At 39.4% G+C, this 144,179-nt stretch overlaps 1 protein-coding gene across 1 annotated transcript; it reads left to right on the forward strand.

The window, feature by feature from the left end:
* The first annotated feature begins 35,453 nt into the window (after positions 1-35,453).
* On the forward strand, positions 35,454-110,593 carry LOC127430676 (PDZ and LIM domain protein 4-like). The gene is made up of 7 exons (XM_051680628.1): positions 35,454-35,582; positions 50,803-50,954; positions 69,876-69,957; positions 75,607-75,806; positions 77,235-77,392; positions 92,300-92,453; positions 106,247-110,593. Exons 1-7 carry the CDS (start codon positions 35,490-35,492, stop codon positions 106,449-106,451), a joined length of 1,044 nt encoding a protein of 347 aa, XP_051536588.1. The 5' UTR covers positions 35,454-35,489; the 3' UTR covers positions 106,452-110,593.
* Positions 110,594-144,179: the final 33,586 nt, after the last annotated feature.

Below are 144,179 nucleotides of genomic sequence, written 5' to 3' on the forward strand. Positions count from 1 at the left end.
AGGAAACCAGGCACCGCTCATCACCTGGCCAATACCATCCCTACAGTGAAGCATGGTAGTGGCAGCATCATGCTGTGAGGATGTTTTTCAGCGGCAGGAACTGGGAGACTAGTCAGGATCGAGGAAAAGATGAATGCAGCAATTTACAGAGACATCCTTGATGAAAACCTGCTCCAGAGCGCTCTGGACCTCAGACTGGGGCGAAGGTTCATCTTCCAACAGGACAACGATCCTAAGCACACAGCCAAGATAACAAAGGAGTGGCTACGGGACAACTCTGTGAATGTCCTTGAGTGGCCCAGCCAGAGCCCAGACTTGAACCCAACTGAACATCTCTTGAGAGATCTGAAAATGTCTGTGCACCGACACTCCCCATCCAACCTGATGGAGCTTGAGAGGTCCTGCAAAGAAGAATGGGAGAAACTGCCCAAAAATAGGTGTGCCAAGCTTGTAGCATCATACTCAAAAAGACTTGAGGCTGTAATTGGTGCCAAAGGTGCTTCAACAAAGTATTGAGCAAAGGCTGTGAATACTTATGTACATGTGTTTTTTTTTTTTTTTTCGTTTTCTATTTTTAATACATTTGCAAAGATTTCAAACAAACTTCTTTCACATTGTCATTATGGGGTATTGTTTGTAGAATTTTGAGGAAAATAATGAATTTAATCCATTTTGGAATAAGGCTGTAACATAACAAAATGTGGAAAAAGTGAAGTGCTGTGAATACTTTCCGGATGCACTGTATCTCTTTCTAACACTTTCAATAATTCCTCTGTCTTCTGGAATGTCTTTCTGTTAAGTATACAAAATCTTAAATTATTTTTCCCCTAAGGATGGCAATAGTAATTTTCCTATGGGTGTTAATAATTGCAGTTTTGGGTTTATAAGTAAAATAAGTTTCTGTGGTAAACATTACTTGAAGATACTTGGATGTTTGTTTCTACTACATACATTTTTAAAAACACTGTGGCTTCAAAATTTATATTTTATGTTTGACTGTGTGTCATTTATGCTATAGAGCAAAACGTCCTAGTATCTTCAAGTGATGTTCACCACTGACCATTTTTTACTCATAAATTGGAAAACCTTTATGTAAAAACCTATAGGAAACTCCAGAGGTAACCAATGGTGAATTAGCCTTCAAAATGACATCATGGCTTAAGAGCTCTTCATCCACCTTTTTCCTGAATGCAGAAGGGTTCCCCGATTCATAACGCAAGCCTGTTTTCAATTTCCGGTCTTCAGTGTTTTCACTCGCATTGATCGTTTATGTTCTTAGTGGATAATGTGATATTTTGTATATTAAATTTGTAAAAATTGTCAAAAAAACATGTTGCTCCCTAGTGGTGAAACTTAAGCGTGTTTTTTTTTTTTTTGTTGACAGTGCCTCACCTGAGTGGGTGGATGACATGAAGTGATGGCCCTTGGTTAGTTACATTGACATAATTAACTACTTTGAGTTTTATTGACAGCCAACGACAGCAAAAAGTTGAGCCTGAACTCATTTTGACTCCAACTACTCCAACTGATGGTTGTTGTTCTGGTATTATCTGGTATTATTATCATGCCGTTCCAAATGACCAATATGTCTAAGCCGTACACCTTTTAACTATCCGAAGCTCTCACTCTGGAAGGTAAACCCTTCAAAGAGGTTATGGCACAGGGATAAGCAATTTGCACTGTCCGCACTGCCCCTTCAGTGGCTGAAGCTGGAATTAAAGTCGTGAGCATGCACAGTCCTGTGACAAAAAATTTATTCAGCTTATTTATTGGAATAGATGTGACATGAAAGGCATCGTGTGCCCTGTTTTTGTGAACATTTGAGAAGTGATTACATAAACATAGTCCTAACACTAAGCCAAACCTCAAACCCAGACCCCAAACCCTGCCTTGTCTTTGCTATTGCTATCACAATGTCTCTAACCAATCTATAGAAACCTCACAGAAGAGTACAAAGCATTTGAATAAATGTGATGGCATTAAATATATGGAAGCATTGTCATATTATAAAAATAATAAAATAAACTGATGAATTCCATGAATTAAATATTCGATGAACCTTTATGAAAAGATTCATAAAGATTTGTAGGCCTAAAGTTCTTCATATACAAGAGGCTTAGCGTTTATATGCTGTGCATACATTAGTATTGTACCTTTCAGTGTCTATCCAAACGTGCTAAATGTGTAGAGACACACTTTATGTACAAATACTAACAAGATGAAACTGATATTTGAGGAAGACAATGCTATATAATTTCAGAAAGAGAGCTGTAACATGCAGGGACAATTGTGAAAAACGACTTCCTGCATGTGTTTAAGTCATCAGCAGTCAGTGTTTGCAGACATGGAAATTCTTCAAAGTGCAGTTTAGAGGGAAATAAAGATCCCTGATCCTCTGCACATTTAATTCCAACGCAAAGTTGACAATTTAAGCCCAAATTCATGTTTCATAAACCTCTGGCCCTGCATAACAGATCTCCCACTCATACAGTCTTGCATGCATGCTAATATAAACAATAAAGTTTAACATTTATTAGCTAACCTGGACTTGTATTAAACAAATAGAGCAGAACGGCTAATCCTCTTTGTATGGTACTGCACACCCAGCTAACAATATCTGGTTACCAGAACAGACATTCTAAGATTCTCTTTTGCTTAGCCAAAACTTTTTTTTTTTTTATAAAATAGGATGTTCCCCAATGTTCTCCAAACCTCTATATTATGATATCCTTTTTGCAACCCTGCAGTGCATCAATAATCAATCTACAACCAATATCTTGTTCTGATCCATTGTTTAATTATTATGTCCTGAATAGAGTAGGATATAATAAATAAAAAACTCCCACTCAATCATCAGACCAAAGGAAAATGCCAGAAAGGCACAATAACTTCAAAGGTATGAACTTGACCCTGGCCAAGTTGCTTTCCTAAATAGGTGACTGTGGCCTTGTCAAACTCACATTTCACTAGGTTTAAAGTAAGCGAAAATTCTTTGAGGCGGTCAAACACAGGGTTTTTAGATGAACAGACCAATCAGAAGAATATACCACAATGTCAACTAAATAAGCCTGACAGCTGGAAATGCCAGCCAAGACTTTATTCATTAAACATTGAAGCATTGCTGGGATGTGTCCCAAACCGAAAGCCATAACTATATACTGGAGGAGGTTATCAGGTGTGACAAAGGCGAAGATCTCAGCTGCACACGGGGTCAGAGGTACTTGCTAAAAGCCCTTAAGTAGGTCAAGCTTGGAAACGAAAATGGCAGATCCCACCTTGTCTACACAATCCTCCATGCGGGGCAACGGAAATGAGTCAGGCTTCATTACTGTATTTACCTTTCTATAGTCTGTGCAGAAATGAGCTGTCCCAATGCTCTTCGGAACAATGAGGCAGGGGGAGCTCCACGCACTGGAGCTCGGGACAGCTAAACCATTCTGAAGCAAATATGCCAACTCAGACTGCATTACTGTATGTTTACATGGACTTACCTGAGATGTGTGTTGCTTGATCAGTGGATGGTCACCTACATCGATATCGACATCGAAAATAGAGTTGGAAATAACTGAATAAGCTGAGTGATATCACTTCGAGGACCTTCAGACAAATATGACAAATGATATTCCAAGTCGTTAAGGATTTCAAAATTCAGCAATCGAACACCAGCGACAGGAACACGGCGTATGTTTAAACCATCTTCTTTCGGATAATATGAAGCAGGCAACACAGCGGAAAGAGCAGTAGGGACAATAGAGCTTTTTGACAATTTGCTCTCATCTCACAAGATATACGGTTTTAACATGTTGACATGACATGTGTGAGTTTTCCTTTTTCGGCTGGGCGAATGAATGACGTAATCTGTTTCACTAAGTTTAACACCAATTGCGTGTGGGCCAGAAAACCTAGCTTGTAGGGCTGAACCAAGAACAGGGAGTAGGACCAGTTCCATGTCACCTCAACTAAAAGAACAAGAAACAGCCTGTGTGTGTGGACGTCAATGAAGCACGAGTTAGATTGCAGACACGACGCAAACGTTCGCTAAGCGAACTAACATAGTCCGACACATTGGTGGCCTCCACAAGTTTTTTCAGATATTATCAGTTCCTCTTTTAATAGTTTCAAAGGGCCTCTCATGGCGTGCCCAAAAACTAAGTCAGCAGTGCTAAATACCAGAGACTCCTGGGTAGTCTCATGTATCGCAAACAAAAGCAAAGTTAAACCCTCACCCCAGTCCTTTTCTGACTCTGTACCATGTGAATGCATCACTGACTTCAATGTCTGGTGGAATCTCTCTAACGTTCCCTGCGACTCTGGGTGATATGCACTAGAGACTTCATGTTTGATGTTTAACTGTGCCAGTTCAAATAACCAGGACATAAAATGTGTTCCTCGATCAGTTTGCACAACCCTTGGCAACCTGAACATAGAAAAGAACTTACTTATAACTTGCACAAGTGCTTTGGTTTTCAGCGTGCGCAAAGGCACAGCTTCCGGAAAACACATTAGTACAAATCATTGTTAACACATATTTATGTCTGGAGTTAGTTCTCGGCAACGGTCCCACACTATCTAAAATAATACGCTCGAATGGCTCACCTATGACAGGAATAGGTCGGAGAGGAGTGGGAGGAATTACCAAATTTGGTTTACCTACATTATGACACGACCAACATTGTTTCACCACGTCTGATTTTAAACCGGGCCAAAAAAGTTACGTAGGATACGATGGCATGTCTTATTAATCAGAGTTGTGCAAAATTCAGAATTTCAAAACTAACTCACTTTCAATTCATGAGTTGGAATTTGAAATGAACTGGCCACGTCTACAGTAAGTTTTTTAATTTAACATTTCTCTAAAATAAAAAAAATAAAATAAAAAATAAAGCTAAAATTAACACAGCCATCAAAATAGATTTTTTATTTTTCTGTACAGCAATAGAAATGGTCCACCACATTGTTTGCAATAACTTAATGAAAATTTATTAAAAATGTGAATCTATTGATTGTTTAATATAACGAGCAAATTAGAGCATTCTGGGAAAAGAAGTGTTCTTCCACCATGGTCCATAAAATAAAATGTATTAAATATAGTGAAATAAATGAAATACAAATTTCTATATGTGGCATTTCAAACATTATTACATTTTATTATATTTATTATTGATTACTAAAACTGTAAAAAGTGATGTGTTTGTACATTGATTTTTTTTTTAAAAGTTGAATTAATGTACTTTAACTGAACTTCAACTTTTATTAACTGAAATTAAAATGTAAACCTGGCATGACTTTTACATAATAGTTTTACATATAAAATTTTTAAGGTTTTAAACTGTTCAATATTCTGAGCATCTCAAGATCTCATCTCAACATTTCTATAAACATATATTTCATGGAGAGTGATGTGCTTGCTGTCTTAAACCAATAATATCACGTTTTTAGTCATCACATGAACACTTAGGAGAAAAAAAAACATATAAAGTATGTTAAAATGCCATGCACAGACCTAGACACTGATCTAAGATTATTTACCTGATATAATAATTTTTTTTACACCGTAATGTTTCTGGAAATACCCCATTTGTTATGCATGTGATAATATTTTAACATGTTTCAATTATATACAGAAATATCAAATGTATTATTAAAAACAAACTTCAAAACAGTCATATGAATTTCTTTGAATTCCATTCCATTTTAATTCTACTTCCTTAAATTCAAATTCGAATTGCAATTCTACATCCTTTTGGCTACCTCAGATCAAATTCAGGTATTGAACTGGAATTGAATTGGCATTCCTTGTTCAATTCTGAATGGTGCACAACCCTGTTATTAATACCTAAATGACCTGAAAAACTGTCATCTTGAGCTAAAGTCAGCACCTGAACATGAAACTGAGTGGGTACCACTACCTGATATACAACGTCATCTTCACACTCAGAAACGGCGGATGTCCATTTCCGCATAAGCATCTCATTCTCCCAAAAGGAAGCTACAGGTCTTTTAAACAAACTTTCCAATAAACGTGACTGTACTCAAGTAGTGACTCACACAGGAAACACAAAAGAAAATTACAAAATTGGCACTACAGAGTTTTGTGGTTTAGAAAGCGAAAACCGGAAACCAGATCAGACTGAAGATTCACATGGTGCAGTGGAGCTCTTACTATGCCTAATTCAATACTTTGAACCAGTACATCTGAACAACAAAATGTGTTTTCCATAAACGGTAAAATACTGCCATGTACGAATGATTGGGTCGCACCAGTTATCTTGAAGAATGCGAACGGAGACTTGGTTTTCCTCTTGGCCGGTACTTGTGTAACATCCGTTCCCTGATGGTGGGAACGAGATGTTGTGTCGATGTAGTGACACTAGGGGTCACTCTTGGGAGCCCGAGACACCTCTGATCTTTGATAAAAGGCCAATGAAATTGGCGAGTGGTATTTGCATGCCACTCCCCCAGACATACGGGTATAAAAGGAGCTGGTATGCAACCACTCATTCAGGTTTTATGCTGAGGAGCCGATATAAGGTCCGGCCATTTCAGCGGGTAGTTCAGCGTTGTGGCAGGAGGGACACAAAGTCTTGTTCCCTCCATCAGGGAATGGAGGTTACACAAGTAACCATGACGTTCCCTATCTGTCACTCACTCAACGTTGTGTTGATGTAGTGACACTAGGGGTCCCTATAAGAAATGCCACAATTGGCTGAACTGTGTTACGTGAACTGGCAGTGTGTGGTGGGCAGACTACTGTGTACCTCATAGCCAGCACACCAGGTCGACACGTAACCTCCCCCAACATAGTTATGAGTGTCGAACGGCCCTTTGGGGACAAGTCGACTACCCAAAAGATAGAAACAGGCTAACCCAGTCGTGGCCTGTTTCCCCTTCTTTTTTTCCACTCCCTAAAAAATAAGGGGGATTATCCGACTGGGCCGCCAGGTTTAGTTGGGGGGTGTCCCTCCCAAGGGGAAGACACCACGGAGACCACACCTTGCCCAAAGAGAGGGGGGGGGGGATATTTAAGTGGAAAAATATGTCACAACCTTTCCAACCTTGTGGAGAGTCTTCAAGGTAGATCCTACCCAGCGGGGGAGGAGTTACTGCAAACATGGAGACTGGGGCAGAGGGGCTCTGCCCAAGGAAGACACAGTTTGCCAACAGGGAAACGAATTAGCGGAATATATATATCGCATGGGGTTAGCCTTACAGGGAACTGCCACATGCGGGGCACCTACCCCAGAACAGGACTCTTAGTTAGCACGTGTACTGGGCCGGCAGCGAGTCTCTCCGAAAACTCGACTGCCACAGGGCTCAGAGGATGTCAACCAGGGAACAAAGTTTGTGAACACTACTGGGAATTAATGGTGCACATCTTCAGCTCAAAAGGAGGTGGAAGGTGCTATGTGCAAGCGATACACCCGGCCGGCTATCCTGGGCTTATCCGCCTGTATTGCGTGCTACTACCTGGGATGAAACTGGTTCCCAGAGGTTGTAGAACCTTGCAAAGGTGTTGGGTGTTGCCCAGCCTGCTGCTCTGCAAATGTCTGTTAGAGAGGCACCCCTGGCCAGGGCCCAGGAGGCCGCTACACCCCTGGTAGAATGGGCTCGTAGCCCTACCGGGGGTGGCATGTCATGGGCGTGATATGCCATAGTTATGGCGTCAATGAGACAGTGGGCGATCCTCTGCTTGGAGACAGCGCTTCCTTTCCGCTGTGCACCAAAGCAGACAAAGAGCTGCTCAGAGATCCTAAAGCTCTGTGTGCGATCCAAATAGATGCGTAAAGCGCGCACCGGACACAGCAACGACAGGGCTGGGTCTGCCTCCTCCTGGGGCAGCGCTTGCAGGTTCACCACCTGGTCCCTAAAAGGGGTCATGGGAACTTTGGGCACATAGCCCAGTCGGGGTCTCAGGATCACGTGAGAGTAGCCTGGACCGAACTCCAGGCATGTTTCGCTGACAGAGAACGCTTGCAGGTCTCCTACCCTCTTGATGGAAGTGAGCGCAGTCAGGAGGGCAGTCTTCAAGGAGAGTGCCTTAAGCTCAGCTGACTGCAAAGGCTCAAAGGGGGCTCTCTGTAGACCCCTAAGAACTACAGAGAGGTCCGATGAGGGAACGAGGCGCGGTCTGGGGGGATTCAGCCTCCTGGCACCCCTTAGGAACCTGATGATCAGGTCGTGCTTCCCTAAGGACTTACCGTCGACTGTGTCGTGGTGTGCTGCTATGGCGGCAAAAAAAACCTTCAAGGTGGAAAGGGACAGCCTCCCTTCCAACCTCTCCTGCAGGAAGGAAAGCACTGATGTGACTGCGCATCTCTGGTGGTCTTCCCGTCGGGAAGAACACCACTTATCGAACAGACGCCACTTAAAGGCATACAGGCGCCTCATATAGGGGGCCCTAGCCTGAGTGATCTTGTCTACCACCTGCTCCTCATCCTCCCTGACCTTGCACAGGGTCTGTGCAAGTAGGCTTACTGGGGGAAATGCATATTTGCACATGCCAGGGGGCCAGCTTTGTGCCAGCGCGTTTATGCCAAAGGGGGCCTCGGTCAGGGCGTACCAGAGCGGGTAGTGGGGAGGATTCTTGCGAGGTGAACAGGTGCACCTGTGCCTGTCCGAATCGACTCCAAATCAGCTGGACCACCTGAGGGTGGAGTCTCCACTCTCCCCTGAGGGTAACCTGTCATGACAGCACGTCCACTGTAGTGTTGAGGTTGCCCGGGATGTGAGTGGCTCACAGCGACTTGAAGTGCTGCTGACTCCAGTGGAGGAGACGGCGGGCAAGTTGTGACATACAACGAGAGCGCAGACCGCCTTGGCGGTTGACATATGCTACCGTTGCCGTGTTGTCTGTCTGAACTAACACGTGCTTGCCCTGGATCAAAGGCAAAAACCTCCGCAGGGCGAGCAGAATTGCCAGCAACTCAAGGCAGTTGATGTGCCAATGCAGTCGCAGGCCCGTCCACAATCCGGCGGCTGTGTGCCCATTGCAAACAGCGCCCCAGCCCATTTTGGAGGCATCCGTTGTGACCACGACGTGCCTGGAGACCAGTTCTAGGGGAACACCTGCCCGTTGAAACAAGAGGTCGGTCCAAGGGCTGAAAAGACATGATAGACCGGCGTGATGGCCACGCGATGTGTCCCGCGGTGCCATACCCATCTCGGGACTCGAGTCTGAAGCCAGTGCTGAAGCGGTCTCATATGCATCAACCCGAGCGGGGTGGCCACCGCTGAGGATGCCATATGCCCCAGGATCCTCTGAAAATGTTTCAGTGGAACCGTTGTTTTCTGTTTGAACGCCTTCAAACAGACCAACACTGACTGTCAAAGAGACTGAGTCCAACTCCAAACCGAGAAAAGAGATGCTCTGAACCGGGAGGAGCTTGCTCTTTTCCCAGTTGACCCAAAGCCCTAGTCAGCTGAGGTGTGAGAGCATCAAGTCCCTGTGTGCGCACAACATGTCCTGAGAGTGAGCTAAGATTAGCCAGTCGTCGAGATAGTTGAGAATGTGAATGCCCACCTCCCTTAGCGGGGCAAGGGCTGCCTCTGCGACCTTCGTGAAGATGCGAGGAGACAGGGACAGGACCCTCGAATGCAAACCTCAGGAAGGGTCTGTGTCGAGGATGGATCGAGACGTGGAAGTACGTGTCCTTCAGGTCTACCGCCCCGAACCAATATTGATGCCGGACGCTCGCCAGAATGCGTTTTTGCATCCGCATCTTGAACAGGAGTCTGTGTAAAGCCCGGTTCAGTACTCGCAGGTCCAAGATTGGCCGCAACCCACCACCTTTTTCCGGTACGATGAAGTAGGGGCTGTAAAACCCCTTCTTCATCTCAGCCAGAGGGACAGGTTCTATCGCGCCCTTCAGTAGGAGGGTAGCGATCTCCGCGCAAGGTAGCAACGTTTTCGTCCTTCACCAAGGTGAAGTGGACACCGCTGAACCTGGGTGGACGCCTGGCGAACTGAATCACGTAGCCGAGTCGGACGGTCCGGACCAGCCATCGCGACGGATTGGAAAGTGCAAGCCACGTGTCCAAGTTCCGTGCAAGGGGGCAAAAGGGACAACGTAGTCGGACGTTGGGGCCTCGCAGCGGGGCGGAGCTTGAGGTGCCACACCATTTCGTGGCCGTGCTGAGTCTAAGGACATCGAAGCACTTACCTGGCTCCTTGTGACCACCCCCGGAACAGCCTTGGATGGGGGAGGAAGAGGCCTGTCCACGTGACCCATGGAGACTGTCACATCGGGGCGGATTTGTGCCACAGCTGGGTGCTCAGGGGCAGGAGACCGCCGCTGGAGTGCCAAACCTGCCAAATAGAGTGGTAGACGGTGGTCGTGATGACGGCCATGCACACCGGATATGTGACCCAGGGAACAAGGAAACTGCTCTTGCTGAACTCTTGAGTACTGCAGCCACTTGGGCATGCAGCGCAATTAAATGCAAAGGTAACAAAAAGATGGAGAGGTCTGCTTACCAGCTCCAGAGCAGCGGGTTTCGTCGTCCCTGGGTCACCCGTCTCAAGGGCGCTTTGAAGCCTTTCACGGGTTCTGGGTGACCGCGAGACGGGTGGCGTCTGCTTCCTGCGGTGGGCTCCACGCCGGGGTTGGGCCGAAGGGGCGGGCTGCGGCGGAGCCGGTGCAGTCACCGCAGGGGGACGCCCTTGGTGACGAGTAGACGGGGTGCGGGATCTTGAGCCACGGCGGGGCAGGATATGCCAGATAGCCTCCGTCTACTGCTCCACTGTCGAGAACTGCTGGGCAAAGTCCTTGACGGTGTCACCGAATAGGCCAGCCTGGGAGATGGGGGCAGCAAGGAATCGTGTCCTGTCGGCCTCACCCATCTCGACCAGGTTGAGCCAAAGGTGGCGCTCCTTGACCACTAATGCGGACATTGTCTGCCCGAGAGACCGCGCCGTGACCTCCGTCGCTCGGAGAGCGAGGTCGGTCGCCGAGCGCAGTTCCTGCATCAATCCCGGGGCAGAACTACCCTCGTGCAGTTCCTTTAGCACCTTGGCAGACTTGCAGGAGAGCCATGGTGTGCAGGGCGGAGGCGGCTTGTCCGGCGGCACCGTAGGCCTTGGCCGTCAGAGACGACGTAAACCTACAGGCCTTGGACGGGGGCTTTGGGCACCTGCGCCAGGTGGCGGCGCTCTGTGACTTTTATTGAATAGAAAAAAAGATGCAATGAAAGTGAATGATGACTGAGGCTAACAATCTGCCTAGCATCTCCTTTTGTCTTCCATAAAAGAAATAAAATCATACGGATTTGGAATAGCACAAGGGTGAGTAAAGATGACACATTTGTCAATTTATAGTTTTAATATCTTCTGCGTTTTTGCTTGATATTTCTTATTTTACTTTTATATATCCCTGCATCTGAGGATATTTAGGTATTTTCTCTGTAAAATAAGACAAAAATAGGCCTACTGATTAAGAAAAATTATTTTTGCAGTGCAGTTTTCTGCGCATGGCAAAATGCCGTGTTTGAAATGACGTAAAAGTGTAACTCAGGACGATTTTGGAACGTGGGAGCTATAGAAACATAAGGACATCATTTTTAAATGTGGTATATAGCTGACTGCTAAGGAAGTGACTGGAGGTATATTGTGTGGAAGTCATTATTATGGGAAAGGACCGCATCATTCAGTTACAACTTGTAATGCTACAGCAGCCTCTGCATACCCGGGGGATTTTCAAAATAAGGCCAATGTTTTAAAGTAGCGAATAACACAAATATTACACTTTAAAGAACATTTCAAATCAAATCAAATCACTTTTATTGTCACACAGCCATATACACAAGTGCAATAGTGTGTGAAATTCTTGGGTGCAGTTCCGATCAACATAGCAGTCGTGACAGTGATGAGACATATACCAATTTACAATAACATCAAATTAACACAACACAATTTAAAGTCTAATATACACATAATTACACTCAACAATATACAAATAATAACATACACTGTACAGTATACAATACACACAATATAGATACACATTATTCAATAAAAAAAGTATATATAGTATATATAGAATGTACAGTAGATTGTATTGTACTGTACTGACATTCAGGCTGTCGGTTGATAGTAAGTTGTTAAGAGAGAATATAATATAATAATAATATCATTTATGACAGTCCGGTGTGAGATATAAGAGTAAGAGTAATAAAGTGCAGTGCTGATGTATTTTGATCGTGGGAGATCAAGAGTTCAAAAGTCTGATTGCTTGGGGGAAGAAGCTGTCATGGAGTCGGCTGGTGCGGGTCCTGATGCTGCGATACCACCTGCCTGATGGTAGCAGTGAGAACAGCCCATGGCTCAGGTGGCTGGAGTCTCTGATGATCCTCCGAGCTTTTTTCACACACCACCTGGTATATATGTCCTGGAGGATCGCACCACCCTTTGCAGTGCTTTGTGGTTGTGGGCTGTACTATTGCCGTACCAGGCGGAGATGCAGCCAGTCAGGATGCTCACTACAGTGCAGGTGTAGAACCGTGTGAGGATGTGGCGGTTCATTCCAAACTTCCTCAGCCGTCTGAGCAAAAAGCCATTTTGAAGCAATTAACCCTTTTAATTGTGAGTAAATGCCCCAGTATGCATATACTTATAGTATACACTTCAAATGAATCATATAGCATGATGTTTGCGTTCACGTTTCCTGCAAAGTAACATAGATAAGTGTTTCTCCACTGTGGGTTGTGCCCCAAACATAGGTAGCAGGTTTGTTCTGATAGGGTTGCGGACAGCAGGAAGAAAAATATGCCAACTCATGCCAAGTTAGGAAAGCAAATAAATATGCTTAACTTTTAAAGGAGAAACTGCCCATTCTCATGATAAGTCATGCGAATAACAAGCTTTCTTATAATTTTAACCCCAAAGTTTAACCCCAAACCTAAACCTAAACCTAACCATAAAGTGTAATCCCTTACCCAAACCCTAAACCTAAACCATGATTTCAATAGAGAAGTAACTTTAGTGTACCACGGAAGAAAGAAAACATTTGGGTTTGGAACAAGATGAGGGAAGCATATAACAGGTTATTGAAATACACTATATTGCCAAAAGTATTCGCTCATCTGCCTTTAGACGCATATGAACTTAAGTGACATCCCATTCTTAATCCATAGGGTTTAATATGACGTCGGCCCACCCTTTGCAGCTATAACAGCTTCAACTCTTCTGGTAAGGCTTTCCACAAGGTTTAGGAGTGTGTTTATGGGAATCTTTGACCATTCTTCCAGAAGCGCATTTGTGAGGTCAGACACTGATGTTGGACGAGAAGGCCTGGCTCGCAGTCTTCGCTCTAATTCATCCCAAAGGTGCTCTATCAGGTTGAGGTCAGGACTCTGTGCAGGCCAGTCAAGTTCTTCCACACCAAACTCGCTCATCCATGTCTTTATGGACCTTGCTTTGTGCACTGGTGCGCAGTCATGTTGGAACAGGAAGGGGCCATCCCCAAACTGTTCCCACAAAGTTGGGAGCATGGAATTGTCCAAAATCTCTTGGTATGCTGAAGCATTCAGAGTTCCTTTCACTGGAACTAAGGGGCCAAGCCCAGCTCCTGAAAAACAACCCCACACCATAATCCCCCCTCCACCAAACTTCACAGTTGGCACAATGCAGTCAGACAAGTACCGTTCTCCTGGCAACCGCCAAACCCAGACTCGTCCATCAGATTGCCAGATGGAGAAGCGTGATTCGTCACTCCAGAGAACGCGTCTCCACTGCTCTAGAGTCCAGTGGTGGCGTGCTTTACACCACTGCATCTGACGCTTTGCATTGCACTTGGTGATGTATGGCTTGGATGCAGCTGCTCGGCCATGGAAACCCATTCCATGAAGCTCTCTACGCACTGTTCTTGAGCTAATCTGAAGGCCACATGAACTTTGGAGGTCTGTAGCGATTGACTCTGCAGAAAGTTGGCGACCTCTGCGCACTATGCGCCTCAGCATCCGCTGACCCCGCTCTGTCATTTTACGTGGCCTACCACTTCGTGGCTGAGTTGCTGTCATTCCCAATCGCTTCCACTTTGTTATAATACCACTGACAGTTGACTGTGGAATATTTAGTAGCAAGGAAATTTCACGACTGGACTTGTTGCACAGGTGGCATCCTATCACAGTGCCACGCTGGAATTCAATGAGCTCCTGAGAGCGGCCCATTCTTTCACAAATGTTTGTAGAAGCAGTCTGCATGCCTAGGTGCTTCATTTTATACACCTGTGGCCATGGAAGTGATTGGAACACCTGAATTCAATTATTTGGATGGGTGAGCGAATACTTTTGGCAATATAGTGTATATCTAACATTTGTATTGCATAAATAAATATGGAATGACTAACCAAATTTATTCACAGACATTTCCTTTCTTAAGATAAAGCATTGGATAAGAGGCTAGATTAAATATGATGCCTGTATTGTATCGATTGGAAATTGTTTGTTGATTGGTTGGTCTCTCAGGGACCAACCAAGAAAATCATTTGTTGGGTGGCAAGGGGGTGGCTTGAAGGCTATGAGGGGTGACAACACCAAAGTCAGCACACATGCATACATAGCTCTGGATTAAGATTCCTAGCTTCATTGCAACAAGTACTAGTTAATTTATTGAAGTCTCTATCAAAATAAAAATGCCCATTAATTTGTGAAAGTTGTATTACCACAGAGAGGCCACAAAGTAATCATTTTGCTACTTTTGCTAACATTAAAATGCATTTTTTGCATTCTTACATAACATTAAAAATAAATAAGGAAATATCAATCAAGACATTGTCTATTAAAACACATCAATAGATTATAAATTTTCCATAGCTTGACCTGTGCTAGTTATCACTTTTTAGTCTTTTATAGTCACTTTTTCTCAATTATATATTTGTATAGCCAAATACTGTACATCGAAGTCGAAAAAAGCAATTCAATATTTTCTCCGTTATTGCCAAGGGAAAAGAATGAAGTTCACTAAACACACATTCACCTTTTATCCACAAGGGGTTAGTTGTCACAATGGAACCTGCCATTACACCAGTGGTATAGGATTCATGAGAACGTTGAACTACATACAACCACTGCAAAAGAAAACACACTTTTGTGTAACTAGACTTTTAACTCCTTAAAGTCACTAAATTAAAGCTCTTGTGTTAACTACCCCATGTGACAATTAGCCCGTCTCCTTATATCAGAATAATCACGCTTCAATAATTATATCCTTTTACAAAAATAATTTAAATAATTCACATATACAGCTTGCAGTCTAAAGTCAATGAATAAATTACTGCTCACATCAATGGGGTAGATGCTGTAAAAGGCAGAAATTCAGGACAAAAATAGAAACAAACTGCGATTAATAATGACTGGTTATGTGAAGCAGGAGTGTAAAACTCAATTAAAATTGAGGGCCGGATTGGACTGAAAGTCGCCTAATGCAGGGTGAATTGTTCTGATTTGTTAAACCTTGATGTACCCAATAAATAGAGAGTGCATGCACAGAACATGTTATTCTAGAGATAAAGTCCTTTATCACCTTTGTAATAAGTCATCTGAAAGTGAACATAACACAAAGGGCTAAAATAAAAATACACTGCACAGATAAGTGTAATTACAGGTCAACTCCGACATCGAGCTGTATATGAATCCATCATATCTACTAATCATTCAGTGAAGACTTGGAAACAACTGAAAAATTCACATTTACCTCTATTTTTTCATGTATCTGTCAATGTTGTCATTATTATCATGGTTGAGGAAAAATAAATTGGGTTCCTTGTGAGAATGTCACTCACATTCAGTTTCTGATAAATAAAAAAACATGGGTATATGCGACACCGTGAGTGCCGAAAGCTGCATGGGGCGGGTGTGTTGGAACTAAAAACACGGGACTGTATAGAGAAAAGAACCCCCCCCCCCACCCCCCAAAATCAGCAATTCGCAATTGGCCATATTTACTGTATAAGCAACTTCATGAAAAAAAAGCCCAAAGTCACTAATGAGGAGCAAACTTGGCAACTATGCATGTCAGATGCAGAATCACTGTGTGCATGCGCTGAAGTTGCCGAGCATGCGATTGGCCGCAGCTGTATTGAATCATGCAATTGGCTGCAGCTATAATGAATTACACAATTGGCCACAGCTGTTCTGAATCACGCGACTGGCCGCAGCTGTACTGAATCACGTGATTGGCCGCAGCTGTAATGAATCATGTGATTGGCCGCAGCTGTACTGAATCACGTGATTGGCTGCAGCTGTACTGAATCACATGATTGGCCGCAGCTGTACTGAATCACGTGATTGGCCGCAGCTGTAATGAATCTCGCGATTGGCCACAGCTGTAATGAATCATGTGATTGGCTGCAGCTGTACTGAATCACGTGATTGGCCGCAGCTGTAATGAATCACGCGATTGGCCACAGCTGTACTGAATCACGGGATTGGCCGCAGCTGTACTGAATCACATGATTGGCCACAGCTGTAATGAATCACGCGATTGGCCACAGCTGTACTGAATCACGTGATTGGCCGCAGCTGTACTGAATCACATGATTGGCCGCAGCTGTAATGAATCACATGATTGGCCACAGCTGTAATAAATCACGCGATTGGCCGCAGCTGTAATGAATCATGCAGTTGGCCACAGCTGTACTGAATTATGAGAACTTTGAACTACATACAAAACCACTGCAAAAGAAAACACACTTCTGTATAACTAGACTTTTAACTCCTTAAAATTACTAAATTAAGCCCTTGTGATAACTTCCCCATGTGACAATTAGCCCCTGTCTCCCTATATCAAAATAATCATGCTTCAGTAATTATATTCTTTTACAAAAATAATAAAAATAATTCAAATATACAACTTGCAATCTAAAGTCAATGAATAGATCACTGTTCACATCATTGGGGTAGATGCTGGAAAAGGCAGAAACACAGGACAAAAAGAGAAGCAAACTGTGTGATTAATGATGACAGCTTATGTGACGCAGGAGTGTAAAACTCATTTGAGGGCCGGATTGGACTGAAAGTCGCCTATTGCAGGGTGAATTGTTTTGATTTGTTAAACCTTGATGTACCCAATAAATGGAGAGTGCATGCACAGAACACGTTATTCTAGAAATAAAGTCCTTTGTAATAAGTCATCTGAAAGCAAACATAACACGATTGGCAGCAGCTGTACTGAATCACGTGACTGGCCACAGCTGTACTGAATCACGCGATTGGCCGCAGCTGTAATGAATCACGCGATTGGCCGCAGCTGTAATGAATCACACGATTGGCCGCAACTGTACTGAATCACGTAATTGGCCAAAGCTGTACTGAATCATGCAACTGGCCGCAGCTGTAATGAATTACACGATTGGCCGCAGCTGTACTGAATCATGCATTTGGCCGCAGCTGTAATGAATCATGAGAGTAAAGGACCACTGTACTGTTGTCATTTTTGCTTTCGGTTAGAGTTAAGACAGTTCGACATAAATAAATTCTTACATTATGTCAGCATCAACTGTAATATACTTACATTATATTTTATACTTTGGGATACTAAATGCTGGTGTGGCAGATGGGGTGGCAATGCTTTTTCTTATGGTGGCACTTGCCACCCTATGCGATCTCAGTAGATCTACACATGCTCTGGGAATAAAAGTCGTACATTTTCATATGAGCCAAGTCGTAAGATGTCTTCTGATTTCACCATCTCATATGAATGATTATGAGTTGTCATGAGACTATGTTGTTTGTGTAGTGAATTGCTGGCTGCCAAGAGCATAAAACCATCAAAAATAAATGTTAAAAGGAGACATTAAGAAACCAAACACTCAATAATTTTACTTTTGTACGATTAAGAATGTTAGTGCTGTTTCTGTTCGCCATTTGAATTTTGGTTCCAGTTTTGGTTTGGTTTTGTGCCAAAGCAAAACTTACTTGAGATCCACTGGTGTAGGGAATTGTTCTAATCTAACAAGATACTTTAAGCTAATCCTGTCCAAATAAACCATAGAACAGGCCAATAAACAGCACAAACTCCAGGAAAACAAACAAAACCCTTGACATGGGCTTCACAATGGCCACAGTGGGGAAGAATGATGATTTAATGGTCCTCACACAACAATATACAAATCTAAGGGTTCTTTCCAGTTTCTTTGCCTTAAAGGCCTTTATCTTTTTGACTTATTGACATCTTGTAATAGCGCCATGATTTATGCACGTACAGTTTATTCCTCTTTAGCAAATAAACCCAAAGTGCTTGAACAAAAACGAACTGAGTGAAAGTTTTATTTATACCACATGTATTTATTTTTCAGCAAAGTCTGTTTTTCTTTCTCAAGGTTTCTGCGCTAAATTCTTCTGTATTTGTGTGCTTCTAGTGCTCAATCAGACTCAAACTCACTTATTTCCAAAAGTGTGGGCTTGTTCAGTGAACCAGGATTCTATCCCCCTTGTAATTATAAATGTTTTGACTTTCAGTAGTTAAAGAGGCACAGAATAGTCTTTTTAAGATAAACATGCACATTCTTTATTTTTTGTGTTAGCACAATAAATGCAAATGAAAAACAAACGAAACCAAAATAATCCTTACTCTGAAAGCATGATCTCAAAACAAAACTTTTATTATTATTATTATTGTTATGAATCAGTTAGGTCCCTTTTTGAAAAGTAGTGAATATGAGTTTTTATATATTTCCACTGTCTAAACTGCAGAGTAGAAACTGAACCATGATGTACGATTTAAGCTAACATGATGCAGAAATGTTTTTCCTCCAAAAACAATCTTGCCCACAATTTAAGAGACAATATAACATTTATAGGTGCACTCAGTAATATTTTATCTGGCTCATTCTCGTCCTATCGGTCCCAGTAATACTTGTGGTTTTGGACTCTATAGTGACATCTGTCATCCGGGATACTGGAAGTTTGTTTACTAAGTGCTGCTGCTTTACACTGAATATGTTTGTTTTTCTTCTGTTATGTTACTTTTAGTCTGTGTTTTTATCTGTCTCATAATACAAACATCCCTATAATAGACGTTATTGTATTCAATCCGAATGAATTTTCATGCACTGTTGCACGCTGGACTGTGACTGTGCAACTGTGGCTCGCGAGATCTTTGCCCCGGCTGAACACTGCCTTGAGCTCGCCAGAGATTCTTTTAATTATTGAGATAACAACCTCCGCGCTTCTGTCATAGGAGAGAGCGTAACGGTCAACTAGCATGTTAAGTAACCATTTGCGGATACCATACAAATGAATGGGGAGAGCTGTATACTGACACTTATCTGTCGCAAATTTGTCAGTCTTCTCTTATGAAACAGCAATTTTACTGTAGTAAACAAGTTGAAGACTAGCGGACAGGCGGTCTATTCATTAGGTGATGAACTAATTCCTCAAGAAAGCAGTTTATTCAGCACACTAAAGCATCTCCTCCATAGACATCCATTCAAAAAGAATGGCCTCTTGTCTCCTCCTCTCCTTTATACTGTTGACTTGGGCTCTGCTGTTATAATGTATATTTGTGTAACTTACTTCCAGTATCAAAAACAGCCATTAAAACGTGAGCAAGATCAGCTGAAATCAAAGTCTTCATACAAATGAAATAAGCGTGTAAAACTTAACTTAATGCTATGTGAGCTCCCAACTCCACCCGCTTGTTTCTCCTTACCACAACCACTCGTTTAGTCCTTGTTTAGTCCTCATTATGTTAATTGGTGTCACCTGTTCCTTATGTGCTTTCCCTCTATATATTGTGCCTTCATCCCACGTTGTCAGATCATTTTGTTAGTCATTGTGTCTAGTCATTTCGTGTTTGATCAGTCAGTGTAGTACTTTTGCTGCCTTGTTGATTTTTTCTTGTTTTGTTGTGTTTTTCCCTCGTAAGAGTGTTATGTTTTTGGTTTGATCTTTTGTTAATATATTCATTGTTTTGCATTCTTGCACTTGGGTCCTCTCTCTTATTTCATGACATAATGATCTGATCCAAACTGGACTCAGCAGGAATGAGTTTTTTGTCTTTTGAACCCCGTTCCCCTGCGCTGCGTAGAGCTTCGCAGACCATGAGGCTCTTCGGTCTCATCAGGGGGACAAGTCATTAAGGAGGAATGTGCTGGAATATCTGGTGTTGTCCTCGGGCCTAAATTTCAGTGAGACTTGCCTGATAGATCTTTTTACGTTAGGTCTGGTGGAACCCATCAGGTCCTGTATTCCAGATAGGGGTGAGGGGGAGAGTCTATCAGAGACCATTAACCTGGCTTTTAAGTGGGATGAATTCATCTCAGCCTGTGTCTCAAAGGACTCCCTCTCTTCACCCCAGCCCAAGGACACTGATACCTCCTCACTGGCAGTGAATGCCACGGGCGCTCTTCCTGCTACTATGAGGAGGAGGAAGAGATGGAGCCTGCTGTCCAAGTCCGCAGATGATTGCTAGGAGGAGAGCATCCGAGTTGGCTGCAGCTCCCCAGGAGGAGTCTGAGTCTGCGGCAGCTCACCAGGCGACCACCAACAACCCATCCATCTTGCCAGCAGCGGCCAAGTCTGACCCTTCGCCATCGGCTGTCGAGTCTGACCAGTCCCCTGTGGCCGCCGAATCATTCCCTTTCCCAGCGGCCATCAAAGACCCTGCCCTCACCCCGGCTGTGTTGCCCTCATTCTGGTCTGGGTCTCCCACCGCATTACCCTTGCCTCTCCGGGTCCTCCGCACACGACACCTGGTCTGCCTTGGTCTCCGGGTTCTCCTTCAGCTCCACCAACTCAAAAATACATCTATCTTTTACATAGCACAAGGCTCAAATTTGAAATGGGACATGATGACTTGTTTTCATTACTTAATTTGATTAGGCCTATTTATACTGCATTTAACATATTTTGGGAGTTTCCTATGAAGTTCAGTGAGACTTATTGAATTTTATTAGTATTTTAAGGGCTGTCGATTTAACGCGTTAATTCAGTGCGATTAATTATATAAAAAATGATGTGTTCAAAAAATAACACAATTAATCATGTCCCCGGACCGTAATAAGGAATATTTCTTCCATCTGAGCAATTCAAGCTTAAAGTACCACCTGTTTTCTCCAGGGCGAAATTCAGCTGTTTGGGCAATGCGCTTATACAGAGAACAAACCACACTCACCAACAACAGACAGCACAAAATGAGAACACGTTCTTGCATTCAAACACAGCTTGATGCAGTGCAAATTCGAATGCAGGGACATCAAGATGTGTTTTTCTATGTTTCAAACTATGTTTAACTTGACACAGTGACCTAAAAACGATATATTTATGGCGTGACACAACTGAGACGCTCCAAAAGCATCTGATGCAGGTGTACATTGACGCGTCCTTAGACAAGCCCTCATAATAACTATCAAAATATCTATCTCTGACTGATTGACAAATTAAAATGGATTGCTGTGAACTGTAGGCCAATGATTGGCTTATGATCAAATATATGGAAATAAACAAAATGTTGAATACTAAAGCCACTTTTTGAATTTTTGGTAACACTTTACAATAAGGTTCCATTCGTTAATATTAGTTAATGCATTAGGTATCATGAACAAACAATTAACATTATATTGTTTACAGCATTCATTATTCTTTGTTAATATTAGTTAATAAAAATACAATTGTCTTGTTGGTTGTTAGTTCATGTTAGTTCATAATGCATTAACTAATGTTCACAAACACAACATTTGATTTGAAAAATGGGTTGAATATTTTGAAGTATATGTCGAAATTAACATATTACGTATTTTTTTATCTATGCTGGGAGTATATAAATCTTTTTCAAATTAATTTATTGTGATACGGTGATGCGAGGAGGAAAACAGAATGAATATTATAAACTCAAAAGACACTGCAGCCTGAGTAGCCGAATCACTTGGAAAAAGATTATAAATAATTTCTATGTATATTATATTGTGAATAGTTGGAAAACAGACCATACAGAAGAGCTAAGAAACATTATTTGAGACAAATGTGTACTAAAGAAATAGTTGCAAACCTGTTGCGGAAGTAACTTTACCCTGTGGTGACGTAGTTTCTGATGGCAGTGCCCATGAGGGGGTGACCCGGTCCACGTAAAATTAAACAGCTTTTATTGTGTTTCTGATATGACTGGAGTCCTCATCTTATGTGAGTGTACATCATTTTCAACATATTTTTAAAAATGCTATTCATGTCTTTGTTTAAAAGACATGATTTTTAGTTATCAGAAACTTAGTGCACCTTTGAATAAGAATGTGTGCACGCTGAATCTCTTGAACAGCTACACTATATGTGTAATAGATGGTTAGCATTGTGCTATAAGCAGAGCAAACATAATTTGGCAGATGTCCCAATATTTAATGCAATGTAGGTATGAATAGACTCTCAAGCTTGTGTCTGAAATTGTAAAACAAATAATCTAGACCTATTTAACAGTAGGCTATTGTGTTTTTTCCAAACTGCTATTCAATTTATAACATTTTGTTTTGATTATTTATTTATTTTATTAATAGTAGTAATTGTAATAATTGTAAAAAACAAAACAAAATACAAAACAAAAAAATTTATATTTAAACATTTTAATAATTAAAATTTAAGTGTTCATAATTCATAAACATAAACTAGGACATCTGTCAACTACAAAAGAATTGCCCACAGTATGCCACCATTGACCAAACACAATCAAGAGTTCCAGAGAGTCATGTAATTAGCCAAATTAGTTTGAGGGTATTTTAACTTTCACATCCTCTGTCCAATTTGGCAGTGTAGTGGTCCATTCACTCAATTTTCTATTTAGGGCCCAAGCACTGAAAGTGTGAGGCCCTATTTTTCTCCTAATGATGATGATGATGATGATGATGATGATGATTATCATTATTATTATTATTATTATTATTAGGGCCCAAGTACTGAAAATAAGGAGACCCAATTGTTCTTCTAAGGATTATTATTATTAGGGGCCAAGCACTGAAAGTGCGGATTGTTCATCTATCGTGCAGGAGGGACTCTGTAGCAATCCCTTGAAAATGGGCATGAAAGGGGGCTCTGTAGCACCCCCATTTTCACCTACAATCACCAAAATTGGTACATATATTGTTCCCATCAAGACGAACAACATTCATACTTACAGTTATTAGCCTGTCCAACAGGAATTTGACATTTTGGATTTTCTGAAAATCATGGGCTCTGAACTTTTAAATACTCCTCCTAGGGAATTCATGTGACTGGTACCAAATTTGTACAACATCATGCCAAGACATTGTAGATGCGAAATTACGAATGGATTTTTGATATTTTGAACGGTGTCACCATGGCGAAGCAATACATTTATGGCGAAAAATAGGAAAAAGGAAGTGCCTTATATCTTCTGTGTGCACTGTGTGATTTAGATCAAAATTGAGATATATGTTTAGTCTTGGGGGCTAATCACATGGATGTGACTATTTTGGATCAAGGTCATAGCGCCAACACCTGGCAGCAGGAAGTGTGGCCCTTAAAACGGACTTTAAAATAGTCCTCTTATATTTACCCAAATTGCTTCATAATTGTTTATAATAATGTCAAATGCCAAATGCATGTGTCCACCTTGCATTGTTTTCTGAAAGCCACCGCGTGAAAATGGACCCATGGTGCTTGGGCTCATCATCGCTGCTTGCAGCTATATTTTAATTTTTATTTCTCTGAATGCTTGTCTGTGTCTTTCACCACATCATCTCACATACAGTATAGTAAGCACATGGCACAACATTTTTACTTATTTGGTGTTAGTATGTATATGTGCATGGTTGCAGTAGAAAATGCAACATAAAAGAGGATTCTGTGTTGTTAATTGTGCTGCAACCTTTGCGCAATACATGTCAGATACAGGGTGAGGTTTGAAATCACCAAGTATTAACAAGTATTGACTTCAACAATTGAGAAAACCTTGTCTTCGGCTTTATAGAACAGTTGTAAGCTGTCCATTGTGAAGCTGAATGCCTGTGCAAAGTAACATGCTTTTAAATGTCCTGTTCTGGGAATGGAACAATTATCTGACTACAAATATTGGGTGTGGTGTAATAAAATAAATTATTATTATCATTATTATTATAATGACTATAGCTTTTGAAATATTTTGTGTGAACTTGTAATGTTTGGCAATACTTTATTCTGCAGTATCAGTGTTGCACATATTACATGATACTGTTATTATTATAGTAATAACAATAACAGTAAGTACTTGCATCTCTTCAAAATAATTACAAAGAACATGTTCTTATTTAATTACTTAGGTACGTATCATTTACTACACTGTAGCATGAACACTGAAAAAAAGTGTAAATACCACTGTAAAAAAAAAGTCCACACTATCCTTAGTTTAACAAAATATGCATGTTTTCATGTAAAACATGAAACATTTTTGTTTTGTTTTGTTTTAAACTCTCTGAGCTATAGTGGTTACTAGGAGAATCACTCTAGAATAGAATTTCCATTTTGCATAAGAGTTAAAAGAACAACAATTTCCATTTTATGGATATTGTTAATGCTATTTAGAACAGGGGGGAATTGAGCACCCATGAAGTGATGTTATTAATGGTTTAAATGTAGTGTTACTCCAAAGATGGGTTGCTGATGGTGCCTCTGCAACATTTCCAAAAAACGAAAATTCTTGCTCACTCTTTGTCATTTTTACAGCGAAGAACTTGAGTTGTTTTTTGCAAAGACATGTTTTAAGTGAACATGCGAGCCACTGTAAACGAGCTTTTCTCGTAGCTCTCATGAACGCGCAACTGACATCACTGAAGATTTTCATTGAAAAATTACTTATTTTATAAAAAACCTTTCATATGTCTTCCGAAGACTTGGAATATGATGCATTAGTTGCATGGACTACTTCTATGATACTTCTGGGTACTTTTTAAAGCTTTAAATTGAGTTTTTATTGAAGGTAACATTTTGCAGGATGAGAATTATAAAATGCATTACTGTTAAGAAGTATACAGTATGTGATGGTTTTACTCGGTAACCACTATGCATGTGCGAAAAAAAAACATTTGACAGTTAAACACATTAACCCAAAGCATAAATAATTACATTTTATATCTATAAATGTAAAATGCATTTTAATTTGATCGTTCGTTTACCCATTCCTGACAATACAAAACAACATCTGAAAAAGTTTGGTCTCTGTGCCTGAAAGGGTAAAAGTTTTTAGTTAATGTTATAAAACAGAAACCTTGGTCTGTCAGGTGACCTGAAACAAGAGTCAGGGTTTGCAAGTATTCATGGGTGTTCTAGTTAATCTTAAACCTTTGATTTATACAGTCAAACATCCTCTTTTTCCCATGCCAGAATCCCCTCTTTTACATATATTTATATGCCCTTGCTGATACCTTTTTATATTACGTGTGTTTTTTTTTTCTTTTCTTATTTAATTACATAGTAGTTATACAATGTTCTTATTGTGTACATACAGTTGTTAAGCAAAACTTGCAAGATTCACACTTGCAGCTACCGAGTTTGGAGTACAGGTAATGTAAGGGTTAAGTTAGGTTCAACAGTGTAATAACAGATGTAATTACATGCAGGTAATTTGAATGTTAGTACAATGTATCAACACATATACACAATTAGAACATTGTATTAAATGTTTAGTATTTTTCAATGTAAGTATTTGGTAGTTGAAGCTAAAGTGTGTCATTTCTGTGGCACTAACACCACCATACGGGAATTGCAAAAATAAGCATTCGTTTTCAGACAGCTTTATAAACACACCCCTCCGTCTTTTGTTGATGAACAAACATACAGCCCCGCCCCCAACTGATGCCATTGGTTATGTCAGTGTTGTTGTGCCGAGCTGGACGGGTCGCTCAAAATAAACAGAGGGATTTTTAGAGCGCCACAGAGACTCAGTGTTTACAGTTATTGAGAAAATTGACCTACAAATGGCCTCCTTATAGTTGTCCTTGCATATTAAGCTGGGATAGGAGAAAGTATTTTAACACAGAAAAAGTTACACACTTCAGCTTTAAAGACTTTTCTATGGCAGTCTTTGTGCCCTACTTGACAGCATGTCAAATTTTGTTGGACAGTAATGTGAAGCTGCTGACACTGTCAGAACTGTGGCAGGAATCAAATAGCTGAAGTCAGGGGAAATTTAAAATGCTGTCATCATGAAGCAGTAATTATTACATAGCTGGAAAATAGTAACAATAGGATCAACCATTGAAATGCCCATGGCTGTTTGTCAGAGAGCCTTATATTATTATTTGCTTTCCATCTGTGACTCAGTTCAACACTTTTTTGAACACTCAACACTATTAAGTACTTATAACTGGGCCATCTGTCACACATGAGTTTGCCAAATCTTTTGTTGAACCAAACTATGCAAGGTGCAGAGAAATATGATATCCAGACTACAATAAATACAGGTTAACTTGCAGCTATTTGCTTGCCACACTGTGTTTTGTATGGTGAATTATTGGCTGAATTATTGGTCGAGACATTTTTAAAAACAATATTAATACATTTCATTATTTGATTGATATCAAATCAACTGAATTTGATTTTATACAAAAAAAAAAAAAAAAAAAAAAAAAAAGTGGTATTTTGTTGGATCACCACTTGATGTCTAATTTTAAATCTGGGTTCTTAATAAAAAATAAATACATAAATAAAAAAAACAATTGAGAACTATTGTTTTAAGAGATCCTACACTTGACATTTTCTTATTCTTAACCAACATGATCAGATGGGATGTTGGCATGTTTTTCTCAGAGATTTCCGGTACCCTAAGATCAGCCACATTATGCCGAATCACCAACAAACGGTATCTCCTTCAGACATTTTTGCTTCGGCTCCACTGTGTTTACCTCCCCCTGTGGCACGACCAGAAACACATTGCCTCATCAGCGTTGGAGACTTGGGTTCAGATCCCGCTTTAAAACCAAGAAGTGATCGCGTTTGCATAATCAGTTACGAGCGTGATTCTGAGTGTTTTCCCTCTAACATTATATTTTTACTCCACTGATGGTTAGGTTTGGGGTTTGGGTTGGGGGGTACAGTTTATAAAATATGCATTCCTCTCCACAGTATCACTGTCTGTACAGCTGAAAACAACTCGCTTCATAACTTTTTTTTTTTTGCGCCCCTCTGTGGACATTACACCCTGAAAATGGAGCTCACATGCAACACCCAACAACAACACTTACCACTTTGGCCACTGAGGGCAGTATTTTGAATTTTGGTAATCACAGACCTATTTTAGCTAAAGAAAAGTCAACCTACTGTTTGCGATTTTACTGCGAGATCAGTGTGCCATTACTGACCTATATAAGTTGATGCACATATTATATAATGTATAGGTTTATGGGTAAATGATCTGCATTTATATAGCAACTTTTTTAACCTTAGCAGTTCTACAAAGCACTTTACACTGTGTCTCAGTCACCCATTCACACTCACACACCAATGACAGCAGAGCTGCCATGCAAGGTGCTAACCTGCCATTGAGAGCAACTTGGGGTTCAGTGTCTTGCCCAAGGACACTTCAGCATGTGGAGTCATGGGGGCCAGGAATCAAACCGCTAACCCTGTGATTAGTGGATAACCTGCTCTACCACCTGAGCCATAGCTGCCCATGTAATGTAATGTACAGGTAACACTTTACATTAATGTTTTCTGTGTTAAGGGTTTATAAAAGGTATTTAGAAATGCATTATAAATCATTGATATGTGGAAATTACAACATTCAAATCAAAACCAAATTGGAGACATTTAATGCAATACCTTCCAACTAGTGAACCATTTCTCCTCACATGTTATAAATGCTTAACCCTCCTGTTATATTTGGTTCAATTTTGACCCAATTAAGAGTTCAAAACGGTGAAAAACTTGACTACATTTCTTGAAGAAAATGTGAGTGGTGCTTGCCATAGCAAAACTCGTCCCCACAATGTACCACCAATTGGGTGTTCTGGGTGGTTGCTAGTGTGTTGCTAGGTGGCTGCTAGGTGGTTGCTTGGATGTTCTTGGCGGTCGCTAATGCATTGCTAGGTTGTTGCTAGGCAGTTGCTAGGGTGATTTTGGTGGTTGCTATGGCATTGCTAGGCGGTTGCTAGGTTGTTCTGGGTGGTTACTTTGGCATTGATAGGTGGTTGCTAGGCAGTTGCTAGGATTTTCTGGGTGTCTGCTAAGGCATCGCTATAGGCAGTTGCTTGGGGGTTGCTAGGGTGTGCTGGGTTGTCACTAGGGTGTTGCTAGGTCATTGCTAGGTTATTGTTAGTGTGTTCTGGCTGGTCACTTGGGCGTTGCTAAGTGGTTGCGAGGGTGTTCTGGGGGGTCGCTAGTACGTTGCTAGGTGGTTGCTATGCGGATGCTTGGGTGTTCTGGGTGATTACTAGGGCATTGCTTGGTGATTGCTAGGCATTGCTAGGGTGTTCTGGGTGGTAACGCAGATGTCACTAATAAGGTTAAATTGCAATTAGTGTCTGTGTATAACTAGTCAATGAGTTTGTTAGCTCTCATGTGGATGCACTGAGCAGGTTAGATACTGAGCCATGGGGAGCAGAAAAGAACTGTCAAAAGACCTGTGTAACAAGGTAATTTAATTTTATAAAGATGGAAAAGGATATAAAAAGATATCCAAAGCCTTGAAAATGCCAGTCAGTACTGTTCAATCACTTATTAAGAAGTGGAAAATTCAGGGATCTCTTGATACCAAGTCAAGGTCAGGTAGACCAAGAAAGATTTCAACCAAAACTGCCAGAAGAATTGTTCGGGATACAAAGAAAAACCCACAGGAAACCTCAGGAGAAATACAGGCTGCTCTGGAAAAAGACGGTGGTTGTTTCAAGGAGCACAATACGACGATACTTGAACAAAAATTAGCTGCATGGTCGAGTTGCCAGAAAGAAGCCTTTACTGTGCCAATGCCACAAAAAAGCCCAATTACAATATGCCCGACAACACCTTGACACGCCTCACAGCTTCTGGCACACTGTAATTTGGAGTGACGAGACCAAAATAGAGCTTTATGGTCACAACCATAAGCGCTATGTTTGGAGAGGGGTCAACAAGGCCTATAGTGAAAAGAATACCATCCCCACTGTGAAGCATGGTGGTGGCTCACTGATGTTTTGGGGGTGTGTGAGCTCTAAAGGCATGGGAAATCTTGTAAAAACTGATGGCAAGATGAATGCAGCATGTTATCAGAAAATACTGGCAGACAATTTGCATTCTTCTGCGTGAAAGCTGCGTATGGGACGCTCTTGGACTTTCCAGCATGACAATGACCCTAAGCACAAGGCCAAGTTGACCCTCCAGTTGTTACAGCAGAAAAAAGTGAAGGTTCTGGAGTGGCCATCACAGTCTCCTGACCTTAATATCATCGAGCCACTCTGGGGAGATCTCAAACGTGTGGTTCATGCAAGACGACCAAAGACTTTGCATGACCTGGAGGCATTTTACCAAGACGAATGGGCAGCTATACCACTGCAAGACTTTGAGGCCTCATAGACAACTATTACAAAAGACTGCACGCTGTCATTGATGCTAAAGGGGGCAATACACAATATTAAGAACTAAGGGTATGCAGACTTTTGAACAGGGGTCATTTCATTTTTTTCTTTGTTGCCATGTTTTGTTTTATGATTGTTTCATTCTGTTATAACCTACAGTTGAATATGAATCCCATAAGAAATAAAAGAAATGTGTTTTGCCTGCTCACTCATGTTTTCTTTAAAAATGGTACATATATTACCAATTTTCCAAGGGTATGCAAACTTTTGAGCACAACTGTGTATAGTTTTAACAGTGGTATTTGTAACAAGACCATGGGAAGCACATGGAAGTATGGATTAGATGTAACATGATTTCTATAAAAAAAACCTATGACATTTTTGTAATTATAAACAGCAGGCCTACCCTAAACACATTTTTAAAAATAAATACAAAATATCAACATTTATAAGTTATAACAAAAATGTATGATATTCCCTTACTCCCCTAATGTAGCCTATTACACATTTTATAGCTGAAGTAGTGGTATGATAATATTCATTATGAATCTATTTCTGGCTTGTACAGTTAGTGATACTATAGTAAATTCAGGGGTGGTAATGTGTGAAATGTCTTCTAATTTATGGCTGTGCATGTTACAGTGTTTTCTCTTGTTCACCTTGTCAGTGCATAGAGGTTTGCACCACAGAATTCTATGCCGAATTCAATGGTTCTTGCATTGCTGTAATGATCATCGGTGTGTGGAGCCAGATTTCTGCCAAAAGCAAATAAACAAATAGAATGTTTTGCAAACAAACACAATCCGCATCTCAAAGGAAAACTCGACTCTCAAAAAAACAGAAAGCAATTTGCAAATACAAAGGGCATTTTGTGGGAAAATGAAGAGTAGTTGTCCTGTACCACTGGCTTAACAAACAAATGCTCTGTGTTTTACAAATATATAAAATGTATTTCATATGAGCCTACATCATATTTCATAAATAAATACAATCTATTCTACAAATTCTACAGCATTGTTGAACAAATGCAAAATCTGATGTGAACAAATACATACCACTTGTGAGTCACGTGACTTTTGGCACAATTTTCTCAACCACAGTCCTGATTTTCTCACAAATGGGCTGAGCCACGTCCTTTTTTAAAAAGTAGATGGCACAGTGCTGCCATATGCTTTCATTCAGTTGTGTCGTTACTACATATTATATGGTAAAAACAATTTATATTCTAGTAAAAATTAGATCCTTTCTGGTAATAACAAAATGTAATGAATAACAATATTTTCGAGAAAAAATTATATTTTATCCTTATTTTAATTTTTTTCTGATCAGGTAAAAACGAGACATTTTCTACTAATAACAAGATCAAAATTACCTACAGGAATAGTGTTTGTAGTTATCATTGCATAGTTAGTTTAACTGATCTATTTATACTTTATCCTCACTTTTAACCGTAAAGAAATTTGAATAGCTTTATGCCTAAGGCTGTTTCCCGGTAACGTTGCAATTTATAAACATTGCAAGTGGAATGTATTTGTTCATATCAGATTTTGTATTTGTTCGACAATCCTGTAGAATTTGTAGATTGTATTTATTTGTGAAATATGATGAAATATGAAACAACTGTTACTGTGGAGGTGAGGGCGTGGTTGAGCGCCTGTCTGGGGAGAGAGAAAGCGGTAAGGACATCTACCTGAGATGAATTGCTACTAATTACTGTTTCTATGTGCACAGTAAGATTCAGGGGAGATACAAGATGGCCCAGCCCGATCAGGGGTGGCTTGTGGAGTGTCGGGTCCCGGATCAATGTCCCCACCTCCATCATCGGGCATTGTTCGCGGACGTGACAAGACTCCCTGCAACTCCAACAGACCGGCCCGGACCTCACACCCACACTAGTGGCGGCAGCTTCCCCCACCTGAGAGGAAGAATGTGTAGAGCCGGGGGAGAGAGAAACAGGAGGGTTAATAGACCACCAAGGCCAGGGCACTGGTCTGGGGGGATTGTTGATCTGTTTCTGGGGGAACGGGTTAGGTCAGAAGAAAGGAGGGGAAGGGGCAGGGGAGGGGTAGAGATCACAGAGAGAGAGAGAGCGGGGCACGCCGGCCCTCAGGTACGCCGTTAAATGGTCCTCCGCCAACTGTACTGCTTCATCCAGCGACGCCAGATGGTGGCACTGGATCCACTCTGCCGATCCTTTCGGTAATTGGGAGATTAATTGCTCCAGCACCACGAGATTGATCACCCACCGCCGGCAGGCCTCACGGAGCTGTTGAGCAAAGGCAAACGGGCGACCGACTTTGCTCAGCGTCATGGATTGGACTCCTCTGGACTGTGGCTGACCCGCTGCAGGATGGCTTTCTTCAGTTTGGGGTACCTCAGGAGGTTGTTGACCGGGAGCTGTTATGCCACTAGTTGGGCCTCCCCGGTCAGCAGCTGTAAGAGGTGGACTGCCCATTGCACCCGCGGCCATTCCAGAGCTTGAAGAGCTCCAGAAAAGCCTCTGGTTCGTCTTGCGCCCCAAACTTCGTGAGCAACACATGGGGGTTGGCTGTTGCCGGGGTCACGGCGTGCGCCCCCTCCTGAGGCACCAGGCTCCGCAATGCGTATCGGTCCTCCTCTTGGCCTCGAAGAAGCGCCTCGAAGAGCTGTTTCTGCTCTGCCCGCAGATCCATGAGGGCCTGTTGTGGAGCCCGGTGGATGCTGGCGAGAGTTTGGAAGACTTCCTGCAGCAGCAAAGATGACTCCATAGCAGCGTACCTTCCTCCATATCCCGGGTTTCACCACCAGTGTAAAAAAGTTTCATATTTGGTTCAAAGGAGGAAGCGGGAGCCGGTTTTCACAGTCCACGTGAGTCAGAGTTTTATTAACAAAATAATAAAAAACGCTTTGCAGCTTCACACTCAAAACCAAAAGTCTGCTTTGCAGCATAAATCAAAACACTCTCAATAACAGACACGCAGTCTCTGGTCCTCTCTATCTGTAGGCTGGGCCGTCTTTTATCTCCCCCGAATCTCACTGTGCACATAGAAACAGTAATTAGTAACAATTCATCTCAGGTGGATGTTCTTACCGCTTTCTCTCTCTCCAGACAGGCGCTCAACCACGCCCTCACCTCCACAGTTAAGTATGTAACTGCAGTTCTATGTGTTCTGGATGATCGCCAGAGGCAGTGCTTCACACTGAATATTATCTCTCTTCACTCATGCTCAGGTCGAGTCTAATATAAACAAATTAACCTTGTGACCCAGGATGACACAGGGTCCTCCCCTATTTGACCCCGTGACTTCCAGCAAACTGTCCCTACAGAATCTTCTCGCCCAGACTCCGAGTGACAGAGAACTCTGGCGGTCATCCAGAACTCATAGAACCACAGTTACATATGTAACTCTCATTCTATTTTGTTCTTACTGACTGCCAGAGGCAGTGCTTCACAGTGGATGACTCATGACAACAAGGTCATGAGGAGGCATGCTTAGCCCTAAGAGGAAGCTGAAGGCCCCAATAGGACGGCCGTTTCAATAGCGCCCGGGGCAGCCACATTATAATATCTGGAGAACGTATCTGTAGATGACCAATTAGCTGCTGCACAAATATCACTTAGAGGGACGCCCCTCAGTGCTGTCCAAGACATGGAGATAGCTCTAGTCACCTCTAGTCATCTTACACCAGTTGGCATCGAATGGTTGCTGATCTTATAAGCCTGGGTGATTACCTCCATCACCCAGTGCGACAACCTCTGCTTCATAAGAGGCTGACCCTTTTTTGACCCACTGTGGCAGAGGAAGAGTTGGTCTGATTGCCGCAAGCTTTCTGTGGCCCTTAAGTAGCCACGAAGGGCTCACACTGGGCATAATAGTTTGATTTGACTGCTCTCCTGTGTCTTTGACATAGGAGGATTAAACACTGTCAGCTCGATTGCCTGGTTCCCAAATAAGGTCGGGGAGGAATGTTGGGTTGGGCAACAATGTCACTACTGCAGGCACGTGCACACATAGACATCAAAGGGGGCTTGAGCACCTGGGGTGCTTTTTTTTTTGCTTTTTTTTATGTAAATAAATGAATATATCTATCTATCTATCTATCTATCTATCTCTCTCTCTCTCTCTCTCTCTCTCTCTATATATATATATATATATATATCTATCTATAGATATATATATATATATATATATATATATATATATATATATATATATTCCTGTTTGCACACAGCTTCCCTGTCAAACAAATATATTTATTGAATAAAAAATCGAAATATCAGGTTGGGAGATGAAACTTTGTCGAGTTCCGATGCCCTCTCTCCCTCACTCTCTCCCTCTCTCTCTCCCTCACTCTCTCCCTCTCTCTCTCTCTCTCTCTCTCTCTCCGCATCTCTATGCAGCAGTGCAGCACACTTCAGCACATCAGACACACAGACAGGCAGAAAGGCAGGCAGCAGCCCCTCCCAGCTCCTTATCCCAGTTGTGTTTTTCATGGCTTGTGTGGAGGTGAATGGTGATGAACAAAAGACTAAGCTACCAGTGCCTCGACTTTACAGCTAATTAGCCAAAAGTCAAAAGAAAAATATAGTTAACTTTTGTCTTGCTAACATGCATGACTCATGAGCTACTAGCTAATGTAATAAGTTAGCTAAAGTTTAGCTAAGGCAATAATTCATGGCCATCCAGGCTAATGTACTGTACTTAATGGAGACACTACAGGTGAATACAGTAAAATTTGTGTCTAAAAACGTCATCACATATTGATATGCAAATGAGGCGTTAACTAATTAAATGTGCTAATTTGCACACATTTGCATACAAGGCACTGCAGGTGAATAGGATAAACAAAATAACTAAAGCATATCACCACAGAAATTCCCCAGTTAATGACTTACATCAAGAGTCTTTTCCCCTGAAATGTTATGTTTAAATATGCAGATAATCAAGTATAGAACATTGAATGGCAGTGGTAGATCTGCGGCAACTGCTATTAATCATCGTGGATGTGGAGGATGCGTCAAACAGCGATACAACACCTGAACATCCTCGGCTGTACCTGTAAGGGCTTTTCGTAATGAAGAAGGACAATTGCTTGATCATGTCATGTGAGTTTAGCATGCTCAAGTCAGTCGAGATATCAGCATTAATTCTTCCTCTAATTTTAAGAAACAAGATACATTTCATCCCAGCAAACACAGTACGTTCTGACAACGTCGCTAGTTAGTCGTCCTTTCGTCAGCGTGACATTACTTTCTGACAAGGTTGTGACAATGTCTTGGTAAAGTTACATTTTTAAATATCTTGGCTGACGTTCCAGAGACGTCGTGACCATGTCCTGAGGTGAATACTAAAGAAGACCATGGTCTCTGTGTGAACTGATTATTTTGTAGAAATCTGTTGAGTATGAAACAATTGCGTGAGTGTGAGGGAATTAAAATGAACTGGTAAGGAAGTCAGAGTTGGACCCCATGTCATCCTGGGTTACGAGGTGACTTTGTTGATATTAGACTCCACCTGAGCTTGAGCGAAGAGAGACAATATCCACCGTGAAGCACTAAGAAACGTCAGTAAGAACGAAATAGAACACATTTTTTATATTTGTAAAACACATCACATTTGTTTGTTAAGCCAAGTGGTACAGGACAACTACTCTTCGTTTTCTCTCAAATGGCCCTTTGTATTTGCCAGTCGCTTTCTGATTGTTTGAGAGTTCAGTTTTCCTTTGCAAAGCGGATTGTGTTTGATTGCAAAACGTTCTATTTGTTTGTTCACTTTTGGCAGAAATCTGGCTCCATAGCGATGCGCGTTTGAGAGCTCGAGAGCGGTCTGCGAGTGTTTTTTGTGTGTGTGTGTGTGTGTGTGTGTGGATGGTGTTGAATGCCTTGTGAATGGTTGTCATGGCACATTGGCCCTCCCTCTGCACTCGTGTGAGTTCAGCTCCTCCTCTCTTCAGCACTAGAGTATTATTTAAAGAGTGAATGAAGAGAGCACAGACCTTCTCTTCTCTGGAGCTGCTGTGTCTCAGTTGGATACCGTTGAATCGACTATGTCTCACACTGTGACTCTCAGCGGTCCTTCGCCGTGGGGTTTTCGGCTGGTGGGTGGACGGGACTTCAGCTCACCACTCACCATCTCCAGAGTACGTCTTTTATTCTTCTTTTTCTACTCAATGATAAACTTAATAGTTTGGCTGTGAATGCGCGTCTATAACCGGTGGCGATGTGTTTTTGTAACGGTTTGATATGAAAGTTTTGGGGTACATCAATAAAGTTAGAAGTAAGGTTTAGTTGGAACCGTTGCAACCTGCAACGAAAAAACGGTGCGTAGAATATCAATTCTCCATCTACAGTGGACGACGCGACGTGAGCGCGCCCATTCTCATCACACCGCAAGTTTACACAGTTCAACTGTTTGTTAAATGGGAACGTCAGTTTTGTCTTGTCGGTTTTCTGACAGGGTCTTTGCTTTTAAGCCAAATTATGACCGTAGTTAAAAAAAATAAATAAATAATAAAAAAAAAAAATAAAAAAAATAAAATAACATTGACTCAGATGTTCTCCTTAAATTCCTTAAGAGAAATGAGACAGTAGTTTAGGAGTATAGTGATATATAAAATTAAATAATTTGGTCTCGTGAGAATGTGAGATTTTATTTTTGGGTTGAGTTGATATTGAAATCTCTGACTTTTGATTGCAGTCTGATATCTTGAAACCGTATTGCTCTTTTAAAACTCCAAAGGAGACACATGTGAGATTTATTTATTTATCCAGGAGAAACTTTTGAGAAACAAGAGACAAGCAAAATTCTCAGTTTTGCTCTCCATTTAATCACATAGCTGTCTAGGAGAAACAATTTGAGATATTAGGTATTTTCCTTACCACTGACATTGACACCAATACTTCAGTGAATGAAAAGCTGAATCATGCTTGACAAACCCTATCATTTACTTCGTGTTTGCGGTCAGCAAATGTCTAGAGCGGAAGAAATCTTATTCTGCTGTCCTCCACTTACAGAAAAGCTGCAACTGTTCCCACCTATTAAAGGAAAACATTTATGCTGTTATTTTTTCTGTGGAACCCAAACTGAGCATTTTGAAGAATCTATACACAGAGCTTTTCCATGCAAGTTAACCCTGAAATGCATGGGAATTGCACTCCATATGCATGTATATCTATCACAAATAAATCTACAAATTGCCCAGATAGTGTAACATTTTCTAAATATTTTTAAGACAATTAGGAATACAATAAAATATATTTTGATGTTTTATTTTTCATATATCAAAGAGATAATGCAACAAATCAGGACAAATCTAGAACATGATTCATTACTTTCACACTGAAATTTCATGAGATGCAACTGGCTGTCACACACATTGAACTACACATTAAACATAAGATACACATGTGTATTTTCTCAGGCACTTATTGAGTCTAAATAGATGCATCATTTCAGTAGTACACCCAAACAGTAATAACCATATCATACTGTTCATGAATGCAAGTGAATGGTGACCAGACTTTGAAGCTCAAAAAAGCACATAAAGGCAGCAGAAAAGTAATCCATAAGACTCTAGTAGTTAAATCCATTACTTCAGAAGCGATATGATAGGTGTAGGTGAGAAACAGATCTATATTTAAGTCCTATTTAACTGTAAATCTACACTTTCACATTCAGCCACCTACTGGTCAAAGGTGCAGATTGATAGTGAAAAAGGACTTAAATATTGATCTGTTTCTCACCGTCACCTATCATATCGCTTCTGAACATATGGATTTAACTACTGGAATCTTATGGATTACTTCTATGCTGCCTTTACGTCCTTTTCTGACCTTTTGAGTTCTGGTCACCATTCACTTGCATTGTATGGACCTACAGAGCTGAAATATTCTTCTAAAAATCTTCATTTGTGTTCTGCAGAAGAAAGAAAGTCATACACATCTGGGATGGCATGAGGGTGAGTAAATCATGAGAGAACCTTCATTTTTGGGTGAACTATCCCTTTAAGCCATTATAAAAAAATATCTTGCAATTTTGCATTTTTTATTACACCATAAGAGATAGATTGAGCACACAGGTTTTTTTTTGACTACATAGGTTTGAAAGTCCTCTACAAATGCAATTATCCTTGCCAGAGAAACAAACTTGCCGGTGAATCAATATTAGTCTACTTTTGATGTTGTGCAGGCCAGAGAACCATCTGTAACTTGTAAAGGCAGCAGTTTGATCAAACTGAAAGCTGGTGAAAGGCTCATCAGCACTATGAACTGCAGTGTAAAGCTAGTGAAGTGAAGCCACCGCAGTACATCTCAGCTTTGGACATTTTCCATTCACATCCTATGAAGAATTCCATCTGGCACTGTGGATAGAGTTCCCTCAGTGAATGCCGAGATTACTGGGTCAGCCACAGGTTTTGTTAGGGAAAGTGTCTATTATGGTCGCAGATGTTAAAGCTGTCCAATGCCAAAATGACAATTTTTCCCTAATCAAATGTATCATTGGTCACAAACCTCTGAACGAAATGGGGTTAACAGTTTAAACACAACTTAAGATGCAATTTTAGTAAGCTGCAGGTAATATGGGGACTTTGGATATGTTACAAAACCTAGTGAGCAATCTGCAAAGCAGCATTTTCTTTAAAGGCATATTTAAAATATTGCCTTTTTATACTGCCTTCTAATCTCATTTTAGCCAAATTTAAGGCAGTGTCACATGTATCCTTCATGGAGAGAGCAAAACCACACTAAAGAAAAAGGTTTAAAAATGTACTTCATGTGTTAACATCTAAATGATCTGGTTTGATTCAAGTCAAAAATATTATTTAACGTCACTGAGTCAACCTGAATACATTAGGTTACACCATCAAATCTACAGTAATTTTGAGGGTAAGATCAGGCAGAAATAGTTAAAGAAATTATAGGATACCACTTTTTAAGTTTCATGAAAATAAAAATAAAAATTGTCCAAAATGGTGGATGAAGCCAGTGACATTTTTAATGTAACTCATTCAATTCTGAATTTTATTAAAAAAAAAAAATAAAAAAAAAAATAAAAAAAGATTTTTGGAATAAGCTGATTTTGGTAGTTAGAACACTCAATGTTTCTCAATCCTTTAATAGTTTAATCCTATACATTGAGCCCGTTTACATGCACACCAGTCTGCTGATAACTCCCAAAAAGTCAGTACGGGGGGATTTCTCCATGAAGTACACTATCATCTCCACTGTTTTGAGCATGTTCAGCTCAAGGTTTTTGTGACTGCATCAGACAGCCAGCTGATCAATCTACCGTCTGTATGCAGACTCGTCACCATCGCAGATGAGGCCGATGACTGTGGTGTCATCTGCAAACTTTAGGAGCTTGACAGTGGGGTCTTTTGTAGTGCAGTCATTCATGTACAGGGAGAAGAGCAGTGGAGAGAGACCGCATCCCTGAGGAGCACCAGTGCTAATAGAGAGGGTCCCGGATGTGAGTATCCCCAGTTTCACTAGATGCTGCCTATCTGTCAGAAAGCTGGTGATCCATCGACCGATTGGGGTGGGCATGGAGATCTGGGTCAGTTTGGTTGAGAGAAGACCAGGCATGATGGTATTCAAGGCTGAACTGAAGTCCACACATAGGATCCTTGCATAAGTCCCAGGTCTGTTGAGGTGTTGCAGGATATAATGCAGTCCCATATTGGCAGCATCATCCACAGACCTGTTTGCTCAGTAAGCAAACTGATGGGGGTCCAGTGATCTATTGAAGATCTGTGTGAAGATGGGGGCCAATTGGTCAGTGCAGACTTTCAGACAGGCAGGTGAAACACCATCTGGGCCTGAAGCTTTCCTAGTCTTTTGTTTCCGAAAAACCCGGCACACATCCTCCTCACAGATCATAAGTGCAGATTGAGTAGCAGGAGGGGGGGAGGAGGAGGTGGGTTCCAGGAGGTGTTGGTGTGTGTGTGAAGTGTAGATCAGAGCGGGGGAAGGGTGTGAGACTGGGCTTTTCAAACCTGCAGTAAAACACATTCAGTTCATCAGCCATTAGTTGATTCTCTACAGAGCGAGGGGGAGGTGTCTTGTACTTGGTGATGCTTTTTAGGCCTTTCCACACAGATGCAGGATCGTTGGTTGAAAATTGTTTTTTCAGCTTTTCAGAGTAGCTTCTTTTTGCCACTCTGATTTCCTTAATGAGTGTGTTCCTGGCGTGGTTGTACAGTGTTTTATCCCCACCCCTGTAAGCATCCTTTTGGCATGATGAAGCTGTCTGAGTTTTCCTGTAAACCATGGTTTATCTTTATTGAATGAGAAAAATGTCCTAGTAGGGATGCACATAACCTCACAGAAACTGATATATGATGTCACAGTATCTTTGAGCTCATCCAGGTCTGTGGCTGCAGCCTCAAAAACACTCCAATCAGTGGACTGTTTACATGACGTGAACTAATCACATTATTCTCTGCTTCCTTGAAGAGGCGTGTTGTGCACACATTGGATAAGCTGGTAAGAACGCCAGTTAAGGTGTCTACATGCAATGCGAAATCATTGTAATGGGCGAAAATCGACCCGTGTTGATCGGTTAATTCTTACGCCATTTATGACCTTACACCTCACATGTTGTCTACTTATTAAGCATAATCAGTGTAAGAATGTGCATGTAAACACACTCATTTTGGATGTGTCCTTCATCTAACACACCTGATTCTACTGGTTATCTAATTGGTAGAGTGCTTCATGATCACATTAGGGACACATCCATATGTGCAGTGTTTGTGGTTCTCCAGGAAAGGATGCTAGGATATGGTTTGCTGCCTATATAGGGCATTCCAAATCAGTCACTTGTGAAGTTCCATTTAAGTTAGCATGCTGACTGTGTAGGCACTAGACAGCAAGGAAGCTCAATAGGTTTGGAACAGAGCTATTTTGCAGTACTGATAAAACCTGGCATGAAGGGAGGTAATGCTTATTAATTATTTTGTATCATGTCTTTAATAGGCATATATACAGTAATTAATAAAGACTAAATGGTCTCCACAACTTTGGATCATTGGACCAAAATGTCATTGTGCCTGGGCTACTAGCTTAAAAACTTTGTGTTTTCCTGTTGAATATGACACTGAACATGCAAGTGCTTGTTAATTCATTGCCAAGTGCAATAGATAATAAATTGCCAGTGGTTGCCTAGACTGACAAAAGTTGCACTGACAGGAACTCACAGCCCCATAACATCCAGAGGCTAGAATGAAGCAATACTTTCAGTACTTTTTGCCAAGTTTATCGTATCTATTAAAAATATGACAGTTTAGAAGAAAGTAATTGAGAAGATGCTGTCTGTCTAATAAACATATTTTCCCTGCTGATCTTCAATGTATGGCTGGCTCCTTTGGGGATTTCACAGGGCTAATTTTCCACATCCTGGTCCTTCCTCTTGTTATTGCTCTGTAAGGGCATTGCAGTCATTGTAGCATGCTGAAATGCATTGTCCACAGTCCTTGCATTTGTAACACAGCCACATTCCAGATAGCCATGTGACATTATTCAAAATGAGATTAAGTAGCAACTAGGAGATTTTGACGCACAAGACCGTGTCGCAAGAACTTGTGAATAATAATTGTATTTTCCTCCACTGGTTTTTATCAGAAAGACAAAGAATTCTGTCTTTCTATAAGAACTAGTGGGTTAAGAAGTTGTCATAGTGAAGGCTTGGAAGACATTTAAAGGAATATTCTGGGTTCAATACAAGTTCAATCAACAGCATTTGTGGCATGATGTTGATTACCACAAAAATTATTTAGACTCGACCCTCATTTTCTAAAAAAAAAAAAAAAAAAAAAAGCCTAAATCAATGTTACAGTGAGGCCAGTGGGCGGCCAATTTCTGGGGGGTTTAAAGGCAGGAATGTGAACTATATAATTGTTGGAAACCTCTTACATTAATTCATCTGGTAAAACTTGAAGATTATTAAAGCTGTAAAATAGTTGTTTTTACAGTCATTTTAGGGTTCATGGCATTATGTCGTCATGGCAAGGAAGCTGTAAAATTGGCTAAAACTTTTCATAGAAAAGTTTAGTAAGTGATTTTATCACTAAAATCATGTTGACACACATATTGTTTATGTCTTGTGGCTATTCTTTTGAAACAGTGAGTATTTTAATGTTCATAAATTTGACACCCATTCACTGCCATTGTAAGTGCCTCACTGAAACTGAAAAAATGAATTTTTGTGGTAATCAGTATTATACCACAAATGCTGTTGATAGAGCATAAATTGTACTGAACGTGGAATTTTCCTTTAACCGTAAGATTTTTTTGTGAACCGCAGATAAAATCGTGGTATTGGCTATACTGAAAGCAATGTTTTGAGCCTTTCATATACATATGGGAGACTGGGGTTAGTTGTCACATTGGGAAATTGTCAAAGAGCTTCTGTATTTTTTGGTGTGTTTAAGTCATGTCAGAATGATCGTATTTTCAAGTTGAGCTCAAATGAATGCCACCACAAAGGCATAATTATGAGCCCTGACTTTCAGAGTTGGGGGCGCGTGCCAATTTCAGAATCATGGCGGAAGCAAACTGTGTTTTACTTTAGGATTTTGACTGTGCAGTTTAGTTTGTATAGAATTGAAGAATAACAATAAAACCTGCCAGAAAATAAGACTCATTTAGCTGGTTTTTGAAGCGACGTGCTTGTGCAACAAAACTACAGTACATTTTCCATCATTATAGTATACAGTATGTGGCTGCACAAAAATAATAAAATAGATAAATAAAGCATTAATTACACACCTGATGCTTTGCTCTTCATTTTGTTGCATTAGTGCTAGTAAGTGAAAAAGAGAGAAAAAATATGAAATGGCAAAACGGATCTATTCTTTATAATAACATATTTACAAAATACAATAACATATTTTACCAAAGCTGTTGGGTAAACAAGTGAACATAATTCAATCACACGGGCATACATTCAGACAAGAGTCAACTGTATAAAGAAGGTAGATTTTAACTAAAGTTTGAACTGTATTCTTGGGTAACACACTCTCATAAGGATGTCATTTTCATGACTTTTGGCCGGCAGCACCAATATATCTCCCTATATCCTTAATTCAAATGTCACTCTAATACGGTATTAACTTATTTAGATGGATTACAATACTTTACCCAAAGCTATATTTTATAATGAAATGAATTGATGCTTATACTTGTTATATACTGGTTACTTTGTCATTTAATTTTTATATTGTTTACTATGGAACACAAATGTAGCTTTCTGAATGTCAGGGAAAATTATGAGATAATGAGAAAAGCACCATAACTTGATCATAAAAGTAATCCTCTAATCATGCGCTGTATTCCGGATCTTCCGAGGATGTGTGATGGCTTTGTATGAGGAACAGATCTGAAGCTAAGTCTTCATCGTTCCCATTCCCTTCATAATCAAATGCCATTGGTTCCTCTTGCCTAAGAAGTCTTATGACCAATTGCGACATGATTTTCAACGTTTAAAACCTTAAAACCTTCAGTTTCTCTCTGAAGCTATCGTATGGGTTCAGAAGTGGTTTGAAATAGATTTACAGTGCTTTTTTGCCATTTTGTTGAATAAGTTAATGTGACTGTACTTTTATCTGCTTGTTACGTCTTTTTTATTGTTGGTTGGTCATGCGTATATTGTTTTTATATTATTGGTTATGTTTAGGTGTAAGGGTATAGGATTAGGTGTTCAAACATATCTACTGTATACAACGGTGTAATAAAAATTATTGTTACTACATTTACCTGCCTGTTACCCATTTTATATTGTTAATAAGTTTTAAGATGGATTGGGTATTGGTCCGACGAGCCCGATTCTAATCCGATACAATGTGTCAGTCATGTTCGTTACTGTCAAGTTCCAAAAATGACATAAAAGAACCATAAAAACACCATTAAAGTAGTTCATATTACCTGTGCATTGTAATCAAAGCCACTTGAAGACGTGCGATAGCTGTGTGACTCACAAAAGGCTGTTTTTAATAAGTAAATATATAGTATGCACTTGCAGTATCAGCATGTTAGCGAATGGCGCAGCTCTGTTTACGCACACACTCGCGGCTATTTATAGCCTTCACGTGGTGCCCAAAATTTGAGCGCTACTCAGTTCAGTTCACTTATCATATGCATTTAGAACAGCAACGAAGCATTTTTTCATTCAATTTGAATAAGAAACTAATTAAAATATTGTGAACTTGCCTACAAACAGACACATACAGGACTTCCTGGAGAGTTCAGAATGTCAAAATAAAAGCCTGATGGTTTTAAAGTTAAAAGTGCACGATTGAAATATATTACTGTTGTATTTAAAATTCTAAAAGTCAATAATATTAATAATAATAATTATTATTATCATTTGTTTACAAATTATAACAATATTTAAGTTGAATGGGTTCCAAAAAATAGCTGTGTGAATGAAAAGTGAACTGATGTCTTACAACTAAATTGATGAAAAAAGAGATCGGAATCCTTTAAAGTCCAGATACAAGTTGAAACAATTAATATATAAATAAATGGCTTCTTTTCTACAGAACACTTAGACTGGAATTACTGTTAATTTTGCTGCTACATTATCCAATAGACTAGTTAATAATAAAGTGTTTCTTAATAAGCGATACATTTATATTGAAATAATGTGTAGTTAGAGGTTTGTGTTTCTTCACATATTAAAGAGTACCCCCAATTAGTTCCACACAATAATGTAAAGATATTCTAAACTTATTATGCAAAAAACAGCAACACTGGTATCGGATCGGTATCGGTATCAGCCGATACTGAGATTTCAGATATCGGACTCGGATCAGAAGAGAAAAAGTGGGTCGGTGCATTCCTATTTATTAGTGGTTAGGTTTTGGAATTGGGTTGGGTTAGGGCCTTAGGATATCTAAAATATCGATATGATAGTATAATGTAACTAACCACAATATGGTTTAAAATACTTATACAAATATTAGTTTAAACACGTGATAAATACAAACATTGCCGTGCCTGTGAAGGAACCTTCCAAACTAAAGCCCAAAGTATACTTTGGTTTTGACGCAAATAATAAGTGTCTGTGTACAGCCGAACGCTCGGCGTTTCAAAATATATTTCATTTGACTGCGCAAACATTCACAGGTGCATACACGCTACAACTGCTATAAGATACTGGACTATTTCTCTTCAGGAGTTTAGACCCATAAAGATGTCTTTATAGTCCTTCAGACTCGAGTTATACAAATGCAGGTATCTCCTGTCCTCTTCACTCATGCGCTCTTGAGGTGCACATCCACTGTTGTTGTTTCTACCTTTGTCTCCTGTTGTGTAGTGACGATTACATCTTCTAGCGCTTCTTCATAACAGCAACAGCTCAACTGTGAGTGTTGCCACCTTGTGGACCCACTAGTTTTACTCTTTCATGAATTGTGAAACAATGTGAGATAAATGAACTGCTATTTTTTTCTGGGCAATACATGTTCAATAGCTTTTTTATTTTTTGTAGTCTATACAGAAATTGACTTTCAAAAATAAATCTTGTCTGAGAAATATACAGTAATAAAACAAAATACAGAATACTGCTCATTTCTTAAGCCTGACGGATAAACCTCATCTTTCCCCTCATCATTCCCTTAACACTGAAACGTTTTTATAGTGTATGTTCAATGTTTTTCCCTAGAGGTTTATCCTAACCATGGCTTTTTCTTGGCCAAACTAACTCGATTTATTCTCAGATAAATGTCTAAAGCTATATCATATCCTCACAAGCCCTGCAGTGAGGTCATGTCACATAATGTGTCCTCAGTGGCTAATAATTTTCTCAGCAGGGTAAACCAAGATAAAACAGCATGTGTACTACACTTAGTATGGACAGCCATACATATGGTAATGAGGCTTGTTAAAATGGGATGAATTAGTCTTTTTTACTCGGCCAAGAGCTTCTGTTTGCTAAATATTGAAGGTTGTACTTGTGTGCTTGGCTAATGAAAGGCTGTTTAATGAAGTAGTGAAGTGAATTAGTCATGTAGTTAATGATATGAGGTGAGCTATTTAACACTGTAACAAAAGTTACTCTTGGTGGCCATACATTTAAGTCAAGTGGGCAACACAGTACAACACTGTGTTCTGTATTTACGAATTTCACACGTTTTACTTCCTGACTGAAAGTTTATACTGTTCTTGTAGAGCTCTCTGAATACTTAAAAGTGTACACAATAATTTTTCCCTCATTAAAAAGTGAATTAACTCATTATGTCTCTTTGACCATTTGGATGGAGTAGCCAAGTCATTCATTCAACCTCAGAGTGCTGGCAGGATGTGTGATAAATGTGTGTTTGAGGATATATTGACTGATAATTGTTGTCATGTGTGGAGAACATAAGCTGGTGGAGGTCAACACCTCTGCAGGAGATCATCTCTAACAGCCTCCACACAATCAGAAAAAATGAGGGTTGAAGATTTGCAGACAGACCTAATTTCTGTTAGACACATGTCTCAGATGAATGTCTAAGAGTCGTGACTGTTACAAACCATCTTTTAGAGGAACAAAAAAATTGCATATTTGAAGGAATTTAGTCATTTTCATTTATTCAGTGAACAAAGTGCTGTTAAATGTTGGATGAATGTCACAAAACTAGTGATCAATGGATATATCGCCGAGGCCAAAAAATCGGTTAAAAAATATCGCATTGGCCGATATCATTATCATTTGGCCGATTAGTTTCTCAAGCCACGACGCTGCAGAGGATCGCCTGCTTGCATGAGAAGAAGCCATCTGAAATGTTGTTTTGTTGTTCGTGCCATCGTTTTACCACAATAATAGACCGGTGTGCAACACAGTCTCATTTAAACGGCCTCACATATCAGAGTCGTGACAGACGCGTATGTGCTCAAGATGTTTAAAGTGCTCACGTGTTTCATTCTCTCTTTCTTCTCAACAATTCCCTGTAACTGTTAACTGTCTTGTCTAATGATAAAAAGGCAAATATCAATCAGGAATGCATCGATTGGCTGCTGATAGTTATCGCCCAATTATTGACCAAATTAAAACCATCAGCATATTGGTTACACCTTGTCCTAAATAGACGCAACACGATAAGATTCCAGCGACAGGCAATATGTATGTCCACACTAGATGCAAAATTGCTAAAAAGATTAAATTTACAATTTAAAAGGAAAAACGTTTAATGAGGCTTAATGTACTAAAACTGTGATTTTTGAAGAACAAATTCAGTATGCACCTTATTGATGATGCATCTGAAAGCAACATGCAATGCGCAAAGTGGCACATTAAGCGTTTTCTTTTTAATGGTTTTCTATGTGGGAAAAACACTTAATGTGCAACTTTGCTGGGCTGTTTTAATGTCTAATTTAATAAATTTTAATTATGTCTCATTTAATTTAATTGAATCTAATTAACCAATCAGTGACTTGGAAACAATGGAGAAATTAAATTTTACTCTAATATTTCCATGTTTATGTCCCTGATCTGGGCTGCCCTGTCACTCACAGACCCAGTTTCAGATTAAAAGCGTGTATACGTGTGACTCCGCTGTCGTTTGGGTCAGATGATTTTTCCACTGGCCGTGTGTTTGACACCATTGATGTAGAGTGCTGCTCGAACAGTAGATGGCGTTATTTTTTTATTTTATAAAATAATAAAATATTTTTCCCCTTTTTCACCCAATTGCCAGTGTGCTTTTTTAAGTCCTCGTGGTCGCGTAGTGATTCGCCTCAATCCGGGTGGTGGAGGATGAATCCCAGTTGCCTCCGCGTCTGAGACCATCAACCCGTGCAAATAGATGGGGTTATTTGGCAGCTGCTGTTAGTGGTGGGTCGTAGTTTATTGTGCTCTGTTAGCAAGCATCAGCTAGCACAAAAATGCAACTGTACTTTGGAAACAAGCCCATACAAATAATAATGTAACTTCCCATATTTGTAAGCGACTTCATGAAAAAACAAGCACAAAGTTGCTTTTAATAAGTGGACATGGCAACACTGGCGATTACTAAACCTTAAAAAGCTGCGATCTGCATTCAGTACTTCAGTCAGCGCTGTGTGAGCAAGTGGTGCCCTCTAGCAAGCCTATAACACTGTCAGTATTGGGATTTTGTTCATCAGTGGATAAAAACATGGATCAGTAAATATTAGTCAGAAAGAACAATTGGTCTTTTGGTAAAGTTTTCGCCTCTAATCAGCCCTAATATATCTTTTTAATTTAATGAACAAAGATTTATTATTGTTTATTGTTATTTACACAGATGCTTTTTATTTACAAGGATTCATATTATTCATTATTTTATCGAAGGCTAGAGCAAGCATATTCCTAATTTGTTTTGTTAAATCAGCATAACTGCAAACTTGAATCTTAAAAAATAAGCACTGTCTTTCTTACCGCAGTAAAATTACATTGAAACATTGACCTGCAGATAAGCGGTCCTGCACTGACATGAATTCATCATGACATTGACTTGCAAAGTTTTTGAAGTTTAGAAAAAAAATCTAGTGGAAAGAGAGTTTTCTTCACAAGTTCAAGGGATGTGTCTGATATTTTCACCATCATATCAGTGCTGGCTCGTTTTCGAGTTTGATTGGGATGCTTATTGATATAAAAGTGAATTGATGAAATTAATTGAATTGAATTGAACTAATTTAAAAAAGAACATTACAAACTTGGATGAACTCATTCTCAACTAGTTTGTTTGCTACCATAATCTAATAAATAGGTTTTAATCCAAGAATTACACTAAAAATGCATTACAATTTAATATTTGTTAAAAGTGTAAAATTATTTCAGAAATTTAAGACATTCTCCATGCATATACACGCAGTGATCGGCCGAATAAGTTGTAAGAGGAATTTGGCCGCAGCCACTGATCTAGAGTCATCTTTTCCCTTACTCACTAGTAATTAAGGTTTGGACGTGTGGTTAGGAAACAGATCTGAGACCATCATTTACGAGCAGCGCCATCCCTGAGAATTGTATTATTGTATTAATATACACATACCCGTGTAGGGCTGTTGCAGCGGCATTTTTTTTATTTTTTTTAGGGTCAACCACTGCCGGTATGTACAGTTAGTTCAATTCAATCTCTTTGTAAGAAAATGCAATTTCTAATGTGCACATACTGCCTGTGGTTGTTGGACTATTGTGAGTACTGTTGTTATTTCCTTCTTCCTAATGTGTTGCAATTTCTTTGTGCAAACAATGACTAAAATGGGAAGAATAACCAGAAATCAGGTGATCTACCATCTAAAATCCTAAAAAAAAAGATCCTAAAATGTTTATTTTTACAAAGTTAAAGTTTTCTGTGAAAGTTTGAGTAAATAAAATGCTAAATAAAAAGAAATAATTTTTGTTAGGAAATTTAGGTTGATGTAATTTACTATTATATTAAATTGTGAGCTATGTCGGCATTATATGAGCCTGTCTGCCACCATGTTCTCTGGATATCAGCATTGACCATTAAAAAACCCATATCGGTCGACCTCTACATCAAACCTGCCTAGAACATGTCTGGGTCATATTTGACCTCAAAATGAAAGTAATTAAACAAAACATTAGATTGTGCACAAATTAAACAAAGCCTATTTTTCGCATCATTTTTATCATCAATATTTTTGCCACTATTTTCATGACAATTGAGCACCCTTCGCAATTGTCAGTTAAAAAAATATTCCAATTGTAATATATAGGCCTATAAGTATTCCGAATATAGTATTCCAATGGTAGGCTACAGTACATGGTTACAGTACAGTTGTAATTATGGTAGCATTTGTTGTGCTGTATTTAATTTATGCTTTATGCTTTATTTTAATTTAGTTTTTATTTTATTTTTATTTATTTTTTCCAGGAAAGATTTTAATTATTGTATTAAAGTAACAAGAATAAGATATTTTCACATTACAGTAATGAGAATTTGGGGGTAAGTATGCTTGAAGGGATAGTTCACCCAAAAATTCTGTCATCATAGATGTTTCAAACACGAATGACTTCCTTTCTTTTGTGGAACACAAACATTTCAGGCAGAAAATTACAGACTAACAGCTTCAGTTGCCGTTCACTTTTATTGGATTTTTTTCCTTTTTAATAAAAGGTTATGAGGCTACAATGCAAAATAAATAAATAGTTCGATAAAACTATTAATTGTCCTTCATATTGCCGCAAGCAGCATTTGTCACGGTCCAAGCAGTTTGGAAAGTGGAGAAAATTACCAGAATAGCCAAATTAGAAAGAACAGATCTGTCAGGAGCAAAGGAATTTCATTACTAAGTACCCTAGTTACTTTGGAGGTGTTGTGTTTGCAGACTTAGCAATTAGCAAAACAAAACGCATATCTTTCATATAGATTTCATTTCAGTCTGCCATTTTGAAATCGACTTTTCAAAACCTAAATTTCAAATTCCTTTTAGACCGTTGGTACTATTCATTTGAAATTTTGCATGTATCATGTAGAGACCCTCATGACAAAAGATTATCAAAAGAATCTTCATTCATAAAATTGTTTAAAATATATATATAAGCCAATATGTTATTTGGCCAGTTTACTTATCAGCATATATCTTCTGATTGAAAATGACTGTTAACTTTTTGATGGTCATGATGGTCTGTAGATAATACATGCAAAAATTCATTCGAAAAAGTAGGTTTTTCAGAAAACTCAAAATGACGAACGGAAATAAAAATCTGAGACATATGTTTTGTTTTGCTAACCCTTGTAAGTCTGCAAACACCATACCTACAAAGTAACTTAGAGTACTTAGTAATACAATTACCCCTGACAGATCTGTTCTTTCAAATAATCTTTCAAGCAACATTTGTTATATAATATTATCATATTATAGCAGGTGTTTCACAAGTGCCGAATTTAATAGGGCTCTTAAAAATGTAAAATTGAATTTGTCTTGTTTTGAAGTTTGGTATTTGGTATATTAAAAATGTTATTTTTTGCCTGTCTACAGCCATTGATGGCACAGTGTAGGGGTTTGGGACTGAGAGTGTTCTTGCGTTGCCATCAGCCAAACAGTGAGTGCGTTACATGCACACCAATATGCTGATAACTACCAAAAATCAGCTTCCTCAAATATCAAAAAATGCTAAAAAATGGCAGGTTTTAAATCATGTACTTCCGGTGGACATGTGCCAGCTGAGGAACTGCCATTGAGATGAATGTGATTACTAACAGCTTGCTCCAGGAGTTATAGACCCTCTTGGGCATATCACCTGGTATAGTCACCACATTAATCAATAAACCGATTGTTCATGTGTTATTGATCTAGTTGTTGGCTCTGAAATGGTACCCATGGCACCAGGCACCGCAGGGTTTTGCTGGGGCATGGTGCTCATTTAACGTTCTTCTGTTTGGCTTTTGTCAGATAACACCTGCGAGTAAAGCATCACTGAGCGACCTGTGCCCGGGAGACACCATCCTGACCATCAATGGAGACAGCACAGAGAGCATGACACACATGGAGGCCCAGAACCGCATCAAAGCCTGCACAGATCAGCTTGTGCTGGTTATCAGCAGGTAATGCCCTATGGCCTTTATATCTGTCTTTATATCTGTAAATGTGAATGTAGTGTCCAAAAGAATCAATGATGTTTTGTAATTTCCACAAAAGAAAGAATGCCATTCAGGTTTGGACCCACATGTGATAGAAAATGAGAGAATTTTCATTTTTGCGTGAATCTTGAAGCTGTTAGCATGCCTGGCTTTGCTGTAGAAATGACAATATGATAAAAGACAGGATCCTTTTTACACAAACAAAATTAATTTCAGTGTGAGATTCTCTGAGAGGCATCATATACTACGTCTTACCATATTTGGTATGTGTCCTCCGAGCGAGCTGCGCTTGTTATTTGGAAAAGCCCTGAACACTTGGTAGAACTGCTCATTTATCAGCTTTGGACACTAAGTGGTACATTCACACAGAGGTAGTACATTTATTTAAGGATACCTTGGGTTGTGTTTACAGAGTGCTGAACTGGGAACTTGGAAACTTGGTTACTCCAGTAAATCCACATTGATTAACACTAGAGCATCTTTAAGTAGATTTTTTTATTTCTTATTTTCCTACCTGAGTACACAGAGGGAATTTATATTCTGAAATAACAAGCATAACGTCAGTTCAGGCAGGTCACGTTAGTCAAGCTGCAATCAGCTGACACTCGACTGATCATGACGACTACAAAAACAATTCAGATGCTTATCGGAGCGGTTCAGTTTAAGTCCTCCATTTATTCACTGCATTAGCGGCCTTTCCATTGCATGGATCCAAGCTGCACTTAATCCCCAGCTCCTACTGTATGGCAGATTTGCCTTTGAGATTTCTTTACATCTGTCTTGTGTTCTGTGCTCTTAGACTATGATTGATTGGCAGTTTGGAATTCCTATCTTCAATGTGTTTTTGTGACTTGTTCTTGATTTACCAACTTGATGTATTTGAAGTTAACCACATTGAAGTTACCGCCAACACCAACAGATTGCTTCAAGTGTCTATAAGTGAATAAAAGTGTTCATTCAATTATTCAAGTCGAGTATCGATTTGATGGATGTGGTCCTGACTCCTGACTGAATGTTAATGCGTTTTGGGTTCCCTCACAATAGCTTTATCTATTCCTCATGAAAATTAACCATGGTTTTGCTATGGTAACTATAGCTCAACTATGGTATTTGTAGTAAAACCATTATCACCTTTCTTTAACTACAGTAACCATATTTTAACCATGATATTTGTGGTAAAAATGATATAATGGTTAAAATAAGTAAATAATGGTTTTCAGAAAAACCAAAACTACGGTTATAAAAATCTTAATCATTCTGCTAAAGAAACATTTTTACCATAGTAACACCATGATTAATTTGTGTTATGTGCACTAAGGTTGCTCTTTTTGTTTGATAATCCCAACCGCCCTTACACAACTTTGACTCAATGGCGTGAGTTTAGGGTGGGACTATTGGTTTGTTCGACTAATGGCAAATGAAAGGATTGTTCAGGAAAGCTGTTTTTGCAATTTTGTTTGGTAAATTTAGTGGCACTGAAGTTACACACTTCAGCTTTAAAACAACACAAAACAATTTGCCAATGGGGTAAGAAATATATGTTCTCTAAAAACATGTCTTATATCTTTTTAAGCAAAATTAGGTATCACTTTACATTAATGATCCCTAAGAGGTTATAAAGGGGCTTATTAGTAACTAATAATTAATTTACAAATTCATTATAAATTATTGATATGCAGTTATAACAGCATGCATAAAAAGGGTAACTTTCATGCAGTACCTGCCAAAGGGGTTCATTAAGTAAGGGTTAATCCACGGCTAGGTGTGCGTTAAATTATTTTAATGCACAACATGGAGGTGAAGAACCACCCGATGCGAAGCGCATACAAATCGTTTAACGCACACCTAGCCATGAATTATCCTGCTTATATCATGGTCACTTGCCAGCATTGATTACCTACAGCTGTCATTGATTTTTACAGAGCAAATATTTACTGGAAGAATAACAATAATGGTTAACTTTTTCTACAGGTTGTTAGATCTAGAGTTCTGCCTGACACAGAGATAAAGTAGTACGATAATATCACAGTTTTATGGAGACCAAACACTCTTTTTAAACTGTTAATTTAAATACTCAATCCAGAAATAGTAATAGCCACATAATGTAGAATGGTTGGCAGTCCTCAGAACATCTAATATTTAATTCCTATTCTTTGTCATTTTCACATTAATTGGGAAAAACCTGCATTGCTGACATGACAGTTGTAAAAGTAGCACTTACTGTTCATGATGAAGAGAGAATAATCCAAAACGCTCTAAACCTGCAGACTTTGACCTCTGTGACATCCATTTGGTATCCATTAGGGAAGAACGATTGATTGAATTAAGAATGAAATCACAATGTTGCACAATTTCAAAACAGCTAAGGTTGAGTGCTATAAAACAGTCTCCTTCAGAGTTTCAGTAAGAGATGTGTGATCATGGGGTGCCCTGTAGTGGCTATAGAGACACATGTTGAGCTGGACAGCAATATTAAATGATGTTTATCATATTACAATTTAAATAATCTTGCCTCGTCTTGCCGGACAGCCAAAGACACATTTGATGTGTCCCGGATACCTTCTCTCCCCCTCCGTGCAAAACAGCTGAATGTCAAATCATACTTTCCTCACAAGTGCTTTTGGTGAGTAATAAAGGGCTGATGAACACTGTAGTCTTTTCTGTGTTTCCTGTAGTGCTTCACAGGTGATTTAAGGACAGCACTGCATGACTTGTTGATGTTGTTTTGTGATGTGATGTTTAATCCCAGCTCTGAGACTATATTCATGTCCAGAGGTCGTTTGAACAGAAGCATAAATCTCTCACTTCGGAGGACAGCAGAGTAGGTGCATTAATATAGAACGGTGATTAAAACTGACTGGAACTACCTGTGCATTAAATGGTTTTAATGCACACATTCCAACCAATCAGAATCGAGTGAGAGACCATGGTATAATGACTAATATTTAATGTACAAATGCATTCTAAATAATTTATATGCTGTTATAACAACATGTATAAAGGTGCCTTTAATGCCATACCTGCCAAATAGTGAGCCATTTTACCTCACATGTTATAAATGCTTAGTAACACTTATTCAAAATTAGTAACCTATGAAAATGTACTTAACATTTAAAGTGGACACTTGAGAAGCATTTATAAAGGATTTACCAACATTAGAAACCTGTACATAAAGTTCGATATTGATTAATCTTCATCAGGCTTTATTATATGATATAAGCTGTGAATAAGCATGGGGACCTGAAAAGTGTTTTTGCAGAGGACTTAAGCTAGGATGTGATAAATTGGGACAGTACTTTATCAGTACTTTAACACCTAAGTCTAGCCCCTAAACCCAACTCTACTCCTAAACCTGTACCTCAACCTCAGTTGCTGCAAATGTGAATCTTGTGAGAATTTTGCAGATCAACATGTAGTTACACAGTAAATACATTGTATTGGATGTGTTTTAATGGTAGTACATAAACTCAGCAAAAAAAGAAACATCTCTTTTTCAGGACACTGTATTTTAAAGATAATTTTGTAAAAATTCAAATAACTTAACAGATCTTTATTGTAAAGGGTTTAAACAATGTTTTCCAAGCTTGTTCAATGAACCATAAACAATTAATGAACATGCACCTGTGGAACGGTCGTTAAGACACTAACAGCTTACAGACGGTAGGCAATTAAGGTCACAGTTATAAAAACTTAGGACACTAAAGAGACCTTTCTACTGACTCTGAAAAACACCAAAAGAAAGATGCCCAGGGTCCCTGCTCATCTGCGTGAATGTGCCTTAGGCATGCTGCATGGAGGCATGAGGACTGCAGATGAGGCCAGGGGAATACATTTCAATGTCCGTACTGTGAGACGCCTAAGACAGCGCAACAGGGAGACAGGAAGGACAGCTGATCGTCCTCGCAGTGGCAGACCACGTATAACAACACCTGCACAGGATCGGTACATCCGAACATCACACCTGCGGGACAGATACAGGATGGCAACAACAACTGCCCGAGTTACACCAGGAAAGCACAATCCCTCCATCAGTGCTCAGACTCCACAATAGGCTGAGAAAGGCTGGACTGAGGGCTTGTAGGCCTGTTGTAAAGCAGGTCCTTACCAGACATCACTGGCAACAACGTCGCCTATGAGCACAAACCCACCTTCACTGGACCAGACAGGACTGGCAAAAAGTGTTCTTCACTGATGAGTCACAGTTTTGTCTCACCAGGGGTGATGGTCGGACTTGTCGAAGGAATGAGCATAACACCGAGGCCTGTACTCTGGAGCGGGATCGATTTGGAGGTGGAGTGTCCGTCATGGTCTTGGGCGGTGTGTCACAGCATCATTGAACTGAGCTTGTTGTCATTGCAGGCAATCTCAATGCTGTGCGTTACAGGGAAGACATCCTCCTCCTTCATGTGGTACCTTTCCTGCAGGCTCATCCTAACATGACCCCCCCACTCCTTTGTTCAGGGACACATTATTCCATTTCTGTTAGTCACATGTCTGTGAAACTTGTTCAGTTTATGTCTTAGTTGTTGAATCTTTTTATGTTCATTTACACATGTTAAGTTTGCTGAAAATAAAAGCAGTTGAAAGTGAGAGGATGTTTCTTTTTTTGATGAGTTTAGTAGTTAAAGTTACCAAAGATAAAGTATGACCCATAAAATGCTCACTATTTGGCAGGTATTGGATGGAAGTTGACCATTTTACGGATGTCACAATAACTGCATCTAAATGATTTATAAAGCATTTGTAAATGACTTATTAGCCATAAATGAACTCCTTTATAAATGCTTAACAAAGGGCACATTACTTTAAAGTGTTACCCAAATTTACGTTGTTGTAAGGATGTTTAGATATTTTTCTGGAATACAAAACAAAAAGGAAATGATATTTTTGCAGTGTGAGTGTTTTTAGTGTATTGCTATACCATTGCTTGGGTCTTCTGGCTGGTTGTAAGAGCATTGTTGCTTCCTGTCCCAAGTCAAAAGGGCCCATGATAAGGTTCCTCCCTTAATATAGGTCTATAGAATTTTTTCACCCATTTTATCATCTACTAGGTGAAAATCATCCAGTTGCTTATAAAAGTACATACCTCTCCACAACATGGGACATGCACCAGAGTTTAATTCTTATGGTTTGTTCAAATCGTAGTGATGCTTGCCTTAGCAAATAGCACAAATAATCAAAGGTCTAGCTAGTCTGTGCCGTTTGGAAATTGGATCAAGTTGTTACAAAGAGAACTGTACTCCACCTCACAGTTTGTCACTGTTTTAATCCATACAGGGCTGTCTTCATATCTAATTTTTATGGTCTGCCATAATACCTCTGGGAAGGTCATGTGGAAATGCAAATGCAAAAACTTGGTCCCCTGTATCTATTGGTGTGTGACCTTTAGCATATGCCAGTGAGTAATTTCTATTGAGTGGTGTGCTGGCGAGATAAGTGCTGTTTCATTCCACATGAAAGTCATGGAAGGGAGGGAGTGAAATAGATGACAGTATAAAGGTTCTCTTTTCTGTGTGTTTGGATGGAAATGCAATTACATGGAGCACACCACCCAGAGTCATATTTAAGTTCTCTTCTTGACTTGAGAGATGTGAAAATATTTGTCTTTAAGTTTCCTACATTCAGTTGCATGTACAAACACATTTATTTCTGAAACAAACACACTCAAGTAAATCACATGAATAATTTTATGCCAAATTTTTGTCTATACTGTATCTTGTCTATTCATCAGAAATGAATTCAGTGTTATCTCCACCGTTGCAGTTTGAGTTGAGAGATTGATGATATGAGAATTTGGCTAAATGTATGACAAATGATCAGTAAACTAGTCAAGGCATTGCCAAAAAATGTGCCGCATCTTTGAAATATAAAACTCTCATGTCAAAAAACTGGCTCTTCCAGGTAAGACAAATGTTTAGAGGAGTTTAGTCCATGTGTAAGGTAAGCTCACAATATATGAAGGCAAACATATTATTTGCTTATTTACCGGAAACAGTGCCATTTTTGCCAGATTATTACAACAACAACAACAAAAAACATCATCCAATATTCAAATTAGTGGTCAACAAAAATGGGTTTTTCAATGTCAAGTCAAATTTATTTGTATAGCGCTTTTCACAACAGCCGTTGTTTCAAAGCAGCTGTACATGAAATTATGCTATAACAGAAAAAGAATGAATATAATGCCAATATTAGTTATGTTTAGAACTAGTAATAGTTAAAATTAGTAAACTAAAGCCCTATTCGGATGGCAATTGTTTCTCAGGGTGGCATCTGTAAAAGGATATTTTCATGGCTCCTCTGTGATAAAACTCGTGCGTTCGGATGACAATTAAATCATGGAGGACGTGCGTGACTTTTTGTCAATCACATGATTGCAGTTGCGCTTGTTATATTGAAAATTCATCAATCCACAAACTGTGTGCTCTGTATTTGCTTTTAAATATGTTTGGAATTACGCTAAAGTGAAAATAATTTTTTTAAAGCATGAGGGAACCACGCTGCAAAGCACTGCAGACATTTACAGTGTACATTTTCACAAATGGAACAAGCCATAATTCTTGCAAAGAGCAATTAAATGAATCAAGAAACTGTCGGGACAAGACTGTTTATCAATGCAGTCAAATAAATCTGTCAATAGGGGTATGCATGTTTCGTCACCCGCATCATCTCAGTTGCGCAAGGAAGGAGATATAGAAGCAGCACATATCAAGGACAGTAAAGATAGTTGAAATGGTTTTCTTATGTTTTATCTATCAAAATAATCATTTGGAATTATCTGTCTGTGTTTAAAAAGTGGAGGTGGAAATTAAACATTTTAAATAAGATAGACATTAACCTGGTAACTTTTCTGGGACTACTCGATCCGTATAAACGAGTAGTCATGCAAGCCCTGTGTATAAATGTATTTAGTAAACGTTTCTACATTAAAATGTGACATTAAATTTTATTGCATTGCTGCCATAATTTTTTATTTTAATTTAAATCATTTACTTGATCTGGCTCTCATTTTTCTTTCCCTTCTACTTAAGAGTTCCCACTCACTGTGTTGAGCGGCGACATCATTTTATTATTGTGAATTATTAAAAATTTTTACACAATCCTCCAATTTTCACAACTGTCCAGTACCGACAGAGCCGTTACCGCGTGCATCGCAAACGTACGGCACTTAGCGGTGGACAAAAAGGATATCCAAAACGACTTTTGGATTGTAAACTTAGAGATGTGGATTCGGATGGTAATTACCACACGACCTTGGTGTTTGTCAAAAAACAGTAGGTAATTTGGCCAGGAATTTTCTTGCGGGAGGTGGGAGAAAAACACAGACATTTCGGATTCAGACGGCAATAAAATTACTGACTTCCCCCTGTAAATGTTGTAATTACCTCACGTCCCCATATAAAATAATTGCCGTCCGAATAGGGCTTAAGTAAGTGTTGTGGGTCAGTGGTTAACAAAAAGATTTTGTATGAACTGTAAGTTTTAGTGTTATATATGAACTATAAGTTTTAGTGTTAAAGTCCTTGAAGTCATCCCGAATTAACTGAGGAAATACACGTAGATGCATTGTCCTTTGATTTTGGCCTATGAAGACATTTGTTAGTGGTTAATTCATTTTCTGTGTAGTTAATTGTTTTTGTGTTGTCCCTCCTTTGACCAAGTTGATATAGGTATCATTCAGTGAGGAGCATCGCAGTCCTGGAAGCTTATGGCAGGTAATTTTGGTTAAATCCATCCTGAGCCCATACTTCAGACAGTAGCTCATGAAGAATCCCATGTCTTTGAGTTTGCATCAATTCATCCTCTGTGAAGTCTGTGTTAGTAGACTGAAGTGAAGTCTGGCTGGCACATGCTGCAGTTGGTCATCATCACTCAGCGACACAGTGGGAGTCAGACATCAGGCAGGACCGGAGATGGATATAATCCCGAGTTTTAGACAGGGAAAGAAATAGAATGTCTTGTTTTATTCTTAAACTATTACACCTATTACTACTACTAATACTAAATATGTGGTTACAGCTTTGCAAATTAACAAGTTATTTATTATTATTTATTATTTTATTTATTTTTTTGGATTTTTTCTCCCAATTTGGAATGCCCAATTCCCAATGTGCTTTTAAGTCCTTGTGGTCGCGTAGTGATTCGCCTCAGTCCGGGTAGTGGAGGACGAATCCCAGCTGCCTCCGCATCTGAGACCATCAACCCGCGCATCTTATCTCGTGGCTTGTTGAGCGCGTTGCCACGGAGACATAGCGCATGTGGAGGATTCAAGCCATCCACCGTGGCAACCACGCTCAACTCACCACGTGCCCCACCGAGAATGAACCACATTATAGTGACCACGAGGAGGTTACGCCATGTGACTCTACCCTCCCTAGCAACCGGGCCAATTTGGTTGCTTAGGAGACCTGGCTGGAGTCACTCAGCACACCCTGGGATTCAAACTAGTGAACTAGCGAACTCCAGGGGTGATAGGTTATTTATCATTATTGACCCTAAGCCTAACTCTGTCAAACTATTTAAACCCTGTCACAGTAAGTCTGAAATGTGTATATACTAATTTGAATAAGTAACTGAGTCAATACAGGTATTATCACTCAGTTTCTGTGTGACTTTTTTGATATTTAAAAACATAACAGTGTTGAAGGTTAGTGCAAAAATGGCTAATATTTCCCTTATCATAGCACGATAACAGTGTTTACAGTAAGTATTCTTTTTCTGTGTACAAAAAGCAATAATTTGCCTGTAAAACAAAACAAAATAAGTCAATATTTTAGCTTTTCTAAAAGCTAAATTTAGGTTTAATATTTTTTATAACCCATTAAAATGTAATGGTAATGAATGGACCTGCAAATTAGCCTAAAGTTTATTCTGATAAAAACCAAACATTTATAAATAAAATAGTGTATTGTTTTAAGTTATTTTCCATTACACACTAAAAAAAAGAGTTAAACCAATCAAATACTGAGACTTAAAGGGATAGTTCACCCAAAAAGGAAAATCATCTCATTGTTTACTCACTCTCATGCCATCCCAGATGTACATGACTTTCTGTCTTCTGCTGAACTTAAATGAAGGTAGGTCCATACAATGCAAGTGAATGGTGACCAAAACTTTGAAGCTCCAATAAGGACGTAAAGGCAGCATAAAAGTAATCAAAAGGCTCCAGTGGTTAAATCCATATCTTCTGAAGTAATATGATAGGTGTGGGTGAGAAACCGAACAATATTTATGTCCTTTCTTTACTAAAAATTCTCCTCCGAACCAGTAGGTGGCGATATGCACGAAAAATGCAAATCACCAAAAACAAAAGAAGAATGTGAAAGTGGACTTAAATATTGATCTGATTCTCACCCACATCTATCATATTACTTCTGAAGACATGAATTTACTTTTATGCTGCCTTTATGTGCTTTTTGAAGCTTCAAATGTCTGATCACCATTCATTTACATTGTGTGGATGAACATAGCTGAAATATTCTTCTTTAAAAATCTTTATTTGTGTTCAACAGATGAAAGTCTTCTTTAGAATGATAGTTTCGGCTAGCAATAATTTGTAAACCTAAAATTGTAATTATGATGATAAATTGTCAAACTTCTTAAAGTGTATGCTTAATACACACAAGTAATTTATTCATATTTAACTTGGAATCATTTAATAAAATAGGGATATATTATTTATTTAAGGATTTAAAAAATATATTATTGAATTGTTTATTATATAAAAAATATTGCACAGGGATAGAATGACATGAAAATTATTATTTTAAATGTTTAAACATTTCCAAATACTTAAAACATGTCTCTTTTTAGTCAACTTTACATTTAAACTGCTATTTATGAAACCCAGACAGCCCAGCCAATTATATTAAATTATGCAATGCTATATTTCTGTCGTACATTCTTCACTTTCACACGTTAAGGCTAAAACCCACGAGCCCTTATTCCGCATGAAGGAAAACATTTGAGACTCTGCGTGAATAAGCAAATGTTTCTTCATCTATCATCTTCACAGAAATGGAGCAAGCATCTTCTCCTCCTCCAAGTATGAACCAAGAACATTATGTGAATGTTAAATTAAAGTGAAACTATCAAAATCCTTGCTTGTGTTTTCGCAGGAGTTTGGCGTGAACCTCCGCAAGCAGTACGCGCATCAGAGCGCTTCACACGCTGCTCTGCTATGACTGCGTTTGGTCTGCGGTTCATTTGGTGTGCTCACATTATATGACAAGAACGGAAAATGAGACACAAAAACGCGGTCACGGTAATCATGGTATTTCTATATTTACTTAAAATTCCCTTATTTGGACAGTAAAATATGATTGGATTATGAAATACACAATAAATACGGTTAGATCAAATAAATCGCAGACAGTATGTAATGCAACTTTGTATGGCAAGCCTGAAGGTACTTATGTCATAAAGAAATGCAAAACAGACTGGTACCTCTTTGTTTTCACATCGCACAAATCAATCGAACCACAAAAGGACCCACAAATGAACTGAACTCAGACCACCTCCTGAGGTGGTCTGAGTACAGTTCGCTTTTGGGTCCTTTTAGGGGGATCTGAGACCAGTTGGGTTGTTCACATATACATGTTATACCGCTCTGAGGGTGTGTTCACACACATGTTTGGTTAGATTAAAACGAACTCTGGTGCGATTGCTCTGTTAGTGTGGTTAATTTGAACAAGTGTGAACGCTGCCATCCGAACCTTGGTGCGCACCAAACAAGCGGACCAAGACCGCCTGAATAGTGGGTTCGGTCCGCTTCTAAATGAACTCTTGTGCGGTTCAATTGATATATGAACGCGACATGGACCAAAGATGTCTAAACGGACCAAAAACAGGAAGTAATTTGCCTAATACTGACCTCAAGCATACCTGGTTCTTCTCATCATAGAACCAGCCGTCCCCTTGCAGCATATCTTCATTTGTGTGTGCAACGGAGGAATTCCTGGTGCTGTTTTGACTCCTTTACACATTTTATTAGCTCTTCGTTTGTTCTCAGCTGGTAAAAATACCACCTACGTAAATCCAAGGAGCGCATTTAGCCCAGCAGCCAGCATTGTTTTGGATGTTCGGCAAGTTCCATCGCAAAATATATGTCATAAAAGCTGTCCAATCAGGTTGTGACCTTATGATTATGCCGTTTGTTTTGTATCTTTAGGTTCGGTGTTAAAAATGCCAGTATGAACGCTAAGCGAACCAGGACTAAATGTATCATTTTCTTTTTTGGTCCAGACCAAGAGAACCAAGAGAACCGAACTACAAGTGTGAACACACCCTGAGAGCACTTGGAGTGCTCAAACAAACTAGGTGGGAAAATGCCCTAATATTATGATTAGTTAGTACTATTTAATGTAATTGATTTATGCCGTAATATTTTGCCTTATCCCTTTTATTCAGCCACAAATTATAAACCAGATTAATTGTTGTACAAACATGTCAGGAACGAGGCTGGAAATAATATTTACACATGTCTTTGCAGACAGCCTAGTACCAGAGCAGTCATTTTACAACCAAAATAACCAGTATTTCATAACTGATTGTATGTGTGTAAGTAAAGCAATTCAAGAATAGGTCTTCATTCTTGTTCAGTCAAAGGTCTGGCTACTCGAAAGTGAGCCGAAAGTGTCATATAAGCACCACAAAATTATGCAGTTGCTTTTTAGCTATTATACTTTTCGTCTCAGATTTGTTTTTTATGACACTTATCAGTTAGGTTTAAGGTTTCAGGTAGGGACATAGGTTTTGTTGATTTAAACCTCGATAGAGCATTAACCTTAAAATCATATGTTTGGGAGAACATTTTACACGCTTTTAACGGCACACGGTGGACATTTCACCTCGGAACTGCCACAAAGCATGTTACGAACCACCTAATGTCATATTGCAACCAAATGTTGTTGCCACAGTCACGTAATTCATGAGATCATGCTGATTGGGGTGGTTTCATCTGGTTCTAAATATGGTCCTAAAAATCTTAATTTTGAATAAATGTAAGTGCGAACTTATTGATGAATCATGATTTTGGCATGAAAATTTTGTATTTTATATGTGAGTGAGTGAATGACATCAGTGTCTTGTTAGCGGATGTGCTGGATGTGTTACCAGGACACATCGTTATGGTCTATTGGAACATGTCATACAAACTCACCCTGGCAGCATATCCTCAAGTTCCTGTGCCCACTGTGAGGACAGACAACAGCTGCTGTGAATCTCTCTGTATCTCCTCCACCTCCCCATTCCTCTTTAAGGAAAGCTGCAGTCTGGTAAAGGCAGTGAGTCCAGATGACAAAGATTGGTTTCCAAAAGTCATGGAGCTGTCGGAAAGAGCGTGCTTTGCCAGCGAGTTAAAACCGAGTGAGTCATAAGACTCGGGTCATGAAAGAGCAGGGGAGCAGAGGAAATAAAAAAGAGGAATTAAGTGAAAGAGAAAACGAGGGCAAAGCTCTCCATCCCAGCTCTGCTTACTGGACTATGACTCATGAATGTAGGATTGTGTGTGGATTTGAAAGCTCAGAGAAGGAAATAAAGAGAGGGAAGACTTACATTTGCCATTTAAAGCTCTTCCCTGATGGTTTTAAAGGGAATATCAGAGGTATGGGGGAGTCGGTGGGGTGATGTCGTCATTGATCTTGTCCACTCCTCCAGACAAGTAATGGCCTTTAGTGAAAGTCAAAAACCTGTTAGTGTCTGAAATAAAAACAGATTTGTTTTGAAGTGATCAGTCCTCTTTTTTTTGTCCAATTCGAACACACGCAACAACCGGAAATGAAAAGGGAATTTGCTCTCTTAAAACATGTTAGTCTTGTTGCGAATGATTCATTCGAGCATGTTATTCTGCTCATTATGCATTTTATTAAAAAAATACTTGCCAAATAAATAAATGCACATGAAACATTGATTTGAGTTAAACTTTTATTAGCTTAATTGTAGAGATCGAACAGTGGCACATGCAGTGACTCACAAATACCAGCATGAGCGGTCTGATACATTGATGTGCGGTTGTTACTAAGAAATATCAGACCACTAGATGGCGCCAATGACCAATCAGGATTGAGTATTCCAAAGAGCCATAAAATAAATGTATATAACGCACAGACACAATAACGATTATATACAACCATATTATGCACATAATCTTAAATCTGTTTTGCATTACTGGGCCACTGCAAAGTGCCAAATACTCACTGTGAATGCAAGAGCCTGCTTGAGAAATATGAGATTTCAAAAGCCAATTTGAACAGTTCATTACAGTGTTTTCTGGAAGTGTCTGTGTATTAGACACCTTCCTGAAAATGGAGATGCAAAAAAAAAAAAAAAACAGCACAGCCAAAGTAAACCCTTAACTATTGCAATTGAATCATTCAATCAAGAAATCCTGACCAGAAGGAGATAATTATAGAGACGAAGGGTAATCGACAGAGCTGTATGACTCTTAAGTGAAGATCTGAAACAGCTGGCTTTAGACTATTTTGTCGTTGACAAATGAGGTTGTCTGAGATTAAAAAAATAAATAAGACACTTTCAAAAATCAAGTTTAAGCACGTCTCAAGTTCGTAGGAATCAAATCTTTGTAATGCATTGGTTTCATACATAAAAAAAAAAAAAAGATTTATAACTCTCTCTTTACCAAAAATGTATTTGATGAATTTTTTTAAAGTAATTTTTTCAAATGGTGTAACCATCAATTAAAAGGTTTTCAAATATTTTCTTGCCTTCCTTTCCTAATATATACAGTACATATGTAAATGTTATACATATACAGTATATCGTAAATGTATCTCATTTATACATAAACTCAAAAAAGCCCATTTTTAAGATTTATGCATTTCAATTTCATAACAAAATTCCATCAAATTTAATTGTGTAATTATTAACAAAATTTAATTAATTATATCTTAAATATATATATTTTTTAAATTATTTTTTTTGTTAAAGATTACACAACTCAATTGATGGGATTTGGTTATGAAATTAAAATGTGTAAATCTTGAAATTATTTTTTGGAGTGAACACATCCATAGGCTAATTATATATATATATATATATATATATATATATATATATATATATATATATATATATATACATGCACTCATATATTCTGTATACACTTTGCACATCTTTCGCAACTAATCTATACCCTCTCAAGATTTACAGGTATTCTGCATCTAGTAGTTCAACCTAATGGTGTTTTGGTGGTGTTTATGGCTTTTCTCAGGGGTCCTTTAGCTCAAACATCTAGGGGGCTTTTTACCCCAAATACCACCCTTTCAAAATACGGAAATGGTCTATAGTCATTTTGTACCCTACTATTTTAAATAATAGTAATCATTATTCAGTGTGTCCTGCGCAGAATTCAGAAGTCCTTCATTTGCACCACTGGAGGATGGTTGAAAAAAAATCTGTAAAGAAGACGTCTTTCTCCATTCATGTGTTTATTGTGTCTTAGTGATTATAGAAGACAGAGATTTTGAACACCGTCCCACTGCCTAATTATGCACCACATTCTGAATTGAAAATTGCATGACAGATCATGATGGAAAAGGAGATAAAACGATAAGTACATTGTGCCCTGATGCTTGAATCATCTGTGCCCACTACATCTGCCTCGCTCATTTTCCATTTTATTCCTCAACACACAGTATTTCGAGGATGCGCCACAGAGAATCAGATGCTCCAACTGATTCAGTGAATGAGTCATTAGACCGATTCAAACCGATAACTTACGAGTTCAAGATTCAAGTCTTTTTAACCCATTCATTAAAGAGAACAGAATCATTAGAGTCATTTATTCATGACTTGAGCTACACTGGTCGTGATATACTGTATGTTTGCTGTTGCATCCAACCAGCGAGCGAGGTCATCACAGCAGAAATATGTGTCTATTTATTTGACTTATTTCACTGTGATTCTCATTCCCAATCCTCATGACAAATGTAACGTTCCCACATAAACCATTTACAAGGCTTCCGTCTGCTGAAAGGGTCTCTTCATGTGAGTGGGTATAGTATGGAAACCTTTCAGAAATCAATCACATCCAGATGGCCTTAAGTGACTTTGACATTCATATGTGAGTCATCGCCTCACCCGATCACATCCATGACAACTCATAAGGGGAACATTCATGCTTCAGTGAGGAAGTTTCCAGTAGAGGAGGGGCCACAGACATTTTCTTTGTTCCTCAGAGTTGTGTATTGATGTGTGGATGAAGGTGGGAGTGCTGTATGGGCAGATGGAAGAGGAAGATCGTTGTCTTTGTTCTTTACAGATGTTCTTTGGAGGCATCTGTCACTTTCCATTTGGTCAAAAGGTCGGAATGCCAGTGACCTTTGTAGACATTTTAGATTCACCCACAGAATGGCACACCAGGAAGCTGTATAAATAAGATCTGAAAGATACAATCTGCTTAAGTCATGATATAAGTTCAAGTATAAAAGTAGTTTGACTCATCTAATTTGAAATACTCTCACGTTTATGCCTTTCTTGGGGTGAATCTCATGAAGGAATGTCCAGATCATATTTTAACTCAAATAAAAAGGAAAATATGAACTAAATGAAAAAAATAAGAAATTACATTTTGCATTAAGAAAAGGAAGTCTATTTCTAGGATCATTAAGATTCTTTCCATTAATTTTCATGACAATTAAGCACATTTTCACCAATTACTCATTACTGTAAACACATCCGAGTTTAGATGGGATTAAACCATCAAGTATTTAAAAAAAATTAAAATAAAGAGGTAGATCTTCAAACTGATGCAAAATTGTTGTTAATGAAAAACATTTCACGATATTGATATTGATATTAAAGATATATTCAATTGTGATGATAAGTGGGGTCTAGAATAGACCACACTGTAAATGTTCCCTATCTGTCACTTACTCGACGTTGTGTTGATGTAGTAACACTAGGGGTCACTCTTGGGAGCCCCAAACACCTCTGATCTTTTTTAAAAGGCCAGTGAGAATTGGCGAGTGGAATTTGCATGCCACTCCCCCGGACATACGGGTATGAAAGGAGCTGGTATGCAACCACTCATTCAGATTTTCTCTTCGGAGCCGAGCGGTTCTATTCATTGAGCTGAATTCATCCATTCATCAGAGTTCATTCACCTCTCTCTGCTGGATCTTACAGCGCATTTCAGCGGCTTCTCCTCCTCTGCATCTGTGGTTTGCAGAGAACGCCCCTGGGCGCTTCGGCAGAACATTTAAAAGAGTATATTCTAAAAGAGTATATTTTCTTTCTGAAAGAGCGGCACATGCGGAACATCTTTTTAAAGATTTCTTTCCGTTTGTGTGTTATTCCTGGTTGCGGTCGTTATCTCTCCGCTTCCGACGGCCACGATCGCTGTCTTACGTGTCTGGATTTACGCATCTATTTGGATCGCACGCAGAGCTTTAGAAGCTCCAAGCAGCTCTTTGTCTGCTTTGGTGGACAGCGGAAAGGAAGTGCTGTCTCCAAACAGAGGATCGCCCACTGGGTCATTGACGCCATCACGATGGCATATCAGGCTCAGGACGTGCCACCCCCTGCGGGGTTACTAGCCCACTCTACCAGGAGTGTGGCGGCCTCCTGGGCCCTGGCCAGTGGCACCTCTTTGGCAGACATCTGCAGAGCAGCGGGCTGGGCAGCACCCAACACCTTTGCAAGGTTCTACAATCTCCGGGTTGAGCCGGTCTCGTCCCGAGTAGTGGCAGGCACGAGCAGGTAAGTTCCGGGACAACTGGCCAGGTGTACCGCATGCGCATAGCGCCTTTCCCCTCCCTTGAGGGGAACATGTGCGCTCTTGACTCCCAGTAGTGTTCTCAGACTGTGATCCTTGGATGACTTTCCTCCTTAGCCCTGTGGCAGTCGAGTTTGTGGAGAAACTCGCTGCCGGCCCTGTAAGTGCGCTAATGAGGCCCTGTACTGAGATACTCCGCATGTGCTGGTTCCCTGAAGGCAACCCCATGTGATATTTTCCGCAAAATCGTTTCCCTGTCGGTAAACTGTGTCTTCCTTGGGCAGGGGCCATGTGACGTATTTCCACTCAAAATACACCCCCCCCCCCACCCCTCCCTTTGTTTGGGTGGGGTGTGGTCTCTGCTTTGTCTTCCCCTTGGGAGTGACCCCCCCCCAACATAGACACTTTGGGCTCGCAGTCAGTTAACAAATTCCACTCTTTTTGGGGAGAAAAGAGAGGGAAAAGAGGCCTCGGCTGGGCTAGCCTGTCCACCTATTCGTTGGGCAGTCGACTTGTTCCTGAAGGACTGTTCGGCACTCATAAAGAACGTTGGGGGAGATTACGTGATGGCCTGGTGCGCTGGCAACGAGGCACACAGCAGTCTGCCCGTCACACACCGCCACTTCACGTAACACAGTTCAGTTAGTTGTGGTGTTTTGTATAGGGACCCCTAGTGTCACTACATCGACACAATGTTGAGTGAGTGACAGATAGGGAACGTCATGGTTACTCTCGTAACCTCCGTTCCCTGATGGAGAGAATCCTCTTGCCACAACGCTGAACTACCTGCTGAAATGGCCGGGACCTTATCTCGGCTCCTCAGCACAAAACCTGAATGAATGGTTGCATACCAGCTCCTTTTATACCCGTATGTCCGGGGGAGTGGCATGCAAATTCCACTCGCCAGTTCTCATTGGCCTTTTAAAAAAGATCAGAGGTGTTTGGGGCTCCCAAGAGTGACCCCTAGTGTCACTACATCGACACAACGTCTCGTTCCCTCCATCAGGGAACGGAGGTTACGAAAGTAACCATGATTTTTTTATTTTTTATTTTTTTATTTTATTAAACCAGGAGATAACTTTTGGTGGAATGAGTAACCAAAATTGTTCACTAATATTTATTTTCTTAAAATAAAGTGGTGGATAGGAGGCTAGCCAAAATTTGATGCCTGTATTGTATCGATTTGAAATTCGGTTTGTTGATTTGGTTTGTCAGTCCACCTCCAGTTTGTGTCAGAGATCTTTCAGCCTTTATTTTGTAAGAAATTAAAGGAATATTCTGGGTTCAAGACAAGTTAAGCTCAATAAACAGCATTTGTGGCGTAATATTGATTACCACAAAAACTAATTTCGACTCGTCCCCCCTTTTCTTAAAAAAAAATAAATATATATATATAGAGAGAGAGAGAGAGAGAGAGAGAGAGAGAGAGGTTACAGTGAGGCACTTACAATGTAAGTGAATGGGGCCAATTTTTGGCGGGTTTTAAGACAGAAATATGAAGCTTATAATTTTATAAAAAGACTTTTACATTTACATTTACATTACATTAATTCTTCTGTTAAAACTCTTGTATAATTTGAGCTGTAAAGTTGTTTAAATCATCATTTTTACAGTCGTTTTAGGGTTTTAAGATTTGTTGACATTACATCGTCATGGTAACAAAGTTGTAAAATTGGCTTTAATGTTACACAGAAAAGGTTAGTAAGTGATTTTATCACACTAAAATCATGTTTACGCACACATTCTTAGACATTGTGGCTATACTTTTGAAAAAGTAAGTAGTTTTCATTCCAGTTCACGGCAACTTTGACAGCACCCCCCAGAGTGAGGGCATGAAGACACCCCTACTATCAAAACAACTGAAGACAATCAGATGAGAGGGGAAATGTGCCCGAAAAAGGGATAAACGTCCCCGAATAAAATTCTGCTTTACTTTTTTTGCCGAATGACATGACTTGGATGAAAACAAAAATCTAGTAGCAGCACCGAATGGCTACAACAAGGATTGCAGCACTGACTGAACCCTCCAAATGCCATTGAACAATGTTACCAGTTTCCTATTAATATAGAAAGAAAAGTTGTTTTCACTGATGTACACAGCTACATGGGTTAACAAACCAATAACTGCTTTTATTGTTTTGTGTTTTCAGATCTGGAAGAGTTTGGTCTCCAACTGGAATAGAAGAAAACAAGAGCAGTTCATACAGTGGCACACTGGAGGCTGAATCACAGGTATGAAGGGTGTTGATATAAATGTCTAATACACAATACCAGATGAAAGTTGACTGGACACACTTGACTGAACTTGAATCCCTTTGATCTCTGTTGAACCATGTGGTCACTCCCTTAAATAGGATGTCAAAAAGTTCAAACCAAATGGCATGATAAAGGGGGAACAGAAAATGCGTGGACAAAGACATTCTGGTTTTTTTTTTAAAGATTTTTTAGAAAATGCACACTGTGAAAAATGTTTTGTCAGGTAACCTGAATAATGTGCTTCATATGGTAACAAATACATTAATGGGCTTTATTCAAGTCAAAAATATTATTTAACATGTCTGAATCAACCTGAATACATTAGGTTATGCTAGTAAAACTATTTTTAAGGGTTAGATCAGTTAGAAATAGCTCTTTAAGATAACAATTGTAGGTTGCCACTTTTGTTCTTGCATCTTACATTCAATGGTTGTGAGCACTGCTTTGTGAAATAAAAAGGCAAATTTAAAGTGCTGACTATTCTCTAGTCTTTTTTTTTTTTTTTTTTTTTTTTGGTGCCTAATGCTATGAAGAACTCAGAGACTTAAGAAGGATATTCATATTTTTTTAATGGTTTTGTGTGGATCGGAAGTGGGTCAGAAAACCACTGTTTTGCTCAAGTATTCCCTAAAGAAACAGTTCACCCAAAAATTCTCTCATTTACTCACCCTCATGCCATCCTAGATGTGTATGACTTTTTTTTCTTCTGCAGAACACAAATGAAGATTTATAGAAGAATATCTCAGCTCTGATGGTCCTCACAATGCAAGAAATGGTGACTAAAACTTTGAAGATTCAAAAAGCACATAAAGGCAGCGTAAAAGTAATCCATATGACTCCAGTTGTTAAATTCATGTCTTCTGAAGTGATATGATAGAGAAACAGATCAATATTCAAGTCCTTTTTATTATAAATCTACACTTTCACATTCTTCTTTTGTTTTGCATTCTTCATGCATATCACCACCTACTGGTTGGGGCTGGTCAAAGGTGTAGATTTATAGTGACAAAAGGACTTAAATATTGATCTGTTTCTGTCATATCACTTCTGAAGTCATGGATTTAACCACTGGAGTCTTATGGATTACTTTTATGCTGTTTTTATGTGATTTTTGGAGCTTCAAAGTTGTGGTCACCATTCACTTGCATTGTATGGACCTACAGAGCTTAAATATCTAAAAATCTTAATTTGTGTTCCGCAGAAGAAATAAAGTCATACACATCTGCGATGGCATGAGGGAGAGTAAATGATGAGAGAATTTTCCTTTTTGGGTGAACTATTCCTCTAAACCAAATGGCTTTTTGTATGAGCTCTTTGGAAATTGAATGTAACAGTCTACATTACTGCTTGGCTATTTAGAATACTTGATTCTGACTGGTCAATGACAGCATTTTGTGGTCTTGTATAATGACCACTAAACTGTATAATTGACCGTTAACCTTGGGAAGCAATTTCCTACATAGCTAGTTTCATGTCGCTTTTATCACTCTTCATCTTCTGATTAAGTTCTGATGACCCTGTCAGGGTTTAGGACCGACTGACTGTACATTATCCCATACATAATGCCTTTTTGAATTCATCCGACCTACGGTACAATTTGAACATACTGTAATGCTATAGTATATCCGTATTCTCTTTGTGGCAAATGAGATAGATGGTCTCAAATTACTCTTTGCTTTGACTTTTGAATCAGTTGGAAGACTTGGAACAAATCTTCAGTAAAATAACATTCACATTTGGTGATTGTGTGTCGTAACATCTATAAAGAGTGTTTGAGTAATTTCTAGAGTAGATGTGGGCCTCATGCCGAAATGCAAGTCACTGCGGCTTGCGCTGCGGCCACTGGAAAGTGTGAATGTTGGGAATCTGTAAGAATAGTAGTTGAACACATCACGTCATTTCCAATGGAAGCAGACATGGCCAAGCATGTGGTAGAGCCAACAAATTTTTCAGAGGCCATATTTTACCCCTGACTGTTTAGGTCAGAGCATAATTCAGGACTGGGATTGTCTCATTGCTTGGAATTCTTGTTACCTCAGAGTCGTAACATGAGACGGAATGTCTTTTATGAATGGAAAAAAGTTGCCCATTTCCTAAAGTCTTTCACGTATGATCCACTGGATTATTCAGGCTCGGATTATTACAGTCATGGTTACTACAGTAGTACTATAGTAAAACCATGGTTACATTTTGTAAGGGAAGCCCAAATATGTATTGCACTATTAAGTATCTCAGGTCTCTAATGACTATACATTTTTGGTAAGGAAGCAATAGGAAAAAAATTTGGCTTTTTTTTTATTTTACTATTACACTATTTATAAGAGAAAGGTAGAGGAATACAAAAGAGGTGGGGACATAATGCCAAAAATGTATGAGATAAAGAGGGTAGAACAAGGTTCCGGTTCATTTAAGCATTTTCTGATTTATGTCTTAGGTTAAAGTTATTAAGCTTTATATGTTTGATTTTATGTGTTTAGAGGGGGAAGGATGGTGTTATGGTTGTGATGCTGGGTGGGGGATCTTTAAGTTTGTCAGCAGTAGACATATGGTTTCAATCAGGTCCTCCCTTCAAATTCTATTTCTCCCTAGCAGTGTTCAAGCCGATATAAACCGCTATAATTCAGGGGGTCAATTCCCCGAGGCAAGACTTAATTAATAAAGCTATGTTTGGGTCGGTTTGATTTATTCAGTTCATTGCTAGCAGTCTCTACAGTAGCAGGATAGTTTGTATGGTTCTGCATGTTCCAGCTCTATGGGCAGTCACCCAGAACCAAAGGGCATGTTGGGATAGTGTTGTAAAACAGGTCAGTGAAACATGATGATGGTCAGGATTAATGAACAGACCCAAACACTCCTCATAAATATTTCTCCTGGACTTTTTGTGTTCCTGGCGCACCCTAACCATAGAATCTGGTGAGACTTTAACCTAAAATATTGTATTTTTGGAATGTCATTGATGTCTGGACAAATCTCACGAAAACATGTCCAGGTCACATTTCACCCCCCCCCCCAAACAATTACAGTAATGAGAATGCATTAGAATAATGAGAATGAGGTTTTCTTTTCACATTGTGGTAATGAGAATAACATTTTTTGCATAATGAGATTTTTCAAATTGCAGTAATAAGAATGAGCCTTTTTTGCTTTACAGGTATCAGAATTTAATTTGCATTGCAATAACGATAATGAGATTTTTTTTTTTCACATTGCAGTAATCAGAACTCCATTTTCCACATGCTGGTAATGACGTTTCACATGAGAGAATGTGAGAATCAGGTTTTTTTTTTCTTTTTTTTTTTCATTACAGTAATAAGTATTTGTTGCAGAAATGTGTTTAGTATTCATAAAAAATAACGTCACAATGCAAAAAAAATCAATAAAAAAAAAAATCATAATGGTCCTAAGAATATGTTTTTTTGTTTTTTTCTTTAAGGAAAACATAGTTTCTTATTTTATACTTTTGATTTGGGAAAGAACAGACATGTTTTTCATAGCTTTCTTAAGATTCACCCATCTGCTAATAGGCCTCTTAATCATTCTGGCCCTTTTCAGAACATAAGAGGTTAGATCTTAACCACCTCTGTTTGTAAACTGTGTTTGATAGTTGTCTGATATAGCTGCCATGATATATTTTCCCTGATATGAGGAGAAGTGATCAGACATGGCATGGAGAGTCAGTTTCAACCATTGCTGCTGTAAAGTCTTTCAGCGCTATTCTACATTCACTGCACACTGCTGCATAGACCAAATAAATCAGTTTAATGAGACAAAAGCCTTATCCAGGTTATTAAATAAAAGAATTAATGGTTAAAAGGGTAGAGAAGTACAAATGAATGGTTCTCAATGTTAGACAAAGCTGGCACTTTTATAAGCTATACGCCAGATGTGTAGACCAGTAAATCTGCCATTTTTATTGCAGTAACACCCATTTGTAGCAGACATGTGAACCAAAGGACTATGCGTCAAGACAAAGGTCTTTAAAAGTTATGTTCCGTTGTTGGGAAATAGTGTTTTTGATCACTTTCTTTTTCATTTTTCATTTTTTGGAAATGGGTCAATGACAATTAAGGATGTCCAAAATATATAAATATCTCTTGGGTTTATATATACAGTATATACTGTGTGTGTGTGTGTGTGTGTGTGTATATATATATATATATATATATATATATATATATATATAAACTTTAACCTAAATCTAACCAGTAGTGTACTAAAAGCAAATGAAAGGTGAACAAAACAGACATCCTTAACCTAAACCAAAACCAATACGTAACCAATAGTGTCTTAAAAGCAAATGCAAGATGAAATGCACATTTGAAGCAACCACATCATGTCTTGTCACTTCTTTGTCTCTTTCATCTCACGTCTCAGCTTGCATGTTTCACTGATCTCGAACCGTGAATTTCAGTGTGCAAATTCCAACACTCAATCAGGTGACCTTCAGCGCAAGCTAATCACATTGGAATAAGTCTTTAAGTGTAGATGAGTCTGTAATACAAACGTTAAAATAGTAAAAGTGTTTTGATATCATAACATAGCAGTGTATGAGTAATAGTGTGAAAAATAAGTGTTTATAAAGTCATAATCAGCCGTTATACTCATGACTTGTGTGAAAGTGAATAAAAGGCACAGTTGTTGTAACACCTCATGTGTTAATTTCACCAGGAAACTGCAGCGAAACGTAGAACACGGCACATAAAAGTCAGTTTGCAAAAATGTAGTTATTGTAAAGTTCATTCTATGAGACTAGGTTGAACACATTATGTTAACGCTAGTTAATATACTCTTTGTATTCATGTTGGTTCATTTATACCATTTTCAGTTAAAGTTTGTATTTAATGACTCAAAAAAAATGACCTGAGATGTTGTTTGTGTGGAGTGCTCACATATTGTACGGCACTCTGAGAGCTGAAAACAGCAGCGCATCACGAGATCCACGCGTGCTGTGAGTATGTGACGCAACAGAGCAGCCCTCATTCACTCTGAAGTGGGGCGCTTGCAGACTATATACAGTATTTATTTATTATTTATTTAACACAGCCTTTAGCAATTCACAAAGCTTATCTTATGGCTTTAAGAGACTTTTAACATAGAGTCATATGGACTACTTTAATGGCACTTTTAATTTATGTCATTTCTAGAGCTCTATAGTAATGACTATGACTAACACACAGTATCGGATTTTAATCGGTTTTGTTTGACCATCCAATCCATCTAAAAATGTCAGTATCGGATTGGTGCATCCCATGTCTTGGCAAACTAGACCTGCTTACACTGCTGCTGCTGCTGCTGCTGCTGCAGAGAAATTACGAAGACTTGCTACTGCTTGAACATACATGCTGCTACCCCTTGTATAGACAAGTGATGCTGGGGAGGAGGAGGGTTTCAGAGAAAAACCTCTTGCAGAACGCTTCGGTGAAACTGGCTAACCTGCAAACAACTTAAATGAGTAATTTAAATGTTAGACAGAATTTTTTGAATGTTATCAAAGAACCTATCGGCTTGCGCAATGTAGAGTTCCAAGACTAAACTTTAAATCATTTAAATATTCTAAAATATGCAAAGTGAAATAGTTTCTCATAATTCTAATAACTCATGTATTTTTTTTATTTTTTTTATCAGATCTTCCGACCAATCAGCAGTGGCTATAGCCCCTTTCCCAAGAGCCCCTCCCCCAAGAGTCCCATTACCTGCGGCGTGCCCTACAATAATGGAAACTCAAGACCTGTGTACAACAATCCAGCTGGGCTATATTCACACAACAATGGCAACGGTGCCCTACCAAAGCAGATGGCATGCCTCAGTCTGTGCTCTCCAAATAGGTGTGTCATTTAATGCAGGAAAACTATTTTTTGCATGATGTCAGTGCAAGCTACCTCAGCTTGTTACAGGTCAAATACACAAACCCCCGAGAGGATTCCCATTATTGCAATGTTTTTGCTGGCCATGTTCACATGCCATGCACTTTTCAAGCTAACTTCTGTAGCCAACACAAACTATACCGGTCTTGCAATGGTACAGCTGCCAGAAACTGATATTTATGTTTCTCACAAGGCTGTGAAAAACACAGTGATTTATCAAGGAATTGATTGTCAGGATTTTCCCATGTTGGAATTAAAAATGAGGTAATGTTAAAGGAATATTTCCCTTTATAATAAAAATCTGTCATAATGTCGCTCATGTTGTTCCAAACCTTTATGACTTTCTTTCTTAAGGCTAATTTGTACATACGAAAATGCAAATTATAACGAAATGCACTGACATTTGTGTTCTGCTAAGGTGGTTTTTGGTGGTATTTCACTGGTTTGCACACATCTGTAAAATTGATTGAGGTAGGAGAACTCAACTTGTTAGAGATCGTTGATGATTGGTTAAAACTAATCACAGGTGTGGTTTGGACATGACGTTCTTTATTTATAATTACACGTGTCAGCTGAAGAGATTGTAGCTAGCTAGGTTATCATTTTACTGTTAAAATTAATACCTTTGAAGCCTGTCTCCTCAAGGTTGAGGTCACCCTCAATTAACTAATCTTAAAATAAAGACATACATGGTGTAAATGCAGATTATGTTCACCTAGGGTGCTTTATTTCTTTCAGGAGAAAAAAGTTTGGCTTCTTCCATTATAGAAATTAGGCTTATGCAGAACACAAAAGGAAATTATTTAATGAACATCCCAGGCTGTCTTCTCAATGCAATGACAGTTGATATAGGGACTTACTTAAAGCTTAAAGCACCCAAAAGTATCATAAAAGAAGTCAGTGTGGCTTGTACTTCATTTTGCAAGTGTTTTGGTGAAAAACAACTCATTTTCCAGTGAAAAGTTTGACTTTTTATGAGACGACAAAATCTCGTTCTCAGTGGCACGTGTTCACGGGAGAACTTTGAATTGTTTAGTTTTAAAAACCAGTGTTTGGTGTAATCTGATTACAAAGTAATAAGAAAAAGTCAGATCAAATCAAAATCAAATCCCTTTATTGTCACTCAACCATATACACAAGTGCAAACAGTGGGTGAAAGTCTTTGGTGCAGTTCCAAGCAACATAGCAGTATGACAATTACAATAAACATCTGGAGTTATAGTAAGTAAAGTCATAAGTAATGTGATTACTTTTTGATAAAGTAATCAGTAAAGTAATATTTATCAAGAAAATTATCACATTACTCATTACTTTTATTTTAAGAAACTTCCTAAAACTTCCCAGACTGCTCCAGAAGTAGACGTGTATATTTTTACCTCTCGGTTTCAGCCCTGAACCGCCAGTGAATTCATCAGGCAGTCGCAACGGGTTCGACACACAGTCAGATGTGTACAGGATGCTTCAGGACAATGAGGAACCGGTGTCAGCTCCCAAACAATCTGGCTCCTTTAAATACCTGCAAGGAATCCTGGAAGCCGAGGATGGAGGTTAGTTTTATTTATTTATTTCTCTCTTTAAATTTTATATACAGTATATTAATAACACAGCCTGATCTCATGTACAATACATGACTGTGGCAACATTTTTGCAAAACGAAAATACATGCTTCATTAAACATTTTTGTTGCAGTTTCCCAGTGAAATGTTCAGCGGGGGGCGCCAAACGCTAGTGAAATGTTGTCGTAATAAGACGTGTTTTTTTTAGGAGAATATTAGATTGAGGTTTTAATGAGTAAAACATTCCACCCTAACCTAAAACTTGAAACTAAACCTAAGCAATAGTGTCCTAAAAGCAAAGGAGAGTTGAACAAAACAGAAAACAGGGAAAAACTCACCCTGTGACATTTTAGAAATTTTAATAATTACAATAAAATTGTAAAATAAAACAAAATTCACAAGTTTGTTTGCCCATATAATCTTTAAGCTATTAAGGTTAAACAAATTTGGCTTGCTGTCCACGGTGGAGGGGCTCGAGGAAGCAGCTTCAACTCGAGCTCTGAAGTACCCTGCAAAAAATGCAGAAGGAGTTTAGGACAGCAAGTTAAACATAAAGGGATTGGATGCTTAGAGGTTGAACTGATGTAGATGATTATTTGGTTTGGAAGTACAGAAGAACCCCCCAAAAGGAGTCAATTGATAGGGACGAAGACGTATGGCGAGGGATGGTGGTTGCCTAGTTTCTGCAGGAGCTGTGAGTGGGGCACTGTTGTGTATGGGCGTTGGAAGTAGCTAATGCGGGAGCTGCTGTTTGTGGCGGAGCTGTATAGAGTTTAATGCTGGGATGCACTACGTTCTGCATTTTTCTATTTGTAAACAGGAGCGAGTACTGCAGTGGCAGTGTCAACTGGGGCTGCGTAAAATTCGAAAGGCCTATGCATCACGCCGCTGTGTTTATCGACCTGCAGTCATGAGCAGGTGCTGCTGCTGCTTAGGCTGGACTGGCGTCTCCCTACTATGTCCACCATGTGGAGCTATGAGTGGGGTACTGCTGCGGCAGTATTATTTTGAAAGGAGCTTCGGCAGGAGCTGAGTTTGGAAACCATGTCCCAGTGATGCGTTTGCGACGAAAGCTGTGATTGAGGTACTGCTGTGGCAGTGAAAGGCCGGAAGCTCGTGGGAGCTGCATTAGGATTTCAGAAGCTTAGCACTGGGATGCATCTCGCCGCTGCGTTTATCGACCAAGAGTCGTGAGTGAGCACTGCTGCGGCAGTGTCACTCTGAAATTGCTCCTGCGGGAGCAGCGTTTGGACTGGAGGGTTTAAAGTAGTAGAGCTGGAGTATGTCCCGCTGCAGTGTCCATGACATGGAGCCCATGAGTCAAAGGTACATGGGCTCTCAAATGTCAAGGACAGGGAAGGAGGTCCTCGTCCCCAGTGGAACGGGCCAAACGATATCCAAAGTAAAACCTCCCAGCATCAGAAAGAGGGAGCCTACGATATATAGATAAGACGCAGAGCTACAATCCTTCCGAAGCGAGGGTTATTCAATCCAGCATAAGGAGAATGGGGGCCTGCTGCGCTCCGGAGGAAAACAAATCGTGGGACCTCCAGTCCACTGTTCAGATAGGAGGGCACACACTGCGATCCGAATAAGAGATCCTCCATGGTCGAGAACATGAAGGATCACACTGCAATTCGGAAGGGGAGAGCCCCCACGGCGCCTGAACGAAGGGCTCACACTGCGATTTGAACGGGAGAGCCCCCGCGCTTCTAAAGGGAGAGCCCCCGATATATAAACGGGAAAGCTCACTCAGCGATCGAACGGGAGAGCATGGTGCATAATAGTAGGGAGGTGTGGTCCGAGCCTAAAAAGATGCGAGTGTTTGGTGTGCTTGTCTGATGTGATGGAGGTTGTATCGAACATAAGTTTTGAAGGTGTGGGATGACCACCAACCAAGCATTTTAATTTGGTGTTCAGATAGGCCTTTCTGGGCGGCTGTAGTAGCGGCCTGTACTGTGCGGAAGGAATGGGAAGAGAAATGTTTGGTAGGAATGCCGGATCAGTTGAGGATGATTTTTAGATTCTTTTAAAACCAATGTCTAGAAGCGGGGAGGTTTTTGTCGTCAACAAATAGAGGGTCAAGCGGAGAGGTTATTTGAGAGTTTCTGTGGAGTAGAAAAAGGCCAGGGACTGGTATGGCTGAATGGGGGTTGGCAGATTGAAAATGAAAACTGAATGTCCGTGTTTCAATTGATCAGTTTTACTCTGTTTGATGTTGAAACGGATTGTGTCATGGTTTAAGAATTGAAGGTCGGAAAAGTGGGATGGATGGTTGGGTTGAAAGTTGATGGTGAGTTCTGAGACTCTGAGGAAGCCAAAGAAAGCCAAATTGAACATAGCGTCTAGGGTTCTTGTTTTGTTGGGGGAAAATAAACCGGAGCGAAGAGTAGCAAGGCATTTGCTTAGGATGTCGATGGTTAGTGGTTGTCTGGTGTTGGGACAGGTGGGATTAGTTTTTTGTAAACCCTTGATAAGGAGATATATCTGGGAGTTTGTAATGGTAGGGCATTGTTGGCCATGGATGAGTTTAAGAAGAAATGTATGCCGCTGAGGTATACTTTGATTGTTCCTGGCTGAGAACTGATTTGGTATTTTGGAGGTGAGAGATTTGATTGTTCCTGGCTGAATTGATTTGGTATTATGGAGGTGAGAGATGAAAGAGGATATGGAGAGGAGGGAAAAATCTGGAAAAACTAATTTGTTTGTTCTGTGGAAGTTTTTGAAGGAACTCCAAGCTCTCCAGTAAGTCTGGAGTGTTCTGGGAGAGACAGCTTATAGTATTGAATCCATAGAAAGGGTGTGGAGATGTCTAAGAGGGTGGTCTAAAGGAATATGAGCCCTGAATAGGGAGGAGTTGGGTTTGTGTCTGCTTCCGGAGCCAATGTTCTGAATTTCTGATAAGGCGTCAGTGATTTGAATTTGGTGACCTGGAATATGATCAGCTTTGATGATGAATTGGTTTCAGGCAGAAATCCGAATAAGTTGTCTCAGAAGGGGCATGATTTTTGGAGCGTTTGAACGGCCTTTGTTAATACAGTGGACGGTGGCTGAATTATCGCAATGGAACAAAATGTTTTTGTTGACCATTTGGATCCCCATAGATGGGCTGCTACAAGGATGGTATACAGCTCAAACAGGGCGGTCGATTCGGCAGACTGGGGGGGAGAGGTGAGCTCGGGTGGCCAGGTCGAGGTGAACCAGCATCCTTTGTAGTAACCTCCGAAACCTATTGAGGGGCGGTGTCGGTAAACAGGGTGATGTCGCAAGGTTGGGACAAAATATTGTAGTAGAAAAGGTTAGCCCGTTCCATTGCTTTAGGAACATGGTCCAGAGTTTCAAATCTGCCTGGCAGGGGGACTTTAATTAATGATGTCGTCTAGACCTGGAACTGAGGTACCGAGCGTAAGCAGGTGGGAAATGAAAGGCCGACCTTGGGGAATTATGCACATAGCGTAATTTAAGTGGCCTAGGAGAGAAAGCAAATTGCGCTTGCTGCAATGGGTTGCTTCTAGTAGATTGGATGCATTGGTGATTATCCTGTATATCTTAGTTTGGAGAAGACTTTTTTGACGGTTTTAAAATGTTTTGCTGCAGGAAAATGGCTTGGGGAAATGACGAGGAAGTCGTCAAGGAGATGAATGAGGTAGAGGATTGCATAATTGTTTTGTAGAATCCAGCAGAGGGCTTCGGAGAGCATGTCGAATATTTTGTGACTGCTTTTGCAGCTGAAAGTCAAATGGACTGCGAAGTAGAAATGATTGCGCCAGTGAATGCCAAACAGATGCCAGAAATCGGGGTGAATGGGCATACCTTTAAAAGCTGACGTTATATCTACTTTTGCTAGCCATGCTCCGAAACTGCCGTTTATAATGAGGGTGATAGCTTGGTCAAGGCGACTGCATGGGAAGGAGCTGGAAGAGGACCTGCAGAAGTGAGTGTATGGGCTGGTAAGTGAGCTGGAGCTGTAGAAGGGAAGGTAGGGTAGGGAAAGAGAGAGGGAGGCTGAACAGGAGACCTCCTTACTGACGGGTCTTCGGCATGGTGCGGGAGGATGGGGGGTGGGGGGGTTGTAAGACCATTTGGGGAAGCATCCTTGAGCTATGAGTTGCACCATAAACATCTGAAGTGGAGTGTAAAGGGGGGGAGGGTCGGGACCGGAGGCAGCCTCACGCTAGGGTCCACTTCATGAAAAGGATTAGAAAGAAATGTAGGAACAGAAGGGAGAAGAGTGGGGGGTGGGGAGGGATCTGGCATTTGTGGAGGCAGCCTCATGCTAGGGTCCACTCTCTGCTTAGATGCAGTAGGTTGAATGGGGGGAGTGATAGTTTGCGGAGGCATACTCACACAAGTGTCAGCTCCATGAAAAGGATTAGAATTAAATGGAGAAACAGAATAGTGTGAAAGTGCTGGTTCTTGCCTGGAAATTGGAGGGAAAAACATAGAGGGGTTGATGAGAGCTGGATTACCAGCGGAACTATTTTGAACGGTCGCTGTATTTGGTTGGGACGAAAAAGCAGAGGACGAGGAAGTGTGAGCGGCTGCATCTGGATTAGCGTACTGTGAACGAGAGCATCCCAAGCACCGAGACGGGAGAGAGGTAGAGGTGGATGAGAGCTGAGTTTTGCTCTTAGGAGGTTTTGGGGAGTTTTTTGGATGTTTAAACAGTTATGGAAGCACACGAGAAGTTTGTATAGTTTAATTTTTGAAGATCTGCGGGAGAAATGGATTCCAGAACAGGAGACATTGACGGAACATTTTGAAATGGGGGGACATGATGGAGTAATGGTGAGAGAATGAGGAGATGAAGTCCGGGAAGATGGGGAATGAGACGCGGTTAAAGCTGACTGCCTTGAAGGAGGAGGGGAGAGTGGTCTTCTGGAGCATGGTTTGTAGGAGCGCTGGATTTTGCGGCTTGAACGCTCAGAAATGGTATCCGTGCTTGGAAAAGAAGGATCCAATCTTGCATGAGAGGAGATTGTTGGTGACTCAGGAAGAAAAGAGAGTTTGACATATGACGGGAATTGCAGGATTTCCGAGAGGTTGGACATGTTTCAGGGATGGAACGACTGGATGCTGGAAACAGCTGAGACCGAAGAGAGGTAAGCAGCTGCTTATATACTCTGTCTGTTAATTGAAAGATTAGATGGGCTCGCTCCTCCCGAATTTACGTTTAGGAACCTCATTTAAAATCTCGTAATAATCTCACAATAATAGTAATAATGTGTTATTATGAGGCTTCTTTGTAAATCGCGGGGGTATTAAAGAAAATTAACTGTAGGTGCCTTTAACAGCGCATGCTACAGCAGATCGGGGGCAGATTCTAATTGCAAGTGATCCTCCCTATGCCCTACTGACTCCAAAGTGCAGAGCCCTTGAAATGGGTACTCTGAAGGGAACATGGAATAATGTATGAATGTGCCCTTCGTCTTGTGGAAGGGCCCATTCATTTTCTCACTTTGTTGGAACAAGCTTTCGAGTGGCATCCCCTCCCGAAGCAGCACCCTTTGAGGGAGCAAAAATGTCATTTTGAATTCGCCCTGGAGCATCGAAGTGGAGTCACGGAGCAACAGCTGTTTTTTTATTCTATTTGTGTTTCATGAAGTTACAAGCAAAACGTGACTGAAGATATCTGTATACAGCATATAAACACTAAAAGCTTTTTTTCTCCAGGCCATTATTTGATATTAATTTAATATGTGAGTGAAATAATGTGTTGTTATCTACTTGCAAACTTTCCGATTGGCACAATATTTTAACAGTTTGTGTAGGGTAAATAATCATATTTCATAAGATATGGAAATGAAACACTTCTAATTTGTCAGCAAATTAAAAAGCACCTGGGAAGAGTTGGTTATGTTGCTTGTATGCATTGTAAAGTCTTTAAAACGACACCCATTTTGTGTTATTTAGGCGAGTAGTTATTAATTATTTGATGATTTTGTTTTCAGCATGGAATGTCAAAAGTATGTCAAAACATGTTTATGTATTATTATTTAAGCGACTCAAGAGCAAGCATACAGTAATTTCCTCATTTATTTTCTGCCTGTAGGCCTGTTGCAGGCAACATGAATAATAAATAATATGTAACTAAACATGTTTACATACTTCGAACTCATTTTTGATGCTACAATAATTTAATAAATACTTTTGAATCCAGAAATTACATTGCTTGCATTGTTTTGTTTATTTATTAAACATATGGTTAGCATTTTGGCTGAGTACTCACAGAATGACGCAGACATACCAACACAGAACTATACATGCAAACCAACACAGGTCAGATAAAATGTCCACTCTATGTATTGTGTTGTAAGTTCTTCAACAGATTAATACTCGATTGCTACCGCATTTCCGAAATCATATGGCACACCTGCAGTGTAGACAGCTTTATTAATAAAAATGGGAGCGTTTGCATCGTTTTCAGTGATAGAAATTGAATACGTCTTTTATAGAATACTGCCATTAACTGAAAGAGCTGTCTGATTCAGGAAAAGCCAGTTTGTTTTTTTGTTTAAACTAATAGTCTAATCACTATCAGAAAAATACCATGGTATTACCATTTTTGGACATGTAGGCTACCCATTCAAACCATGATGGCAAGGTCAGAATGGAAGTAGCAGAGATAAAATGCTAAAGTGAGAATGCAGAGATGAGAAAAGTGAAAAGAGCGATGAGACAAGAAAAAGATTAGAGCCCGTTACCAGGGTAATACCATGGTACTGAATGATTATATTCATATTACTTTTTTTAATCCTTTCACCCGTCACTGCTGAGGTCTGTGCACGCCACTGTCCTAAACCAATGACTAAACCTAACCGATAGTGTCGTTAAAGCCAATGCAGTATGACAAGTACATTTTCTGAAGCAACCATGTTATTTTGCGTCACTTCTATGAAACTTTTGTCATAGGGCTCTAACCGTGATCTTCCGTGTTCAATTGCAACACTCTATTAAGTGAGCTACTGTGGAGGCTACTCACATTGAAAAACTTGTGTAAATGTAGATGGGTCTCTAATGCATAACATAGCAGTGTGTGAGTAACAGTGTGAAAAATAAATGTTTATAATCAGCCGTTGTAGTAGTGATTTGTTTGAAAGTTAATAAAACGCACAGTTGTTGCAGCGCCTCTTGTATTAATTTCACCAGGAAACTGCAGCGAAATGAAGAAGGTGGCATGTAAAAGTCAGTTTGCAAAAATGTAGTTATAAAAACATTCATTCAATGAGACTAGGTTGTAATAACATCCATAACTGACACACTGCCAAAGATCATTTATTAAGTTGCTACTTCATCACAGTGTTCTTCAAGTCAGTAATTTTTGACATTTTGAAGAAGTGCCATTTAATGAATGAAGTTAGAAGGTTCTTGACCTCTTTACCTTTGGATGTCCGATGTTCCTTTCCTGGTTGAGCAAAGATGATTTCACCCAACAGATGCCCACCCTGCTAATATTTGTTCATCAAACACTAACTAAATGCGCCAGTACAATGTATTCATCATTTTTTGTAGCTGCAGACCATTTTGGATAACCATAGTGGCTTCTTTATTGCCGCTATGTCGATCATGAGTCATTAGAATGAAATCTCAAACTGACTGAATGAGGAGCTGCTTGCATCCAAAAACAGAAGTAATTTCTCCAACATTAAGCACTATTCATCTGCTTTCCATCAAACACAGCCGTACACCTACTTAATTTATCATAGTTAACATGCTTTTTTTAAGCTTCACATACAAACTAGCATTCAGAACACTCAGAATGCCCACACATCAATCTTACTGTCTTTATATCTCAGTCATATTCAGTTTTATTATCATTGTTATCATAATCTTGATGAATGCATGAGAGCACTCCACACAGAAAGGATAAATAAGTTAGAGAAAAATAAATCTTGACAAGACAGTGATCAAGTCAAAATAAAACGCTGTTCACATAGCAAGGGGTATTCAACATAAAGAAAATGTCAGCCAAGACTTGATTGTAACCATCAGGTATGGATTGGATCATGAAAAGTGGTCTCTATATGAAAGGTGATTGAATGGGAGGAGTTGAAAAAGGGGAAAATTTTACTTTTTATCACATAAGCCCAAAATGTGTTTTTTCAGAGACAAAACAAAAAGACCCATATCCCATGTAAAGCCTCCTAGGCCAGCACTATACTTCCATCCTACCATCTCTCACATGCTAAAATAAACCAGTATGGAGACACAGGACTTAAGGCTCAACTGTTTAAGTGTGTAATTGGAGGTATTTTTTGACAGGTTTGAAGTTGCCCCGGCAAGTGATTGGGAGTAACTCAGAGTTAACAATCTCACTTTGACACAACATCAGTCAGATAGCTGAGGCCGGTGCCATTGTCAAAATATATCCGTAATTGTTCTGTCCTTAAAGGGATAGTTCACCCAAAAATGAAAATAGACAGTATTATATAGCTGCAAGCAGCAATTATGGGCCCAAACACAACAGTAACATACCCAAGCGCAAGCTAAGTAAAGTGAAATAAATAGGATATTAGTGATGATTTCTGGCAAAGCAGTTTAAAGCTGAAGTGTGTAACTTTTTCAGTGTTAAAATGCTTTCTCCAATCCCAGCTTAATATCCAGAGACAACTAGAAGTAATCCATATGAAGGTTAATTTTCTCGAAAGATGTAAAAACTGTTTCTGTGGCACTATGAAAATTTCCCTTTGTTTTGAGTAACACGTCTAGTTCCACACAAGTTTGACTCGACCAATGGTTTGAATGCTTAAATACGTAAAAAGCAAAGAATAAGTTAAGTATATATAAGTGCTACTCTTTAAAAAAAAAAAAAAAATATATATATATATATATATTAATAAATAATGATAAAAATCAGTGCCTTTTTTTAATCCTTTCACCCCGTCACTGCTGAGGTCTGTGCACGCCACTGTCCTTACCCTAAACCAATGACTAAACCTAACTGATAGTGTTGTAAAAGCCAATGCAATATGACAAGTACATTTTCTGAAGCAACCATGTTATTTTGTGTCACTTCTATGACACTTTTGTTATAGGGCTCTAACGGTGATCTTCCGTGTTCAATTGCAACACTCTATTAAGTGAGCTACTGTGGAGGCTACTCACATTGAATAACTTGTGTAAATGTAGATGGGTCTGTAATGCATAACATAGCAGTGTGTGAGTAACTGTGAAAAATAAATGTTTCTGAATTCCTAATCAGCCGTTGTAGTAGTGATTTGTTTGAAAGTTAATAAAACGCACAGTTGTTGCAGCGCCTCTTGTATTAATTTCACCAGGAAACTGCAGCGAAATGAAGAAAGTGGCACGTAAAAGTCAGTTTGCAAAAATGTAGTTATAAAAACATTCATTCCTTGAGACTAGGTTGTAATAACATCCATAACTGACACACTGCCAAAGATCATTTATTAAGTTGCCACTTCATCACAGTGCTCTGTTTTGTTTGATCAACAGAAGACAGGGCTGTATTCGGAATGCTCTTTTTAAAACTTTTTTATTTTCGCAATTCCGTTGGGTGGCGCAGAAAGTAAACACTTACATGCTTTAAAAGCAATTAGAAGAATTCCTTAGAACACAATACAATTGCTACTAACTTTTGTCTAGTAGGTTTCGATGACCACAAACTGCTCAGGTAGCCTCGGGGCATGGTGATGATATAATGTACCAAATTTCATTTCAATAGCTCAAAGCATTGTAAAGATACAGCCTCCTTTCCTGTTTGGCGTCCTCGCTGTCACATTCGTGAGGCCATTTCTCGGCAACTCTGCAAATATAAAAAATTCAAATGATAACTTTGTGTGGCATGGTCTGGAGATCATATAAGTGAAATTTGATAAGGATTGCAAGCCAATGACACACACCAAGTTTCGTCTGGATACGGTAAACTGTTCAAAAAAAAATTGCAATGGCCAAAGCACAATATGATTGACATAGGAACACTAGGTATAATTCAACTCTGTATTGCTCAAGGAATCTAAAGAGACAATTCCCATGACATTAGGCCAAACTATTCATAAGTTATGAGGAAAAAAAATTTTTTTTTTCAAATGTATTCACCAGTAAGTGGCAGTGCCAAAACTGCTCAGGTAACTTCAGGTCATGGTGGTGATGACATAATGCATTTTTCCACACAATTGTGGAACTACTACCTGAACTAAAATCAGTTCTTTGTGGAATTTTGGCCATTCTGATTAAATTCCATGCATTGTTTTTGCACTGGGGACACTAAAGCAGGAACTTTGTTTAAATAAGCTTTGACCTAAGCATGTGACACTGTTCTGGTGGTGAAGCCTAAATTCATGCGACAACAGCTGAGCCAACTCACTACAATACATAAAAAATGGATGACTCTGTAAAAGATTTAGTGTTGATTTTTATTGTCCTGTTTTGTTTTGGACAACTCCACGTTGACAAGATGTGCTCAGATTTGTAAGATTAGAAAGCAACAGGAGAGCAAGAACAGAGAAGAGACGGCTTTAACGTTACCTCCATCTGTAGTCAGCTGCATTTTGTTTGTTGCTTTTTTATACCTTTGCATGATCATATGTGTGCTTGTAATAACCAATGCCTCTTGAAACTATTGTGTGTGGAGTTTTCTAACACTGATTTCATCTTGCAATTCAATTAGTGCTGTGATTTATAGGATAGTTCTATGTACACATGACTACCGTAAAAAAAGTTAACTTATAGCCTTGAGGTAAAAGTTTATAAAAAGTTTTTTATTAGTGCATAAATCAAACAATGAAGGCTTTAAAAGTTGCAAACTAGGGTTTTCACTTATTAACGGTACTACCGTTTAAAAAATACCATGGCCCCACCAGTATTTTGAAGCGTTAGTATTGCGATACTACCGTAAAACCGGTCTACCGTGCAACCCGAGTGCAAACAACTGTGCAAAAATTTAAGTAAACATTTAAAGCACTGAACAGTAGAAGGAGAAAACTGTATACATATGGTGTGTTCACGTCATGTCGGAATTACCGTAATTACGAGATTCCGACTATAAAAAGTGTTCACGTCTTCGTAGAACTCATAATTACAAGTTGCAAACTTGGAATTCTGTGAAAGCTTGACAGTCATGACATCATGTGAAAAGATCCAATATGGCAGCGGCCTCAACAGTTAAAGGTAGTGAACATATTTCTGTTTAAAATGCTATTTTATTAAGCCATTGATGCCTGGAGCATTTCTTTTTGTTCTTAAACATTTTTCAAAAACATATAGAGGTGAATTAATATAGTACTGTTATCAACAACTAAGCTGTTTTGGCATTAAAAGTGTTGCCATAGAAACGATTAAATTACAGGTCTGAGGACGTGAATGGCTCCGAGTAGAAACGCCGAGTTGCCATCTTGAAATTACGATAATTCCAAGATGATGTGAACGCACCAATAATACAATGCACAAACTATATACACGATAATCATGGAACATGAATGATTTTATGATACTTTATTCTCCAGTAGTCTTGTTTAATTTTCTTTATTTTGAATATTCATCGTTTAATGTCATCAAAGTCTATTCATGAGGCATTCCGATTATTTGTCCACCTCGTATCTGTTTGATGTTTCAAACTCACGCTGCATTTTTTCTTCTCCATAAATACTCAACAGATGCATCTGTCCATCTATTTCGATTTGAAAAGCCTACAGTAGCAAAAACTATATATATATATATATATATATATATATATATATATATATATATAAACTAGGAAAACAAACATGTACAATCTTGGCTCCCTAATAACAGTGCTGATAGAGCAAGTGCAGATGTCAAGATTTTCAGTGAATAATGACTTAAATTTGGGTCTGTTCCTCACACAAAGGTGTCTCCAGTCCCCATTCCTTGCCATTTCATGATAAAAAAAATTACCAGCACATTCTCTAGAATTCTTTTTATAGTGTTTTGCAGAAGAAAGAAAGTCATACGGGTTTAGAACGATACGAGAGTAAGTTATTAATGACAGAATTTTCATTTTTGGGTGAACTATCTCTTTAATAACAGATTTTTCTTCAGTCAGCAGCAAGAGTCGTTTTCTTCGCTGAGCTCATGATCTGCCAGGACTGGATTTAGGCTGGGCTTGAAAGAGAGGCGATAGGAGGCCTTGGCAGCTGTAGTCCATACTTGGTCCAGTGCCTCTGCCCCAGCCATGCCCTGAAGCTAACACGCACCCGTGATTTTCAGTAATGTCTACGTGGTGAATAGTATCTGACCTGGGATTGAAGTGTGAAGAGCATTAATTCAGTCCAGCTCTCATTTCTGGGACAGCTGCTAAAGGCATTTGTTTTCTGGTCTTGGGTATTAAGAGATTTCTCTGTTTGAGGCCAAACAAACCACAGTCAAATACAGTACGTTGGATGTGCTGTTTAAAGGAATAGTTCATCCAAAAATTATAATATTGTCATTATTTACCCACCCTTATGTCTTTTCAAGCTTTAGAGTGTCAATAGGAAATATAAATGTTAGACTCCCAAACATTACTTTTGCAAATAGAAAGATTAGAATAGAAGAACAGGGAGCCCTGCAACAGATGTCATGGCCCCCACAAAGCCCCCCACTGAACATCGTGTCAGTCTAAGATTACATAAAGAGACAGAAGCAATTGAGACAGCCTAAATAGATAGAAGAACTGTGGCAAATTCTCCAAGAAGCTTGGAACATCCTATCTGCCAACAGCCAAGAAAAACTGTGTCCAGGTGTACCTAGGAGAATTGGTGCTGTTTTAAAGGCAAAGGTGGTCACACCAAATATTGATTTAGCTTTTTTATGTTTACTGGACTTTGTATGATATTAAGTGATAAATGAAAACTATTTATGGCATTATTTTTTAAGACATCCTCACTACGCAACATTTTTCACAAGTGCCTAAAACTTTTGCACAGTACTGTATATATATCCAGCATATACTGTCCTGCAAAGGGAAAACACAGTAGCTACACATCATATGTCCTATGATTAAGAGAAGGCAGAGTGAGACTATTTATCATTCACATTTGGCTGGACATTTTCTCAGTATTATTGTTGGCGCAGTTACTACATTTTGGCTTTGTAGGGCAGCATATACAGTACAAAACATTTCTGGCAAAGGCAATTACAATGCCCTCTTTTGAGGTCAAGTCTCATAGTACTGGGTAGATTACTTCTGAAATGTAATTCAGTACTGATTACAAATTTCATGACTTTAATTGTAATTAGTAACAATATGTCAGATTACTTTTTTATGTAACCTAGTCTGATTACTTTTGGTTTGCTCATTGCAAGTTTTGATGAAATCAATCATTTTAAATTTATTTAATACCAATTAACACTTTTTGTCATTGTACATTTGTAAACAAAAAGCATCAAATCAAACAGAAGCTTACTATTTATATGTTGCAGAGTAAAACAATGTGCTTAAAGGGTCAATTCACCCAAAAATGAAAATTCTCATCATTTACTCACCCTCATGCCATCCCAGATGTGTATGACATTCTTTCTTCTGCAGAACACAAATTATGATTTTTAGAAGAATATTTCAGCTCTGTAGGTCCATACAATGCAAGTAAATGGGTGCCAACATTTTGAAGCTCCAAAAAGCACATAAAGGCAGCATAAAAGTACTCCAGACGACACCAGTGGTTAAATCCATGTCTTCAGAAGCGATATGATAGGTGTGGGTGAGAAACAGATCAATATTAAAGTCCTTTTTTACTATAAATTCACCTCCCTGCTCAGTCAATCCTCCACTTTAACTTTCATATTCTTCTTCCTGTGTTTTTGGCTATTCACATTCTTCATGCATACCACCCCCTACTGGTCAGGGAGAAAAATATCAAGTAAATAAGGACTTAAATATTGAACTCTTTCTCACCCACACCTATCATATCACTTCTGAAGATCTGGATTAAAACACTGGAGTCGTATGGAGTCGATTACTTTTATGATGCTTTTATGTGCTTTTTGGAGAAACTTTAAAAGCTTTAGCACCCATTCACTTGCATTGTATGGACCTACAGAGCTGAAATATTCTTCTAAAAGTCTTTGTGTTCTGCAGAAGAAATAAAGTCAAACACATCTGGGATGGCATGAGGGTGAGTAAATGATAAGAGAATTTTTATTTTTGGGTGAACTATCCCTTTAAATGGTTCAAAAAACATGACACTATGTTACCCAAGATAGAAGATAATGAGAATGTGCTTGAATTTTTAATAGAATTGAGGTTATTTAGTAAATTAAGAATAGGGATTGGACTTTTTATTATCCAGCTTTGAAATCAATAATGAGAGAATGTCTATAGATAAGATCTAGTGATTTATGGTATGTACCTCCTCACAATTATAAATGAGAAGGTGTGGTTTTAACCTATGACATTTTATTTTTTGCCGAGGTGTATTAGCATGGTGCAAAAGCACAAAGTTGCATGTGAACAACACCTCTGAAATGTTTGTTTGCAACATTAGTTTTTACAGAAGAGTGTCTAGAATTACAGACAGGTGGGCGAGGGCTTGTTTAAAACACTTGAAACATTGTTTTTGAAGTAGGCTGCAAATACAAGCAGCTCTGCTTTTATTTGTGCATTAATTTAGAAAGTAAATTTACAGAAACCAAATGCCCTGTATGTATTTATGGATTGTATTAAGCACTTTTAATGCAGAGTATCAATTTTGGTGGCTACATGCACATATGGCTAGATGATACAGAGAATGATTATTAAAATACTTTATATTAAGAGATTTATGTTTATATACATAACCTCCAAGTGCTTCTCATTACTGGATGTACAGTCTTTTTCAATGGATAACATTTTTTGAAAGGCAAAGATTGTATTGCTCATTTATTTAAAATGTTCAAATACATGCTTGATCCCCTGTATACGGGTACAGTATATCAATTAATTTGTCACTATTTGACTTTCAGGGATTTCTCCAGTAGAAAGACACTCAGTAAGAGGCTTGCGTTCTCCAGTCAAATCTCCAGGGCCAAAACAGGGCAGCCCCATCAGCGCTCCTCTCACGCCCATCCCTGGACTACAGAAGCTGCCCCAGTGCACGCGCTGTGCCAATGGCATTGTGTAAGTGTGTCAAACAGTGCTGCTTATCAATTTGTCTAAATGTTTGAAACAAACAGCACTTGAACCCTTTATTGTAAGTACCAGTTCAGCTGATCCAGTTGAACTAGTTTCAATGGCTATTATACTTAAATAACTCTTACTTAAATAAAGAGTTTAACAGCACATGCTACCAACATAAAATAGCCCTACATTGGTACAATATGTAATTATCAAATGAAACTAGACCTGCTGCAACATGTGGCCACACCCCTTTGCACCGGTGATCCAGGTTAGAGGGTGACTGATATATCGGTTTTGCCGATTAATCGGCACCGATAACAGATTTCTGGAACTATCGGTTATCTGCAAAAATCCACACCGATAGTTTTTCCCCGTTGCGTTTGGTGCTGGAGCGGCTGGGAAGGGTCCACTGTCGTTATACAGTATGAGAGCGGCCTCTAGAGGCGAAATAAAAACTATCCTTTCACTGATGCCTTGTGGTGTTTGTTTTGACACGTGAGACTACACTCTGCATGGAGCGGAACACTTCAGATGTGGATTTAAAACAACAACGAAAAGATATGTATACAGTACACTACAGTACATGTTGTCATATCATATAAAGTAATTAATTTGTTGACTAGATCTGCTGCATTAGTAGAGAACAGCAGTATGTTTACCGACAAGGCTGAGAGGACGCTAACATTAAAGCTAACCTCAAGCGGTTAGAACAATGGACAAAAATACACCCAAATGTTTAAATGTCACGATTGTTACCATCTATTACCATCTATTTGCGTTAGTTTATATCCTGCTGGTCATGTTTATGCATTCGTTAGCCAGCTAAGTTGCATATTTAAAGCTAGTGACGTGAGAAATCAAATTAATATCTTCATGCAGCCAAGAGAAAAGTATAAACAAATCAGAAACGCATCTGATTTCAATAAAAATTTTTATCTAAATTGTATTACTCACAGTAATACAATGACTTTAGATCGATCACATTCTTGCACTAAAAAAGGCTAGACAGCGCAACAAATACAGTTTAACAGAAAGCAGTGGTCTCAATATGCTTTTAAATTTCTTGTTAATTAGACAAATCATCTAAAAAAACAGCGCTCCTGCACAAGACACTGATTAAACAAAAATAAAGGGAAACAAAGACGTTCATCTAGCGCGCGTTTACATAGAAAAACAAATGGATGGTTACGAACGCATTCGGTGTGAACAGCTCCTTACTGTTGGTGGAGGTCTTTGGCCATTGCATCTTGCTCTCTTATAAGCATTTCTCAGATTAAGCAATGAGTTGTTTAAACGCTTTGTCAGGAAAGATGTTCAACTTGGAAATGTCTCGAGATCCTTGCATTCGGTTTCAGTCTGTTGTGTTCAGTCTGTTTGAACAGCCCCTGGCCTGTGCTCATAGTCTGAGCCGCTTCACCACCGAGTTCAGCTGAATACCACTGCTATCTGAGAATATTGCTACTCTACATACTCCTGTACTGAATAAAAAACAATGTGGTATTTCGCTGTTATTATGAAGCTTGAGTCTGGAGTAGGAGGAATCAGTGCAAGTGTAACACCATGTGAATGTCTATTGAAGCATTTCCCCCCCTCATTTAACTTTTGACTTAACATTTGAGAATATGAACCGACTAAAACTTTCATTAGTTGAAAATGAAATGCTCTTTTTTAACAGCCAGGATAGGAATGTTCTATGCAATAATATAACGGTGCTGAATGGTTTATGTATTTATTGCGCCCTCTTGTGTACGAAGAAAACAACATCAATTTAAAAATCAGCTGACTTTAAAATTTGAATATTAGTTCATATATATTAATATTTATATATTTATTTAATTTAAAAAAGTACAATACATTTTCATGGTTCAGTCAGAGTAGAATTTGTTAACTGACTGGGAGCCATAAGTGTCTGCGTCGGGGGGTGTCCCTCTCAAGGGGAAGACACCCTGAAGACCACATCCCTCCCAAAGGGGTGGGGGGGTATTTTGAGTGGAATACGTCACATGGTCTTACCGAGTCTTGTTGGAAGTATGTCATGTGGAGAGGTCCCATGGTAGGTCCTATCTGAAGGGGGAGGAGTTTCTACAGAGCATGGCAACCAGAGGGGCCTCTGCCCAAGGAAGATGCAGTTTGTCATCAGGGAAATGATTTTGCGGAAGATATCACATGGGGTCGCCTTCGGGGAACCAGTACATGTGGGGCACCTACCTCAGTACAGGGGCTCATTAGCGCACGTGCTGGGCCGGTCAGCGAGTTTCACCGCAAACACAGCTGCCAATTTGCTGACAGAGAACACCTGCAGTTCCCCTACCCTTTTGATGGAAGTGAGCGCAGTCAGGAGGGCCTTCAAAGAGAGTGCCTTAAGCTCAGCTGACTCCAAGGGCTCAAAGGGAGCTCCCTGTAGACCCTGAAGGACTACAGAGAGGTCCCACAAGGGGACGAGGTGCGGTCTGGAGGGATTCAACCTCCTAGCGCCTCTCAGGAACCTGATGATCAAGTCGTGCTTCCCCAAATACTTACCATCTACTGCATCGTGACGAGCCGAAATAGCGGCTACATACAACTTCAAGGTGGAGGGGGACAGCCACCCCTCCAGCCTCTCCTGCAGGAAGGAAAGCACTGATCTGACTGCGCATCTCTGGGGGTCTTCGCGTCAGGAAGTGCACCACTTAGCGAACAGATGCCACTTCAAGGCATACAGGCGCCTCGTAGAGGGAGCCCTAGCCTGAGTGATCATGTCTACCACCGCGGGTGGTAGGCCACTTAGGTCTTCCGTGTCCCGTCCAGGGGCCAGACGTGGACATTCCAGAGGTCTGGTCATGGGTGCCAGATGGTGCCCCATCCCTGAGAAAGAAGGTCCTTCCTCAGGGGAATTCGCCAGGGGAGGGGCTGTCGCGAGGAGCATGAGATCCGAGAACCACGTCTGGGTGGGCCAGTAAGGTGCTACTTGGATGACTTGCTCCCCATCCTCCCTGACCTTGTCTGTGCAAGTAGGCTCCCTGGGGGAAATGCGTATTTGTGTAGTCCAGAGGGCAAGCTGTGTGCCAGCACATCTATACCGAGGGGTGCCTCAGTCAGGGCGTACCAAAACGGGCAGTGGGAGGATTCTTGGGAAGCAAGCAGGTCTACCTGTGCTCAACCGAATCGACTCCAAATCAGCTGGACCACTTGAGGGTGGAGTCTCCATTCTCCCCTGAGAGTAACCTGAGGTGACAGTGCATCTGCTGCGGTGTTGAGGTTACCCGGGATGTGAGTGGCTCGCAGCGACTTGAGGCGCTGCTGACTCCAGAGGAGGAGATGGCGGGCGAGTTGTGACATGCAATGGGAGCATAGACCACCTTGGCAGTTGATGTACGCTACTGTTGCTGTGTTGTCTGTCCGGACCAACACGTGCTTGCCTTGGATCAATGGCCGAAACCTCCGCAGGGTGAGCAGTACTGGCAACAACTCTAGGCAGTTGATGTGCCAACGCAGCTGTGGGCCAGTCCAGGAGCAGGCGGCTGTGTGCCCGTTGCATATGGTGCCCCAGCCCGTCTTGGAGGCATCTGTTGTAACCACGACATGCCTGGAGACCTGCTCTAGGGGAACCCCTGACCGTAGAAATGCAAGGTCGGTCCAAGGGCTGAAGAGGCGGCTCCATCACGTGATGTGTCCCGCGGCGCCATGCCCATCTCGGGACTCGAGTCTGAAGCCAGTGCTGAAGCGGTCTCATATGCATCAACCCAATCATTGTGGCCGCCGCTGAGGATGCCATATGCCCCAGGAGCCTCTGAAAAAGTTTCAGTGGAACCACTGTTCTCCGTCTGAACACCTTCAGACAGTTCAGCACCGACTGTGCATGCTCGTTCGTGAGGCACGCTGTCATCGAGACCGAGAAAAGAGATGCTCTGAACCGGGGAGAGCTTGCTCTTTTCCCAGTTGACCTGAAGCCCCAGTCAGATGAGGTGCCGGAGCACGAGGTCTCTGTGTGCACACAGCAACTCTCGAGAGTGAGATAGGATTAGCCAGTCATCGAGATAGTTGAGGATGCGGACGCCCACTTCCCTTAGCGGGGCAAGGGCTGCATCTGCGACCTTCGTGAAGATGTGAGGGGACAAGGACAGGCCGAAGGGGAGGACCTTGTTCTGGTATGCCTGGCCTTCGAAGGCAAACCGCAGGAAGGGTCTGTGTCGAGGTAAGACCGAGACGTGGAAGTATGCATCCTTCAGGTCTACCACCGCGAACCAATCTTGATGCTGGACGCTCGCTAGAATCTTGAACGGGAGTCTGTGCAAAGCCTGGTTCAGTACTCACAGGTCCAGGATTTGTCGCAACCCACCGCCTTTCTTCGGTACGATGAAGTAAGGGCTGTAGAACCCTTTCTTCATCTCAGCTGGAGGGACAGTCTCTATTGTGCCCTTGCGCAGAAGGGTAGCGATCTCCGCACGCAAGGTAGCGGCGTTCTCGCACTTCATGTACCGGCGGGTGGGGCCTTGCGTCGGGGGGGAGCTCGAGGTGCCACGTCGAGGGGATTCAAGCCCTGTGGCCGTGCTGAGTCCAAGGACATCGAAGCACTTACCTGGCCCCTGCCGCCCACCATAAGATTGGCCAAGGAGGGGGAGGAGGAGTCTCGTCCCTGTAGTCCACCGGACCCAATCCCATGTGGTTGTGTTTGTGCCACAGCTGGGTGCACAGGGGCGGGGGGACCGCCACTGGAGCGCCATACCTGCAAAGATGGGACGGTGGACGGTGGTCGTGACGATGTCCGTGCGCACCGGACATGTGACCCGGGCAACAAGAAAACCGCTCTTTTGTTGAATTTTTGGGTACCGCAGCCTCTTGGACATGTGGCGAAATTAAATGAAAACAAAACAAAAGATTCTCCTCCCGGGGGATGGAGTGGTCTGCTCACCAGCTCCAGCGAAGCGGGTCTCCTTGCCCCTGGGTCGCCCGTCTCAGGGGCGCTTCGAAGCCTTCCTCAGGTTCTTAGCGGCCGGCCGTGAGACGGGTGGCGTCTGCTTCCTGCGCTGGGCTCCACGCTGGGGCCGGGCCACGGGGGCGGGCTGCGGCAGAGCTAGTGTTGTTGTTGCAGGAGGACGCCCTTAGCGACAAGCAGACTGAGTGCGGGGTCTTGAGCCGCGCCGGGGCAGGATGTGTTGTATGGCCTCCATCTGCTGCTTCACCACCGAGAACTGCTGGGCAAAGTCCTCGACGGTGTCACCGAATAGGCCAACCTGGGAGATGGGGGCATCAAGGAACAGTGCCTTGTCAGCCTTTCTTACAAATGCAAGCCGCGACCACAACGTTGCCATGGTCATGTTCTCGCAATCAGGACAAGACCCATCCACGAATGATGTCTCCACGTGGGCAGCGCCCAGACACGTAAGACAGCAATCGTGGCCGTCAGAAATGGAGAGATAATGACCGCAACCAGGAAAGGAAAGGCAAATGGCATCTTTAAAAAGACGTTCCATGTGTGCTGCTCTTTTAGAAAGAAAATATACTCTTTTTAGAATATACTCTTTTAATTGTTCTGCCGAAGCGCCCAGGGGCATTCTCTGCACTCCACGGGTGCAGAGGGGGAGAAGCCGCTGAAATGCACCGTAGAATCCAGCAGATGAGGTGAATGAACTTCGCGGATGAATTCAGCTTCAATGAATAGAACCGCTCGGCTCCGAAGAGAAAATCTGAATGAGTGGTTGCATACCAGCTCCTGTTATACCCGTATGTCCGGGGGAGTGGCATGCAAATTCCAAATTATCATTGGCCTTTTTTCAAAAAAGCAGAGGTGTTTGGGGCTCCCAAGAGTGACCCCTAGTGTCACTACATTGACACAACTTCGAGTGAGTGACAGATAGGGAACACATTTCCAGGGCAGTGTTTTTCAGTGTTTTTGCCTTAAAAACTTTATTAACTTAACCTACTTTAGCAACTGTCGCCATCTGCCATTATTGTAAAGTGAGCTTAAGACAAGTCTATGGAAGTCCTGTGAGGCTGGATAGTTTACAGAAATCTTTCCAAAAATACTGTAAAATATTATTGCAAAGGCACTTAGAATAGTGACATCTTTATACTATTCTACACATATTTTTGTTTTCATTTTCCAAATATTTAAATGGTAACACTTTACATAAATGTTCACTTTTTTAAGGGTTTATGAAGCAGTTGCGTAGTCAAGGGTGGGCCAGACCCATGCCCACCCTGAATATTAGAGATTATTCTTTGACTTCAAATATATATTTATAAAACAAATGCATAAATTCTAATTTCTGAAAGTGTGAAAGAACTGTTTGAATGCGCCACTTCTCTGTTGTTAAGGAAAATTTGGTAAAAAAAAATAAAATAAAATTAGGTCAAAAACTTGGCCAATCCATTTTTATTGAGACCCACCCAAATGTAATTTCCTGGCTACACCCTTGTTATAAAGGGATTCATTAATGACTAATAAGTCAATACAAATTCATTATGGTCAAGTCAAGTCAAATCATTTTTATTTGTATAGCACCTTTCACAACACACATTGTTTCAAAGCAGCTTTACAGAAGAGCATGCATTAACAGAAAATGAAACTGTAATATCTATAATGTCTTAGAGTCATCATTGTGTAGTTTGATAATATACGATTGTGAATTGTGTTTAAAAATAAGTAATTAAATAAAAATTGTATTTATAACCCCAGTGAGCAAGCCAAAGGCAACTGTGGCAAGGAACACAAAACTCATAAGATGTTGGTTAATGGAGAAAAATAACCTTGGGAGAAACCAGGCTCACTGTGGGGGCCAGTTCCCCTCTGGCTAACATCATGACTATAATGCCAATATTACTTAATTATGTTTAGTGCAAGTCATGGTTTAAAATGATTGAAATAAGTAAGTGTTAATGGTCAGTGTTTAAACAAAGATTTTTTTATGAACTTTTGAGATTAATGACTAATGTCTTTGAAGTCCATCCTGGATTAACGGCACAAGTTCACATTGATGCATGGTCCTTTGTTAGTTGGCTGATGAAGGCTTTTGTTGGCAATTAATTGATAGTCTATGTATTCCATTATAAGAGTGTAGTCCATCATTAGACCGAGGTGATGCAGGCAGAGATGAGTGAGGTGCATCGCAGTTCAACCGGCCGGTAATTTTGGTGAGGTCTATCCTAAGTCCAAGGTTCAGGCAATGGCATATGATGTTTCCCATGTCTTATGGTTGGAGTTGGCATCAGTTCATCCTCTGAAGTCCATCATAAGAGTCTGAAGTGATGTTTGGCTGGCACCGGCTGCATTTAGTCATCATCACTCAGCGACACATAGCAGTGGAGTCCAACACGAAGCAGGAATGGAGCTGGATCCAGCCGGTTCTGGTGACCTCAGGATAGGAGTCCCGAGGTTGAAACAGGGATACAAATAGAATAATATTAGCATAGATGCCATTCAATTTATTGCAGAGTTTTAGATCATGATCAATGTTTCTGGTTTCTGGCTCTGGCAGACCTAACTAAAGCAGCCTAATTGTGAGTTGAAGGATAAATTAGGTGTATGCCTGGCTAAATAGATGAGTCTTTAGTCTAGACTTAAACTGAGTGAGTGTGTCTGCATCTCGAACAGTGTTAGGGAGACTATTCAATAGTTTAGGAGCCAAATATGAAAAGGATCTACCTCCTTTTGTGGATTTTGATATTCTAGGAACTATTAACAGGCCAGAATTTTGCAATCGTAATGAACGTGATGGAATATAGCGTGGTAGAAGGTCACTTAAGGACTGCGGAGCTAGACCATTCAAAGCTTTGTATGTAGTTAATAGAATTTTAAAATTAAAATGAAATTTAACAAGTAGTCAGTGTAACAACGATAAAATGGGGCTAATATGAACATATTTCTTGGTTCTAGTCAGCACTCTGGCTGCTGCATTTTTAACCAGTTGAAGTTTATTTATTGATCTTGCTGGACATCCTCCCAGTAATGCATTACAATAATCTAGTCTTGAGGTCGCATGAACGCATGAATTAATTTTTCGGCATCAGCAACAGAGAGCACGTGTCATAATTTAGCAATATTTCTTAGGTGGAAGAATGCTGTTCTACAAACATTGGTAATTTGATTTTCAAAGGACAGATTGGTATCAAATATAACACCTAAGTTCTTCGCTGTTGAAGACGATGTAACAGTACAGTCATCGAGAGTCAAATTATATTTTAGCGGCTTGTTTTTAGAGGTTTTCGGTCCAATAATTTGTACCTCTGTTTTGTTGGAATTGAGTAGAAGGACATTTCTGGCCATCCAATCTTTTATTTAATTGATACACTCTGCTAATTTGGAGAATTGTGAAATTTCATCAGGTTTGAAGAAATATAAAGTTGGGTATCGTCGGCATAACAGTGAAAACTTATTCCACGATTCCTGATAATATCTCCCAGGGGAAGCATATACAAAGAGAAAAGCAGAGGCCCTAAAACTGATCCCTGTGGCACACCATACTTAACCTTTTTTTGGTTTGACAATTCTTCATTTACATAGACAAAGTGGTAGCGGTCTGCTAAATAGGACCTAAACCATGTTAATGCAAGTCCACAAATGCCAACATAATTCTATAGCCTATTCAAGAGAATGTCGTGATCTATCATGTTGAAGGCAGCACTAAGATCTAAAAGCACTAGAAGTGAAATGCAGCCACGATCAGATGATAAGAGCAAGTCATTTGTAACTCTGATGCAGTCTCTGTACTGTGATGGGGTCTAAATCCTGACTGAAATTGTTCATATATTCTATTTCTCTGTAGAAATGAACATAGTTGGGAGGACACTACCTTTTCTAGTATTTTCAACATAAACGGGAGATTTGAAATTGGTCTATAATTAGCCAGTTCTCCAGGATCAAGCTGTGGCTTCTTAATAAGCGGTTTGATAACTGCCATTTTAAAGTTTCTTGGGACATGTCCTAAGGATAGCAAGGGTAAAAGATGACAGAGATTTTTTATTTATATCTGACGGTGTCACATTAAGCATTATTAGTTCAAAAGACTTCAATTTATATCCTGTCTTCTGAGTAACACCAAAAACTTCACTGTAAATTGTAGCAACACCTCCTCCTTGATGATGCTCATGTTTATAACAATAACCTGGGGGAGTAGATTCATTTAAACTAATATATGCATCCGGTTTAAGCCAGGATTTGGTCAAACAGAGCGCATGCAAACTATGATCTGTAATAATTTAATTTACAATTAGTGCTTTGGTAGAAAGAGATCTAAAGTTTAGTAGCCCTACCTTCATATGATGTTTATCTTTAATTTTTTCAAGTTTCAAATTTTTTCTAAATTATTTAGTGAGGGGTTTGTGTTTGGTAGTTCGGGGAACAGACAGTCTCTATATGATATCTAGGTGATACAGTCTCTATGTGTTGTAGTTTATGTGACCTGTGTGATGTCTCAAGGCAGCTAGCAGACATTTGGATTAGCCAGTTTGTCTGCTTCCTGACGTGGGCCCCAGTTAGTCAGATACTATCATTGATAGATTATGAGCCAAATTACTAGAGAGGACAGCGGCACCTTCCCTGGAGGGATGGAGTCTGTCTCTCTTTAGCAGGTCAGGTCTACTCCAAAAACTCTTCCAGTTGTCTATATATCCTATGCTATTCTCCAGACACCACTCAGACATCCAGCCATTCAGTGGCGTTAATCTACTATAAACCTCATCACCACAACGAGCAGGGAGGGGGCCAGAGCTTATTACAGTGTCTGACATCGTTTAGTCATTGATAAGAGGTTATAACAACACTTACATGTTATAAATGCTTAATAAATTATCTTTTTGTAATGTTTTAAGCATGCTGACAGCGCACGGTGCACTGTGTGCTATCAGTGAGTAAATTTTGAAAAGTTGTGTCTTAAATCGTCCTCATTATTTAAAGCATTGCTTCTGTACAAATTCGCCACATTCAACAATTAATGTCAATTTAAGTCATTATCGGTCTTTAAATTGCCTGCTGTAAGCAATGTTCCCGTTATTACACGTAGTTCAAAGGTTTATTTTTAAGGTGTTGTGGACAGTAATTAGAGTCTGCTGCTGATTCTTTATGTTGGGGTGTTTGACAGAAAAATGGATTGCTTTAAAAAACTGATGCAGAAGAAAAAACTGTTTAATGCCGTGAACAGCATGTTGCGCACCCACAATAATCTTACATTTATGCACTTTTGAAGCCCTTTGTTTACACTTAAGAACATCACTGAGCTCGGGATGCACATAAGCAGTGTTGTGCCCTAGATTGGAGCGTCTTTTATTACCTCCTGTGTGTGTGTGTGTATTTATCAGTTTTCTTATTATAGGGCTTCCTTTAGTGTCCACATATCCCTCATAAATACGTCCACTTCGATGTTTAATCAATTGTTATATGATATGCATTTTTTGCACCAGTGCTGTTGCATAATAAGAAAATGTGCATATAATTGTAAAACTGGCAATTTTTTTCTCAGACGGTAATCTAACCGTCAAAAACTCACACCGTGGCATCCCTATATTGAATATACTTTTTTTTATTTATCTGTTCATTAATTTGAACTTTTATTATCCATTGTGTAATAATGAAACGACCCCCCTCCCACTCACACACACACTACCTTGTAACTCCAATGTCGAGAAGCAGCGCATCTTCCATTGCTAGTGGTAAAGTGACATTTTCGAACTAGCAACGAAGGCTTGAGCTGCATCAGAGCTAGATACACTTGATCAACAGTTTCTATATCATCTGAAATATCTGTGGGAAACACCCTCGCCCCCCCTCCCCCTCTCTTAAGCTCTCACACACGTGGACACACATACATATGTGCATTACACACACACTTACTCGAGAGCAAGAAATAGTGCCATCATGTCAGCGCACACCTGCATCTTAGTAGGGTTGAAAAGTTGTTAAGGTTTACAAAGGTAATATGGTGACACTCGCTGCTGCTGAGAAGTGCTTAAAGTTACATCTTGGTGATTTTGAAGCGATGTTAATTCTGATGAGAGCTGCAACAAATAAAAGTAATCCCACAGGTGATCTCTCTCAGTTTCTGAGCTTCTCTTTCGATCCCTCAAAAACATACACATAAACTCTCACACACACACACAAACACACTAACTTGTTCCTCCAGTAAGTGCTCCAGTAAAGCAGTGCAAGCCTCGCTATCCTCCGTTGCTAGTTCTTAAGTGACGTTTTTGAACTAGCAACGAAGGCTTGAGCTGTATCAGAGCAAGACGCTGAATCCGTGGCAGAAGAAAGTAGTTCCGCTCACAAGAGCATTTTAGGGACGAAAACCAGAAAATGTCTTGAGATAAACCCTGAACCGTGGTATAAGTGGAATAATTGACTACAGCATAACTCCATCGTGACCGCATTACCACCTTGGGTGTGCATTATTTTTCAATAATTCAATGGTCCGTCATCAATTATTCCTTACATAAAGCTGATTATTACCTAATGATCATTAAACCATACTAAAAATTATGTACATAGGTTTCTAATGCTGGCAACTCCTTAATAAATTCTTCATATGTGTCCACCTTACATTAAGGGACATTTACATAGGTTACTAATGTTCAATAAGTGTTATTCAGCACTTATAAAACGTGAGGTAAATGGCTTACTATTTGACAACCCCTTAATAAATGTTTCATGTTTCCATTTTACATTAAGGTACATTTTCATAGTCTACTAATGTTGAATAGGTGTTATTAAGCATTTATAATATGTGAGGTAAAATGACTCACATTTAGCAACTTCTTAAAGGGATAGTTATGAAAAGATGAAAATTCTGATCACCCTCATGCCACGCCAGATGTGTATAACATTCTTTCTTCTGCAGAACACAAATGAAGATTTTTAGAAGAATATTTCAGCTCTGTAGGTCCATACAATGCAAGTGAATGGTGACCAGAACTCAGAAGCTCCAAAAGCATGTAAATGCAGCATAAAAGTAATCCATATGACTCCAGTGGTTAAATTATGTCTTCAGAAGTCCTTTTTTGCTATCAATCTCCACCTTTGATCAGCCCCAACAAGTAGGTGGCTGATTGTGAAAGTGATAGTGTAGACTTACAGAAAAAAATAATATATTATTAAATCTATATTAAGTTATTAAATAAATATATAATATTAAATCTTAAATATTGATCTGTTTCTCACCCACACCTATCATATCGCTTCTGAAGACACGGATTTAACCACGGGAGTCTTATGGATTGCGTTTATGCTGCCTTTATGTGCTTTTTTGAACTTCAAAGTTCTGGTCACCATTCATTTGCATTGCATGGACCAACAGAGCTGAAATATTCTTTAAAAAACCTTAATTTGTGTTCTGCAGAAGAAAGAAAGTCACACATCCATCTGGGATGGCATGAGGGTGAGTAAATGATGAGAGAATTTTCCTTTTTGTGTGAACTATCCCTTTAACAAGGGGGACATTAATTAAATAAATCTTTAGAATAACGTAATATGGTCATGTTGTGGATTAAACTATGTGTCAGCATCACTCCCAAATAACATAACAGTAAGGACACTTACATGTGCTTCAAGGTAAATTAATGCCTTTAATTTAACATTAGTTCATTTACATATTGATTCCGGTCATAAAAGAGGGGATACTGTAATAAATAAAGAGTTCACAGCACCATGGATGGGCAAGCAGGCGGGAACCGGCTGAGCAGTCAACGAAACTTTAATTACATAAATGAACTTAAACAAACATAAACACACACACATACACAGCAGCCGCATGTGTCTCTCTCTCTCTTGAACTGGCATCCCCGGCTCCTCTTTATCCCTCTCCCTGATTGGGCTGACTCAGCGTCGGGCATCCACGCTCTCCTCCTCATCACACTCCTCTGCCGCCCGATTCAGGATGGGGAAACCTCCGGCATGACGCACTCCCTTCCCTTCCCACCTCTCTGGAGCCCTGGTAGAGATGAGGGGAGAGGGAAAGAGCGAGGGGGAGAGACAGAGAGAGAGAGAGGGGAGAGAGAGAGAGAAAAACTTGCTCGCCGGTCCCCAGACATGCCTTCACCTGGTCCTCAGCCACTCCTCTGTCCTCTGGCGGGCGACAGCCGCTCCTCCCCTGGTGAACGGCAGCGGCAAGGACTCCACGACAGCGCATCCCTCCTCCTTCCCGTGTTTCGGCACCAATGTAAAGGGTAAGGATGGGCAAGGAGGAGGCGGGAACCGGCTGAGTAGTCAACAGAACTTTAATTACATAAATGAACTTAAACATACATAAACACACACACAGTGGCTTGTGTGTCTCTCTCTCTCTCTCAAATTGGCTCCTCTTTATCCCTCTCCCGCTGATTGGGCTGATTCAGCGCTGGCTGTCCATCGTTATGGCCTGGCCACACCTCCTCCTCATCACAGGCTATCAAAGGAGGCTTATCCGTTTGCAGTGTTTGCCTTGATTTTTATTATTTTATGATCACGTTTTTGCATTACTTAACAATTTCTTATAAGAAAATTGGAAGATAAAATTGCTTTGCTTTGCCACACTTCATTCCAGCTATCTTTTTTATTCTAAGCATTTTTAAGCACATTTTACTGAAAGTTGCACTATATTTTGCACAATGCAGAAATCTTAAATTCATTATTATGGGACAGGGGACAGAGCTTAGCAATGGGTCAAATGGATTTAAATGCATTCCACATTTGAAATTTCATGACTAATTTTATCTGTCTGTCTGAATTTCCAAATTCTGGCAAATATGACTTTAAAGTGACATTAAAGTACAAGCACAATATGTTATAATAACTTGCATATGAGAACTGTCTTGCATATAGTCACATATATTTGTCTTTACACACACAGGGGAACCATCGTGAAGGCCAGAGACAAGCTCTATCATCCTGATTGTTTCATGTGTGATGACTGTGGGCTCAATCTAAAGCAAAGAGGGTATTTCTTCATTGATGACAATCTGTATTGTGAGACCCACGCCAAGGCGCGCGTGCAGCCTCCTGAGGGTTATGATGTGGTGGCCGTGTACCCTAACTCCAAAGTGGAACTGGTGTGAACATATACCTTAACATATAACACAAACACACTCACAAGCTCTTGGGCAAGGATTCGACATGACCAACCCAGTCCTGCAATCCAGAAAGTTGAGACCGCTCAAGTTCATGTTCTGTTTTTTTTAACCTGCTGTGTTGTCACTGAACTCAAAAGAAGAGCTGTTTTCTAGGCCAGCAGCACTTTTTCCAATGTTAGAAAGCCAACCACATTCTTGCAGAGCGATTCTGCTGTTGTTTTAAGGAGGAAAAATGGAAACGTAAGGTAACTAAACCACGACCCAGATACTTTGATGAACATCTGTTCACCTAAATTCCAGTGGCACTCCAGAGATTTGTTGTTCTGAAAGATGTGATGGACTGATGTGTTCAAAAAGGCCATGAAAATGCCTCAAGCCATATGGAAAATGGAAATGGAATTCATTTATTCAGAAAGTTTGGGACATTGTGTTTATTCTTTGGCTAAGAAGTGTATTATTTCGTTAGCATTGGTTACCAAATCCAACTTCATCTTTCCTGTAAACTTTAGTAAGAGACAGTAGAAATGGAAAACTTTCTAAGTTTGTGTGTTTGCTAGATCAATTGGTTGGCTTTAAGCAGATTTAAAAACAAAACATACTCTATGCAAGTATGTGAGTGCAAACTCTAGCTACGCAAGCTCAATTTCAAGTGTCATTGTGTTAAGAAATGTAACACAACTATGAGTTGCATTCTCGGAAGTACATAAATGCAACTGCTTCTAGTACAATGTTGGGTGTAATCTAATTACAACATAATTAGTTACTGTACTCTAATTACTTTTTAGTCAAAAGTAGTGTAACATGACATTTTAAAATCTAGTAATCAGATTACAGTTACTTTCAATTAAGTGAATTACTAGTAAAGTAAATAAAGTAATTAGTAATATGATTACTTTTTTATTAAGTAACCAGTATAGTAATCTCATTACAATATTTATAGAGGTTATTTGTAGTGTATTATTTTTGAGTAACTTGGCGCTGTTCTGTTTCATGTATCATGTTCTGGAATGCATCATAATCGAACGCAACTAAACATTGCATTCCCAGAAGGACATGAATGCAAACTCTTCTAACAGCACAAGCTTGATTTCATATGTTGTTGCATTCTGCACATTCCACCTTTTATAATGTATTTTCTTCTTTCCTTTAGTTAGTAAATACTCTAGCACACACTCATCTGTCAACATGTTCATAGCTAGCTACATGAAAAATAACACATTGTGTTTAATGGCCTAGACCAGGGGTCGGCAACTTATGGTGTGCGTGCCAGCATTGGCACGCGGAGGGGTAATCACTGGCACGCCAGCAACTGCAAGAGAGGAGTAGACTATTTTATTTATATATTTTCCGCTCCTGCATTCCAATCTACATCTTGATGTAATCCTTCCTCATGATCACGCAGCGTGTTTTCATCAGCTGAATGAGAGACTATACACTATTAATGTGTGACGAGACTCTCGCTGCGCATGCAAGCCATTTGTGCATCACAAGCCGGCAGCGCTTCACGTTCGGTTAATTGCACGAGTAAACGCGCCCACTTTGCTTCGTCAGGTTGCACGGATGGCAGCCTACATTCCGTGTTTCATTTGTTTCTTTTTGCTTTCAGAACAACACGTGATGTAATAAGGAAAACACCACTATTAATCCTTGAGATTTCCAACCCAGCATACAGGTACACCCTCCTTAAACCATAGTCACACTCAAAATTACATTAAACGATTAGAGAAAACATAAACCCACATCGTGCGGTTCAAATGTTTATTCAAAATATAAATTAAACCTGGAAATAAAGTTTTAGGATTTTGCAGATGTGATTCACCAAAAAGGGCTAAATAGTTGATCGGCTTGTGATGCGCGAATGGCAGCGAGAGTCTCCTCACACTTTAGCCTCCCATTCAGCTGATGAAAACACGCTGCGTGATCATGAGGAAGGATTACATCAAGATGTAGATTGGAATGCAGGTGTGAAAAACTTCTTATAAATAAAACAGTCTGCTCCTCTCTCACTGTTGCTTGCATACTACAAGATTACATGATTACAATGACATAATATAAGAAATATTTAAGATTCCACACAATTTCGTGATCAGTAATCAAATAAGCAAATTTGTGACATTAACTGTAATTCATTTTGTACAAAAGGACAGGTTTTCTTTCATTAAAGCACTTAAGATGCTCTGTGAAAATTCACATGCAGGATCATGATTATATCATAATCATCGGGTTTTGCACAAATTTTTCACTCAAACTGTTATGCTGATAATATCACTTGTAATGAAATATAAACAATGAAATTAGAAAAATGTAAAATAGAAACATTTTCACAAGTGGACACATAAATGACCTTTTTTTTTCTTTTTCGGCACAGCCATTGATTGACCAGGAAAATAACAATTGGCACTCCAAGTCAAAAAGGCTGCCGACCCCTGGCCTAGACATTTGAAGTGAACTTTATCGCCCCCTTGAGTTTTGATGTTCGTTACCACCACAGTAAGACAAGAATGCTTGTTATATGCAATAGGACCATGTGCTTACAATGCATTGACTAAGCAGTTGCATCTATGTTTGCACACTTGCCTAGAGTATGTTTCTAACCTTTTTAACAAATGTAAACGATTTTTTTTTTGGTTTTTTTTTTGGTTTAGATGGCTACTTTGTTTTATCAACAAAACAGATAAAAAAACAGATGAAAGATTACTTATGTAGGGATGATTTTTTTTGTTTGTTTGTTTGTTTTTGGCTTTTCTTTACCACAGAGACTGCAGAGATTTGTTGATGCTTTTGTACATTCTGTAAAAAATAACAAATGTTAGTTTTTCTAGTTTCTTTTGAATTACATAAACGTGTGCCTTTTTTTTAAAACTCATAACACATTATATCACTGCCTCCTTGTACTAAGAGACATTTGTAAATAATTTGGATTCTAACAGATTGTTAATCTTTTAAATGACAAGGAACTAAAAAGAAATATTCACCGTCAAAGCTCTGTGAAACACAAAAAGATAGGTTTTCATTTTCATCATCTTTTCCATATAACAAAAGTGATCGGTGACGGATGCTGTCGAGCTACAAAAATGTGAAAAAATAAATAAATAAAATATAATAAAAGTAAATCATATAACCAGACTCAAAATCTAATCATTATTCTCTGAGAATCTTCCCTTGCCCTTTCAAATCTTATTATTGTTTGTGCCCATTCAAATATGGTTCATCAAGACACAGACTGCTCTTACAGTGAAATCGGAAACAGTAGGTTGACTTTTGTTAAGCTGAAATCGGTCTGTGTTTACCAAAATTTGAGACACTTCCCCCAGTGGCCAAAGCAGTAAGTGTTGTTGGGCATATGTGTGAGCTCCATTTTCCATGTATAATGTCCACAGAGGGGTGCCGAAAGCGAGTTGTGAAGTGAGTTGTTTTCAGCTGTACAGGCTGTGACAGAGTGAAGAGGAATGCATATTTTATAAACTGAACACCCAAACTCCAAACCTAAACCTAACCATCAGTGGAGGAAAAATTTTATATTAGAGGGGAAAATGCAACTTCTTAATCATGCTTGTTGCTGAATATGAGAACGTGATTACTTCCTGGTTATGCAGGATCTGAACCTGGGTTTCCAACGCTCCTGACACAAAGCATTTCTAGTCACACCACTGGAGAAATTAAACACACTGGAGCCGATGCAAAAATGTCTGATGGAAGATGGCGCTTGTCAATAAGTCGGCACAATGTGGCCAGTCCAACATGCCGACTTTCCATGTGATCAAGCTGGTTAATGCCATTGACATGACTGACAATAAACATAATTGATTTTTGAGTGTCTTGTGTCCAATAATCAGTAAGTGATAACTTCAATTTAAATCTGTTCATCACAAAAAGCTTTTGTATGGCATCAGAAGACTTGCAAATAATAGGCATATGGGCTACTTTTATGTTTTGTTTTGTTTTTGAGCTTGACAGCCATTGTCACTATGAACTGTCATAATAAGGAAAAGAGAGAAAAAAACCTCCTTTTGTGTTTCACGGATGAAAAAAAGGCATATGGATTTTTTTAGTGACATGACAGTGAGTAAGTGATGAGAGAATTTTCATTTTTTGGTGAACTATACCTATAAAACCTTTTACTTTCACTACAGTTGGCTTGTTATTCAATGATCCTGATGTAGACATGTTTGCCATGCTGTTCGATGAACATGTTTTCTTGAAGAAATTCCTCCTCTATCACAGTCCAGAAGTCCATGTTTACTTTGCATGCAAAATGAGAGGAGTTTTGTGTTTTCAGGACAGCTGTAAAAGCCAAACTGCAGTTCTGATGCATGGAGAGCATTCAGTGGCCTCTCCATAATCAAATCCAGGAGCAGCACACACTTAAATACAGCCTTCAGTTGCACTTCACATTCCATTTGTTCCCTCACAATCTCCAGCCACAACTGTTTTATCTTTGCTTCAACAAGCTAAAAATGCTGAATTGAATCAGGCGTGAGACAAGTTGCCATTGAACTGCTTTCATTTAACTGCTTTCTTTTCAGGCCATGATGCCTGAAAACTTCCTCCAAGCTGTCAATGTAGTGAACTTAAGTATGGCGTATTCGTAATAGCGGCTGTAATAGTGAACAACAACTAATATGGACTCTCCTCTTGGCAGCGGTCCTAGTAAATCTGTGGCTAGATCCTGCCAGGGTCCTTCAAGTAGAGTTGTTGGCCTCAGTGGCTCTGGCCCATCAGGTCTCATGACTAATTGGCACACATGACATGATCTGACATGTCTCTCTGCGTCTTTGTCAATTGCTGGCCACCACACTTTACTATGAAGATATTGTTTGGTGCCCACATTGCCCAAATGTCCCTCGTGAACTAAATGTAAAGCTCTAGCACGAAGATGCGTGTCCTTCTCAAGACTAATTGTCTAATCACACTCAACTCACTGGCAATGTGTGCGTATGATTTGCACACATCAAAACAACCAGTTTGTATGGCCCGTCTGACTTCTCCCAGTACATTATCCATGGCTGATGCTTCCTCAACAGCCCTTGTTGTGAGTGCCCTTGGTGTGGTGTTCACTGCAAAAAATCATACATATTCCTCCGCACCATGCTCATGTGTCTGCTTTCCAGCTTTTGAGCAGATGACGTGACAGTGGATCTGCTATGTTCTGTTTTCTGGGAATGTCAACCACACAAAAGTCGTATGGTTGCAGCCTTAACACCCACCTTTCAATGCAGGCACATGGCTTTGAGCGCAGACTGTAAATTGCTTCAAGTAGTTTATGGTCTGTGACTAAATAAAATTTTTACATTTACATTTGATTCAAAGCGACTTACAAAAGAGGAATAATACATCATAAGCAAATCATCTTAGGGAGACAGGGGTATGAAAAGTGCTGCATTACAAAGTTTCATGATCATCAGAATGGTAGTATTCAAGACAGATTAAAGTGCAACAAGACTATATATAATTTTTTGTGAAAGAGGACGGAGGTTACGGCGAAAGGAAACCAAAGACGGAGTCTGTTTTAATATAGATGGGCGAGTCATGTTGAATCGAACAAAGTAGTGATCAGAGACATGTAAAGGAGTAACAAGAATATTTGTGTTGGTACAGTTACATATAAAAATGAGGTCCAGCTGGTTGCCTGATCTGTGAGTTGCTGTAGTGCTTAGTCTTTCCAAGTCAAACAAGGCCAGAAGAGAATGAAGTTCAGTGGCCTGGGGCTTGTCTTGGTGTATGTTGAAATCTACAAGAACCACAAGTGGCCTACCATCTTCAGGGAAGGAGGACAGCAGGACATCCAGCTCCTCAAGAAAGTTTGTCAGCTGACCGGGAGGGCGATAGTTATCAACAACATGGATTTTGGATTTTTGTGGGTTGCATTGTAGTAACAGCATAGAATTCAAATGAAGTATTGTTACATAGAGAGTAGTGTGGTGAAAATGTCCAGTTGTTTGGAATGAGCAAACCTGTTCCTCTGGACGTATCCATGTCTCCTTCAGTGCAAGGATGCTGAGGGTGGACTGTGTTGCGAAGGCTGGAATGAAGTCAGCTTTGTTCACAGCTGAATGCCAGTTCCATAGTCCCACTGAAAAAGAGAGCGGAGCAGGCGCGAATGTGTGAAGTGGCCATAGGTTGTGTGGGTTGTGTTGTGTCTACATTTGGCCCCGATATACTTTTGCCCATATACTGTATAAATGGATGAAGTCTCTTGCATGCCCAAACTAAGGACAGTGCCTCACGCACAGTCTGCAAGTATCTACGCTCACATTCCGTCAGGCCGCGACTGACATAGCATATGGGGACACTTTCTCCTTTCTGTTCCTGAATCAGTACAACTCTACCTACAGGGCTTGTGTCTGCAATGACCTTGGTAGGCGCTTTCTTGTCAAAGTAGGCGAGGGTTTCAGCTTCAGCTAGTTTTTGTTTCAAGGCTTGGAATGCCTGTCTTTGTTCGGGGCCAAATGTAAACTGAGTGTCTTTCTTTGTCAATCTTCTCAGTGGTTCTTTGACTGATGCAAATTGTGGGATAAACCAACTGCTATATCCCACAAGACCCAAGAAACTTCGCATTTATGATGCATTCTCTGGTTCTCTGGCCTCAACCACAACACGGACCCTCTCAGCTGTTGGTCCAATCCCCTTTTCTGAAAGAAGCATTCCCATGAACACTAGCTTTTTCATATTGTACTGACATTTTTCCCAATTGAGTGTCAATCCGCAGTCTAACAGCCTCCACAGGACTGCATGTAGTCTCTGATCATGTGTCTCTTGGTTTGGAGCAAGCACAATAATGTCATCAGAAATATTCTCCACGCCCTCAGTGCCTGTGAGTGCTGATGCAACTTCATGTTGGTATTGCTCGCTGGCCCCAAAAATCAGTCTCTTGTATCAGTATGTGCCATTGTGTACAGCAAATGTTGTGAAGCCTCTGGACTCTGGCATAAGCTCAAGCTGAGGTAACCCCATTTAAGATCAAGCTTACTAAATATGGTGGACCCATTCATGCCTTGCAGCAGCTCGTCTACTGTTGGAATTGGATATCGGCCTCGTGTTATTGCTCTATTTGCCTGCCTCATATCCAGGCACAGCCTAATGTCATTATTGGGCTTAGGTACGACTACCACCGGATTTACCCATGGTGTAGCACCGGTGACTGGTTCTGTGATATCTAGATCTACTTCTCTCAGGTGAAATGGAATTTGGCGTAGTGGTTGAGCTACGGGTGTCACCTTCTCATCAATGTGAAGGCTGACCTGCTTAGTGTTTAGCTTGCCCACTCCTTTAAATAGAGCTGGATACTGTTCTGGAATCTGACTTGCTACATCCCTAATTGCGGCAATACTGACCCCAACTCTCAATACACCCAGCTTGGTGGCTGTATCTTTCCCCAGTAGAGGCTCTCCCTTTCCATTAATGACAGTATATTCAGCCTGGGCATGCTGTCTTCCACATTTTACCACACACGTGAATGCTCCCTTTACAGGCTGGGGCTCTTTGGATGCATACGTGTATAGCTTTTAATCAGTCTTGAAAGAGTGACATGCAATTCTTTTGCTTTTCAGCATCTCCCACGTCGCTTTATCAATGATGTTGCTTGTAGCCCCAGAATCAATTAACATCTTTAAACTGACTCCCCCAACTAAAAATACAAATCTGTTCAGATCACAGACTGTTGTCGGTTCTCTCCATTTCTCCACTAACATATTTAGCTGTTTGTTTAGTCACACTTTTGGTCTTGCACATTTTAGCAAAGTGGTTGTGGCCCTTGCATTTTATGCATTCCTGACCCCATGCAGGACAGGTTGGATCTTTGGCAAAATGATCACTTCGCATTTACAGCACTGTCTCTCTAATTTTTCTCCCCCTTGTTTTGGCATTTTCTTTTGATACTTTCCCCCTTTTCTCACAATGTGATGTGCAGTCTCTGCCCCTTTCTCAGGTTCAAAGACATGCATGGCAGACATTTGCAACTCCACACACTCGCATTTCATGGCCATTTTGAGCATGCATGTTAGCGTTAGTTCTGTGCCTTCTTCTAACAGTTTTCTCCGAATGTAATCAGAATTGCACTTGCTCAAAATGGCATCACGGAACTGATTGTCTTTGTCAGCTCCTAAGTTAATGTCTTTAGCAGCCTGCCTAAGCGGTGTAACAAACAATTGTACAGTCTCACCTTGTTTTTGTGCAATCAGATAGAAGGACTGTCTCGCAATGTGGTGTTTACTCTGGGTACGAAGTAAGTGTTCAGAACGGTCACTGCAGTGTAGTAAACCGTAACAGTTCCGTATTCTCCAAAATTGAGAATATATGTGTAGGAGTGATGTAGGAGTTATGCCCATATCCGTTGATTGGTTGCATCGCTTGCGTTCTGCCCCAGCAGTAACACTTTTCCATCTGCGAACAGTTCAAATGCCGATAACCATCTTGTCCAGCATGGTCCTAGTGTGGCGGGCTCACTGTAGCAGTCGAATTTCAGCACTGATGTTGTAGGATCCATCTTTTGTGTTTGACAAACCTACAATAAGATTTAACTGAGTTATAATCCACAAATTATCCCATCCTCGTCGCCATACTTGTATCTTCACTTAAACAAGCTAAAGATGCTAAATTGAATCGGATGTGATACAAGTTGCCATTGAACTGCTTTCTTTACTGAGCATTCTTTACTGAGCCGCATAGGCTCTGTATAGGAAACAGAAATAATTAGTTCACCTCATGCGTCGGTCTTCAGGTCTGAGTCTGAGTCTGACACAGCTGCATAGACTCTGTATTGGAAACAGAAATTAGTTCATAGTTCCCAACCTTCCTTAAATACAAGTGGTTAGTTTGATTGTATTTTTGCTTTTACAGTTTCACGAAGCATTTCTGGTCTCAAATTTTTGCTTCTTTATTACTTTCAATGTATACATTTCTGAATGTTTCTGTCATGATGGTTCTTTTCCATAACATTGAATCTGATAATGAAGTGTTAGTTGAAGCTTTAAACTTTCTGAATGATGGGAAAATATAACATTTATAAAGTAAGAAGCCCAGTCCCAGACTTTAAAACTTTTATCTTTTCTTCAGCTATTAGAAAACCCCATATTATTGACTTGACTACTGAATTGATTTTGAATAAACTGCCATTTATTTTTCCCTCATGATGCATCCTCTTTTTGTATTATTTACAGTATGTCTTTATTGTGAACTGTAGACCCAAATCAAGTATGGCTTAAATAATTTCCCAGAATATAATGAATATACTGGTAGTCATCTAAGACCATTTTACTTTAATTTTACACTTGAAAGAAAACATCTTGTAAACACTTCCTGCATTAAATACATGAAAACTATGGTATTTGTAGTAAAACCATAGTAACCACAAAATTATTACCATAATAAGTTTTTTGTTTTACTTCATAATTACTATGGTTTCACTATGAATATCATGGTTAAAATATGGTTACTATTGTAAAACATTTGTAACTGTATTGCGATGGAATGAAAAACGTATTGCTAGGACATGCAAAACTATTTCAGAAGAAAAATTCCCACCTTGTCCTCTAAGGGGCTTTGTATCTTTTTAACTCGATTGGCAAATGGATAAAGAAAAGCATTTGGTACAGTAAATGCTGTTTTTCATGCAATTTAGAGGCTGCATTTAAAGAAAATATTTACATTTTTTTACATTTTTTATTTTATTGTTACATTGAACTATGAATTCAATATTTTGAATGTATATATATATATATATATATATATATATATATATATATATATATATTGTATTTATTTATTTATTTTTTGAAGTGGCACTCCTTGTTCTTGATAAGGTTGCATACTTGATAATGTACACTTCATTGCTGCCAGTATAAAACATTTCACATCTGTTTTTGGGCCAACATGTACAATACAAGAGCATGATGAAATCTTGGGTTCATGGAAAGAATATTTCTCATCTAAACATCTCATTTTGCTGTGTAAACAGTGAGGTCAGGTAGCAGATGAATGCTTCACCTTTCTTGGCAAGGTCCCAGTGGCACCATATTTCATCTACCTCTTGATTTGGCATCCTAATCTAAACCAGTCTGCTTGCAAGTTGATCTATATTCACCATGGCCTTCTAAGGATCACAAGCTTTTCTTGCATTAGCAAATAAATATTTTTTTATAACAGCCTTTAAACATCAGAAATAACAGTTTATCAGAATCACTTTATCAGTCTTGAACGGACAACTCCATCAGAATGCAGAGTGTTCAAAAGTCTTTTTTATGAGAGTGCACCAAAGCAACAGTCAAGTTTGCCCAGAATAACATTTTGTAAATGAAAGGTGTACTCGGTAGACTTCATTTAAGTGTCAACATTCTCTCTAAAATTCCTTAGGAGAAATAAAAATCCAGAAATATTAGTTAATTGTTGATGTATAGAGCTATAAAATGAATGTGGATTTCAATTTAAATTATTTGATACGAAATGTTTGTATTAACATTTCTAACTTTGTATCACAAGTCCTTTCAACATTTAATCACGTGCAGGATATGAATTATAGATATCTATAGCAAAATGCTCATTCTTGATATCAGCAATGGAATTACTACAAGTGAAAAAGCACTTATTTTCATGAATATAATTGATTATGTCAGCATTAGTACAAATGACCAAAGTTCAGCCATGCAACTCTACGTGGCACAAACTGAAAGGTTCTTTGAACTTTTTGTTTGTTTGCCATTTGTATCTCTCACATGTGACATGTTAAGCCAATCGGTTTGCATGGTGCAAGCTGATTGGTCCTTTGACATGTAATCGGGTAGCCAATCAACTTGCATCTCTCTCTTTGTATAGCATTTAAATTGCTCCATTTTGCAGACAAGCCGTTTTCACTTCGAGAGTTTTTTTTTTTCTGAAACCCACCTCCAGGTCTTGATCAGCTACACAGAGACTGTTTGTAATGTCTATATGTCATACCTGCTCGATACAGCATGTCTTGCATTTTGTCTAATTGTGCAGCAGCTGCATGTCCATATGTTTAACTCAGTATGTTTATTTTTTAACAGTAGCAAGTATCCATACTTGCTCTGCAGGAGCAGCGTAGCAGATCTAGTCCACCAAGACCAATATACTATCAACATGTCATACCCACATTAACATGTTAAATCTTTCCAAGAGTTGTCATGACTGAACTATAATTAATTTCTTATTAGTGGGAATTCCAATTTCACATATTAGCGATGTACTTCTTATTAGGAAAAATATCATTTTTGATTAATAATTACATTGTTAGTACTGCAAATGCCCATTCCGATATCAACAAAGGACTTTTAACTAGTGAAAATGATGGCAGGGTCTAAAGATTGATTTTTGCTTTTGTGTCTGACCTACAGTGTAGGCTCCGCTTAGTGGCCAACATGTTGGTTTGCATTTATAGTTCTGCGTTCATGAGTCTGCATCTTTCTACACAGCCGGAATGCTATTAAAACATTCAGAAATAAATAAAAGCAATGTAAGCAATGTAATTTGTGTATTCAAAAGTATTTATTCAATTATTTTAGCATTAAAAATGAGTTCAAAGTATGTAAACATGTTAAAATGTTGGTGTATTTTATTTATTATACATGCTGCCTGCATTGCAAGGAGAAACAAAATGAGGAAATTACTGTATGCTTGCTCTTGAGTTGCTTAATAATAAATACATATTTTGGCATACTTTTGACATTGCATGCTGAAAAAGCAATCATCAAATTAATTAATAACTACTCGCCTGATTAACACTAAATGGGTGTCGTTTTAAAGATTTAACAAATGCATATTGGCAATGTAACCAACTTTTAGAAGGTGCTTTGTAATTTACTCACAAATTAGACTCATTTGAATATTGAAATTGAATTAATTGAAATATGAATATTTACTGTACACAATTCTGTCAAAAATACGGTCAAATCAACATGCAGATCATAAAGTTTGCGAGTAGAATACAAAACATATTACTTCACTCACACATCAAATTGTTCTCAAGTAAAAGCCCTGAGAAAAAGAAAAAAAAGCATTTAGAGTTTATAAGCTGTAAACAGATATCTTTTGTCGCATTTCGCATGTAACTTCATGAAACACAAACCACAGATGCTCCCGATTAAGACAATTGCTTTAATGGTCCCAAGTCCAAATACAATGTGATATGATGCATTGATATTATATATAAAATAATATATAAAATAATCTTAGATAAAATGCGACACTACCTCAGATATCCGTGTTATCATTCTGGGGGCTGTTTCTGGTTAAAGTGGACCAATCACAGCTTTTGTGGTCTATGTCGACGAGATGCGCAGTTACATTTTTGAAGAGGTGGCACACGCCAGGCTATGCTGAAGGGTACGCCGTAACTGCCGAGCTTCAAAATTTTGGCACCCATTCACTTGCATTGTATGGACCTACAGAGCTGAGATATACTTCTAAAAATCTTCATTTGTGTTCTGCAGAAGAAAGAAAGTCATAAACATCTGGAAATGCATGAGGGTGAGTAAATCATGAGAGAATTTTAATTACTGGATGCACTATTCCTAAAAGGGGGGGAGGGGCATTGCATCCCTAGATTTGCCTAAAGCCTAGTGTGGAAAAAAACAAGCCCAAAATAAACCACTTTTTTTTTTCTTTTTTTCTGTGTGGTGGATTTATCTGCATAGAAATCATAACAAGCATACAGTTAATTGGCAGTAAAGTATATTTTAATTACAGACCTGCCTATCAGTCAAAACCCAGCAGCATCAAATCTGTATTAGTGCCTCATATCTAACAATAAATCAGTGAAGACTTGGAAACAACTATGTACTTTTTACCTCTAATAATGTTTTCCTTGCATCAGAATTAGCCGTGCATGTACAGTATATGTAGTATTTATAAATAGTTGTTAAAAAGGTTTTCATTCACAGAATGCTTCATCCACAACATGCATTAAGGCAAAGAAATGTGTGATGCAGTAGTTTCCTTCAGGATCAAAGCACATGTTTAATTTTTTTGGGCAACATGAAGTGGTGTAGTTCAAAACATTTACTGTGATAAACCCTTTGGCCTTTAGTTTCATTAAAAAATGATCAGAACAAAACTGACCAGTTATAATCGGTGACCAGCATTTAAAAATTATCTTTTCACTCCAGAATGAATGAAAATCACTTTGTTCCCATTTTTGGTTAAGTTCAGCAAACGATTTTGCTCATTTTCGGTTTTCGTTCCTTGTACTGTTTTTAGTCTCTGCATACAAGTGCCCCAAAAGATCGCATCCTAATACAGGCCCTGGTGAAAATGCTCATTATAGATATCTGAAATTTTCACTAGTGTCTATGTTTATTTCAGATATCTGTAATATTATTGTAACTAGTAGCCATTTAAGATGTAGTTGTATTTAATTTAAACCATTTAACCCTGGAACGCATATGTAACTTCACCCCCATTCAATGCATATGTGGGTCAAAAAAGACCCAAGTGAAATGTAGATGCTTAGTTTTTATAAAACAACTTTTTTTCAAGGAAAATGAACTCTCATGATAATTTAATTCATAATTTAAATTAAATAGTTGATATAGTTGATAGTCTTTTATTTAGTTTTGAAGAGTTTCAGACACATTGAAAATGGAGAAGGAGTTTTGTGTGAGAGTGTAAAAAAGCCTGTATATTAGAAATATGGGAAATTTCCATGCTTGGTGGAAAAATATGAATGTCTCAGCAACTTTATCCACACAAACGCATACATATATGTACCATAGACTAGGATAATAAATACATTTAAAACAAGTTGTGATAAACTTATATAACAACCTTATGCTCTATATTGCAGAACAACACTATATTTCTAATACTCTCTGAAGCAATATTTGTTGTTCAGAGTGGTGAGGCATACTGAAAAAAGAAAAGTTGCAGTTTGAAATACACCAAGAAGTGGTCCAGGACCTATGATCATTGTGCCCTTACCGTGAACAAGGCATCTAACCTTAGTTTGCTCCATGAGGACTGTAATATATCAAGCACTCTGGATATACTGTAAGCATCAACTGAATGATAACTTTCTATACTTGCATACTACCCATAAATAGAAACGGGAACATGGTATTTAACATATGTTTAATTACATAACAAATGGAAACTGAAAACAATCAACACACTACAAAAAGAATACCAATGTTAAATGCATTGAATTCAAGAGGAAACACAAATAGGTTAAATAGGACCCGCAAATGCATTCTAGGGGTAGTGATGCAAATTCTCTTATAATAAAAAATATAATGTTACAACTAAATGTTACAAAAGTCACTTCAAATGATAAACGACACCTGAATAGAGGTATACTTGGAGTGGCAGATCAAAAGTCTCTTTTTTATCCAAACTAGACGCGAGGTCATTTTTGAACCACAGCAGTTCGCCAGTAACTTACTATAATTGGATTACAGTAATTTTACTGTAAAAGGATTTACAGTACCATCCATCTTACCGTAAACTGTAGTTACAGCAATATACTGTTACAGTGTAAAATATACAGTATTTTACTAGTTTCTTGCACCAGTATTGTGCTGTAATACAATGAATAGACACTGTTACACTGTAAATTTGACAGTAATTATCTGGTCACTTTCTCCAGTTTATTTACTGGAATACAATATATGCACATTATAGAATAGCATTACTTTAACAATGCCAATGAATAAAGAAAAATTACAACAAAATGTAACTTCAGTAACTTTTATTGTTCAATGGATCTTCTAAATTAAGTAAAATCATCAGTTATTACAATGTATCGTAATTAAATACATTCCCACTCAGTTTCAATTAGAGCTTTAAATTACTGTAACACTTCAGCATGTCTTTTCTAAGGAACCTCATTCACAGGTTTGTATGCATGAATGCAGATGCACGTTCAGAAATCAGTTCTGTCACATATGTACTGGAACACAGAAAGTCCACAAAATTAGGCCACGTTCACAATAATACATTTGCATTTTGAAAACGCTCTCCATTACTGCATACTTTGGACAAACGATATAGTGGCTGCATTAGAAAGTTTGGGGCAGCAGTTAATGGCTTAACCAACAGCGTGTTTTAAATGAAGGGAACTCTTGAAGAAAATGTTCAGAACAGTTTGAAAAGTACGTTATTATAATCCTACCTCCGCATACAGCATCAGAAAGCAGCATTTTGTGGCTTTTGGACGCACAGTACAGACAGCGTACACGAAACACAGACGTGCATTTTGAATCATTTTGTTAGCGTTAAGCCCAACATACATAATACACGTAGGCTATACAATTTACAGTATATTACAATTACATGGTCATTCAAAATCAGAGTCTCCACTAGCTAACTATCTTTTAACTAATCTTACGTTGAAGTTTACAGGAGGGGACAAACACATTACCCATTAAATTAAAAAATAGAGGCGCGAATTGCTTCAACAACACTCACCTTTTTGAGCCGTTCCAAAAGTGGTCACAAACATAAGAATCAGCATGGAGTCCTTGCTGTTCATTTTACACAAATACTAGTTGACAAAATTGTTCAATTTCCTAATGTTGACGTTCGATCCGCTCTCTACCATGGCTGATAATCACATGGTGAAGCCTGAGGCAACTGAGAACTCCTTAAACATTCAGTAATCAAATTACTTAAAGATTCTTTTAAGAAAATATTGTAAATTGATAATATGACAGAATTAAATATCAGAAATACATTAGCAAACTCCCATTACGTTCTTGTTCTTTTTTCTCTGCCTTTTCAGCACGAAAAATAGTCTCTTGTCATTGGTCAGTTTATTTTCTGCGCTCAATTTAACTGAATTTGGATTTTAATACCACTCAGAGTATATTTACCCATAATGCAACTGTGAAATACAGTAGCATACTGTGTAATCAATCTACAGTATTACACTGTTCATAATACAGCAAAATACTGCTCGATTTACAGAAATTGTTAACAGTGTAGGGTTAAGATATCTTTTTTCTGATTAACACTTTTTATTGATTCAACAATTGACACAGAAAAGCAAAACATATATTCACAGAATCAGCATTTAACCCCCATTATTCCCTTTCCCCCTCCCAATCCCCAACCCCACCCTGACCCCCAACAAATATCCCTGTGGTCACACTTGAGTATACACACACACACATAAAAAAAAAAAATATATATATATATATATATATATATATATATATATATATATATATATATATATATATATATAAATAATCACACACATTTAAAACTACACATCTCTCTCCACTGCCCCTCCCCAAGAGCCCTCCAAGAAGGCCAAATAGCTGCCCCATTTTTTTATAAAATGAATCTAAGTTGCCTAACCTTCTGTATGACATTTCCTCAATTGCCGCCACCCTCCCCGTCTCTGTGCACCACTCTTGAAATGAGGGCGCTCCGGCCAACTTCCATCCCCTAAGAACAATCTGTCTGCTGATCATAACACTGGCTAGGACTCAATTATTTATGTATTTATCCCCTATATTAATGACCGCCCCATCGGGTTAAGATATCTTTAATTACTCTTCAGTTTATTGATATCCACTTCCAGGTATCTGAAGATTGTGAGATTGGAATGTGAAATTGGAATTTCAACTAGTAAGAAATCAATTATAGATATCTGTAAATGTGTCTAGAACAGGATTGATTAACAGATAATTATGAAGTTCTACTAGTGAAAATGCTGTTACAGATGTTAAGAATTATGTTTTTTACTACTTGAAATTCCATTTTTGATAACAAAAGTGTACTAGTGAGAGTAATGATGTCATTTTTTTATACATGAAGAATAATGTTTTTTTCTAGAGCAAATGTAATTACTGATATAAAAATGTAGGTACGTTTGAGACATTGTTAAGCTGTCTTCTGAATCTTGGCAAATATGAGCACAGGTTGAGATCTCTTCTGAAACAAGAGATGAGACCTAAAACATTTGCAAGAGAAACATCTGAGAAGCAGATGTAGCAGAATCTTAACCATCATGAAACTTCATGGAATGCTCTGCATAGGCAGAAACTCCATGCAGCATACAAACAGCGCTCCTCATGTGAGGTGCATTAGAGACTCATCCAAAATGTAACGTTAGCATATTGCTAAGCTAACAATGCAATATACACTGGCGGTCAAAAGTATGGAATAATGTACATATTTTGCTCTTATGGAAATAAATTGCTACTTTCATTCACCAAAGTGGGATTCAACTGATCACAATGTATAGTCAGGACATTAATAACGTGAAAAATTACTATTACAATTTGAAAGAAATTTTCAGAACTTCATAAACTATTTCAAAGAGTTCTCATCAAAAAATCCTCCACGTGCAGCAATGACAGCTTTGCAGATCCTTGGCATTCTAGCTGTCAGTTTGTCCAGATACTCAGGTGACATTTCACCCCACACTTCCTGTAGCACTTGCCTTAGATGTGGCTGTCTTCTCATGCACCTTACAGTCAAGCTGATCCCACAAAAGCTCAATGGGGTTAAGATCCATAACACTCTTTTCCAATTATCTGTTGTCCAATGTCTGTGTTTCTTTGCCCACTCTAACCTTTTCTTTTTGATTTTCTGTTTCAAAAGTGGCTTTTTCTTTGCAATTCTTCCCATAAGGCCTGCACCCCTGAGTCTTCTCTTTACTGTTGTACATGAAACTGGTGTTGAGCGGGTAGAATTCAATGAAGCTGTCAGCTGAGGACATGTGAGGTGTCTATTTCTCAAACTAGAGACTCTGATGTACTTATCCTCTTGTTTAGTTGTACATCTGGCCTTCCACATCTCTGTCTGTCCTTGTTAGAGCCAGTTGTCCTTTGTCTTTGAAGACTGTAGTGTACACCTTTGTATGAAATATTCAGTTTTTTTGGCAATTTCAAACATTGTATAGCTTTCATTCCTCAAAGCAACGATTGACTGACAAGTTTCTAGAGAAAGCTGTTTCTTTATTGCCATTTTTGACCTAATATTGACCTTAAGACATGCCAGTCTATTGCATACTGTGACAACTCAAAAACAAACACAAAGACAATGTTAAGCTTCATTTAATGAACCAAATAGGTTTCAGCTGTGTTTGATATAATGGCAAGTGATTTTCTAGTACCAGATGATCAATTTAGCATGATTACTCAAGGATAAGGTGTTGGAGTGATGGCTGCTGGAAATGGGGCCTGTCTAGATTTGATCAAACATGACTTTTTCAAATAGTGATGGTGCTGTTTTTTACATCAGTATTGTCCTGACTATACTTTGTGATCAGCTGAATGCCACTTTGGTGAATTAAAGTACCAATTTCCTTCCGAAACAGCAAAGTCTGTACATTATTCCAAACTTTTGGCCAGCAGTATAAGTATAAAAAAATACATAGCATCCAAATGATTGGGTATTAGAGTCCATTTTAAATTTTTTCTGGATAGCCTACTTTCTGGCAGGGGTGTTATGCACTTATTTCTTTTCTTGAGGGAGCACTGGTCGACCCTCATGGACTGACCGAATTTAGACAAGCGAGTAAAGATTACTGCCGCAGCACTTTATACAATCAATCTTTTTTGCCTACTATAATTCTTCAACCCAGTATTCGAAGGATAAAATACTTATTTGGAAAATAAAATAATCCATTTAAAATCCACTTTGTACAAATATATTTGAAATGTTTCATGAGTTTGAAAGGGCATGATGCCTATGCTTTTTTGTATTGAATTAATAATAGGTATATACAGTGTACTGTAGAATCAACATTTCTCTCACTTCGACCGGCACCTTGAATGGATTTTTTCACTGAGCTTATCACAATGCATTACAGAATTGCATTCTACTCCAAGGATCTTGCTATACTGCTTTAAACTTTGGCCATAATCAGGGATCTTAATATGTACCTTTTGGAACAGCTTTTGCATCCAGATTAAAGCCTTAAAATGCTGCCTACGTTGCACACTTTCACACCATCGGGCCGAACGGTTCTGAGCACGGTGAGTATCGTTTTCAGAAGCAGTATAAACCTTATTCACGCTATAGCGGCATCTTTGCCCATTTGTAATGGGCATGACAACGAAGCTGAGAGGGATAACTAAGAGTCTCTTCAACAGGCTGTACTGCAGTTTAAAGTGTTTTTGGATCATTCCGTAGACACATTTTTTAATAAAATATCTGTCCAAGAACATTCAGTATACAAAGAACTCCAGACAACATGAGTTGTGGGAAATCAGATGTGATCTAGGAGCTTTATACAGCTTTATAGCATTCATGCCATTGAAGAGATTATAAGTCTATCCCTCACAGCCTTGTTGTCATTCCCATTAAAAATCAAAGATGGTGCTAGCGTGAATAAGGTTTATAGCCGCATTTTCATCATAAGGCCAAATGGTTCTCATCACAGAACTGTTACGTTCTGAGCTCGTTGGCCAGGTTACAGTTTCTTTTCTTCCACTGTGGTGCTGTGAAATCAGGATTAGAATGGACTGACTGGGTAAGTGACCAAGTGAATCTTGAGTTGGCACATCACTACAGGTGTTCCACCAGCTCAGTTTTCTGTCCTGAGCGCGGTTAACTAACAGTGTCGAGAGATCCGGTCTGGGAATGGTTTATAATCGTACCATCTGAACCATCCTGAACCATGCTCAAGTGGAAATGTTACTGGAGCCATTACTCACTGTGCAACCCTTCAGCCTGATGTTCGGTCACAGATTTGCTCAACCATGCTGGTGGAACGCCTTTATTTATATGGCGACTCACAACTGGAAACTTGCCCAGTCAGTCCATTCTAATCCTGATTTTTCAGCACTTCAGTAGAAGAAGAATATGCAATAAAAAAAAGAACACTTCAGCCAAATGGTGGAAAAGCATCTTAGGTTTTAAAACAGAGCTGGTGTGTCTTGTCTAGTTTTGAAACATGCTGGACAACGGTGTGATCTTGTGCTGAGTCAGGGAGTGATGGCAATACAGTTTGCAAGACCAAGTTTGGACAAAACTGTGGAGGGCAGATGTAGAGAGCTCTGTGATGGAGTATGGTTTATATCAAGAGCATAATACATAAGAAGCCAATATCTGTGGATCTTTCTTTGCAGGGTAGCTAAAAATAAACTAAAAGCTTTGTGTATTATAAAGATGACTCAGCTAAAGTATACTGTATTTCCCATCAATCTATTCTCTGCACAGCTGGCAAACATAACCAGAAGGTGGCTTTGTTCCAAAAACTACAGAGCTGACTATGTAGACAGAATTTTAAAGGCATCATATGAAAGCTACCAACATGAAGTCTGTCCCAGAAGATATGCAGCTATGCAGTATAATTATGCTGCCTGCTTAGATAACTCCTTTTGGTCCAATTCTAAGGTAGCATCGCATTTCACCGCTTAAATATGGAACGTCCCACCTGTGTGTATGTGTGTGCTTGCGTGACTAAATTTCCAACATAAAGTGGAGGAGGGCATAATTAGTGGTTCCACAGAATTCAGTATCCAATGGCTTTTCAAAATAGTTTGTATGATGTCATCTTTTTTCTGAACAAAGTTCCCAAAGTCTGCTAAGTCATTAAGAGGGAAACTCCTGCTCTCCCAACACAACATTAAAAAAACAAAAATTATTTCATGTAGACAGAATATATATGGCCTACCGTTAAACACTGAGACACTGTATGGAGAGCCAGAAGCAGTCAGTTACTGCTTTGTCTCATTTCTACAACACTAAACATGTTGTCTTTTGGATTTAAACATTTAAAATGTGTCACAGGGGCATTTGAACATTGCATCACTTGAATGGTTTTAAATGTCTTCTTAAAATCATTTGAATGGCTTTAGAACCATCCAGTAAACAAATGCATACCCCATTCCGGTACACACATCAGTGCTAGGAAACATTTCTCTATCCTGTTTTGTCTCTTTAGCCCATTAAGCTCATGTGAATTTGCTCTTTTGAGTTCACTGCGCCATCATGTGGTCAGAATTCAAGCAAACCTACATTCTTTACATTATATATATATATATATATATATATATATATATATATATATATATATATATATATATATATATATATAATTAATTGTTTTTGCAATTAATTGTTTCACAATGACAGAATGTTGGCACAGTTGGACAACATAACTTTTACTGAATGAACATGTAGGCAATATTTTGTGAAATAATTTTTATTTTTTTATTTTTTTATGTAACATTAGAAATACATTAATCTATATCTAGTTCTAGTTCTCTTACTGTTTGTTCCACCAGAGATATTCAACAAAGAATATAAATTGTGCCAGCCAATCCCAGTCTTCCCTATTAAAAAGTATTTTTTTTAAGCTTCCAAGATGAATACTCTTTTGTTATTGTGTGTTATTTGTATTGATATAACTTATAACAGCCAAAAATATTTGCATCACAATATGTGATTGAAATAAAAAGTGGCAAACTTGTTGTATTGCTTTTATTTTTAAAGCTTTAAATAAAAAGTGGCAAACGTGGGGTATTGCTCAAGCATAATATTGCTTGTAAACAGCAGTTCAACAAACAACATTGAACAACTCATGTTTCAGACAAAAGCATCTCCTCCAGCAAAAATAGTTCTAAAAGAATCCAAAGCATTAAAGGAATATTCCGGGTTCAATACAATTTAAGCTCAATCGACAGCATTTGTGGCATAATGTTGATTACCACAAAAAGTATTTCAAATCGTTCCTCCTTTTCTTTAAAAAAAAAATAAAAAATCTGGGTAACAGTGAAGCACTTACAATGGAAGTGAATGAGGCCAATTTTTGAACGTTAAAACACTCACTGTTTCAAAAGATAGCCACAAGACAGAAAGGATATGCATGTAAATATGATTTTAGTGTGGTAAAATCACTTACAAATTAATGTAAGTGCTTTTATAAAATTATAAGCTTCACATTTCTGCTTTTAAACCCTCCAAAAATTGGCCCCATTCACTTCCATTGTGAGTGCCTCACTGTAACATCAATTTTTGTTTTTTCTGAACATTCCTTGAAGCACAACTTCACTCCCTGTAACTGTTCTGATATACTCTGGTTTCGAACCAGTGGTGTTTTTTAAGTGAATAATCTTTGAGTAATCACATTTTTCTTGTTCACTGCTATTCACTGTGTTTTTAACTAATCATTTAAGTTAATGATTTAATGACTTGTTTGTTGCTACCTAGTGGTGTAAAGATGTAATTTGCAGAAACATATCTTATTTAGAGTAGCGCCATATTTGATTTTTGACAAAAATGAAAATAAGTCTATGAGGGATAGACTTACCAACTATACAATGGCATGCACTGTGTATAGCTACATAAAGGTCCTAGATCACATCTCATTTTCACAAAACGTGTTTTCTGGAGTTTTTTGTCCACTGAATTTTTTTAGGAAAGGTGTTTTTTCAATGTTTCGACTGCTAAACCAACATCAAATCAACATCAATTTAAACAACAGTACAACCCATTAAACAAACAGTACTCCTATCCCTCACAGCCTTCATGGCCCTCACAGTTTTCATCTCTGTCAAAAATGAAATATGGTCAAATATGGTGCTACTCTGAATAAGGTTTGTTTTCAGTCCATGAATCAGTGATGAATCTTTGTGGTAGAGTCAAAAGACTCTAGTCACTTGAATAAATCAAAATTACGGGGACGCCAGTTCGAGAGAGTGACACACAAAGCTGTGTGTGTGCGTCTTTGTTTGTTTTGCAATTTATGTTATGTTTGAGTTCAGTTTGTTATTAAAGTTTTACGTTGACTGTTCAGCTGATTCCCACCTCCTCCTTGCTCATCTTAAGAACCTTGTTACATTGGTGCCGAAACACAGGAGGGAGGAGGGCTGCGCTGTCGGAGAGCCCTCGTTGCTGTTGGAGGGTCGCGACGCTGAGGAGATATGATGCGGTGGTACTGGAGTGGTTCGCCAGAAGGCAGAGGGGCTTGCTGCCATCCGGCAGGAGACGGAGGAGCCACTACCGTCTGCTAGGGGTGGGGGAGCTCGCTGCCGTCCGCCAGGATGCGGAGGAGCCATTGCCGGCCACCAGGAGCGGAGGAGCTGCTGCCGTCCGCCTGGGGGTGGGGGAGCTCAATGCCATCCGCCTGGGGGTGGAGTAGCTCGCTGCCATCTGCCAGGAGGCGGAGGAGCCGCTGACATCTGCCGGGAGGCGGAGGAGCCTGCTGCTGTCCGCCAGGAGGCAAGATCCAGTGTCATCGCCTGGCGTCGCGGAGGACCGCTGCCCAGCTGGCTGAAAACCAGGCGACAGCGTGTCTGGGGACTGGTGAGCCACTTTTTCTCTCTCTCTCCTCTCTCTCTCTTGTTCTGTCTCTCCCACTCGCTCTTTCTCTCTTCCCTCTCCCTCCCCTCGTCTCTCTCAGTTTCCCAGGAGGCGAGGAAGGCCAGCCGGAGGAAGGACGGCCTAAAGGGCAACACCTGCCCTCCAAGAAGGGGGGAGGTGGGGTTTGGTAAGTCAGGCCTAATGTCTCCCTGGCCTGAATCTGGTGGTGGAGGAGTGTGACGAGGAGGGGGGCGTGGCCGGGCCATGATGATGCACACCTGGTACTGAGTTGACAAATCATTGGAAGAGAGATTGGGGGTGGGGGGGGGAGCCAGAGATGCCAGTTCGAGAGAGAGAGAAAGACGCATGAAGCTGTGTGTGTGTGCATCTTTGTTTGTTTTGAAGTTTATGTTATGTTTGAGTTCAGTTTGTTATTAAAGTTTTAAATTGACTATTCAGCTGGTTCCCACCTCCTCCTTGCCCATCTTACCCAGCTAGCAGGGAACGCTCCCACAACTTTGGCTCACATTACCTACAAGTTCTATTAATGTTTTAAAGAAAATGTTTTAATCTAATGTTCAAAGAATGTTTTAAGGATGTTTTCTCATTTCAAATAATGTTCCTATAAGGTTAAATGTTAACTAAGATATAATGTTTTAACTGCAACATTCAGAGGATGTTTTGAGGATGTTTTCAAGGCCACAGATTATGTTACATGACAACAAAGGAAGAAAATTCTCATGCAACATTCAAAAATGTTTTTGAGGATGTTATTGAGGCTGAGATGACAGAATGTTTTTTATAAAATGTTCCTGTAATGTGATGTGTTAACAAAGGTAGAAAACTTTTGCCCACAACATTTTGAGGATGTTTTGGGGATGCTGTTGAGGTAACAGATTGTAGAATGGTCTTTTATAAAACATTTGTACAATGTTCCATAATAAAAAAGGAGGAACATTCTCACTGCAACATTTGTAAAATGTTTTGAGGATGTTATTGAGGCCTGAGATGACGGAATGTTTTTTATTAAACGTGCCTGTAATGTGATGTGTTAACAAAGGTAGAACATTTTGCCCTCAACATTCTGAGGATGTTTTGGGGACGTTGTTGAGGTAACAGATTATACAATGTTCTTTTATAAAACATTGGCACAAGCTAGAGAGGCGAAGCTGGAGGACAAGCAAACCAAGCAATTGCCTGGGGCCCCCATCAAAGGGGGGCCTTGAGCAATGGTGAGGCTGTGAATGTTGTTCATTTGTCCTGGGCTTAATTAAAGGCTGAAGCCACTCTGATGTTCATGTCATATAAATGACATATAATATTGATGTAAAAATGAATTAGAGATTGCAGCTATAAAAAATAAAATAATTTTGAAGGCTATCATCTTCTTTTCCCAATATAGTGCTGCCTCCATCACTAGACCCATTGCAGTTTGCTTACCGCAACAACCGCTCCACTGATGATGACATTGCATTTACAATACACACTGCTCTCTACCACCTGGAAAAAAAAGAACACTTAAGTGAGAATGTTGTTTGTAGACTACAGCTCAGCATTCAACACCATAGTGCCCTCCAAGCTTGATGAGAAACTCCAGGCTCATCCTGTCAAGCAGATGCCAGGTGGTTAGAATGGGCAGCAACATCACTGATCCTCAACACTGGAGCCCCGCAGGGCTGTGTTCTTGGCCCACTCCTGTATTCCCTGTACACACATGACTGTGTGGCAACACACAGCTCCAATGCCATCTTTAAGTTTTCTGATGATATGACGGTGGTAGGTCTGATCACTGACAATGATGAAACAGCCTACAGAGAGGAGGTGCACACTCTGACGCACTGGTGTCAGGAGCACAACATCTCCCTCAATGTCAGTAAGACAAAGGAGCTTGTGGTGGACTTCAGGAGAAGAGATAGAGAACACAGTCCCATCACCATCAATGGAGCACCAGTGGAAAGAGTCAGCAGCTTCAAGTTCCTGGGTGTCCACATCACTGAGGAACTCACATGGTCCATCCACACTGAAGCCGTTGTGAAGAAGGCTCATCAGCGCCTCTTCTTCCTGAGACGGCTGAGGAACCGCCACATCCTCACACGGTTCTACACCTGCACTGTAGTGAGCATCCTGACTGGCTGCATCTTGCAGTTGGTTGTGTGAAAATAAAAGTGATTTGATTTGATATAGTAGTCATGTCATTGCACAATTCCCCTACATAAGCCATTCAACTCCCCCTTAAAGGAACTCCACTCCTCCCTCATCACGCAGATTTCTTTACCTGTTGCAGCTGGCTATCAAACACTGTCGGACAGCTCATTTGAATGTGAGAAACAAACATATCTTAAATAGTTAAGAACATCTGTAACTAAATGAAGTAATTACTTAGTTATAAACTAAAGAGTAGTTACAAAGCCCTTAGTTTGAACTTTACATTCCAACTTAAATTATACCTTACACACAGCTGGTACAACTCTACCCTTAAATCCCCAAACCAAACTCTCCCTCCTGTGAGCTAAATCTACCAATCAGAGACCCAGATGCAGACTGTGACACTCAAGGTGAGGCAACGCTGTTTACGAAACTCCCTGGTTAAGATACTCGCCGATGTAAAATGAAATATTGTCAAAGTATAGGAACACACAGCGATAAATGTTGGAATTTTTATTAAATTATGGTAATGGGGTAGGTAGTTTTCTTGGGGGGTGGATGGTGTGTTGTGGAGGTGGGGGCCCCAAAGAGTGGTTTTGCTTAGGGCCCCAAAAACTTCAGAAACGCCATTGGTCCTAAACGACTTGCCAAAGCTATAGTTTGCTAATATTAAATCTGTGGAGTGGTTAAAAAATTTATTTTAATGACTTCAAACTGTATATATGTATCTATATTCTATAAATAGATACTTGAGGTGAAATTAAGATGGAATATGTATCTGATTTTAGGTCAGTTTGTAATGGTCTTGAGGAAGGGTAGGTGGAGCACAATTTCAAGCTGCCACTGGTTTCACCGATATGTCAATCAAAAGGACACACTCGAAACCATTAATTTCTCCCCAGTGGACTGCACCAGACCGGGCTTCCTGCTGCTTGTGATACACAGAGGTGGGTAGAGTAGCCAAAAACTGTACTCAAGTAAAAGTACAATTACTTCAAAAAAATTATTACTCAAGTAGAAGTAATAGTACTAACATAAATAATTACTTGAGTAAGAGTAAGAAAGTATCCAATTAAAAGAGTACTCAAGTAGTGAGTAACTCGTTACTTTCATAAATAGACGTTTACTCCCCTATATTCCATTACATAATACACATTTAACAAGTACTACAGAATTATTATTAATAATAATAATGGAAATTCTGTCATCATTCACCATCATGTTGTTCCAAACCCGTATGACTTTCTTTCTTCCATGCAACACAATAAGGAGATATTAGACAGAATGTTTGCCTGAGTCACTATTTACTTTCAGTGAATGTTTTTATATATATATATATAATTATTATAATTTTTTTTTTTTATAAAGTGAATGGTGACTGAGACTGTCAGTCCTAACATTATGTGTTCCACATAATACAAAGCATCACACTGGTTTGGAACAACATGAGGGTAGAGAAATAATGACAGAATATTACATTATGGTTGAGCTATCACTTTAAAGAGATAGTTTACCCAAAAATGAAAATTCTCTCATCATTTACTCACCCTCATGCCATCCCAGATGTGTATGACTTCCTTTCTTCTGCAGAACACAAATTAAGATTTTTAGAAGAATATTTTAGCTCTGTAGGCCAAAATTTTGATGCTCCAAAAAGCACATAAAGGCAGCATAAAAGTAATCCATAAGACTCCAGTCATTAAATCCATGTATTCAGAAGTGATATGATAGGTGTGGGTGAGAAACAGATCAATATATGTCATTTTTTGCTAGACAGCAGGGGGCGATATGCAGAGAAGAATGTGAAAGTGATCTGTTTCTCTGTTTCTCTTCCACACCTATCATATCACTTCTGAAGATATTGATTTAACCACTGGAGTCTTATGGATTACTTTTATGCTGATTTATGTGATTTTGTTTAGCTTTAAAATGTTGCCACCCATTCAACTTGCATTGTATGGACCTACAGAGCTGAGAAATTCTTCTAAAAATCTTCATCTTCAAGTCACACACATCTGGGGTGGCAAGAGGGTGAGTAAATAATGAGAATTGTAATTTCTGGGTGAACTATCCCTTTAAGACCTCTTGTCAGATCTGGATGAATTTGTCAATAAGAAGAGAGTTCGGAAACATTTCTAGTAATTATTACAGTGAAAACGTGAAAATGTACCACAAGGACATTATATATAATGCTGAAATATAAACCAAAGCAAGATCATGCTTTATTAATGCCTTCTTTCACTATTTCATAGCTTTTAAAGTCATGTGCACTTATTTCAGTGTAGTTACAGTTTTCAGTGTCATACGTATTTATATCATTAGTTCTGTACATCAGTACCGCCACTCTCTAAATGCAGAGTACGCAACCAACTAGGGCACCAACTCCGGTCGTGCGGAACACTCGCTGTGTTTGAAACCGCCCCCTATCCACTATATAGTTCACTATTTCGAGTGTCCGCTATTTTGTAGGAGTGTCTGAATTCTGAGTGAGCCACTCATTCCCTACTTTTGTTCACTCATTCTTACCCACAACGCTCTCTAATTTCAAGTGTACATTTGATGTACACTTGACAATGGTTAATTTCCCACAATCCACCACGGGGAAGACGTACGAGCTGGGGGTTTACTGCTTCCTTCACTCCTGCAATGTTTTATTTCATGCTTAATGCAGTAAATTACTTTTTGACAAATCATTACTTGATTAAAATAACATAATAACATATACATTTTAAAATATACTCTTTATTTGATCAAATGTGCTTACTCTTTATATTAACACACAGTATATATTAAAAATGACAAACAGAATGAAGATTTATTGTATTAATATATTATTTAATAAGAATAACAAGTAAGGCCCAAGTATTTAAAAATTTCATGTTTCTGCGGCAGCCCCAGAGCTCCGACACTCACGTCCGAATTCACTCATTTCCTTCACTTACTGATGAGATATAGTGCACTAACTGTCATTCACTATATAGGAAATAGTGAATGAGTGAACGATTGCGGACATAGCCACTCTCTTCGCCATACGATTGTCTCGCGCCAGCACATCTCACACGTGCGCCGCGCGCACCTCGCTGTGCACGCGCAGAAATGCTGTCTGTTCGCGCTCCAGTTGTCAATCACGCGAATGGCAGTGATTTACACTTAACTTGGATGTTTACATGGATTTATACAGTTAATCCGCCTGAAGTAGCTGAGATAGTTTCCAGTACCCCCACGAGGGCGTGGAGTAAATGCATAAATACTGCTTATTACATGCGGGACGCAGGACAAAGCGCACTGATATATTGTTGCACTGATTTAAAAATGTACACTTAAAAACTGATGTCATAAGAGACCACTTGCATTATCACCCTGAAAATGACCATCACATTACGCAGAAAAGCCCGCATTAGCATTAGAGCCAAAACTTGCCACAGCGTGCTGCCTTAAATTGGCATTAAATGAAGGCATTGCATGATGAATCTATTCTTTTTTCACTGTGCGGAGCAAAGAACGTGTTTCACTTTGAAGAGTTTTATGCTGCTGCAGTGATTGAGTGACAGTCTGTGACACCGGCTCAGCGTGCGCAGCTGTGTGATCTTCCCCTCTGGTAAAAGTCCCATTCAATAATTTCTCAATAAATTACACCTTAATTAAAATTAAACCCAGTAATATAATGACAGTAACGCCACCCATTGTAAAGAAGTAAAAGTAAAAACATTTAATTAGAAATTTACTTGAGTGAGAGTAAAAAGTACCCACTTTTAAACCTACTCTAAAAGTAATTTTTTCCCCAAAAAAGTTACTCAAGTAAATGTAACGGAGTAAATGTAGCGCATTACTACCCACCTCTGGTGATACATAAAGGTAAGCTAATGATGTAACTCACCGCATTGTAAATTAATATAGGTAAACATTCAGAAATGCCGCAAATTTATTAGCAGTAATTATTTTCATTAGTTAGTAGTTGGCTCGTCTTCCTGGTTTCGTTTAATGTTATAACTAATGTTGTTAATGTTGTCTTTCTGCTATTAGTATTATCATTTACCTGATGTAGATGGGAAGTTAGCCTGGGAAATGGTCATCTTAGCAGTTACACAGTGGTGCCAAGAGACAGCGACTGAGGGGTGTTCATTTTAAGTAAGTGCTGAGAGACCGGGCAAAAAGGATTAGCTTAGGGTGATGTTTTTTTGGCAAAATAGGCCTAATTGTTGGAAATTATACTGCATTTTGCTCGCCATGATACAGATGGTCACAGTGGTGTTATATGTAGTTTAACTTATTCAATAATGTTACCAAAAAAACAAAAACATTCTGAATTTTTCAGTACACTTTTTCAGCATGCTTATTGTCCTGCTAAGTTACTTATGTTCACCATTCAAGGGTTAGGCAGGTCTTAAAAAAGTCTCGAAAATCATATTTCAAATTGAAGATTTGAAAAGGTATGAAAAACGGTCATTTTCAGACACTGGTCTTGAAAACGTCTTGAATTTTGAATTCTGTGATCTCTAGGCCTCAGAAGAAAGGGCAGAGATGAAAAGTTCACTTTTGAGTCAGATAGCTATTTGATATTTTTCGGTTTATTGGTTATTTATTGTGAATGCAGACAAAGTAGATCATATACTGCATTTTCTTCTTGTAACACCTATAAAATGCACTTTTCCAGGGATGTTTATCATATAGTTTTGCCCATTATTATTATGATCAACTTAACATGACTAATTTCACAAGAATGTTAATATACATACACACACACGCACACGCACACACACTCACATACACACACACGCACACACACTCACACACACACACACACACACACACATACTGTGTGTGTGTGTGTGTACAGAACTGTGCGAATCTATCCGAATCAGAAGCCGTGGATCAACAGCGATGTTCGCGCAGCACTTAATGTGCGGACCTCCGCTTTTAATTCCGGGAACGCGGAGGAGCATAAACAAGCCAGTTATGCCCTCCGAAAAACTATCAAAACAGCAAAACGCCAGTACAGGAGTAAGATTGAAGGACAGTTTAACACCACCAACTCTAGAAGCATGTGGCAGGGAATTAACATCATCACGGACTTTAAAGGGAATAAAAACTCCGCCATGAACACCGCTGCCTCTCTACCGGATGAGCTAAATACTTTTTATGCTCGTTTCGAGGGAAATAACACCGCCCTCGCGGAGAGAGCTCTCACGGCCGAAGCTACAGAGGTTAGTTCACTCTCCGTCTCTGTAGCGGATGTAACCCGATCCTTCCGACGGGTGAATATCCGCAAAGCCGCGGGTCCAGATGGCATTCCGGGCCGCGTCATCAGAGCGTGCGCGAACCAGCTGGCTGGTGTTTTTACGGACATTTTCAACCTTTCCCTCTCTTTGTCTGTAGTCCCCACATGCTTTAAAACATCCACCATTGTGCCTGTCCCAAAACAATCGAAAATAACTTGTTTAAATGACTGGCGTCCTGTTGCTCTGACCCCCATCATCAGCAAATGCTTTGAGAGACTAATCAGAGATTACATCTGCTCTGTATTACCACTCAATCTTGACCCGCTGCAGTTTGCTTACCGCAACAACCGCTCCACTGATGATGCCATTGCATCTACAATACACACTGCTCTCTCCCACCTGGAAAAAAAGAACACTTATGTGAGAATGCTGTTTGTATACTACAGCTCAGCATTCAACACCATAGTGCCCTCCAAGCATGATGAGAAACTCCGGGCTCTGGGCTTAAACAGCTCGCTGTGCAGCTGGATCCTGGACTTCCTGTCAAGCAGACGCCAGGTGGTTAGAATAGGCAGCAACATCTCCTCATCACTGACCCTCAACACTGGAGCCCCGCAGGGCTGTGTTCTCAGCCCACTACTGTATTCCCTGTACACACATGACTGTGTGGCAACACATAGCTCCAATGCCATCATTAAGTTTGCTGATGACACGACGGTGGTAGGTCTGATCACTGACAATGATGAAACAGCCTACAGAGAGGAGGTGCACACTCTGACACACTGGTGTCAGGAGCACAACCTCTCCCTCAACGTCAGTAAGACAAAGGAGCTTGTGGTGGACTTCAGGAGAAAAGACAGAGAACACAGTCCAATCACCATCAATGGAGCACCAGTGGAGAGAGTCAGCAGCTTCAAGTTCCTGGGTGTCCACATCACTGAGGAACTCACATGGTCCGTCCACACTGAAGCCATTGTGAAGAAGGCTCATCAGCGCCTTTTCTTCCTGAGACGGCTGAGGAAGTTTGGAATGAACCGCCACATCCTCACACGGTTCTACACCTGCACTGTGGAGAGCATCCTGACTGGCTGTATCTCCGCCTGGTACGGCAATAGCACTGCCCACAACCGCAAAGCACTGCAAAGGGTGGTGCGAACTGCCAAACACATCATCGGAGGTGAGCTTCCCTCCCTCCAGGAAATATATACAAGGCGGTGTGTGAAAAAGCTCGGAGGATCATCAGAGACTCCAGCCACCCGAGCCATGGGCTGTTCTCACTGCTACCATCAGGTAGGTGGTATCGCAGCATCAGGACCCGCACCAGCCGTCTCCATGATAGCTTCTTCCCCCAAGCAATCAGACTTCTGAACTCTTGATCTCCCACGATCAAAATACATCATCCCTGCACTTTATTAATCTTATCTCACACCGGACTGTCATAAATTATATTACTGTCATTATATTATGTCTCTCTTAACAACTGACTATCAACCGACAGCCTGAATGTCAATACAGTACAATACTGTACATTCTATATATATACTTTTTTCATATATATTTTAATTTTTATTGAATAATGTGTATCTATATAGTATCTATATAGTAAAAAAAACAAAAAAAAACAAAAAACAAAAACAGCATATTGTATACTGTGCAATGTATGTTATTATTGTATATTGTTGAGTGTAATTGTGTATAACAGATGTTTAAATTGTGTTGTGTTAATTTGATGTTTTAAGTTGTGTAATTATGTATAACAGATGTTTAAATTGTGTTGTGTTAATTTGATGTTTTAAGTCGAGTTTAATTATGTATAACAGATGTTTAAATTGCGTTGTGTTAATTTGATGTTTATTGTAGATTGGTATATGTCTCATCACTGTCACGACTGCTATGTTGATCGGAACTGCACCCAAGAATTTCACACACCATTGCACTTGTGTATATGGCTGTGTGACAATAAAGTGATTTGATTTGATTTGATTTGACATACTTAACAACTCTTGCACATATATTGTCTGCCTCTTTCTGATCTCTACCCATATTTTGTAGATGCATACAACAAGGCCAGAGACCGAGCAACCAAGCAACAATAACTTCAAATTTGGAGAGTGACTAGGAAGATTGTTACTCTTGTTTGGTACCTTGACTCTGGTAAAAGATCGCTTGATGGCTGGTTGTTTTTTGTATTTGTCTTTGTTTTTTTTTGTTTTTTTTTTTTGTTTTTTGCATTTGTTTGCTTTTTTTTTTTTTTTTTTTTTTTGCTTTTTTCAAGAAAATATCTACTGTATATGCTTACTTCACAGATATGTACAAATATCTCTCCATTAGATACAGATATAGATGAGCCCTTGGTCAAGAGAGTGAAGAAAAAAACTTTCACATCTGTCACAAAGGATCAGACCCTCTCAGTACCACAGATGCCAACAATGCCTTCCTATAAGTAAATGGTACTGAGTAACCATAAAGTGTTTGATGTCTGTGTATAATCTTTGTGTCTATGTTTGTTGAATTGGTAAAACATTGTTTTCAACAGAAATTTGCATAGGTCATGAAAAGGACTGGTATTCTGACATTCTGTGCTATGAGCACACCCTGTGAGGTACCCTATTAAAAATCATGGTATAGTAGCTCAGCTTATATCAGAATGGATTGTTACACCTATATACATGTGGTTAACAGTAAGGTAGCTCATTGTGACAGGCATGAAATATGTATCAGAATAGAATGCCTCCTGAATTAAAGGGGACAAATTATGCCCCTTTTTAACTAGTTAATTTAAGTCTCATGTGTTGCCAGAATGTGTCTGTCAAATTTCAACTCAAAATACCTCACAGATTGTTTATTCTACCATGCCTTTATAATCCCTGGTTTTAGCTCTGTTCCAAATGGGCTATTTCAGTGTCTGTAGCTTTAAATTAAACAGCGCTGAAATATAGGTATTTTCCTATTGTTGTGGGGACATGGCCATCAGAAATAAAAGTAATCCACTGGGTCTTCAGTTACTCAGATGTCGGGAGTGCACAAAGACTCTTGTGTTCGAGGGGTGGTCTTTTCTCATATTTTGTGGGTCTCTAGACACACTGGGGACACTTAATTATGTTAAAAAACAATGAAAAAGTGTATTTTGCATAATATGTCCCCTTTAATGACAAAATGAGCTATTCTACTGTTAACTACATTCATAATATTAATAAAAACATTATTATAGCAGAGTTTTAACATTGGCGTATATGGCCTTCTGTGTCTATCCCCCTCATGACGTCAGTTAAACAAACAGCGGCGAGGTGAATAAGGCTAATACCAGATCTGCCTCCTTGGGGGAGGGGGGTGGGGCTGTTTGGGGATTTTCTAGTTGTTAATGTGTTTGTTGGTTTGTTGATTTATTGGCAGTGCCAAGTACATCTATTTGTGCAACAGATGTAAATACATGGGCTTTCCCCATGACTTTTATACATTCAGCTGGTGCAGCCGGCACCTGAAGATTATATTTTCATTTCTTAGGTTATATACAAGTGGAACTGTCCAAATGTAAGCACTCTTTCAGTGAACTGCTTTGACTTTATAACTTGCCTTGTGTTTTTTAGTCACCCCATCAATGGATTTATTTTCAGCCAGAGACAACCAGAATAGCTCAAGTATTTCTCCATTTCAACACATTAGGAACAGTTTTCACTCCTGGCTGGCTTTAAATGGTGGAACTTTCACACAAATTTAGTTGTTTGAAATGTATTAAAACTAAATTGCACTTGTGTTGTATAGTGTAAAAAAGGTAGAAAAGAAGGTAGCTACTTTATGATCCATATACTGATAAGGGCAGGCACCTCTGTTCAACTTGCAGTTTGCATGTTTATTTTTGCAGTGTGTTTGGCTACTTTGTGTTATAGTCCTCACAGAAGTGTTGTCAAGTCAATGTTTGATCAACACCAATCAAGATTGACAGCTCTGCTAGCTCCTCATAAATGTTCCTTGAACTCAGACAGCTAACTGTCAACAACATTTTTAAAACCTAGAGCAGTTTATATGCCATTTGAAAACAAAAAGGCTCATATTCCAAAAACAAAAAAGGCATTACACAATGTATGATGAATCATATATTGATTATGGTTTTGTAGCCTGTAAAGGACCTGATGGTGTGTTAATTGCCTAGAAAGGGCACTCATATTGAATGTAAGACAATGTTTTACAACTAAATATAGAGCAAATATAGAATTTTTTATAGAAAGTACATTGAAAGCTTAACCACTTTTTTGACAACTTAATTAAACCACACAAAATATTTCGAGACAAATAGTACCGCTATATGTGGGTCCTAGCATGAAAAGGTTTGGGTACCACTGTTCTAGAGGATGCCATCTAATATGCTTTTAGTTCAGAACTCTTATAACAATGATTACACCTGTAACAATTTTTTTTTTTTTTTTTTTGGAGGCTTTGCCCACAGGAACCACAAGTTTGGATGTAACCCCAACCAGGGCTTTGTTACAGAGTGGTGGCCAAGGTATGCCTGTGGTCACTAAGCAACTTCCATATGGTGCCATGATCTAATTGTACACAATTGAACTCCAAGCACTCAAAGTAAGTTGGATTCTTGATCATTGCAATGCAAGTGTGCAAGTAGTTTTAAAGTAATACACCAACTAGTTGCCATTTTCAGCTACCAATGGTTCCATGGAACTTTGAGTAGCCTGGGACTTTTCAGAGCCTGTTAAATTCTGGGATTAATTTGTGTTTCCATTACCATTGTATGAAGAATCAACAGTGAAGGAAATGAATTACATCATAAAAAATGCTACAGTTACACTACCTACTTCATTTTTAATGGGATGTTGTGCATGTGAAAACAACAGCTGCAAAATGGGACAAGTTATGTTAATCTTGTTTTTAATTACATTTCAATCTTGTGGGGAAGATAACCACTCGGCTCGGCTGTTGGTTGGATTTCAGGCTGTTTCCTGATGGCAGCAGCCTGAAATTCAACCAACAGCCTGAAATCCAAGTGACAACCTTCCACAACACCCAAGAAAGTTAGGGGGTCAAAATCCCTTAAACAGGAAGACTATAAAAGGATTACCAAATTCAACCAATTAGTACCTGCACCTCTTTGTGAGTTCTTGTGGTCAAAAAGGGCCATAGGACAATTGCTTAATTTTATTGTTTTATTTTAGATGATTCCTGCACACCAGCTTACGTGAGGGCCATGTTTATGAGGCTGGACAAGATCGAACAATCTCTGGAGACCATTCAGTCCATTTTAACCAAAGACATGAGGTCTGATGACCCTGAGATTGAAGAGCTCACCAGGCCACTAAAGACTCCAGCACAACTTGAAGAAGCTTCTGAAAAGCTAAAGGACACAGCTCACAGAAAGAAAGTGGTATGTGAAAATTGGATTTTGCTGTATTACTTTGTGTGTGTGTGTGTGTGTGTGTGTGTGTGTTGGAGGAGGGGGGGGGTGGCTGCAAAACAGCCACTTCATAGTGAATACATCCAAATACATTGTTAGCATTTTTGGCACTTGTTGATTAATAAAGAAGTGATCAGCCCTCTTGTGTACAGTGAAAACTCTAGTGTTAGTGATGAAGTTTCCTACCTTTATCTGCACCAAGAAATGGGTTAGACGCTATGAACAGATTTACACAAAAGTTTGCAGGACATTTGGTCATGCACCAAGAAGGCCTGATTAACTTTACACGCCAGTCGGCCAAAAGGGGCGTGGTGTAGTGGGTATGTCTTGTCTGTTTGTCACAAAGATACCTCAAAAAGATCTGAACAAATTTACATGAAACTTTGTAGAAACATCAGCCCTGAGCCAAGGAAGAGTTGATTAACTTTTCATGCCAGTGACCCAAAAGATACAAGAAGGACAAACAGAAACGCAACTATAAATGTAATATGCCTCCTTGGCGGAGGACTGCACTCTACTGACCTCATTTTCAAGTTACTGTATGTTATTATCCATAAGTGTCAGAGTACTGGATTTTGAGTTGTGTGTTACTGGGCTGGGTGTACAACTACTGGCCTAATTCTTCAGTTACACCTTGTCCTAACTGTATCCATGTGTCCTGGCAGCACGGAATTCTGCTGCTGTCACTGCAAATGTCAAGTCAAAACAAACTGTGATATATATAATTTTGGCAATGGCAAAATTGGTGAGTAGTAGGGAACAGGCACCACAACACATCAAAAATAGACACCGAGCATCCGTTGACACTTTGGAGAAAGATGTTGCGTTGCTTGCTACGCTTGCAACCAGTTCAGACAACCTCATTGATTATAATGGGAGCGTTCTGTTTTTTTTGGTTAACAAGCTCATTACATTTGCTGTAAGGACAAGGTGTTAGAAAAAACTACAGTCAGACCTAATAAAAGAAACACAGAGTGAACAGAAAATCACTAGGTAATGCGAGCCATTATCCTATTAGATAATTAATTTTCTGCATTGTTTCTCTTTACAGGTCGATTATCTGTCTCTCCAGGGAGGTAAAACTCCTGGTGACTCTGTTAGATGAATCCTCAAAATTGGAACTAATGCCCTTTTGGCCAACTACAGTTTAAAGGGTCGCAAGGGGAAAACGAATTTCCAGGACCTGGCTATATATCCGGTCATAATCCGTAAATTTGTTTTTTAATGTTTCTACTAATCTCACAGTAATCTTTTGTGACCCAACAAAGACCATTTCACTGTTAATCCAACTAATATAATTGGAGAGCGGTTAGTGTGATTGTGTGTCCTTCCATTCCTCCAGTCTTTTTTAATTTGGATGGCTCTATATGACTGACCGACACAAACAAACAAAACCATCAGTGAGAATATTGGCTATTTGTAGATAATTATTCAAACTGCTTGACACCTTCTCAGATCCCTCACCTAAATAGACAAAACATTTTCAGTGCACAGGCCAAAACATATAAAGCCCTATTGTGCAAAGTGTGGTCAAATGACCAGTGCGCAGGGGGCATGATGGCAAGCCTTTTGTGTTTTAGTGACAAGATGCGCCTGGTGCATTTGGAAACAAGGTGAGATTGAGGTGAAGATATTATCAGTGGGTGTGTTAGGAGCTGGGATTGAATTAACCAGTTAGTTATCCTCTTATCCTTCACTTTAAAGAGAGTGCGCATCATACCAACACAGTAC

Source organism: Myxocyprinus asiaticus, chromosome 40 (assembly GCF_019703515.2).
Source record: "Myxocyprinus asiaticus isolate MX2 ecotype Aquarium Trade chromosome 40, UBuf_Myxa_2, whole genome shotgun sequence".
Taxonomy (NCBI): Eukaryota; Metazoa; Chordata; class Actinopteri; order Cypriniformes; family Catostomidae; genus Myxocyprinus; species Myxocyprinus asiaticus.

Bases quoted from the DNA above. Each gene is read 5' to 3' on its own strand.
- LOC127430676 (XM_051680628.1), top strand. From the start codon at position 35,490: ATGTCTCACACTGTGACTCTCAGCGGTCCTTCGCCGTGGGGTTTTCGG. The intron at 69,958-75,606 runs GTATGAAGGGTG...TTTTTTTATCAG, and splicing joins CACTGGAGGCTGAATCACAG to ATCTTCCGACCAATCAGCAG. The intron at 77,393-92,299 runs GTTAGTTTTATT...TTTGACTTTCAG, and splicing joins CCTGGAAGCCGAGGATGGAG to GGATTTCTCCAGTAGAAAGA.